The 131176-nt window shown below is 44.5% G+C and overlaps 2 protein-coding genes and 1 long non-coding RNA gene across 10 annotated transcripts; 1 reads left to right on the top strand and 2 right to left on the bottom strand.

The window, feature by feature from the left end:
• Positions 1 to 8734: 8734 nt before the first annotated feature.
• Positions 8735 to 93767, bottom strand: SUSD6 (sushi domain containing 6). 5 transcript variants are annotated; one of them, XM_054068238.1, is made up of 9 exons: positions 93554 to 93767; positions 86969 to 87055; positions 58118 to 58183; positions 55585 to 55766; positions 51057 to 51086; positions 20853 to 21050; positions 17386 to 17524; positions 15737 to 16158; positions 8735 to 13920 (listed from the first exon to the last, which is right to left on the bottom strand). In XM_054068238.1, exons 4-9 carry the CDS (start codon positions 55703 to 55705, stop codon positions 13895 to 13897), a joined length of 936 nt encoding a protein of 311 aa, XP_053924213.1. In that variant the 5' UTR covers positions 55706 to 55766; positions 58118 to 58183; positions 86969 to 87055; positions 93554 to 93767; the 3' UTR covers positions 8735 to 13894. The 5 variants fall into 5 exon arrangements, with proteins under 5 accessions (XP_053924213.1, XP_053924215.1, XP_053924216.1 ...); XM_054068240.1 differs by lacking the exon at positions 58118 to 58183 and adding an exon at positions 83850 to 83878; XM_054068241.1 differs by lacking the exon at positions 93554 to 93767 and adding an exon at positions 90903 to 91029.
• Positions 93768 to 103731: 9964 nt separating this feature from the next.
• LOC128852353 (uncharacterized) lies at positions 103732 to 107936 on the bottom strand. Of its 3 annotated transcripts, none has more exons than XR_008450151.1 (3): positions 107836 to 107936; positions 105905 to 106029; positions 103732 to 105691 (listed from the first exon to the last, which is right to left on the bottom strand). It is a non-coding gene; the product is annotated as an uncharacterized LOC128852353 (long non-coding RNA). The 3 variants fall into 3 exon arrangements; XR_008450150.1 differs by having other exon boundaries at positions 103732 to 104423; positions 104529 to 106029; XR_008450149.1 differs by having other exon boundaries at positions 103732 to 106029.
• Positions 107130 to 111086, top strand: CCDC177 (coiled-coil domain containing 177). Of its 2 annotated transcripts, XR_008450148.1 has the most exons (3): positions 107130 to 107297; positions 107870 to 110367; positions 110537 to 111086. XR_008450148.1 is itself a non-coding variant. In XM_054068592.1 (2 exons), the coding sequence occupies exon 2, from the start codon at positions 107878 to 107880 to the stop codon at positions 109738 to 109740; it is 1863 nt and encodes a 620-aa protein (XP_053924567.1). In that variant the 5' UTR covers positions 107130 to 107297; positions 107870 to 107877; the 3' UTR covers positions 109741 to 111086. The 2 variants fall into 2 exon arrangements, 1 of the variants encoding a protein (XP_053924567.1); XM_054068592.1 differs by having other exon boundaries at positions 107870 to 111086.
• Positions 111087 to 131176: the final 20090 nt, after the last annotated feature.

A 131176-nucleotide genomic window follows, 5' to 3' on the forward strand; every position in this document is an offset into this window, starting at 1 on the left:
CAGCTGCTTCATTTAGAGTTTCATTGATCTTACTCTGTCGGGAGCTTATAATGAATACCAGACCCCATATCCCTAATATTTTCTATGGAGACAGGCAAAAGGAAAACACTTAAAACAAGGCAAGCTTTCTTGGCGAAGCAGGGGAGGAAGGGAGCCCCCCTCAAGCATTAATACCCCCCTGCTCCCACACCAGACTGAAAAGGAAACACATAACATTTTAAATTAACTCTTTTTATTATTATTATCATTATAAAACCCAATAAAAGAATAGTTTTTTCGTTTTGGACATTTAAAAAAAATAAAAATAATATTTTGTATTTTTGAAAACTGCAAAGGAAACTGCAACAACTGCCCAGAAAGGCATTGTGTCTGGAGAATCTGGTTCCTCTCATATAAGAAAATGACTCCACATTGCTCTGTCAAAGAAAGAAGGTAGCCCTGCCAACTGCAGGGAAAGATGATCACCCCGAGCAGCTGCAGGGATTTAGTTTCTGAATAGCCATTAGGTCCCACAAACAAATTTGTCACCCATGCTCTGAAGAAGTCAGAGGCTTCAGGCTTTTGCCCATCAAAGAAACAAAATACATTCTACCATCAAGTATTCTGCCAGGGAGTGTCAGGCCCAAGGCAGGTGAGTACATTTAGGATGGGCTTGTGACCTTCTGCAGATGCAAGTGCCAAGACAGAGTCTGTAGGCAGGCACAGCTTCACAGTGCAAATCCCCTCGCATGTGCTGTTGGAGACCAAAGCTGCCGCTATTTCAGATTTTTGTTGCCTTAAGAATCTATTCTGGCCGAAGTGCCCTGGGAGGTATATTTAGCAGCTCCTTTTCAACTTGGTCACTGTTACTGGCACCAGCAAAGCCATCCTGGAGCGCCAATGGATGGCATTTCTAACAATATAGAAGACCAGTTTAGGAATAACACTTTCAAGGCCCCATTCTTGGGCATGTGTTGCATAAAGTGATCACAACACATATTAAAACCCATTGGCTTACCTGGACCTTGCCACAAGGCTTCCCTAGTATCTAACCAATGGCGGTGATCCTAATTTCTGGTCTAATTTCCACCAGGGCTAGTTTAGACCCTTTTATCCAGCATTTTGTTTGCTAGCAGATTTGTTGTGATTTCTTTTTCTTTTTTTTTTTCCAAAACATTATCTTAATCTTAAATACAAATCATAGAATTGTTTGGGTCAGGACGGACCTTAAAGCCCATCCCATTCCAACCTCCCTGCCAGGGGCAGGGACACCTTCAGTAGATCAGGTTGCTGAAAGCCTCATCCAAACTGGGCTTGAACATTTCCAGGGATGGGAACGCTCAACGACTTCATCCTGTCCCTGCACGCTCTGATCAAGAGCTCCTTCCATTTGTGCTGTAACCCCTTCAGGTACTGGAAGGTCGCTATAAGGTCTCCCTGGAGCCTTCTCTTCTCCAGGCAGAACAAACCCAACTCTCTCTGCCCGTCCTCGAACGGGAGGTGCTGCAGCCGCAGCGGGACACCAGGGGGCGCTGCCGGAGCACAGCGCCGATGGAGACGCAGAGCTCCTGGTCTTCTCTGAGCGAATTCTACCAATCAGCACGGAATACAGGAGTCCGATGAAGAAAGTACTACTCTTCCCTCATTCAGGCAGCTCTTTACACAACTCTCCGGTTTTCCCACCTTCAGACAAACAGGATAGTTTTGTCTATTCCACGCTCTGGTGGCTGTTCTCAGCCATATCTCCAGTTCACTTATTCGCAGGTGGTTTTTTCCAGCCTGGCCTTCTCACACATTCAAGATGCGTTATCATGTGTGTCATAGAGTCATAGAATCACCAGGTTGGAAAAGACCTCTTAGATCACTGAGTTCAACTATTCCTATCTGCCACTAAACCATGTCCCTGAGCACCTCATCTACCCATCTTTTAAACAACCAGGGATGGGGACTCAAACACTTTCCTGGGCAGCCTCTGCCAGTGCCCAATGGCCCTTTCGGTGAAAATTTTTTTTCCTGCGTGTCTTGTTCAGAACATCTGTTGGTTTTAATTGTGTTTATTCTGGTACGCTTGGTACCAGCTTCATCCTTTATCTTAGTCATAGAACAGTTTGGGTTGGAAGGGGCCTTAAAGATCATCTATTTCCAACCCCCCTGCCATGAGCAGGGACACCTCCCACCAGACCAGGCTGCACAAGGCGCCATCCAACCTGGGCTTGGACTCCTCCAGGGATAGGGCGTCCACAGCTTCCCTGGGCAACCTGTGCCAGTGCCTCACCACCCTCATGGTGAAGAAATTCTTCCTTATGTCTGGTATAATCTCCCCCTCTTGAGTTTATACCCATTGCCCCTCGTCCTATCACTACAAGCCTTTGTAAACAGTCCCTCCCCAGCTTTCTTGTAGCCCCTTCAGGTACTCCCTGGAGCCTTCTTCTGAACAAGCCCAACTCTCTCAGCCTGTCCTCATAGCATAGGTGCTCCAGCCCTCTGATCATCTTTGTAGCCCTCCTCTGGGTCTGATCCAACAGTTCCATATCCTTCTTATGTTGAGGATTCCAGAACTGGACACAATACTCCATGTGGGGTCTCACAAGAGCGGAATAGAGGGGTTAGAATCACCTCCCTCAGCCTGCTGGCCATGCTTCTTCTGATGCAGCCCAAGATACAGTTGGCCTTCTGGGCTGCAACCACGCATTGCCAGCTCATGTCAAGCTTCTCATCAATGAGCTCCCCCAAGTCCTTCTCTGCAGGGCTGCTCTCAATCACATCATCCTCCATCCTGTATTGCAACTGCAGATTGCCCCAACCCAGGTGTAGGACCTTGCACTTGGCCTTGTTGAACCTCATGATGTTCACAATGATCCACTTCTCCAGCTTGTCCAGGTCTCTTTGGATGACATCCCGTCCTTCTGGTGCATCATCTGCAAACTTGCTGAGGGCGCACTTGATCTTGCTGTCTGTATCATTGATGACAATATTAAACAGCACTGGTCCCAATATGGATGCCTGATGGACACCACTTGTCATGATCCCAATTAATCTTCCATATCTTTAGCATTGCTTCCACATCTGGAAGCGCTGGTGAGCATGGAGGCCACCCTGGGAAGGCTTTAAACCAGCAGTAGGAGCTCTAACGACAGACACATTAGACGGAAGGCAACCGGATGGCACAGCAGCTGCCGCCAGCCCAAAAGGCAGCATATGGATGCCGGTGTGTCACCCTGGCACTGCTGGAGGGAGTCTGCATGTTCCTTGTCCCATTTAGAATCATAGAATCATTAGTTTGGAAAAGACCTTTGAGATCCCTTCGTGCCACTAGGACTTGGTCGAGCAGCAACAAGATGTTGTTGTGTGGGTTTTCCTCTGGTGCAAAAGGCCAAGATGGAATGAAAATTTGCATCCTCAAAGACAGACAAAAATGCCTCCAAGTACGTTAGGACAAGGATGACTTTATATAAATGAAGAATGGGGAAGAAACAAAGGAAGGAATATTTAATCTCCCTAGACCTCTCGTAATTGTCTCTGCCAATTGCAGGGGAAACCCACAAGATATTAATTCTTGGTCCTCACCTCACAGGGACCAGGACCAGCCCAACAACTGATAAACCAATCAAAGCAGAACACTTTGCTCCTTATTGCACTAGTAAGCAAGAAAACCTAATTCCAGGGACTCAGAAGTACCCCAGCACCACAGACCTCTCTATCCAGACCCCTCCCATGCTCCATTCAACTGCATTTTTACTATCTTGTTCTGAAATTCCCAATTTTGCAGGCAAAATGCAGCAAAGAAGAAACCTCACCTTCCTGTATGGCCCTCTCAGAGTCCCCGTTGACCTGTCTTGCACTGGGAACAGCAGGGCCTCCATTTGATTCCCCAGGGCATGGCCCTGACTGGTTTATCTCAAACTAATCAGCCACAAGGCCGAATAAGAAGAGAGTGATTAAGTAGCAGGTGTTGTCCTTGGTATTATACTTCCAGGACTGAGGAGAATCAATATCTCTGAATTACCATTTCCGTCAATCCCTCCGGGAACAGCGTGTGCTGGAATAAAGGGGCCAATCCTTAGGGCAACGGCTGGATCACCGCATGCAGAAGAAACTGGAGCTCAGGGCTGAAGCGGAAGTCTGAAAGAAGACATTCTGGAGGTGTGAGTAACAGCATTTGTTTGTCTCTCTGCAACCTGTCCACTGGTATGACCTGGAAAAGGTTACTTCAGTTTTCTTTGCCTTGGTTTTTGCCTTCTCTGCCAACAGGGACAGTGTGGGCCTTCATACCCACTACAATGTTGTGAGGACAAATTCACCGTTATTTGTGAGGCTGTTGAAAATGCAGAAGGGAAGCACAACAGCAATAGTCAACAGTTTCAGTAACAAACCAACTATTTTAAGGTTTCCTGGAGAATGTGACTATTTGGAGTCAGGTTACATTTATGAAGGGAGACACAGACTGTAGGATGGTAACCTCACACTGCCCTGCAGCACCCAGGGATGGGAGCAGAGGGAAACCCAGTGCTGCAGCCCCTTGGGTGCAGAGCTTCCTGCTTCTGGCTGCCACTGGACTTGTCCAAGAAGGCTTAACTGACTGCGTTTTCCTCCACAGAAAAGCTCGGCTACTCACAAACCTGGCTCATGTTCTCCTCAACACGTAGAAACTTTTAACTTGAGTTTAAAGATGGACGTTAGAGACGTTCTAAAATATGAGTAGCACATTAGACCTTCTTAAGGGAGGGTCTGCCCAATCAACACAGTCAGTGCAGAAGCAAATTCAGCTGCACACAAGCTGTGGTCAGCAGCTCTGCCTAGCCCAGCCCCAGCCTTGCTATCAGCATCCCCAGCTGCCATCCTTCTGGAAGGAGCAATGTGCACTGCCTCTGCCACCTGTCTGCCCCTGGACCGCAGGGAGGTGACAGATCTATATGTGGGAGGTGGAAGCAAGTCTAATTAGACGCACGCCTTCAGACAGCAGCTGCAAGGGAAGCGACACTACCTGCTGCCAAGGCTTCCTGGATGTTCTTGAGTATCCAGTGCACACTCTGGTGCACTGTGCCTCCCTCCTCTCTCTCTGAGAGCATCAGGCCTCTGTGCAAGTAGTGCCCAGGAGCTACCGGCTGCCCCAGAGCTTCCAGGCACCATCGTTTGGCATATACAGGAACAGGGAGAGCATGTCTTCCCCATGAAGCAGGTCCCCATGGCCTCAAGTGGGATCCACGGGCCTGGAAGACAAACCCCACCTGCCAGTCAGAGCTGCTAAGACAGCGTGGACTTGAGCACTACCACCTAAAGTAGCTACAAGGAGACCTAAGCTGCATGCATGGAAAAGCAGACAATGAGACCAGGATGTTTGTATCCTGAATGCCAGTGTGTTGGCACCAGTATGTGCATTCTTGCCCCAAAATCATTTTTTAATGGGAGTAACATGAAAAGCCTGAGCTGTGTCCCACAGACCCACCCTGAGCTCAGTACAGGCCAGATGGCAGAGAGTTGCCAAAGGACAAACATGTTATGCTGAGGCACCTTTGGGTGTCTTGAGCTCTGCTGTGTCCTGGCCCGGATTTCACTGAAGGTTAAGGTGAAGAGTTCGCTGGTAAACATTATCCTCCTGCAAAAGGGAACAGAATTGGGAAATCCGTGGTGTGCATTTGTCCACCTCTTCCCCTGCACCCAAGGATGCCAGCTTGGTGCTGGAGGAGACCATTGCAGTTTTGCCAAGCACTGCAGCTGATGAGGGGTAGGGGCTGGCAGCGTGTCCCAGCCAGACCCTGGTCTCTTCTTACAGCACTTGTAAGGGTCCCTTCTCCATGGCCTGCTGAGCAAATGCTTTGAGAAGCACGGAGCTCACTGGCGAGTAGCCTGCTGGCATCTTTCTGCTTTCAGGAAGGGGAATCCTAGATTTTGTGACACCCCTAAAATCAGGTCAGAGGCTGGGAGAGCTGTTAATGCAGGGGAAGTTTCCAGCAGGGGCAAAACTAGGGTACATCAAAGGATGATTTGATAAAATAATCCCACCACAAAGCTTTCCAGTGGTGGCATTATGGCATGCAGCATCCAGGGTGGTGAGGAAATGCTCCAAATGCTCGGTCCTGTTAAACAGTTAAAGCTTGCATTTGTAATGGGGCTGGTGTGTCCATGGCTTTGTGTTCCTGGAAAATCCACATGTACAGAACATCCTGTTTGGGAGCTGGGCATTATAGCTCGCCGGCTGGCAGGACGCCTGGGAAGGGCAGGAGCCCATCTATCCCCTATCCCGAACAAGTTTCTCAAAGCGCCTTTGTGGCAGGGTCAACATCTTTGTGGTGAGGCTGTTTTTCTGGAAGAGGTGTTCGTGCATGCCCTGGCCTTTCTGCCCTTCGGCCAAAAGCCCGACTGCTAAAAAGGATTTTTCCAGACCACCCACCTAAGGCTGGCTTCCCTTGGGCTGCACTCCCACAGTCGTTTCTCATTGCAGGCACAAACCAGAGGTGACAAACTATTTCCAATGAGTCTAACAGATAAGAGCTGCAGAACAACAAGAAAGGCACATTCCTGGCTGCCAGAATTGCTGTGGCAGGAGACCACTGCCCAGGGGAAAATAGTAAAAATTTAAAAGCAATTCATGGAGGCAATTCTTGCTGACTTTCTGCTATAGGAGGGCAGGCACAGTCCACAGAGCTCGAGTTTCACAGTGGCAAAACTAGAGCAAGATCAGCTTGCTGTAGGGGAATAATCTGAGGAATAAATGGAAATTGAAGGAAGGCAGGTCTTGCTTCTTCCTTTTGCTTTAATCTGCCCATTCCTACACAAAGGAGGAAAAAAAAAAAGTGAATATACAACAGAACTAACATCTTTCAGGACATTGCTTTAAATGAGTTGGCTAAAATGACCTCCTTCTCTTTGTCTCTCCCTCCCTTTCCTATTACACTACCAACAGTTTTCATTAAAAGAAATGACTTCTCATTAGTACAGTTGCCTCAAAAGATAGCGTTACCTTAGGTTTTCATAGTAAAGCAAACAACAATAGAAAATGACTGTATATAACACTAACAGAACATCAGGACTTGATTCCTCTGCAGCTTCTGCCATCCTCCCACTGCAGCACAAATACACAGAAGGGGGAAGAGTGAAGCCTGCACACGGCCTTGCCTCTGTACTCCCACCTGCACTGTCTACACCCAGGTATTTGAAAGAGCTCTCCAATGTCTCCTAATGCTGCCCTGCTACCTGTTTTGCATTAGTAATTTGCCAATCAGAACTATTTTCACCCAGACATAACATCCTCTTCCTGTATATACCCTCTTCTCTTTCTAGCATTCGCGTTTAATTAGCCATTTGTTATATTCACCCCTTCTTCCTCTCATGCCATACATCAGCTCTTTAAACCCCTCTCCCCCTGTCCTTTCTCATCTTTAAGAACTTGGCCAATGTCCCCTGACTTACTGTTCCCAAGGGCCCCACCAATGACAGAGACACCACAAGCAGTCACTGGTGCCGTAGTCATCAATGCAGGTTCCAAGCCCAGCAAGCAGGGGACTGCAAGAAAACCACAGAGCAGTTGCTTCAGACACTTCCCAAAATGCATCTTCTCTCCTTACATCAAATTTAAACCCAAATTTATTCCCTCCTTGAGGCCTCCTGGTGGCTTTTGCCCAGCCCATACCTCCCTTCCTTTACTGCTAGGGATGGACTCCTGCGCACAGACCCAGCAGGCACACATTTCCTACTGCTGCGGTGGCAGAGGCAACTAACTGCGTGTCCTCCTCCCAGCTCCCTTCCTCTCCACTGCCAACTGATCATTGTTTCTTGCTCCCGGGTAACTCGAACCTCACAGGTTATACCTTTGATTTGGGGGAGCAGATGAAGGGACAGAACAGGGCTCTTTCTCCACCACATTAGGAAGTTGCTATACTTTCTACAGCAGAGTCTGCAAGCAAAGGCAAACAAATGCCTTGTCCGGCCTCACGCAGCAAGTCTGCACATTAGATCAGGGGGCTTCACATGGATGACACTGCACTACTGCAGCATAATCACTAATGATCTGCTAGATTTCCGGCCCATAAGGCCCAAGCAGTTAAAAAATGACACAATAAACTACAGATCCACTTCAAAAGAACTTTTTTTTTAATTTAGAAATGCAGTTATATACATAGAACAATTAAATTAAACTTTGTACAAATATTAAAATACTATCTTCACACCCACTGCAATGTACAGGATACCAGAAAATATATATAAAATAAAGCAAAATAAACCCGATTGAATGACATCCTGCACAGCATCAGTTATGGTTTTAAATCCCACATATATATGGAGTACCATTCTGCAAATAATTCCATAGTGGTGCAATTGAGATAAAAAGAAAACATACAGGAAAGAAAAGATTAATGCACAAAGGCAATCAAGCTCCCCTTGCGTTTGCATCAGCAACCACCAGCAGTGTACCCACCGCATCACAGGACATCTGCTTCACAGACAACTTCGCTTTGTTTTCTTTTGGAAGGAAGCAGAATTGAGAATCGGAACTAAAATGTTTTACAGCACAATTCAGTTGCCTCTTGCACACCCCAGGACAGAAGCAAAAGCATAGCTTACAAAAAGCTTATGCAGAGCATCAGTAGAACCCATTCTGGTGGGTACATCCATCCATCATCTGCAGAAGGTTGAGTTCGGAAGCAGTGCTGAACAGAGGGTCCTGAACAGAAGTGTGGGAAGTGGCATGCTCTGTCCTGGTGTGGAAGGGCAGGAGGGGTGAAGGATTGAAAGGGGGCTTATTTCCTGTATAAAAATATGCCTTAAAATGAAGCCTGCTCTGGGAAACCTCTCTGCACTTTTAAGGTGTGTCATGAACGTTTTCTAATGAAGTTTTGCAAACAAAGGTTTTCACAAAGAGCAAGTTCAACCTGTAGTTCCCTGGTAAGGACTGAAGGGTGAGGCAGGATGTGCAAAATGGATGGGATTTATTGCATTTATATACAGAAACCAGAAAGTGAAATTGATTTAATTAGTTATGTGGACAGAGTAATAAGGCAGATTATTTCTTTTTTTAAAGAACTGCTATCGGAACAGTAAAACCACATTTTGCAAAAATGTTCCAAAAAAGGTCAACAAGGAAATCTCAGTGTGTCCAACCAGTTGAACGTTAATATTTTTTATACAGCAAGCCTGCTGGTGTCTGCTAAATCATCTAACCAAAGCACAAGCCTCCTTACAACCCAGTCATGAATGCATAAGCCCATTAGCTGGCATTACCTGTTTTCAGTCATAACTTTTCCTTACCCCCCCCGGCCTTGTGTTCCCTTTTCTGTGCTGCAAATGACATAGGCATCACATTATTTCCAATGGCAGAGCCTGTTGCTCTTTTAGTTCCATTCCTCAATACTGACCCAAGTTACCCCTCTCTGGGAGCATCTCAGGATGTCTCCCCCAAGGCAAGTGGAACAGATTTCTTCCTAACACATCCAACTTCTCCATGTGCTAAAGGCCAAATACAGGCTCCAATGCATTAAAAGAATCACCACACTGTAGCTGAAAGGCTCAGGAGAAACCTCAGGGGAGATGTCCAACGGGTGAACAACAAGCAGCATGCTGCCGAGTAAGCATTCTTCTAAACAGCAAGTTCCCTGGTGCTTAAGGAAAAGGTTAAAAATGCATTAAGCTCTTCTCTTTCTCAAAGTCATGAGGTTTTAACTCTGCAACAACTCCACAGGCTCACATGCTGCAGCACATCTCTCCTCTCGACTCCATTTTTTAATGATGGAGAGGTACAAGCTATTTAAAACCAGAATGCACAAAACTTCTCTCTCACCAATGCTGCTGACGCCCCTCAAGGTGGCAGGAGGCTCCGACACAATCATTTGAGCTGAGCTTCATGATGCAGATCCTGACAGGAGAGCGCTCTGCTTCCCCAGGGGTTACTGTCAGCCTCATGTCTGGTTCTCTCAGGCTGATCCAAGCTCTGCACTGCCTGGGCTGGAAACACTGCAGCAGCTTGCAGTTCATTTATTTTTTTTTAAACCTACGCAACCAAAAGAGAGCAAGGAGGTTTTTCTATTGCACATAGTACTTTGAATTGCTGAAATGCCCTTTTAATTTTTTAACCTATCAGACTCCAAAAAAATAACAGAAACCTTTAAAATAAGTGCTACTTTTACTTTTCCGATGTAATGAAATCATTTTCATATTCTTGAATATCACAGGATCCAGCACGTATGACATAATGTAAGATGGTTATGTCGGGAGTGTTAAATAAGAAGAAATGTCGCCCTTGAATTCTTTTGCCAGACATAGGTAGGAATAAAAGGCAAGGAGGCTGTGGCCTCATCAGCAAAAGAAAGTAAAACAAAAAACCCAATAATTTACTGAGTTATATCTTGCAAGGCTGAGCCCCTGTGCTCCCCTATCTGCCCCACTGAAGATCTGGGCAGCATCCACTTATGGCAACAGCTAAACAGGACACAGTCTTTGCTTAGATATAATGAATACTCCCAAGACACAGCAGAGCTCACAACGGAGGGATCTTTAAGCCTCAGCCCTTGCTTCCGCAGGTAAAGACAGTACTGAGTGCAATTTAGTTTTTCCTAAATCTCTGCCCAAAAGACTCCCAGACCTTTCAGCCTCCACAGAATTATAACGAACGTGCTTGAGTAACTATGACTTGATTATCAGTAAAGTGAGGCCTTGCTCCCCGCTCCCTCTTGAAAAAATTGTCACACAGATATCTCTCAGGTTCCTCCCCAGCCATTACACCTCATTTTATATAAAAATTAACTATAAAGCTGAGGATGTGGGTGAGAGGAATGTGATGCCCCCGAATTGTTTTTCATGTTCTGGCTTGCACAGGTCCCTGGTGCCCATTCCCACAGGTGTTGCTGCAGGGAACAGGCTCTTCTGCAAGCGCTGGAAGCACCACCTGGGGTTACCAGCCAGCACAGAAGAGACTGGCCTGGGAGCTGCTGGTTTACTTTCTTGGCAAGCCAAGAGAGGCTGCCTGTTTATGCCTGATCACAAGATCTACTCTTGCACATTTCTCTCCACCTCCGCATTTCCACCCCCTTATTAGTAACGCCATTACCCAGAATTTCTAAAAATGAGACAAAGTTAAAGCACTCCTTCTTCTGTGCAGCTTGCTCCCTTCTCTTCCCCACCCAAACTGATTTTTCTCTCTCAAACTGGCAGCTGCTTATGATACAGTAGCAGGGAGAGGAAGCAGCGCCACATGGTACCTGGCTGAGCAGGCGCCCATCCAGGGCAAGGTCAGGCCTCAGGATCTGATTCCAGCCGAGTTACAGAATTATTTCACCTACCCAATGCTAACACTGAGTTAAAGGACTGTCCCTTGCAGGATGACAGCACGTACCCGACTTCTACATCTTGGTTGCTGAGGGTCAGTTTGAGTAGACAGGACCTTAAATGCGTAAAAAGCAACTCCTCCAGCTCTCAGTTGGTTAGGTAGCAGAAAAGAAGTCACATACTCTTCCCTTCACACACCCTCAGTCTTACCACTACACTCTCTTAATGCCTTCCATCTGCCCTGATAGAAGCAGTGAATGAGATAATTTGCTCAAGCTTAGATTATTTCCAAGGTAGGAGTTAACAAAATACAAACTTCCCCACAATTATTTTCTGGAATTCCAGTAGCAGATGAGTAAACAACATTTGCCTCCACAGTGTTTGAAGCTGAGTCACTGCAGCTCACTGTAAAACTACATGGGATTTTCATCATCCAAACTGAACAAAAAAATACCTGAATTGGATTTATCAGATCCTTGTGTTAATGCAAGGTAACATGAGCAATAGGGAAGGAAGTTTACAATACTGTATTTTGTAAAGTAATAACATCCCTCAAGGATGGGGAAAATAGGATTCTTCCATCCACAGGCACGCACTGTCCCAGGTGTCCTGGGACTTAACAGCTAATCAGGAACAGAAGCAGCGCGTACATGGCTGGATAGTATGGCCAATCCCCATTTCCAGGAACTGGAGCTAAGCTACAGTGATTTTATACATAAAGATGTTGTGTCACTTTTACCAAGTGCTGTGACAGTATGTTTCTGAAACAACAAGGGTGAGGATAGAGAAGATCATATATCTAAAGCAAAGCAGCAAAGACAGCATCCTTATTTACCTGCACATTACCATATGATGTGTAAGGCCATGATATTTTGCTCCTTCAACTCAAAACTTTAGCAGCTTCTCACAGGGCAAACATTTCCCTAGTTACTTCAAGACAGTTACGACAAGGTACATACACCTAAGAAGCCAGTTCTTCTTGCTGAAACCAATCCCAGGGAACACATGTCCAGATCTTCCTGGTTAAGAACCTTACAACCACCACAATGCTTTTGTGATTAAATCACCTACCCCAGATGAATGTGGCTTCCAGTTAACAGCAATCAGGATATCCTGATCTGCCTCACGCAACTGTGCGGGCAGAGGTATACGTATTTTTGGATTTTCTTTTCCCTGCTGCCATAACTTGAACAAATCTTCCAAACTTAGGTTCAGGAATAAGCTATCATATCCTCTGGCACTGCTGTCGACCTTCCATCACAGCAACGTGCAACTGTGTTGTAGTGAGCAGAGACTTTATAAATGATGATTACACTCAGCCAAAAAGAAGCCGCCCTTCTCTGGGGGCCCACTGAAGCCCTTTAGGATTAACAGCAGACTCTTGCTGTATGGAACTAGGAAGATACACTAGCCTCTGAGATGGTAACTACCCAGGATTCAAGTACCAAGGTATCTAGTGTGGCTAGAAAGGAAATTTGTACCAATGGCACCAGCCATTCATTACCTACAGGCATTTTTTTCTCTTGATATTTTCAAACACCAGAACCACTTCCAGATTACAACTGGAAAGCGCTACCCCTGCCTAAATATCTGATCAAAAGGAACCCAAGCTTTAGTGCAGAACTACCTTAACTGAATAAGGTTTGAGATACACAGCTTATTCAGAAGAGCAGGGCCACAAGTTTGGTTCCAGTTCTGATGCCTCAGTGAGTGGGGTTAACTCATAGTTTCACAGGGTTCGTTAACTGAAAGCCACATCCTCCAAGCTTTCTGGACCCTGCTAACCACTGGTCGTTCTCCAAGGCTCTCCTACAACCTAACATCAGGAGATGCTCTGGCACCAGACCAAAGTGGTACAGTCCCAGTCCCAGCTTCTAGAACCACAGCATAACCAAGTGGGCTGCACAGGTAGAGAAGGAAGGAGGACACGAGTGACTTTTCAGGAATGGGCTCCTTCAGAGATGGTTTTTGACAAGAGGGCAGAGGGCATTCCTACATGTCAGACTTCTCAGCCTTTAGTGCTCTACCAATTCTCCATGAACTGTTATTGCACAGCCAAGTTGTCACACAGCTCACCTCATCTGAGGCGCTTCTAGGCATCATGAGCTGCCATAACCGGGATCCCTCCCAAGCCCAGCTTCAGTCCCAGTGAGGCGTTTTGTCCTGCCCTATCACAACAAGGATGCTGGAAGAAGAGCTGTATAACATATATACGCATATATAAACTGTGCCTGCGCTCGGTGAGCGAGTAGTTTTAACCCCTGCTATTCTGGGCAGCAGAAGGGCTAGAGGCGCTGATAAGCTGCAACAAGCCGGTGTGAGGAGGAGAAAGGCACAAGAAAAGAGCAGCTCTTCAGAGACTGCTGTCAAACATCTGGCTGGGGAAGAAGGGAGGAGAGCTCAAATCCACTCTGTTCCTTGAGCCCCTGATGCAGATGGAATGGGGAAGCCAGCGCTGCACCAACTCCACTGGTGCATCCAGGAGGCAACATCTGGCAACATCCTTTGGATCTTCAGCTGAGGGCATCTTTACTTGGAGGTAATCCAGGGCACAGCTCGCAAGGACAGGGAAGGCTGCACAGAGTGCTTCTGTCCCGAAGGCAGGGGGAGGAGGAAGAAATCCAAGAGAGAGAAGGCTAGACAAACACAGCAGGCCTCATGCTTCCTTCAATAAGGGAATATCTGAATGGAGAGGAAAAAAAAAGAAAAAGTAGTCAAACTTTAGCATTTCAATGCACAACAGAAAAACTACTGGTGAAAGCAAGACAGGCTCCACTTCCATAGCATGATCTGCAGTGGTCTCCCTGTCATCACAACACAGCAGAAGGGCCCTCTGGATGGCTCTGCTCCAACCTGCCCCTGCAAACAGGACCATCACCAGCTCCAGCCCTGAATATCTCCAAGGACACACACGTCATCACACCTCTGGGTGCCCATCTGGTCCTGCATCACCCTCCTAGTACAAAATACTTTCCTAACGCCCAATCTCAATCTGTCAAGTTTCAGCTTGTGACCACTGCCCCACGTTATATCACCTGGCTGAGAAGAGTTTGGCTCCACAGTTCTTTCAACTCCCTGCAAAGTAATTGTTGACTTAGACTTCAGTTGCTGCTTCACCAGCCCAGCTCCCTCAGTCACTCCCCGCAGGCTCTGAGCTATCTTGTTAGGCCTCCAACAGAGCGTGTCCACCTTCTTCATATCTGTCTTGAACTGGAGGTCCCCACAAGATACAGTTTTCCCAGCAAAGCCTCACCAGTGTTCAGAGGAAGGCAATAACTTCCCTTAAGAGTAACAGTACCCTCCTTTCCCAAGACCTCATCAATCTCCACTTCTTTAAAATGTGCAACATATTTCTAACTACGACAAGCATGGTTGGAGATAATGTGGATCACACCTGTCCTTACTGAACCTGAAGAAATGCAACCTCCCTCAGGAGCTGCAGCTTCCTCATCTTTAAGCCATAAGTATGAGTTATATGGTCTCCTGCTGCCAGGGGCAACCTGCTACTGTACAGCATGCCTTGGAGGCAATACACGTTGGAGGCAATACACGTTTCAGGCAGTGATAAAAATGACAACAGTGCAGAAGCAACATCCTCTACTGTCTACACTGCAGACGATGTTTGTTAAGCTCCACTGCTGGATTTCTCCTGTTTGCACACTTCAGGTTTATTAATGCCCGTCTCAGGACAGGTTGCCAGTTCTGCCCTTTAGCAGAAATCCATTTTAACTGTTTTTACTGCAAGGGTTCTGCTTGGCATTACTAGACCTGTAGGGTTTGACACCGTGGAAAGGAGAAGTTCTGCCCCGAGCTACCTACAAGCCAGTTACACTTCTTGCCTAAGACACAGTAGTCTCTACGGAAGCAATCTTAAGCTGTGGCTTCCCATCAGTTCTGGCATTGTAAAGCCAAGCCTTCAGGACAGAACAGAAGTGAAGAACACAAGAGGCACTGTTTAACAGACTTTCTTCTCTACACTGTACAGTAAGTTCAAATATATCCCTTTTAGGTTTCCTCACATGCCAGGGCTGCAGCACTGTATGCACTGTGGCAGTAAGCTGCTTAGCAAAACAGTGTAGAAAGTGAAAAAGCTCAAACATCACAGAGGGTTTGTATTCCAAGCATATCCTCCTGCTCCAACCAACTCATTTTCCACAAACACAGCTATTTTATTACATTTGCACTGTGATGCTGGAGGCTGGCATTTCTCTGCAAATCCTTTGCTAAGACAGGAGTGAGCAACAGAACCTTACCAGCCTTTCCAGACTGCCCTAGGCTCCCAGTCTAAAAGTATTACATACTTCAAGAGGGTATTAAATACTCTTTGCACATCCAAGTCATAAAACATGTCATGGAGACTGGTACACCTCTTTTCAAAAGCTCCTCAGATGCCTGATGTACGTAGAGGGCATTCCTTGCTGTTTTCATCCTAGGTAGTCAACTGCAGAACCTACTCTTACATGGGTCTCATTCAGCATGTCTTGCCCAAGTCACTTACCGTCTGTGTATTCCTCAGAGGAAGTGAGTGATAAAAGGCTCTGTACGTCACTGCTTTCTGAATCTTGGACCTCTTTGTGAACAGGTCTACTGCTAGCCATGCCAGCTACCCAGGAAGAGGTAGCAGCCTGATGCACAAGAACAGTTTCAGAGCGCTGAGAGCCACTGGCTTCACACAGTCCAGAATGTCCGGGGGCTTCATCTTCTCTTTCAAAGCTATTGCAAGCCCCTTGGTCCTGCTGCTGCGTCTCTCTGGCTCCATTCTGCCCAGCTCCCTCTGAGAGCACGATCTGCACTCGTGAGTCTGTGGGTGGAATGCAGTTCCCTGTGCTGCCATACACCGCTTCTTCATAGGATGGCAAGGCCACTTGGACACCATCCACCATGATAGAGACCTGATCTCCAGACACACCTTGGTCTCGTCTCAAAAGCAACAAAGAGGAAGGAAGGGAAAAAAGAAAAAAAAAAAATCAAATTGCGCATTTATATTTTTATATAAACATTGCTGAGAACTCCAGTAACCTCCCACAGCAGAACCCTAATGCTCACCACTGACTTATTTAGGAGAAAACAGACAGAAGCATGAATGGTGGTTTTACGAGGTCAAGCAACCATGACCTTGAACCCCTACTGTGAATTGCCATAAACATGAGCAGGAGCTGTAATTCACATTGCCGGATGGATTTAGCAGCCAGAGCTGAAAAGGTCACAGTGCCTCCATAGCTAAATCTGACAAATATCACGACGCAGAGCCCTCTGCTGTCATGGCCTGCAGATAAAGAAGAGCTCTAACCACTGCTGATTTCAGCTTGTTACACTGCCGTATTTTGCAACACCCAGTGCTGCCTGTTCTGCTACCTTTGGTGCTGTTGAGATAACCTCTGGTAGGGTGGGGTAGGGTAGACAGGTCTTAAATTGCCTGGTGTGAATCACCTAGGCTCATGAGTCAGAGCCTCGAGATTGAATTTTTATTTTCCAATAGTTTGGACTTCTTCAGAAAAGGGCACACTCCAGGGCCTCACCTCTCCGTCTCCCTACAGCTCGACAGCCATATCTCTGCTCTTCTTTAAGGGGTACTAGTAGCTGGTTCAGAAGAGTGTCCACAGTGACCTTGTTGACCTCAGCTGGCAGCAGTGTTATGGCTGAGTCCCTTCACTCATCCACAAATCCAGGTCAGTAGAGTCCTCCTCCCATAAAAGGGAACAATGGCAGATTGGTGTGTTTATCTAATCAGTACCAATTGAGTTTGTGTCCAAAGGACCTCACAAACAGACTGGCCAAGATACATATATATGTGTATATATATATATATATACACACATCCAGACACACTTGATAGATATCCAAGGCTAGAAGAGGCAGAGACTGAACTGTAGCCAGACTAGTAGGGATCGTAACTTTTCACATTCAAGGCCAAGGAAAAAGAGCAAGGATGGCATGAATGGGGGCCGCAGCTGAACACCACAGACCACCATTTCAGCCTACTGCTGGACCATGGGGCAGAGGTGCCACTGAGGTGATGAAAAGAGGAGCAGAGAAGTGAGGAGATAAGTTGCGCCAAAATGAAGGCCTAAGCCAAGTTCCTTAATGGGTTCCTGCTGCAAAGAAACAGGATGCCTCTGAGGCCCTCCAAACCCCAGCTATGCTTACCTGCTATGATGGAACGACTTCAGCTTTGGCTGCAGCAAAACAAACAGCACAACTAAGAGCAGAATCAGGGCGACGGAGCTTGCAGTGGAGGCTACTATGGACAGCGTGGGAACTCCAATTGTTGGGGGAGAGTCCTTTTCTACAAAACCAAGAGAAACATAAGGCAAAGTGATTCACCCCCTTAAATATTGCCATAGGGAAGGAAAAACATCCACATAGCCTGCCGCAGGAATTATACTTGGGTGCACATGTGAGAAACTCATTTCCCATACAGTCAAAGCACACCAGCTCTGTCTTAGAGAACAGTCCAGAGCTCAATCTGACACCTCTCCATCAGCTGTAAAGGGAATCTAAACCATGACATGCACATAATAAGGGTTCTTCGGAAAAACACACGGCAAACAGAAAAGGAGTGCTAGGAGGCCATGGGAACTGATAGAGGGTGGTAAGGGTCACGTTATATATAGATCTGGTTGAGCAAAAGCTACAAAAATGCCCTGATGTCACCAGCAAGGCCAATAACTGTCTAGCACAATAAGAAGGATATTAGGCTAAACAATAGAAAAAGCTCCAAATAATGTGTTTTCTTGGCTAATGGAACAGTCTCCCAAAGGAAGGGGTGGAAGTCACCTGGCTGGGTATATTTAAGACACAGCAAATACTCAGTTCCTTTCTTACACAAACATGTGCCAGGGAACAGAGGGAAAGCAGATGTTAGTTCAGGATGCTGAGTTTTCAGTGTTAGATATCATAGAAACACCAGGTTGGAAAGGACCCACCGGATCATCGAGTCCAACCATTCCTAACACTCCCTAAATCATGCCCCTAAGCCCTTCATCCACCCGTTCCTTAAACACCTTCAGGGAAGGTGATTCGACCACCTCCCTGGGCAGCCTGTTCCAGTGCCCGATGAGTCCATGAAAAATTTTTTTCTGATACCAGCCTGAACCTCCCCTGGCGGAGCTTGAGGCCATTCCCCCTTGTCCTGTCCCCTGTCACTTGGGAGAAGAGGCCAGCTCCCTCCCCTCCACAACCTCCTTTCAGGTAGTTGTAGAGAGTAATAGGGTCTCCCCTCAGCCTCCTCTTCTCCAGGCTAAACAATCCCAGCTCTCTCAGCCGCTCCTCATAAGACTTGTTCTCCAGCCTCCTCACCAGCTGTGTACCCTGTTCACATTGCTCCTTCCTCCCCTGTGCTGTGTGAGTGCAAGAGAATCAATTTGGCTTTTAAAAGTCCCTTGCAAGATGGGAATAAAGAGTGAAGAGAGAATGGGCTTTAGCTGGTATCGCTGAGCACCGCGTATCACATCTAGAATGCTATACTAGTCCCTTCACCTCCCTAGAGCAAATAACGGCCTGTATATGTGTTACCTCTGTCCCTAATTTAATGTCTTTGGTAGAGAACCTCACTTCCGAACAGAGAAAAAACTATCATGCATTCCACATTCAGGACATTCCCATGTATGCAATTCCTCAATTCCTTTTTGCTATGCTCAATGCATTCTTCAGGAGCACAGGTCTCAAACTGCAGATGGATGTAGGACACACCTACAGGCAAGGATGAGGAGGAAGAAGAGCATGCAAACAGAAGAAAAAAAGGCTGGAGGACCACTGTTTTTAAGCCTACAGCCTGAAATCTATGCCCCAAATAGGCATGTAAGCTGAAAAGCCAGTTTACATTTTCTGGATCTTCTCTTGGGGTCAAACCTATTGGCTGAGTTGATTTGAATTTGTTTTCTTGAAATTTTTGAGAAGTAGCTCAACCTCTCTCCAAGGAAAAACAATGTCTGGTATGTTTTTCCCTATGGCAAACAGGGTTGAATGAGGATTTCTCCAGGGCACTGAGTACGCTAAAAGGAAAGCAGGGTAGGTATATAGAGGTGCTCTGTTTTCAGCATCGGTACACAATGCTGTAAAACTGCTCATCACCCAGGGTACACTCCAGCACACTCACCACCTCATACTGAAATAAAATGCACACTAACTCATAATAAACTGTCAAAAGGCTATGAGGTTGTCAGGCTCAGAGCTACGCAAAACATCTGATGACTGCTAGAGATTTCTTTTACTCTGTATGGAGCAGGTGGGATCTTACCCATTACCAATCATTCAAAGACCTACTGCCTTCTGCTCTACAGTCTCCCATCTCCTCCTTTTAGCCCTGTGAGATATACCTGCTAGTTAAATATCATCTGTCTCTGACCCTGATCAGTTGTTTCAAAGCCTGTGCTGTGAAAACAATGGCTTTTTCACTGGGTCAGAGGCCTTTTCGAGGCCCCAGATTTTTGATAAAAAATGCTAACAGAATCTGAGAGATTGCTGTTCATCACAACACAGTATCTTCAGTCCTGATGTAGACCAAGAGCCATCATGCAGGACTGCCACCAAGGGAACACTGCAGCTTTGTTCTCCAGCCTGGGTGCAGAAAGGGGAAAGAGGACCACTGTGGAAAGGAAGCTTACGCTGAATTAGAAAAGTGTCTTCAGGATCTACCTTCCGGCAAGTACACTCCCAGTTCCCTCCCCTTTATACATCGCAGGAAGGGGCTATTAGAGTGGCTGTGACGAAGACTAAGAAGACAGTGCCTTTGGGACAGGACAGGATGTTCCAGAGATCGCAGATATGCAATGAGAGCCATAAAGAGCTCAAAGAAGGTGCTTTTCTGTTTCCTTCTGATTAAGATAACACATTTTGCTTTATGGGTTGTGAGACTTAATCCGGGAGCGTACATCTTGCTGACACATGATGGCTGAGCAGTAATACTCTATCAACAAACAAAACAAAGAGTGCAAGGAGTTGGAGGGTGCAGGAGGCCTTTATCCAGTATGCAGGCTTTTAAAACCAGAAAAGCCATAGGCAAACTAAGAGCTGCAGGCTGAACATGTTCCTGTGAACCATTTCACTTTCCTGCTTTGATGGAGGAATTCCTATTCAGCTGGGAGAGACCTACAAAACAAAAGCTGTCCACTTGCATTTGGACAGAAGCAGAAATCATTCGTCAGCAATGTCCTTTCCCGCTTGCTGCAACAGGAGGCCAACACTTCGTTAACCTGTTTGCAACGAAGATCAGCTCTACATACACATATATGTGCACATATGAACAGCCAGGTACACCACTAAGGGAGATGCGGTGTCAAATCCACCAGGAGTAAAAACAGACAACATGGAAAATACTTCAGTCAGGGCCTCCCCCTTTCTGGGATGAGAGTTGTCAAAATAGGAGACTCCACACAAGTAAACTGCCTACTTTATATCCCTTTCCATGGGTTGTCTCCTTGCATGAGGGATTGTGAGCATGCAGCCCATGGGCTGTTATGGAAGAGATATTTTTATTAAATTGTGAACCATATTTACGAAATTGCTAGAGAAGCCATATGGACTTCCTCAGCACCACACTGACTCGATGTTTAAAGATAATGTGAAAAGCCAATGCAAGGGCAATTTTCCCACTGGAGTTAGGGAACACTCACCCGGGCTAAGCCTGCAGCTGACTTCCATGGCTGGGTTCCACTCTCCATTCTTGCAGGTCAGGTATTTGTAATCTCCTTTCAGCATGTAACCTTCACTGCACATATACTCTATGACTGTGCCCGCAGTCAGAGGGTTGTTGCAGGGGCTGGGGTGGCATTTATAGCCTCCATTTTCAGGCTGCGGTGGCTGGGGACAATCTGGGAAAAAGAAAAAGCATCATGGAGCACACCTCAGAGGATGACATCTGTTGCACAAAAGGACACATAGGCAGACTTCCACCTACAAACACCCACTAAATTAAGAAACTACCAAAACCGAGAAGAAAGACTTGCACAACAGCAGAGAACATCGCTCAGTTTCACCTCTGGTATGTCTTCAGTGATTGCTAAATACTGCTTGTTATCCCAGTAGTACAAACTAGTTGGCAGGCATCAGACAGGTGATATTTTTGAGCAGCGACATGCAAGTTTGTCATAATAGAGATTCCACATGAGAAAAGCCCAGAAAATCTTTGGTGCTATCTCTTCCCCACAACTGTTTCACTAGAGACTAAGAGGAACCTAACAGCCAGGCTTTTCTATTAGCCTGATATGGAACTAGAATGACACTTCCTACCCAGATGAGTGAAGAAAGCAAATGCCCCACTGTACAGCGGGTACAATGTCAAGGTACAGAGCTGCCCCAGGGGGCATCCTGAAAGCCAGTAAGGGCACACCAAGTCTAGCTGTTTTACACAGATACACCACCAACAGTATGGGGAACAGAGCTTTGCTTTAGTAGGAGCAAGTAGTCAAGCTTGTTTCTAAAAAGAAATTAGTTGTATTATAAAAATACTTCTAAAACCCCTAAATATCTCTAAAACAGATACATCTGTGAAGTCTGGAGTGTGGAATGCACTTCATGTTTCTCCTCGCATCTCCTCTATCCAGACTACTGGGTATAGACACAGCACATGCTATAAATTTTCTCTTAGAATTTAATAGCTGTTCAAATCAAACCAACAAATCACAGATGAGGAAACTGCACTGAAAACAGGATATTTGTATTGCTTACAATTTCCTTTCCTGTCAGGTCACAGTGACCTTACAGAACAGCCCCAATACCCTGTGCTGGTGCCTTGCCTGGCTGGAAGAGGGAGAAATCCACATCGGCTTCCAGCTCACCCTGTTTCACCACAGCTTGGTGATCCAGGTCTGCCCTTAACCCCTGGGGCAGGCGTTCCCCAGTCCTGCATTCCCGGTCCTGCCTCTAAGTGTCCCACTTACTGTGTGACAAACAGTGAGAAACAGCTGGGCAAAGTTCAAGCAAGTGGCTTCTGGGCAGATTTAAGAAGCAAATGAAAACTTCAGAGATTCACTCCACTGTGGAAAAATCTGCTTTGTTGCTGCAGTGCAAGCAACCCCTGAACCTAATCACATGTGGGAATGCATCATAGGTAGTGCCTCGTAAATGCCAGTAAACCCCAAGATGAAGTGCTGAGTAAAGCCAAAACCCCTCTGGTATGAGTTCAGCCAGCTTTATAATTGCAATTCAATTTACTTCTTGAGAAAAAAGGTTAACAGGGGTCTAAGCAGAAGGCTTTGTTCTTGAGGACATTTATTTTTAAATAACCTTCAGAGAAGCCACTGCTCTGTACCTCATGAGTACTAACTGTTGCCTCTTTTGTGTTTTATTTTTCCTTTCTGTAATTTGTAAGCAAGGTTTTAATCCTGTGCCTCATGAGGCTAAAGCTTGCTTTCATTTTAAGTCTATCCAACACTTAGAATCAGCTGAAGTGACAGACTTGTGGCACATTTCACATTAAGGCACACAGACAAAGGCCTTGCTCCATCCACAGTCTGAGAGGGGTGTTTCTTGCTAAACTGTGGGGACCTGTTTGAGTGCTATAAATATTCTCAGCAGTTTAACAGTACCTCTTCAGGCAATGGTAAAGAGTTGACTGCTGAGGGGGAAAACTCCTCTTGCAACAGCAGCCTGAAGCAGACAGGACAACATCCCTACGCCTTTTTATGCCACAGGAGGCATCTAGAACTGTTTGGGAGCCACGTACAGCGTGTCTCTGCTAACTAGCTGCAGGAAATGGAGTATGTTCCCTCTCTTCACCTTCTCCTGAGTAATACCACAAGCCCTTCGGGGCCAGGCAGTAGCTCATTTTTCAATTCCCCTTCTACTGTAAAATGCCACCTACACTGAAAAGGTTTCTGAGTAACATGCCAAAATCAGCTAGCCAACAAGAAACAAGTGTTCATTTAAATTGTGGTAGCACTCTCAAAGGCTTGTGGCACCCCATCAGTTACCTACAGAACCTTGGTCTGACTTAGCCTCCTTGTGCAACAGCTTCAGGAGGATATTTGCATCTATATAACTGCAGATTGGGTTCCTCCTCACCTCCACAGGCCACTTGGCATAAAATAAGAGAAGCAGTTGATAACTGTGTTCAGTCAGTTGTCCCTGACTTGTCCTCTTCACACGTGGAAGACACTGCAGAATTAGTCACCTCCTCCTTTCCTCCCTACCCCACCCCCACTCCCGCCACCCACCTCCTTAGGTAATTTGTCATCACAGCATCCAAGAGCATCAAAAGGATTTTAAAATGTCACATTCACTGTGACAGAAAAACAGTGTTTATGTGCTAGGGAAATAGATTAAAAAGGATCTGGATCAGACAGCCAGAACATCAATGCCTTCTACCCTTAACACAACTGAGCATCTCTGGGCAACTCCAGCTCCCTTCTCAGACCACTTAAACAGTCCCTTGCAAGGTGGCCTCATGGGACCTTAAGAGTGTCAGGGCCTGCAGTGTTGGAGAGAGCTACTACCCAATGGTGCTGATTTTACAGATTGCTGGAGATGGCCCTGACAAGAGTTGGGTGGGCAAGTGATGGGACTAGTGATGCCTGAAGAAACTGAGGAAGCTGAACACCTCTGCTCCCTGCTAGACCAACTCTGTTCTCGTGGCACCTGAGAGCTCAGCACCTCTGCAAACCAGGGCTCAGTCCAGCTTAACAGAGGCACACAGAAAGCTTGGGACAAACAACTCAGTTTTCCACTACAGAGACCCGTTCCTATGTTTCCAGCCTGGGCAGCTTTCACATGCTCCTTGAGCGGTTTCTTGAACTGTCTCTGTATGTGTGCCCTACAGGGGGACTAACAGAACAAAAGGCAGAGTCTCATTCTGCACAGCCCTTCATCTCACCAAACAGCAGCAAAGCTTACACTCCGCGTTTGCAACACTGGTATACACACAGTAATACAGAACCAGGCAGAGCAGCCCATTTACCACTTCTGACAGAATAAACCACTGACACACTGGGGTGAAAAAAGCTGGGTGCCACCTGCTGCCAGAATGCGTGTCCAGAGCAGTCTGCTCCAGGATATGCTTTGTAGTCAGAGGCTGCGGATGGATGGGAATAGCTGCCTATGTGAACTGTCTATTAGCACTTCAGAGTGTGTCTCTGTGCCCCAAGTGTTTGGTACTGGGTTTGGGAGCAGCTTGACCCAGTCCTCCTGCCAGCTCATGCCTCCCAAGTGTGCTGCTTGCTTTTAACCCTCAGTGGTGTTTACATGCTGCTGTGTGGCCCACACCCAGGATGGAGCACTCCTGTTTGGATATTGCTTTGGTGCACTGACGCTTTTTGAGGCACACGAACTAAATTACAGAGGAGCATTTTCAGCATTTCTGCCTGAAATCAAAGCTGGGCAGGTTTCAAGGAACACAGCAAACCATAACCCCAGATTTATTCCTTGCAAATTCCAAAGACGCATGGCACATAGGGTATACACTGAAGCTGCCCAGAAGATTAAAGAAATTCCTTTAAATTTGTGGGGCACTAAGTAGGCATATTGTAACCATTGACCTTCCCAATACCATCAGCTTAGATTCACAATGGCACTGGGTTATATCTGAAATACAGAGAAAGATGCAGGAATTTCATCAACTCCCCCCCAAAACACATGTTCTTGGAATTATCCCAGAACTTATGAGACATCTTAAAATAAATGTTCATGCCAGGCAGGGAAGAGAAAGAGAGCCAAGTTACAGAAGTTACCAACTTACTAGAGGGTTACTGACATCCCAGCCTTAAAGTTATTCCCAGTATCCTGATTCATCAAGCTTTGAGGACACACAAACAACGGTTTTAAACATTGCATCACTGTGTGTGAAGGGTGCAGAGCTCTACTCCCAAAGGCCCCATTTCTAAGAGGTACTAAAGTTTACATCATCTCTCAACAGAGATGGTTCTCTGCCAGCACACACTACGGGAAGATAGGAAGAAAATAACTGATGAGACGTCCAAAAATTTTGAACATCACTGAAACTCTGTTTAGAGGTAAAGAAACTGACATTTCCAGTCTGACAGGCAGAAATAGTTATGCACTGGAGTTTCTGCAAATGCCATTCCAAAACACTAGGTATTTAATATATAGACATTTTTTTAATATACAAATGAAAAATTGTGAAGCAAGTATGCACCTCCACTCAGTTTCCCATCAAATCACCAGATTTTCCTGTGCCTAGGTCACATCAGACCACTTCCAAAACCCAAGCAGGATGAGCTTGTTGTGGCAAGGATCAAGTACAATAGACTCCACCTACCCATACAAGACAAAGTTAAAATATACTTCAATCTGACTGGATACTTGCCACAGAATTATAAAAGCTGCCCAGTACTTTCTTTGCACAGGCACACCACCATACAAAAGGGACGTCTCTACAGTCTTGGTTACTTGGCACTGTGCATTTCTTTCTTCTTCAAGTAAGACTCCTGCATCCTAGCAGGGGTCTTGCACCCTTTTTTTCTGCACCAAGAACCTGAGCTGTATTTCAGTCACTTCTTTCACTGGCAGTCTGACACCACACAGAGATGAAAACCAAATCCTCCTTAACTGAAAATATTCTTATAGGAAAGGAAAAAAACCCACAACCAAAAACCAACAAACAAACAAACAAAAAAAACCCAAAACAGAACAAGACAACTACTAATCACAATCTGTTAGAGTGCATAACTGTAGGTTTGTAACTGAGGAAGAACAAACCATCACATTGCTCACCTTACGTGGGTGGACAGATGAATGTACCTTTGCTTAACAAATGGATATTTTGCACTAAACATCCAGTAACATTTCTTTTACTTCCCCACAGCAAGGCACAAAGGTCACTAAACTAGGATGGGAACAGTCTTGACAAATTAGATTTGCTGTTTATATGAGTCTGGCCCAAACCCCAGCAAGTTCAAGAGGAAGCTGGACAGAGCCTCAGGTAAATTCTTCACTGACTACACAAGTGCTCCAGCATGTTTGACCTTCCTTAGATCAGCATCAGAAGAATCTTACAAGTCAGTGCTGAAGCATTTTGGAATCAATTTGGGTAGACAACAACTGCTGTGCTGGATCTCCTGAACACATGCCCTGTTCAGATACATTGACACCTCCTTGCCTTTTGGACATAATGCAACTTGTCTGAAATGGAAGACTAAGCCAAATACATCTCTTTTGTCATCTACAAGATTTACTCCATTTAACCGATATTATCAAGACTCACTGAGGAAGAACATCCTACAAACAAAACCCACCCTCCTGATCTAACAAGACAAACACTTCCCTGGCTTGTCTGGTTAAACCGGCCATCATTGTCTCATGCCAGTACTTCCTGCTGGTGAGGAAACATCTTTGTGAAGCAAAAGACATAAGCACCCAGTTAAACCGACCAAGTACTGGAAGGCACACTATTTTGTTCATGCTGTTCCCTCCGAAGCCTCATCCTAGCTTTCTTGTGCTATCTTGACTCCCCTACAGTATGATTTTTGTGGAGCGGCTTAAAAAAAAAAAAATATGTTGTCTTGCCTTAAAGTATATCTTTTTGTCTCTTTTCATCTCTCCTCTCACACAGGAAGGTTTCCTCTTGATCACAGTCAGTGCCTTTGCCTATTTTATCTCCTACAAGTTGTGCCACAGCACCTTCCACCATGGTCAGGAGCATTTCTCTGTTCAAGTCCCTGGTTCTCCAAAACATGATCACCTTTATTCTCTCAGCCAGGACTTGCCACTAGCCATAGAAACAGCAGATTTAGAAAAGCATTCAAAATAGACACAAGGTACCCTATCTTCCAGTTACTTGTTCCTGCCATGGAGGCTCTTATTTTCAACTTGGAAAATTTGTGCATGTGCACCACTTCAGTACAACAGAGAGAACTGCAAAAGCTATTTAACTAACTTCTGGCAAGGACCTTCAAAAAGTCCCAAACTCTAAGGCACCCTTGAGAATAATCATCGCTCTCTACTCCCCTCTTCAGCCTGTGTCTTGCCTCAGCTAAATGGGTGGTCTGAAACACCAGCTGCATCTGAAGCTTTCTACAGAGACTGTGCATTTTCAGCATCTTGGACCTGAGGTTTAGGTTTAGCTAACATCACGCTGAAAACAACAGAGCCAGGTTCACCATTTCCCTCCAGTCAGTGCTCTGAACAAGGCTGCGGCAATAAGAGATTTTTTTCCAGTTGCTATTTGTTTGCAAAGTCATACACAGGGTTTCATCTTTTTTACACTATGCTTTTTCACAATAAAAATGTGACAGCCTGAGGGCAAGAAGTACAAGTCAGAGGCAATTCTAGCACGCAGTGCTGCCCAAGGATCCCACTCAGGGGTGACACAGAATATTAGTTTTGCTTAGGAAGGAACTGAGTGAATTTGCTAGCAAGACCTCTGGCTGCATTTGCTAATAGGAGAAGAGACACTGTTTTCTCTCTTTGCAGAATTTCTATTGTTGCCAGCAGGGCACGGCCCAACCGCTCCACTAATCTCCCAGTTGTTTAGTAAGCCAAGAAGGAGACAATTTACCCCTCCTTAAGTTCATGGATCTCTTCTATTTATTGTATATACTCCCAACCTCTTGTCACCGGTACGCAGAGAAGCATGAATGTGACCCAACCAGATAATGGTGTCACTACTGTCCTTAGCCACAGAAACAGAGTAACCAGCCCGAGTTGCCAATCTCACTTAGCAGCTTCTGGAGCAACAAGAAAGGCAACACATCACCCTCCCAGTGCCTGCAGACTACAGTGTCTCAGCTTACACCCAACAGAACATACTGTCAAAGTTTTCATGCAAGTAAATATTTTTGGTTTTAAACTTAGTTTTTCCTCCTAGTGAAGTGGTTGTTTCAAATCCTCCCACATTTGCTGGGGTAGGACAGATCCCTACCTAGTGCACGATGAACTCAAACCCTACCATACACCTACTGAGAAAAAAACTAGAAAAGCAGCATCAAAACTACATGCAACTGGTATAACACACCATTTTCAACAGCAAGCACTTATTTTATAAACCGTTCCCAATCAGCAGTCAGGAAATTCACTGTCCAAGTTAACTGCTTTTCCAACAAAAAGTTCAGTCCCTATGCCCTGAAGAGTCTTGGCTAAAGATGGTTTTCTGCCTTGAGAAGAAAAAAACATAAAAAATGCCTACATCTATTTGATTCGAAGAGCACACAGCTATCTATCATGCCTCTCTAAACCCAAGCCTCCTGCTTTCTAAGCGAGTCGGGGGAAGACCAGCACAGCTACAGTGACACTGAACTGAATAAGAAAAATATTCCACGAGCTCCTCTTTGGGTCAGGATTTTTTCCTCTTAAACCAGGGAATTCAGTTACACACATTTTCTCCTGTCTGAGTCAGGACTGGTGTTCAGCCCCAGGAATCTTCTGCACAGAGGGAGATGATGGTGGGACCATCCAGCCCTGCTTTCAGTGTGAAATCCAGTAATAACAACACCCTTGTTTTCCCTCTCTTCCCTTGTGCACATAAACCAGCCTACAGTGCAGAAGCCACTTTTGGAAGCCCCTCCCTCAGCAGCAGTTCGGTTTTAGTGAGAAGGAAGTCTGTAACACTATATATCCTTTTTAAGACTAGCTGTGTCAACTAAACACCATATTTTAATCAAAGCAAAAACCACTTCCCTGGCAGCTGGTCTGCTGAGAAAAAGCACGTAGTTGGGCTTTGATCAACAGCACTGGCTCTTCCTCACCCACACCTTCCTTCCTGGGGAGAAAGCTACGACAAGGGGATGTGCTTTAGTGGTAGATACAAAAGCAGTCACCCCTGTGCACTTGCTCCAGCTAGTCAGCGTCAGCTTCATTTCTCAGTGCTAAATACCTTCCAATTTCCAACTAGTGATGTTTGCCAGAATGCACTCGAAAGCTTTCAGCATGGCAGCTTCCCACTACGCACTCTCTGCTCCTGCATCATCTTCCCCAGTCCAAGCATTTGGATTAATACCAATATTAGGGTAGGAAACGGCTCATCAAGTATTCTACAGATAAACGTCACTGCTTGTAACAGCAGGTCTGTGCAGAACATGAAGAGCCACATGCTTTAGATCAGTGTTTCTCTTGGCAGGCTGGCTCTGAGGAGCAGAGAAATGACCTGTTCTGGAAATCGTATTTGAGATTCTTCCCTTTCCCAACATCCAGCCTCTTGTGGACATTTCGGGGGGACATTTTTTGGCCCATATAATTAAGTTCCAACACAAATATCTTCTGCAGACATTTGAAAGCCTTCTCCCTAGAGGACAGGTGGGTCCTTCCCAGCTGAGCAGAAGTATGCTCTGCCCCCTTTTCAGGTAGATTGAGTTGTTAGTGGGTTTTATTTTTGCTTATTTCCCCACAAGTGTGCTAACCTGTGTGTTTTAACTATACAAATACAGTAGCTGCAGCTACATCATCTGAAAAGGGACCCAGACAGAAGCTATTCTCTGCCAGCTGGAAACAAGTTGAGAAATCAGTGTGTTTCTAGCCAGAGACAGCATTCATACCATAAAAGGCAGATTAGCAGATGCCCAGGTTTTCCACTAGTCTGTAATTTCTGGGGCGGAGATGGAGACCAAAACTCAGAGAACAGATTTTGAACCTTTTCCTCTTCAGCACTTTGGCTTTATCTAGCATATGAGCAGATGGGTCATTTCCCAGAGGACAAACCCGAGACGGCTGTAGGGGCCCAGTCACAACAGCTGAGGCTAAAGGACCTCTTTATATTTTACTTACAGGAGGCAGACGTCAATAAAAGGCCTCCATTATGAACACACGCACACACTTCTCTCCAACCCTGCCCCTAAAATATTTTAAGCCTTCCTAAAAACACACTGCAAAACATAACCCTCTTTTGGGCTCTGTGTATTAAGCAGAGGCCAAAGTCCACTGAAAAATAAGCTCTCTGTCTTTACTGGCTCCAGATGCTGCTTACTCTGAAGTCAATGACAGAAGAGTGAACTGAGCAGGACTGGAGCCTTTACAGGGAAATTGCACTTTCCCTAGCAAGGACATACTCTGAAGAGGGGGCTTATTTTTCTTTATATCATAATGTGGGTAAATGAGAAGAAACCAAAGCAAAGAGATTTGTATATATAATCATATAGCAGTGCATTTATATAATTACACACAAGCACTTACACTGTGTACAGTAACAGGCAGCCCTCACACAGCCATCCCATCCACACCAAAGCTGCCTTTTTTTTATTCAGGGCAGGGGAAGACAAGGGAAGAAAGAAAAGCCTCTAATTGCAGCCTTCCACCAATGCAGTTGCCATCTGGTAACTCAAGAGACACATGGAGCAGAATTATCTTAATTAACATGTTACAACAGTATTTAAAAAACCTCTACGCTTATTAACACTCAGCTGTGATTAGCCAACCGTGGAGGAAGCCTGCTAGTGCAACATTAATTATGGGTCTTGTCTGTCTTTCTATTAGAAAAATGATTTTTTTTTTCCAGTGGCTTGTCTCTCTCCTAAAAAGAAAACCATTAGCATCAAAGCCTCTTGTAAAATGCAAATTCTATTTACACTCTACAAGAGTCAAAATGTTTAGGCTACATGAAGTTGCCACTGGTGCTTCTAGAGTGCTACAGACTATCTCGATATAAGATGTACTTTTCTCTGTTTGCTCCTTAGAAAGCTTGACCTCAGTTAGACAACCCCTCCTCTCACTGAAATTTTAGCAGAAAAATAAATGTTATACTTTTGAAGTTCCTTTTCCCCCTTCGAAACAGGAGCAGAACTTGCCATAAGCTAGGCTGGGAAAATCAAGACACAAAATCCAGCGCTAACAAGAGAAACACAACTGTGAAAAGAAGCGCACTTTCTGTGATGGAAAGCAGCGACCAAAATGCAACTGCACTCCAGCTGCGGATTTGCCTCCCTAGAAGAGTGCTACTCACTATGACAACTGTATTATTTTCCCCATAATAGGCCCACCTGTAACGCACTCCCCTCAGATACATTCCCAAGTGATTCAGCCCAACACGCCCAGAGACTAACATCGCCAAGTTTTTTGGACTTGGCTCTGCATTATGTTCACAGGGGTCGTTGCAGCAGGGCTCTCATCCGCAACGGGTGTTCTGGACATCAGCATAACACCAAGTCATATGACAAAAACCTGGTGCTTTTAAACAAAGCCAGGATTGACAAATTAATTCTGGAAACATTAACAAGGTGGGGGAAGAAACAAAGTGGGAACAACAACTGCAGAAGTGCTTTTAAGATCTTCTTATAAAGCAATCTTATTACTGCACACATACACAAATATAATAAATAAAAATTGCTGTTGGTGATGTATGTGGAAGCTCATACAGCTTGCTCAGACTCAGTAAGGATGAAGACCAGCTGACTGGTACTTTACAACATCACATACTGCCAGGGCAGTATAAACAATTTGCATCTGGGCTGCAGTTGGAGCCAACGGTTCAGTGGCTCAAGAACCATCAGTTTAATATGAAACCTGCTCTCCCCCTTGGGCACAGCACAGCCTTCCAAGCGGCACATGTTTCATTTGCTTTTGTTTTCCAAGGCTGCTTCTGGCCTCTCTGTGCCTTCTTCCAACCACTCCATAATTACTTCCACGTGTTTGGAGACTGAAATTAAGCAAGTGCTGTAACAGCACTTCATAAGATCGCCAGGGTCCCAGATTCTGCTTCTGAAACCCAAACCCACCCTCATAAGTAGCACTCAGCTAAGTTTGTGGCTTTCGCTCCTTCTTCAAAAGTTTGATTAAGAGGGTCCCCCTGAGTTCCATACAGATTATTGTATCAGAAATTCTGATTATTAAGAAATGTAAAGATTCTGGAAGTGTTCACTGCACTGGGCAGACGCAGCTACCACTCATCAGGGGCCTCTTCTCATTGGCCGTTAATCCAATTCTAAATCTTACTTTATATTGCAACAAGAAGATTATTAAAAAAAGACAACAGAATGGTCAAAATAATTTTATATTCTTTCAAAAAAGGAACAGGCAGCTGCGCAGGATCTTACAGTACCTACTGTGTAGAGGCAGGTTGGTAGGAAAGTTATTACCACGGCATTTAAACTCAATTAACATCCACTGTCCTTGATTACTGGTGCAAATTTTAAACTTCAACTATTCACACAGCTTTGATTTCTCATCTTGTCCCTGCTCGCCTCTTTCCAGAAACCTACAAAACTAAAATTAGTCTGAATTCAGAGATGACCTGCACATTTACCCTGTTTCCTTGGCTGTTCCTAGGTGAGTTTTCTATTTGGATATAGTAGTACTCCAAGGCTGTCTTTTTAGGATAAATGCCTAACACACTATGGGCCCTGGTCTCGGGAAAACCATCTGGCTCTTCAGGAAAAACAATGAGACACAACAGGAAAAAAGCCTAACTATCAGATGTTCATGCTGATTATGGACATCATGTTTTGACAGGACAGAGAAGACTGATTTGTGCTGACTGGTCTGCAAGTCTTAACTGAAATAAATACAGTCCCTCTATGGACACTACGTGAGGACACAGGGGAAACACCTTCAGGATACAGCAGAGAAGAACTCATCTCTATTAGCAAGTGACAAGAGGCCTGCAAGTGCCTCAGGAGGCTCAACTTGTGGGTTTACATACGATTACAAAACACTTCAATTTCCTAAACTTCAGCCTAGTACAGTAATCAGGTTCCTTTCTCCAACAGAAGTTCTTACTATGGCAGTCTCCCAAAATACATCCCTTTTGCAGGCTTCAGCACAGCCACTGAAGCTCTTGATGACATCCCCTGGCTCGTAACACTAGCAACCGTAGAAGTTCATTGCTTTCCTTCCACTAGGAGGCAGAACTTCGGCAGTTGCCACCAACCTACACAACACTCAGCTCCCCACCTACCTAAAAGGCCAGCTCATGTCTGCCTTCTGACCCCAGCTCTGCTATGGTTTAGCTATGGTTTACTCTGAGACTTGACACAGGTCATTGCACAGCCATGAATCTGCTCAAGAGGCAGTCTTAAACTTCAAGGGGACACGGGAATCTCCAAAGTAAGAACTTTAGAGTTTAGAACGGAGCCCTATCTTCTTACATGTGCATGGAATGATCACTCTGCTGGCCAAGTCACTTTAAAGCTCTGCCCTGGTAGGCCTCCTTCATACACTAACGAGCCTTTTGCAGCCCATTCATTTTTCATCCTTCCAGCAGCAGCAGTTGTTTTCTCTAGCTCAGCCTATACAAAAAGTACTAATTTGGAAGTTTGGCCAAAGCTGATCTAGTAATGGCATGCACACAAGAGACTGCTCTGTGCTAAGCATTCTTCCTCTTTTATCAGTGTGGAAACCAAACTGGGTTTGCTGGGCAAAGGTGGGTAAGGACAGCAATCCAGAAACCTCAACCTGATACATCAATCCACACTGGAGAATACTTTCTCATCCTGCCATGCCATTGCTCTTCTGACCTTTGGCTCTGTTCAGGACCATTGAACGTAACAGAATCTAGCATATGCGCAGATTTTTTTATCCTATAACAATGACTCATCTGTGTCATGCGACTTGTCAGGACAAGCACTCAAATAATTTAACACTATCTGGGCAGAATTATTAGTCCTGTCTCACTTGAAAGCCTCTCACTAAGCTCTCTTCGTATTTTTCCTCTAAATGTGGTTAGGTTAGCTGTAAATACTAAGTCATCTTTCCTGTCAGCCTTACAGGACCTCAGCGTTGCAACCAACTTTTCTGCAGTTTGGCAAAAGAACAAAAATAGCCCCACTTGAATAATCCTCAAGTCATCCTGTTCAAAGCGGGAAGCACTCCAGACTACCATGACAGAAGAACTCCACATGGCAAATCTAGCTTTCCCAGCAACTACAGTCTTAGAGCCTCCCAGTTATTCTGCAAGTTCAATCACTCTCAGCTACATTTTGTTTAACTGATTAGCTGATGAAGACTCGGTCCAGACTCTAATAATCCAAAATCCCCAACATACACAGGGTAAAGTTGAAGGACTAAGTTTCAAAGAAAAGCAAGAAGTTTCTTCTACTCAGAACTAGTTGTGATACACCTTTGTAAACAGTCCAACACTTCTAACAGTGTTGGTCAATTCAAGAACTAATGAGGAGATAGTAGGAAAGGTGGTGTCAGACTGTATAATCCGAACTAAAACTTAGCAGATACTCAGTATGTGGTCTTCTCTATTTACTAGCAACGTAAGTGACTGGAGAATGTGTTTTTGGAAAGAAAGGAGGTAACCCAGTGAAGTTATCGGTAAGCATGTTTGTGACTACAGTGTGACTAGCAAGAGCCATCAAGGTCTGGTGGGATGCTGCTGCTGAGACTTTGATTTACCAGTCACAGAAAACACCATCAGTTCTGGCAGAACAGATAAGGTCCCACACATTCCACCCACTCAGATTCTGCTGAGGATTAAACTGCACATGGAAAGTAAACAGCAATTTAGTATAATCCTCAGAAATGCAATGTATGTATAAAAGGATTCACATTTTCAGCCACCTCCTTCGGGAAGACTGTCTCCTTACATACATACAATAGCTTCAAAGTGTTTGTTTTAGGTCTCCATTTTCCCAGTATCTACCAGCAGCTCTAAGCAACTCAATGGATATAAATTAGGAAATTGTCTAACAAGATATATTAGCAAATTGCCAAAAGCATACCTAGCAGCTTGAAACATGAAATCTTCCTTTCCTCTTTCTAGCTCCTCATCCCAAACACCCACAAGGTAAACAAAGCTGAACTGAAATAAACCAGGATTGGGAAGCAGTTCAAAAAACAAGCTCCTTTCAAAGCTGGCAAGAAAAGTGTTCAGAAAAGATGTGCAGAAGGAGTTCTCACCCTTTGAAATACTACTTGCCCTTTGATGCTTTCACTATAGCCATTGGAATCAAAGCACAGGCATGTTAAAATATCCAGCCGAAAAAGCATGTAATAGAAAAAGGTTAGAGGTAGCAACTGCCCAGACAGGATCCATTTGTAGTCCTAGATGTCTGACACAAACATAGGAAAAGATGAAACACCATTCCTTCCATTTGACATAAAAAGAGATGATAAAACATAGAACTCAAAACCCCACGGTATAACTATTTTCAAAACAAGATCTTCATCAGGAAAGGGATCAGATCTCCTTACAGACTACTAAATTTCAGTCCTGCCTCTCTATACTTTGCTGCTTTTGAGCAACAAGACATACAAGGCTGTATATATTCCTTGCTTCTTATTTATATTCCCTGGTATAGGGAATAACCTAAGACAGGTTCTTATAATGCTTAATTATGGGGCTACTTATGCTCCTTTCCTGGTGTTTTTGGAGCACAGCTGCCCTGACCAATGCTCAAGAGCCTTGGAGACACAATTCCAGCTCCTACCTATTGCCACAAAGCCAGCCAAAACAAATCCCATCTCTGACTTAGAGGTTATGGATCCTTACACCAGAGGCTGAAATTTCAAAGCAAGAGACACTGCAGCTTAGTGACTGGAGCTAAAGATGAGGCATAAGGGAAAGACACGCTCCACTGATAGCTAACCTCATGTTCTACTTCCCTGCCTCAGCTTCCCTCTTCAGAGAGCTTTCCTGCTTGCTTTCCTAATAAAGTGGTTTCAGGTGATCTGGAAAGCCCAGTGTGATGATTTAAGGGTTCTTATCACTGATATAATTAATTTCAATGACAAAGATTTACAGAGTAATTTGACAGCATTAATATATGTGTCTTCTTTTTCTGTATGAGGAAAGCCAACCAAGATGCAGGATTTCACAGTTCAGCAGTCCTTCCACACAGGTGTGTCTGACCAGGGATTTACCTCAACTTTTATCACCATAAATAGGACTAACACACAACTAGGGACACATGCTGCATTACCATCTTGCAGCATTACTCTCTGTTTCTAACTCAACAAGGCTCCTTTTGTGCCAGCTGGTTTTGTATATTATTTGTGACATTTCATTAAGTTTCATTTATTGTTTTGAGGCACTTATTTGCTTAGGTCTCTCAAGTGGCTCCCTTCAGCTACATCTTACCTATACAGCATCATCAGTCATGTCAGAGCAGTTCTTGCTAAATCAGGAAGGGTATTTCTCAGGGCAACATAGTTATCAAGATAGCAACAGTGTGAAAACGCTTGATTGCACTTTGGATGCATAAAGTACCCAGAATGACACCTTCAAGACACCATTTTACCTGGATCACTCCTGAATTTTGCAGGCTATGCCAGAATGATATTGTTATCGCTCCTTGCCAGTCAGAGCTGGGAATCTAGGACATTGCCTTGCTGAAGAGACCGTTGCAGGCTAGTTTCTTCCAGACAACTCAGTTGACTTGCAGATGCTGTTACAAAACCCTGTTTCCTTCAATACCACAAGAATCAAAACAACATGAAACCATTTTCATTGCTTGTTGTCCTATGCACTTTGCAGCCAGTATTTACAGCATCAAGTTAGATAAACTTCTTGTAGCTTCTCTCAGTTTTACCCCCTCCTTCCTAAAGTCCTACTGCTCATCCTAACAGCCACCTTCCATCAAACATACATGAGAAAATTCCTGCTCAGCTCTAATGTTCCATAATATCAGACAATAATTTCAACTCCTGTTTTAATTATCTAGCTCCATAAAAGAGTGTGTGGTTACTTGTGGTTTTGGGAGGTGTGCCTTGGCTTTGCTTTGGTTTTGTTGTTGTTTTGGGTTTTTTTTGTTTTGTTGTTTCAGGTTGGGTTTTTCTAAGCATTTACTTGCAAGAACTATTTTTGTAACTTTAAGTGATACCTATGGAAAAACATTAGTGGATAACAGCAGTATCGACTACACTACTACTTGCTCCTTTCTGCCTAAATTGTCAATCCAGCAGGAAACATTTCAAATTTGGTTAATAGGTGCAGAATTATCTTCACCAGGAGACAGAAGTCTTATCAGAATGAAACAATAACTTTATATTATAAAATTACATTATAATAGCTCAATTCTATGATATTCTCAGAAACAGGATGAGGTGAGGAGGCCAGATTATTCCAAAAAACAAATAATTATTTAAAGGAAAAAAAATCCTATTTTAGGTTCATAATTCCCTAGAACACAAAAATCTCTTCCATTACTCTGATCAAGACAGACTACATCTCACATCTATAGACACTGATCCAGCAGAAAGATTTCACAACCACCTTCTGACTCAGGCTTTGGAAGGGAAACATTAAGCAAGAGCAACAAAGACAGTAGGAGAGGTTACAGCCCAACAGCTAAAACCAATATAATCTTTCCCAAAACGAGAAAGAACAAAGCAGTTTCAAGAATTTCTTACACAGAAAAAGAGCATTTCAGATGCTCCCCAGGGAAGAATGCAGTAGAAGAAGCTGTTGCAGCATGCCTGATTGCCACAGGAAGTGCTCTGCTGAGCACAAACGGGGAAAAAAAAATCATAAGCACTCTCAGCTTCTGCAAAGTTGGGGCCAAAGCTGGAAGGAATTTTAAGAACACCCTGGGGAGCCCTCACACAGCTGGACCCAGAGCTGCCTCCCACATCATCACATGAACGCGTATGGTAGGAAGCAAGTATCTGAATCCCAGCTCTTGCTCAGTATCAGTGTTCCCATCTCAAACTCCTTCAACCTAGGAAAAAAAAACACTTCTCTTTCCAATAAGAGTGCTTCTATCAAAAGCTTAAGCTAGGGGAGGGCAAAGGTTATGCTATTCTTTTCCTCTGTGTTCTTTCACCACAGGACTCAGTGTTACTACTACTACCAGGGTAAAGTTTCTGCAGCTAGATTTCCCTCCCTCTACGGACCCAACTTTCTTACACTCACCTTTCCCAGGTCTCACTAAGCCTCTAGTCATCAAGCTTGGCTTCAATCAGACATCTAAGGGCCCTGAGCACTGACTGAGCAAACCCCATTTCTGTGAAGAGGCAAGCTCATAAGCAGATCATCTGATACTTACGAGAACAATACAAGATCCACAAGATCCCTCAACACATGGGGCACTTTGTAACCTAAAAGCTGACCCCATGCACATTCCCAAGTCACTTTTTCAGGGAACTGAACAAAGCATCTGTCACATGGGGCTCCCCAGACAGAGGGTTCAGTTCAGGCTCAGTTAGTTATGAGGCACTAGACATACAGCACAGAGCCTTCAGGAGATCTGTGCACTTCCAGAAAGGCAGCCCAGTCTCAAAGACCGTGTCTACATCTGAGCACTTCCCATGCAAACTAATTAAACATCACTACTGCCATTTCTAGACCACCATCCAACGCTACTTCCATGTTCCCTATAGAATTCAGAGTCTCTCTACGCTTCCCTGAACTGCAAAGTCTCTCCTCATCATTTAAAGGGATGATTCAGAAGTTAATGCCTTTATTTCCCTTCTCCCTGCATCAAGTGTTCAAATTTCTCCCATTGCACCTCTCTGGATTGTAGTTCAGTAGAGAGGCAATAAACTACCAAGTGTTATGGCCAGATGGAGTTTACCAGTTGGCACAAATGAAGACCTAAGACATAGTGAAAACAAATGGTACAGATAGTGCCCCTACATCAACTGTTTCCAAGATGCAGTAGTTCTATCCCAGTCTACCATAATGTCTCTTCAGCTGCACAGAAGAGCTCAGTCTAGCAGAAGGTTCGGCGAAAATGCTTAGAGAGCACTTACAGGTTTCTTGGTAGTGTGGTGAAAGCTTCCCATGCAAATTTGAGATCCCTTTACTGTATAATTCAATCACTTGCCAGTTAAGTTTCTCACACAAAGGAAGTGGAATCCACAAAGAAATCATGCTAAAAATAGCAGAAATGCTGCCCCCCAGAGAGATACAGTTGGGAACTCTCCCAACTGTGTATTGCAGATTCCTTGAGAACCCTTAAATAACAGATACGGATGTCTAATGCCTGAGAACTCGTGGGAAAAAACAGCAGGGAGGGAGGTTACTTTGATGCAGACAAATTAGCATCCACACAGTAAAACTGAGTTCCAGAGAAAAATCAGGAGTCCATTTACTAAACAGATCAGTTACTAATCTGTAATTGATCTCAGAAATTCTCTGTATTGGTGTGAAATAGAACAGCACAAACATTTAATCACAGGAAGAATAAGCATTAAAGGGTTAACAATGTAAACAGAAATCAGCTCCTAACCCAGACTTCTTCACTTGGGTCAATTTTGCTGGGAACATATGGTGTCTTGAACATACACCATCTAGGAAGGCTATGGTTCAACAGCTGGTATTACAGTCATTCTGATACTAAAAGACAGAAACAATATCTTCTTTACACAGAGCTTCCCTGGTTTTGTTCATTTGTTTCCCCGTCTCTTTCATATGCTTAGGGAAAATTGGATTTGAAGTCTTTCAGCCTAAGGAAATAACAGGAAACCCACTGTCTTACTGGTAAGACAACAGGCACTGCAGAGCCATGTTTAGCAGGACTCAAGGAACTACCAGGACAAGAAGCAGTATAACAACTCCATGGCCCCTTCTTTCAAATTCCTGGTAATTTTCATTTCTTCCAGTCTCCTCCACCCCCCAAACAATTTGTTCTGCACACAGGAGTTACTCCCTCTCACCAGATACATCCATCAAGCACAGACACTGTCAGAACTTTCTTCCCATTGCCAACACAATTATAGTCATAGACTATCCCAACAGCTGTTGCATTCAATTTCACAGTACTCATCATGTTATACAGCCTGCAGTGTCATCCTTTATTCTGCCCCTTGTCCATCCCTTCCTTTTCTATTCACTTTTTAGAAAAGGCTACTTTAGCCATACTTAGGATCTGGAATTCTGCTCATAAGAACAGCTATATTCTGCCAGTTGACTTGGAGAGCAGAGAACAATACTCCTAGGAAAGAGCTCACCCTCAGTGGAAAGTAGCTCAGGTTTGGAAAACAAGGGCAAACTGTTAGAAGTATTTACTTCCCAACTGGACTTCCTCACAATACAATATCTTTCATTGGGGTAATAATGAATACTGATCAGTCTGATATAAAGTCAAGAGTTTCCCTGTGTCCTCTCCTCCCAAATCAGCGCTCCTCCTCCCAAGAAGGAGCACAACTGAAGTCTGATCTCACATCCTCCAGCAAACAACACATTCCCTCTGTGTGTACATAAAGAGAGCCTTCTAAAACCTCACAAGAGGATCTTCTATTAGGATCACAGTACAAAAAGCCCTTTCCCAGAACCTCTGGATTACATTTTTTCACCAGCTGTCCGGGGATTTCAAAGTCGTTTTTAAAAACATATGTACAAGACCTAGCACTGCCAACAAATTGATTTTTTTCATTCTCTCAAGGTGTTACTTAACAACAAACCTTGAAATAGTTTCTCAGTTGTTAAATGGATGCTGCAATACTGCAAAAACCCATTTGGTGGCTAGACACACCATTATACTGCACCAACCATCTACCATGAGTAAAGGTGACTTCTCTCAAAGCATAAACAGAATGTAATGTCTAGAAAAGGAGGGTATTCCCCAAAAGACAAATTGCTGCTCTTCTCCACCCTCTTCTTCCTCATATCTTGCCTGAGAACAAAGAGGACAAGGCCTCCTGAGCCCTGGGAAAGGTCACCTTGATTACGACACTAGATTTTTATTTTTCTCTCCATTTTTCTTCTTAGTCAGTATGGCTGAGCAGGAAAGGGAAAATTCCCTTCACTAATGAGGTGGGCAGAGGTGTCTGTCATATTAAATACCACGATATACTTTCATAGTCCTGTCTCTACTGCATCAGAATGTAAAGCCATGAATACAAACCACAGTTATTGCACATCAAAGTTGTCAAAGTCACTCTTAGTCTTAGGGAAGAAGAGACAATCAGCCAGTCGATATTTAGTCTTTAGCTCACAGGGTAAACAGAAACCAAGTCACAGTCTCTCTTCTGCTGCTCTGGAAAGACATTGAACTCGCACTATCCTGCAACAACTACGCTGCCAGCCCTAGTGTCCCTTCTGCAGTAACTCATCTGGGAAGAGCAGGCTATCCAACTGCAACCATGTTTTCTCTTAATAGCTGTGGGTTTTGAAATTACCCCTTCCTGCTCCTCTTAAACTCATCAGCAATGAAAAATATCCCAGTGTGTAAAACATTTAAACAAGACCATTCCTCCATAACAAAGGTGATTTGTGATCATATACTTTCTATTTCAGGGGCACGTACCTCTGTCAATTACAGAAACTGCTTGCACTGGAAAGCAAAAATACATTTAAAGCTCATTTTTAATACAATTAAAGCAGTTTGAAAGTAAGAAGCTGTCATCATGTGGCAGGCAGAACTACATGGACTATTATTATGTGTTCTGAAGATCACTGCTTGGAAACTTCTAATCCCAGTCTAGCACATTTACTGGCAACAGATTTCTAGCCTAAACTCTGCAAAAAGCTCCAGGAAAAGGAGTTTTTCCTGTAATGCTCCATTCTGGAAGGAGGTCATGTGTCACAAGGTACAAAATTAGTACATATTAAGGGACTCATCACTCCTCAGTAAAGATGGTCAAAGCATTCAAAAACAAGTTTCACAGCAATGGGAACATTATGTGTAAACTCTCTTCAGCAATCACAGGCTACTAGACTGAAGACAGCTCCTGTCTAGAAGTGCAAAATACCTGCACAAATGGAACTATGTGATAGTCAAGCAGATCTCCAGGGCTGCAGTAGCCCATAGGGACAGGAAGGATGGTTTTGCAAGAGGTAGCCTTGTTCTAGTGCATCTCTACTGTCTCCAGTGCAGGGAAGCACTTGTTCCATGAGGAGAGTGACCGAGCCACGGCATATTGCTTTTAAATGCTCCCCTTAATGACTTGAATAAAAAAAAAAGAAAAGGATCACTAAGAGAAACCACAAGAAACTGCCTCACCATTGCTCCATAAAACTGCTGAATTCAGCATACTATTTTCTAATAAATGATGGTCTGGGGAGCCCTCACACTGGGGCTGATGCTGAGATATCAGAAAAGCCTGTTGCTAGTGGACAAACTGGGAACACAGAAGCATCTTCCCAGCTAGAATTGAAGCTAAAGAACTAAGCTCCGCTCCATAATTATTCGGGGCCCAGCCACCTCCGGTAATACATCTGTTCTCATCACAGAACTGGATAAGCTGGAAATACAAAGCTCTCTTTTTCTGCTGGCAGACTTTTAGTACAGATAATTAGCATTGTCTGGGGGTACATACCTGCCAAGAGGAAACTAGAAGGAGTACGGCTCTACCATGACTTCTTGAAACAAATCTAAATGGGCTGCCACCACTACAAATTGTTGAAGGGAATGGATTCCTGCCTTCTTCCACATACTGTCTCAATTCATTTACTAGTCAAGTAAACTTTGGAGAAAGTTAGCTTCATTCTCTCTTCATGGATTTCCAAGTGTTCCTCTGTAAGTCAGAGTAATCTCATGTTACTCAGTCCTTATGGAAGGAATTTTGCAGCTCTCTAGTACTCTATTGGCTGCAAATTTAAGCAATAGGATACTAACTCCCTCTTTCAGATTGTTAAATGCACTGTGTAAAATTTTCAGCAGTGCTTGCATGACTTGAGACATCCTCTCCCAACTGATGATCAGTGAGACACAAGCACTTTGGAAAATTTCATTTGATGCTAACTGTATCTGACATCATAGCCATCCCACCAGATATCTTCCCTAATTTCCAGAAGATGCAATGCTGTTTTTCTTTGCTATTTACTTGCTTAGCTGCCATATCACTTTATAAAAAACAGTTTAAGCTGACAAAAGAGCAAACAATTTAGTGGAAATCAAACTATACTGTCAAGAAAGAAGAATTTCTGACAAGCTTTATTATACAAAGCTCTTCATTTCTGGTATTGTGCCCCATCTTCTTTCTCCCACATCATGCACCCTTGCTGCTTGTTACACAGAATCCCATTACTCTGTTCAGACATCTCCTTTCCACATTCGTGTCTATTTTACGCTGACAGGAACAAAAGAAAGAACAACTTTATTATAAGGATCTATTTGAAAGCTGGTATCTCAGTCGCTTCCCTGCATTTAGAATTGTATTTTCTTGTCCTGGTTTCTTCCCTCCTGGTACATCAGAGACATTAATTCAGTTCTCTAAACATCTATAGGCACAAAGCACTTACAACAGGGGATTCAGCAGTTAAGTTCTTACTCATAACCTCAATTATTTTAACTGAATTGCCTCCTCCTCTTTTAAAATTTGCAGTCTTGTTAAAAGTACATTTGAAAATACCCACAAGTTTGCTACTAGCTATTTCCAAGTAACTAAATTCATTAACCCAAACAGGGAGCAAGTGAAATAAATCTCCTTTCTCCTTCATGCTTCCCTCCTCTTACTCTGTAATAATTCCAAATGCTCTTATCCCACTAAATGTTATGACCAGCACTTATTCACTCTATTTTTTGCTGCCCTTATCTGTCTTTTGCAAGCCTTAAAACAGTAATGTCCCTGAAATTGGAAAGAATGACAGAGGGCTCCCCCCCAGTAAACCTAAAATTCAATCAGCCTCTCATAAACCAGGCTGACTGTTATTTCCTGCATTCTTTAGTTCCTAGGTTTTCAGATTTACTGTTTTACTTTTTCACCAGCCTGCTGCCACCCTCACACTGAGTGTTTAATTTCTATCATCACTACCAGAAAAGGTGTTTAGAGGATGCAGAAACTCACACATGTCAAAGCCAGCAGGCATAAAGATGCACGATAGCGAAATTTAACAAATTCAAAAGCCTACTCCAGAACTGGTTGTACAGCGATTTAGTGACTAACTTCCCAAGAGGCAGCTGGCAGATTTGCATAGCTCTATCTGCTGGCACACTTGCAAAAACAGAAAAAAAAAGAGGAGAGGACAGAACAGAGTGACTGTAGCAACTTGCAGCTCTGTCACACTGTGGTTTCCATCGAGCTCTGAGGCATGGGGCAGCCATGAGCTCCAGTTTCAATGCAGTTCAATCAAACATCTGATGCTTAAAAAAATACATCCCTGTTTAAGTTTATAGATAGATGTGTAAATAAGGATCCTATTTTGGACACCGTGGGTCAGCTCCTAATTTTAGGGCCATACATGGTTGAAGAGGTTGCACAAAGTATTCTTGCCTCTCTCTGGTAGGCAAACAAGACAATTCCTTTTGCTTTCTTGTCCCAGGGATGAGCTGTCTCTGCCTGGCCTGACCCATCATTTCTTCAGCTAATGGAATTGTAGAGAAGATCACAACTACACGGATTTTCCTTTAGAGCCCAGTTTGTGTAGGGTCTTTACGCAAGTTTCCAACACAAACAACACTGCAAAGGGAAAGTTAACCTGATTAAAAAAAAAAAAAAAAAAGAGCAGCAGAATTGGATCCAAAGGGAGGATACTGCAACAAATTTGCAAGAATATGTAATTAAGTTTCACTTAAGGAATTTGTTATTAAACAAAGCCTTAGTAAAAAAATACAACCATTTCTTTCTGAGGAACCACCCTGAAATCCTATGTCTGGGCACTGAAAGCATTTTTTTTACCATAAGAGACCTGGAAGGCAGTGAATTAATAGGATGCGTGTGCTGGCCATATTTTTTGGTTGAAATACATAAGGCAAAACTGTAAGTGTGACTTCAGGATGCTTCTCTAGCATACAGCTGTGATCCCAAGACACTCTTTTTAATTTAACTCTTCCATTAGAAAATTCTCAGTCACTTCAAATCAGCAAAAACAGATGCTATCAGCAGCAAGAACTTCACATTTTACCAGCTCTCATTTAGGCCAATAAGCCAATAAGTTTCCTTGCAACAGCACCAATCCACTTTTGACACGGTGTGACCACCTTCTCCAACCCTTTAGGATTCACAAGCAGGCGGGGGGAAAAAAGAAAGCAGAGATAGCCAGAAAGCAGCTTTTCAAGTAACAGCCAAAGTACTCTCCCCTCAGAACCTGCGAGCTATGGTAATCCCCTTTTTGAAATGCTAATGTCATTACAACCATACCACCAGAAGACAAGCAGTGGGGTCTGGGTGACAGAGCCTCTGCTGTGCCCTTACACAGACAATTTAAGCTGGGCCTTTTGTAACTGTCCTCCCCAAAGCTCCCTGCCCAGCATCATGCTTGACAAGAGCTGCAGCTGCCGTCCGACCCTCCCCAGGAACAGGGGTGGAAAGATCAAGCTGATGAATTCACGCATGTGGGGCGGGGGGCCCGCGGCGCAGCAGCTGTACACCACGCCTTGTGTTCCGCAAACAGGCACACACACGCGAGGACAAAGATGGGCCTGAGGAAGACTTGAAAAAATGCAAAGCAAAAGGTCCCCAACTGCTCTCTTGCTATTGCTAAACAATCGCATGACAGTAAAAATGTTACAGCTGGTCAGACTGGGCACAGCAGGTATTGCTACAGGAAATCACGTCTCAAAGAAACTAATCAACATAAATACATCTATCCTCACAATGCCAGGAACCAGCTCAGGCTAAGGGAAGAATCCCTCCCATGAAGAAAGCTACTCCAAAGGGATGAAGAACACAACGTCCCTACAAAAGCAACTGAAATTATTTGCTGTGGAGAGATCAGAGACCAGAGGAGGCAACACAAATTTCATCCTGCCACCACGCGACATGTAACAACTGACAGATGGCTACCAGAGGGCTTCTGAGTTTTGTTTTCAATTTAGTGCTCAGTTTTCATTGCCCCTGATACCAGCCAGGGAATCACCACAGAAAACCAACTTGAAGTAATTATTCCGTTTTAAATATTACAGGATTTGCTGCAAAAAAAAAAAAAATTTAGTTTCCTACAACTTACTATTTCCTACCATCTCTGAGCTGGTTTCCCACTACAGGAGAAAAGGGAGATCACCACTACAATGGCTGAGAAGTAAATCAAGGTAAGCTTTACACCAGGTGAAATACAGCTTAACTAGAAAAGCAAGCTACAGACTGAAATAACATTTGCCATTCACAAGCACTGCTCCATTTACAGCAGTTCCTCCTTCTCTGTGAGATCGGGTGAAGCTACTCTAATGCTATATAAATAGTACATAAGAGCCACCATCTCTCTGCTGGAAAAGAAACAGGAACTACTTCACCTTGAAAGTTCGTTCATTCCATTGCTGCTTAGATGTTTCAACTCCTACCTAGAGAGAAGTATCTGTATCTAACAAGGAGGCCAGCCTCTATTGCCACAGAAAGAAGGAAAGGGAGATGCTGCTCTGGAGAGGTAGATGTGTTTAGTTTTATTACTATAGCGTGCACACTGACAAACAGCTTTGAAATGCTGCCACCAAACCCAGATAATTGTTAAATGAAAACCACCAAAGCTGCAGATCCGCACACACCCTCCCTGGGCGCAACTAACCAATGTCAGGAGAAAAATTCCCTCCATTTAAAGCAACTAATTAAGTTAAGAGTTCGGCAGGATGGAAACAGACTTAGTGGTAGATGATTCCCTGCTGTCAGAGGATGCAGAACAGACATTCATTTTCATCCTCTCAAATCACTGTAGCACCCAGCGTGGCCAAGCATGAAATACTCCTGACCTGCCTCAGACAAGTGGCAAGTGGCCAGAGGTATGCAGTAAAATAGTTAAGTTTCTGCTCACCCTGATTGTGAGAATGAACCTTCTCACAACACCTCTAACAGCAGCTTCCACCAGTCTCTCTTGGGTTTACTGACATGAATCAAGGATGCTAAAAGCAACCCTACCTGTGCACCAGATGACAGGCTGCAGTGTCTCCTTTCCACTATTCAGTAATTCCATTGCCACTCAAAGACTCAACTCTTGCATGGGATCAGCTCATGACTGGAAAAAGCTGGTTAAAATGGGACTGAAGATGACTAAGGCAACACTGACAGGAAAAAATAAATGAAAAACAGCACTCTGAAACAGGACACAAGGAGTCTCCCCAGTGGGAGGCATGTGTCAAGAGGCAGTCAGTTCTTCAGGGTGCTAAGAGGAGGCAGAACTTCTCACAGCACCCACACTGCACTTCAAGTGTGTTCACCCACCACAGCCATCACCTTATGCCAGTAGTCAGTGATCCAGCCACCACGGCATGCTCTTCCCTTCCCACACAGCAGAAGTGGGCTAACAGTGCCTGTCTACCAGCCTTGTCATCTGCCTCAGATGGAACTTGCCAACTACTTGTTTCACTACCGTTTCAGCAACACAAAATTGAACAAGGATCCTGTACCAATACAGCTCAGCTCTCTCAGAACAGTACATCTCCTCCAGCGATTCAAAAAGTGAAGTCTAGCTCAGTAAATGCATCAGCTAAGTCTCTCCTGGAGATAAATCCAGAACAGAGACAGCACCAGAGATCCTAACCCACTCAGATATAACTTCATTCCACACATACAGTGATACACAAACCTCACCTGCAAAGCATCACCATGATCAGGGAGTGACACTCTGGTGTTGACAAGGGTCTAGCAGCTTTAATAGGTTTATCTTGTTTACAGGAAAACAAGTGTAGCAGCCAAACAAATGCAGGAGGCGAGTGAAGAGCAAAGCAGCTTTTAACTATAAACTCAACATAAACTAAGAGAAGCAGAACTTTCTGAGAAAGTCACAGATACTTCCCTAAACGTAGCAGTAGCTTCCATTTGAAAATCCTGCCTATGTTTTGTTTCACATGCAGTTGCTATATGGTCTTTCACAGTTTCTCTCCCCACAAGGTTCCCTGTTAAGAAGTAAAGCACTCATAGGCAGACACACAGACAGTGCTCCAGTAACTGGCATCTTCATCATGCTCTGCTCCTGCCTTGAGAAGATTCCTGCCTTGAAGCTTCAGTCCCTGCAAGGCACACACACTGAAACTTCAAGTTCATAAAATCTCTGTCAGTACTCATTAATCAGTACTGTTGCATACACAAAAGCCTCAAAAGCCTGATGATGTAAAGACATATCCTGCATCCTCCTGCATTAAGACACTCTTACCTAACTATTAAAAAAGTAAACATACACACATACATTTCTACTAGAGTCCTCCCTCCCAAGGCCATCCTATTCGCAACCATTCTGATCTGCTTGCATAACTAAAACACTGCCTTCTTTCAGGACTTACACTACTTAACCACAAAGCCACTAACTGGCTTTTTAAACCACTAGGATCTTTTTCACAACTCTACCTGTGGAAAACTTCACCTTCTTGGTTTGCTGTACTCCTATGTCCCTCTCCTCTCCTTCCTAGAATTTTATTCTCCTCTGATCCTCATCCATCTTCAATCTATTCTACAACCTTCCTACAAACCTCTACTCACTTCTAAACTTTTCCTATGCCTGAAGACTCTCCAGATAGCTCCACTTCTTTCAAGACATTCTAGTTTTACCTAAAACAGAAAACCTTCGCCTGTTCTCTCAGCAGCTGACATTTCTGCTGAAAAAGCAGCAGAAGAAAATGTAAAGTTGCCTGAACAACAAAATCATCAAGATCATAAAATAGTTTTATTTTCTTTCTGATGGATTGTTTTATGGGAACCTAAGGGTACGAATAACATAAAAGTCATTATACACCAAGCTGGTCTTTTTTTAAGGACACAGAAAATGTTCCCTTCAAGGCAGGAAAGCAGCAGCAGCCTCTGGCTTTCTGGTTACAGCTCTCCATGTGCCAGGCCTACCATGTTTCTTCCCAGTTTGTGGGCTGAAAATTCAAGACAATGTTCACCAGAGCTGCTTCTCTCACTCTACAGTAAAGCAACGTTTTTCATATCAGATATGCTTCTCCCTTTACCGACAAAGGCATATCTCAAGCAGTAGCAATGTTTCTTTCTGCTCTCAAACAAGAAAGATTTTTCTCCATTGAATTAAGGTAACTGGCTAGATAAACCTAAAACGCTGAGCCTCTGGGATCTTAAAGATCCTTTGTTAGCCCTCTATCCCAATTCACCTAGCATATCCTACAACTCATCTAAGAGGCCCCATACCCAAGGGGTAACACTTCAAAATCTCTTCAAACACATGGAGTATGGAAGCAAGCAATTCACCGGTCCTCCAACTCCAATACAACACTTCACAGAGGCAAAGCTTCAGGGGAATTATTGCTTGCAAAGGAAGATGAACAATCCCCAGAGATTTCAGTTCATTAAAAGGAAAATGCTTTTTTTAGATGCAGATCAGCACTCACAGATAAGCAGGTACAACTTCTTGAGACTGCCAATCCTGTCACTGAGTTCCAGCTACTCTCATGAAGGTACAAGCATTTCTGAGCTTGCTGTTCCAAGTGCCTTCAGCACCCCGCCTTCTCTCTTTGACTGTCAGCAGCTTGTTACCAGCAGTGTTTCAGCAATCCTCTTTCAGAGACAGACTGCTGGGTTTCAAACAGAGCCTTGACAGATTCAGCCACAAACGTTGAAGACTCAGCAGTCTTCAGCTACCCATCTTGCCCTACCACTTGTTTCCCCCTTATAACCCATGTAATCATGCTGAAGAAACATCAACCTCAGAGCTTCACATACCACAAACCAGTTATTCCAGCAGTATTTGCAGTAGCAGCCTAAGCTGAAGTTTGCTACAGCTCCAGAGCAAATACACCTTTTGTTCTGCTACCCCTACTGCAGAGTCAGGAACAGCCGGCAGCATGAACAGGAGGTGGTAACTGCTTGTGCTACTACAGTTAAACCTAAGGGCTGGAGAAGCAATGGCAGACGTGGGTTGCACAGATGAAAAACACTCAACATACCATAAAAACATAACACCTCAGTTGCAATGGTAACCAGTTCAGGACTCAAAACAGACAGAAGCAGCAAAGAAATTGTCAAATGGCACAAGGTGATACCAAGCAAACCTTCTACTGTCCTGCTTTCAAGACTTTTCCCATGACACTAGGAACAAACCCAAACTCTTCCCAAATGACTGGCTCAAGCAGATAAAGAGGAAATACTTAGTGACAGAAGGAAGCTGTCGAAAAGAGATAAATCTGTATCCATCGACATAGCAGGCAGCAGTTATCAAGGGACACCAGGGTGGTGATGAGTCAGACCCTGGACTGAAGTTCACAAATGCTTTTTCTTGAAGAACAAACCATGCAATTCAACACCCCTCCTGCTTTCCTCTACAGCGAAGCTCCTAGCAGTTTCCATCCTTCTCACCCTATTCCAAGAAACTAAGGTGAGTTGGACCAGACACCTCAAGTTAAAGCAGCTCATTTTCCTTCTAGCAATCATGGCCAAGAACTGAAAGCCCCTTAATAACAGGTGTAGGTGATACCAGTCTTGCCAGCAGAAAAATTCAGGCATTGGATAAAAATGCAAAAGTCAGAGGATTCCATCAGCTCTTCTCCCAGTTCCCACTCTCCGAAGACCAAACATTGTTAAGTGGCAAAATTCCCTTCGAATACCTTTAAATACTTCATTATGAATCCATTCCTCTCAGATTCTGTTCCTGTGTTCTGTTTTTTTGGAGGAGAGGGGAAAGTTCAGACTAAATCTGTGATCAATCACATTTCAGTTTTCTACAAGGTTTTACACAAAATTTTATAATGTTTAGAACAGATACAGAAGCCAAATACGCTTCCCAGTTCCTCCCAAAGTTACGTACATTCATAATATGCACATAGGAAAGATTTTACGCTTTTTCTAAGCACAGGAAATGAAAAGCAGCAGTATCCAACGGAATATATAGTCCTGCTCTGTGATGAGATGTTCACCTTTCTTGATTAAAGGTAAAAGATTTTTGTGTCAGCTTGCCCTCAATGTCCACTTAGGCAGTCTCGTAAAACTCGCAAGCAGCATTTCTCTTTGCATTTTAATTGTGTTTGGTTTTTTTTTTCCTTGAGTTATTTGAGATTTAACACTATAAAAGGTACAGCAATCTCTTCAAGCACAGTGAAACATAGGAAGCTGATCTCCCTCTCAAACTGAGGGCAGTCATCTTTCCCAAGCACAAGGGGCAAAATGAAACGGGGCATAGAGATGGATCTCAACCTAACACAAGAAAAGTATAATGAGAATCCTCTCACAGCCACTTATATTAAACGGTAAAAAAAATCACACATTTCTCATGGTACAGTAGTAAATGTAAGTCTACTTACATGCAGGTCCTCTGGATTTGCCAAGTGAACCTAGGACAGACAAAAGGAAAAATTAGGATTGCTATTATGCTTGCTTTAATTCATCATTTAAATATTAGAACTGGTTAAAATTAAAAACTGTTGCATGGCTTCTTGAGATCCCTGTAACTCCCCTTCAAGCCAGCTGCTTATCACCTGCATCAGTGTAGTAACAGTGTGAATATTATTACTATAATAGTCTAAGTCTGAGCCCATCTGCTTCCTAGCCACCTTTGCAGCCTGGACATTATTCTTCTCATCCTTCTCTTCTATACCATTCTGCTCTAGGCTCTCTAGAGAGACAGGAAACATGAAATGCACTTGAAACTGCTTCCCCGTCTCTCCATGGAGTACTACACACTTCTTTGGTCTGACCTTGTAATTTCTCCAAATCCACACTTACGTGAAGCATGCATGTTAGAATCAAGATCTTCTGTTCATGCACAACACCTCCCCACATTTCTGCTTGGCCATCCCATGTTATAGTGTCCTTGTTTTCATGACCATTGAATTGATCCCTAGCTGTTGCAACGCCTTCCTTTCAGATGCACACTCAGAGACAAAGGAAATCTCTGCTTTGCAAAGATTCCCAACAAACAGGAACGAGTCTGAATCTGCTCAATGACTGGAGTGTGCTCTAACAAGCTGTTCTATGCAACGCAAACAAATACCAGTGGTATCCAAGAGCTTCTTTGCAGAATAACCTTGGCACTGAAAAGACCCTAGAACAGCAAGCAGCAGATAGGCTACATTTGCGTCACAGACAACACACAGGAATGAAGTCATTTTACTTTATTCCAGCTCAATTTATCACTTGAACAGCAATTCTGAAAATTAAACAGCTAGTTTTATAGCATTTCACATGTGACCATTCAACAAAAATCAGGCTGCACCTAAATATAAATGGACTTCAATTTGAATGAATCATTAGTAATTTTTAAAGCTTAATATTAAAACTCTCTCTTTTATAGGTGTTGATATTGACTTAGTTCAGATTGATTAATACTTTTACCAACACCTTTACTTGCTTCTTGCAGGACCAGGTGATGTTATTATCTATAATGAAAGGCACAACCTATGTTTTGACAGGTGTGACAGAGCCGGTTATGAATCCAAGAGAGATTACATCATTTGGAACACAAATGATAGGAAGCTTTCAGAGTATTTTAGAGACTATGTTGTTAAAATTTAATGAACAACTTATTCTGATCCACTGTTATCTTTCCGAAAATAGCCTGGCCAGACAGAAGGACCATTGTGAATGATATAAACGCAAGGCCTTTGAGAGCTTGGGAATAACCTTAAGGCCCAGAGATGGGAGGGCTAAAAAAAAAAAAAAAAAATTTAAAAAAAAAAAAATAACCACAGCAACAAAGAAAGGAAGAAGAAACACTATCTGTAGAAAAGCAGAAAAAAGTGATTGCTATTGCTCCTCTCCAACCCTTCAAAAATTCCCCATCTTTATCTATTAAGCAGCCTGGCTGTCAGCTACATTCCAGATGTACCCTCAAAGAAAACAGAAAAGACAAAGAACTAAGCCTCAGCATTTCACATCCTTGCCTTCCAAGTCCCCTTGCCTGCTCGCTCTTTCATTATTTCCCCCAGCTAATCTTAGAGAATTTGGCAGATGGGGGGAGGGACAAGGAACAACAGTGATAAAGCTTAAAACGAAATATTTCTGAATAGTACTAAAGTTTCCATAAATCCACCTCTTCTGACATAGCTTCATTGCTTGCCCACCACCAAATGCTGCATTTGTTTTGTGTTAAAATACGTGCAGCAGTTATTTTTATATTCATGGTTATCTTCCTGCGAAAAGGGAACAGTTTCCCCAAATTCTGTAGTGGGCTTAGTGACTAAGCAACTTATCATACTCATGGCACTTCAGGATATTTGGATAGATTGTTCAAGATACAGTGCTGAAGATTTTTCTTAAAAATCCATGCATAAATAAAATCCATTTATTACTAAAGGACAGATCCGATGCTTGCTGACTGGAAATTAGTCTGCCCTCTGCATTAACCACGTGGCAAAGAACACACTTCTGCCCAGAATGTGAATATATCTCTATGTCTCCTGGAACCCAAGAAACAGAATTTCTAAACAGCAGAAGTAGTGCAATACAATATATATTATATGGTTTTAAACATATGAATCACAAGCTCTGCTTTCTCACTCAGAGCTGAGCCAGCCATTGTCTCAATCCTTGTCTGTCTTTTCATGAGAACATTATTCAGCCTTTATAGCAATTGTGACTATGTCACATTGGCCCCACATTCGAGATAAGCATTACCACCAGGAGATTTACTACAATCTCTTGCTTCATGTTAACTCCGCTTTGCTTTGCCTGCTCTGAATGATTTTGCTATGTAAAGTAATAAAGTGAGGATGGTGGGGTGGTTGGGGGACAAAGATGAAGGAAAGATGTTTTTTCCAAGCGCCTCACCACTATTCTTTGTCCCTCCATCTGGCTCTCTGCTTCTCAGCTGACTTGCTTATTAATATTACTCATGGCTGGCGTGCTGCTGCGCGTGCTGCTGCAGGTGCAGCTCTCCTGGACCATGACACATCACTGATCATCCCCTTCCCTCCCAGCAACTGGCAGCTGGGTTGCTACCTCCCACTCTCAGAAAACCTGTACATGGAAGTGCTCCTCTGCAAGCCTGTCCCCTCCCCCAGGATTTTATCCCCTGCACATCTTGCCCTCTGCTATGATCTCGTACTCCCCTCCACATGCACTTACTTTCTCACTTCCCCTGCAGGAAATGGTTCATGCCTAGCCACAATAATCCTATTTAGCTGATCATCCGCCTTGATCAGTTTACCACAGCTGGTTTCAGGTCCTGAAGCAAAAGGAACAGGAAAGGGAAACAATGCAGAACCACTCTGGGGTCTTCTGACATGTTTAACTACTGCTTTTGTTAATGTGACTGGATGCTTCAAAAAAAGACACTAAAAAGGCTTGCAAGTATTGCGGCTGCCTTCAGCCCCATGCAGCACAAAGCATTTGCATAACGATTACAGACTCAGTTGAAGGTGCTGCAGTGTGTATTGGACTTTCCAACTGAGATGGGATAGTACACGCCAGCGCCAGCCTGGGAGGCATATCTGATAGGCCTACATCGGAAATGAGGCAGTGACATAATCACCAATAACAGCAAGACTGGTAAAAACAGGGATAGACCAGACCCAAAAAGACCATGTCCCTTTCCCACTCTCACTATCTGGCCTTGCCAATTTGTCACTACTCTGTCCCCGCCACCTTATCACATACAAAGCCAAAATCAGGCCAGAAAGACATACAAGTCTGGGATATCCAATTTCAACAATCTCTCCTTTCTGAGTCAAAGAGTCAGAAATGCTAAAAGGAGATAAACTCTTCCTCCAGCAGTTTCCAGCACCAGCAGATTTTCCCATACAGGATCACCTCACCTTTGAGTGCATCTGGCAACTAACATTTATTCTGCTCTACCACAGAGAGGTCAATTAAAGCTTCAATGGTGCTGAAAAGTGTCAGTCATGGGACATTTTCATTTCAGGTGCCATGATGTGTTAACAGGACTCTTCAGACTTATGTCAAGAGCTGAAGTTTTTTTTCAAAGGCAAGCTGTTGCTTTGCATTGCAACAGCTGCTGAAGTCCAATCTGCATGCCTTTTTGGGACTAACCCCCTTCAAAGTTCTGTGCAAGAACACAGAAAGTTATCCCTTCCATTCCATGCCACTTATGATCAGGCACCCTTCTACAGACAAACTACATCGTGGCAGGTCTGAGAGAAAAGATGTATTTCAGGGTATAGTAGGTAAACAAGCACATACTTAACATCATTTACTATCCTGTGAATATCTGGTGTATTCTATTCGTCCACTCATTTCTAAAAGGCAGCTCCTCTGATCTCTGCTGATATTTTACATATCATCCTATTGCACTGCTATTTACATTATTCACAGCACTTAAACATCAAGAAGTTAGAGAGGAGAGAGGAAAAACTCAAGCTGCAAAGAGGATACAGTAGCGGGGTGCAGTTAGTGGATGCCAAGATGTCAGCAGACAGCACACAAGGAACCACTGAACAGATTAATCAACTGTGCAAAGAACAGAAGACAGTCTGTGCTTCTAAAACTACTTCACATAAGTAGTTGCTACAGGCAACTTAGTTGCCACAGGGCATACAGTAACACTGTCTACATGAGCATGGTCTATACTCTTGTGACAGGAGTGCCCCCAGCTGCAGTGAAGGGGGGGAGAATGGAGGGTAAAAAAAGCTGGGGAAATCAAAATGACTGGGTAAAGAACAAGCACTAATACCAAGACTCACTCAGTTCAGACACAGCCCTCTGCTTAACAAGTAGTGATGGAATTTTTTCTGTGAATACCAAAAGATGTGTACAAACATATCAGCCATCTGATATCTCCAGATTCATCATATAAATACAAGACCACCTCCATATTTATAAATCTTCCCCCATCCCACCCCCGCCCCCTGAAGCACATGCAAGGGTTTCACTTACCTGTGGCCTGTGCTTCCAAGACAAAGGTATCAAAGATAACTACCAGAAGAAATAACCCATGGCTAGTCAATGCAAGGGACGATCCTGTGTTGCTCTTTGGTGCTACCATTCCATGGCACATCTTTTACCCACCAAAGTTTCTTTTTAAAAAGAAAGATCTGGTTGATCAGGAACACCTCAGTCTACAAAAACAACAACAAAGAAGGAAATGGTTAAGTGTTGAGCCAAACACCTACAACATCCGGGGAGGGGAGGAAAAGGGGAAATTCAGAAACAAACAAGTGCAACCTTTTGCATGTTCTAACATTTAGGATTCTCATACCAAGTATTCACAGTTCACAAAGTAACAGGAGCAGAAAAAGCAATCTTCTGCATAGGAAATATTAAAAGGAGTTGCATTACAGAAAGACCAGAACTTTTCACTCACCCTCTAGTATTTCAGGTGTGAAGACTGCCTAGCTTACAATTAATTTTAGCTTTTCCTTTCAAGATAACACCAGAGGATATAGCATCTGAAGAATTTGTGTCAAAATAACTTCAAGGGAACCAGCCTTTCTACATCTCCACCACCTTTCAAGGGGTCTCCAGGACACAACAGACTGTACTACACAGCCAGGATAAATTAGTCAAGTGCTGCTTCAGCCACCTGGAGAGGCACAGCAAATCTGACAGCCAGCCAGCAGGCAGGCAAACACACACTTACGAGGAAGAATGTAAAACAGCTTGCAAACCTCATGTATAATGTTCTGACAGTACAGAACATAGCAATTAAAATTGCAGGATGTGACACTGCTCATACCTGAGGATTGAGGGATTCAGCCATAGCCTATCAGGCACTGTCACAGCAAAACCAGACTCATACACAATACTAAGCGCAGCTAGGAAATCAAGAAAGCGCAAAGCTGAATCCTATTTTTAATGAAGGAAAAATACAGCAGAATACACGTCCCAAAAATCTAGTATGGTTTTAGCCTGCAAGACCTCCAATGGTAACTTTGGACATGGATGAATGACAATGTCATGCATAGTTCACGAAAGTTTGGACTAAGAATCTGCGTGCACTGGTTTTACAAAGGAAGAAGGAGAAGAGTGAGATAAAGACAACGGAGTGAATGATGGACTAAAAAAGAAACAACATGTCCCAAAACCAAAACACAAAAACATCCGAAAAAAAAAAATCCCTACTCCCAAGGCATTTGAACACTTCTGTCATGCTATTCGTTACACAAATATCTAAAGGGAGAGGAGGAATTACAGAAATTAATGTTTCTTTACACTTGACCACAGAAATACTTCTAATTTTGAGGGAAATCCTATTCAACCGCAGCTTCTTCAGTTAAATGGATATTCATACTAAAGTGGGATTTTTTTTTTGGCCAAGAATCCCACAGAAATTCAAAACTGCTGGATAACTCTAAACAAATCTGAGCAGTGCGGAGGCAGGTATTGTACTCTTTCATACACTGTGAGAATAGATGGAAGACCTGCACTAGTGCTCCTACTACTAGGGAAAGCAGTATGACTTTCAGATCCTTAAGTACTTTTAAGATGAAGTCAGCACGCCAGCACTGACCAGAGAAACACGACTCAAACAGCCACAATTCACATTTCTAATTACTAGGGCAAAAAAGAAGCTGCATTATGGGAGGGGATATATAGATTTATCATTGAACCCAGAAGTCATCCTAAAGGTTTACTTAGTTCTATGTCACCACTTTGCACGTATTTACTTCACAAAAGGGCCATCTTTAAAATTTGCATCTTTCAAGTCAATTACTCCCTATCAAAGAGGAATTCTTTGTCTGCAGACATCCCCACCCTGAAATGTCATTTCAAGATCAGATTTAAACCACCACATGGCAAGTCTGGAGCTGATGCTACAATAAACTCCGTGTCTGCCCCTTTTGTTTCTTGCTTCATTTGGAGGCGGAGGGAGAGAAATGAAGCTATCCAACTCTATGCCTGTAGCACTGCCTAAAGATTTCTCATGTCTTCCACAAATGAATGACAGTGCTTTGTTCACCAAACTCCACCCATGCAGAAAGGAATAAGGATGCTGCCACTCACCTGCTAGAATTTCTTCAGCAACAATTAGACCATGGTGTAAAAATTACTCTTCTGTCAAGAAAGCCAAGTCAGCTAGTCTGTATAACTGCCCCCTGCTCTCAAATCAGATTTCCCACATGGATTTTTAAGTTCATATTCAATCAGAATAGGCCAGCATCTGGCTGATACTCCAGGCCAACAGCTGTCTGCTTTCTTTTAAGTCACTGCTCTACATCGAATAACAGCTCTGACAAAACAACGTGTGATCTTCAGCAAATGGCCCTTCTGATTAGATCAAGACAGGTCTGTCCTCCTCCTTGCAATTTAATGAAGCCTCATTAGTATAACAAACTCCACAAGTCTAGCCAAGGTATCTTTTAAAGGTGGCCTTCCCTGCTCTTGGAACAGTGCTTGCTGAGTGACATATCACTGGCCAGAAGGAGAGGGAGGGAAGAGGGCATGCAATCATCACAGAATTGTGTACTACCTTGCCCCAGAGGCATTTTCCTCTCCCAAAGACTGCACCTGGATGCCAGCAGTCCAATTCTTGTCTCTGAAAAACAATCAAATTAGAGACACTTCAAACAAGAATATCTTCTGGGGAAATCAATTACTGCTTATTGTTGACTCACTAACAGATTTCTCTAAAGCACAGTGCTGTTTCTCTCCTTTCTTCTGAAGTTGGCTATGGTTTCTCCATCTCTTTTCTGCTACCAAGTCACCCGAGTCCCAGCTTATTAGGGATCCTGTCTGTCTGTCAGAGGCACAGGGCTGCCCCACAAGGAATGTTGCAAATTTCTGCTGCTAGCCTACAGTAACATCCCACTAAGCTGATTTAGTTCAGTGTGGGATTTGAAGGAGATACAAAGGCAGCAAAACTATTTAGAGGAAGATAGCATCAATAAACCCCTCAGAATTGTTAGCAGACAACAGGGACAGGTACTGCCTGCCAGGATCCTCCCTTGGGCTTCAGCCAAGTTACAAAACTTGTTCCCAGCCTAGACTTTTCCTTAGCAATACTAGAAGATGAAAGAGATTCTGGCTAGATAAGAAGGTATCCTTTCTTCCCAGAGGGGGAGCTGGTGGCTGGGAAGCTATTCAGACAGCCATTCAATTCTCTGAAAGTTGACTACAGTTTTAGCACATTCCTTATACTTACAGTTCAGGGGAAGCAGCTTTCATACTAACTCTTCAGGCCTCCAGCTCCAGACATTAACTGCAGTGCATTGCAGAGCACACGCCTTTCTCAGAGACATACTCTCAGGGAGATAGCTAAACCATTCATGGGTTCACGTGAATCAAAATGATTCCCTGTTTACACATAACATTACAGAATGGGCTGGTTTCTTTAATGGCTCCTAGAAATGATGCTTGGGGAAGAGTGTCTGGAAAGCAACCGGTAGAAAGGGACATGGGGATGTTGGTCAACAGCTAGCTGAACATGAGCCAGCAGTGTGGCCACGTGGCCAAGAAGGTCAACAGCATCCTGGCTTGTATCAGAAAGCAGGAGTAGGGACAGCAGGAGTAGGGACATGACTGTCCTCCTGTACTCTGCGCTGGTGAGGCTACGCCTCAAATCCTGTGTTCAGTTTTAGGCCCCTCACTACAAGACAGGCACTAAGCTGCTGGAGCACATCCAGAGAAGGGCAACGAAGCTGGTGAAGGGTCTGGAGCACAGGTCTTCAGAGAAGCAGCTGAAGGAACTGGGATTGTTTAGTCTGAAGAAGAGGAGGCTGAGGGGAGACCTTATTGGTCTCTACAGCTACCTGAAAGATGGTTGTAGTGAGGTGGGTCTTGGTCTCCTAAGTGACTGCAAAAGGATCAGAGGAATTTGCCTCAAGTAGTACCAATTCAGGTTTAGGGTGGATATTAGGGAAAAATTTCTTTACTGAAAGAGTGGTAAAGCATTAGAACAAGCTGTCCAAGGAAGTAGTAGAGTCCTCATCCCTGGAGGTGTTCAAAAAACGTGTAGACATGGTCCACATAGTTGGTGTTGGGCTGACAGATGGACTTCGCCATCTTAGAGATCTCTTCCAAACTTAATGATTCTAGGATTGAGGCAGAAGGCAACACAGTAGCACTAGTATACTGAGTGACCACACTTCACATGCCACAGCCTAGGCTGAAGGGTTACGGGTGGATTAAGCTTAAGCCTATAGACAGATGTTTTCAAAGATGATATTTAGTATAGGCCAGTAGTTCCCATCAATACAGTAAGGGGCAGAGAGGAGATTCTTCTCTGTTAACAGTATGTCATGTCAATACAGGTAAGGTTTTTCCTTCCTTTTTAACGTGCACATGGAAAAACACCTACTAAATACAGACAAGAAAAGAAACCGTTCTCTATGGCCATAAAGTCAATAGCCTGACACCCTCTCAAGGAAAAATGTACTCACTACTCCCAGGCTACAGCCATCCCCAACTCTTTCTTTTCTTGAAGTCTTATCATCAAGCAGTCTTCCGAGTGATGCTTCAGTATTAGTCCCCCTCACCACGCAACCAGCCCCGCTCACAAAACAAGCTGTAGTTTGCCTCTATGTGAGCTCCCTGAAGCACACATCAGCTCACACTGAAATCGTGCAGGCCAGACTTTCCACTTACTCTTAAACCACAATCATCCCTTTCCAAAGACAACACACTGACATATGGCAGGAGCTCTACTAAACTAAGCTGCTTGGGGATGTCTGCCATTTATCTTCTAGACTTTTAGAAGCTGCCAACTCATATTCCCCAGTCCAAGACACCTTTGTAAGCATGCATCTATTTTCCCAGAATTATGATTAACTTTCTGATTTTCCCCCATTTGGTCACAGCAGGTCCCCATGAAAAAATGTTCTTTGGAAGGTCATACGCTCAGCACGTGAGAGAGAACCAGATTCGGGTAGTTCTGGTGCACCAAGGACATAGGATGTCAGAGGAGTAGACTGGACAATCTGAAGCTCTCCAGCTGCTTAAGATGCCTGGCACAGCTATGCCCTGTGTCACTGCTGCTGGAAAAGAACTCTTCAACCTGGACTCTTCACAGTTTGTTTAGGGAAGTGTTCAGTATGTTTGGAATGCTACTAGCTTGCTTTTAAATATCATACTTGAAACTTGCCAAAAGTAAATTAGTTATCCTCATGCACATCAGAAATCTGTTTTATCCATATAGTTTCCTCCTCACAGAATAATACTCAGAAATTGTTTGCTATCTCTCGAATGCACACAGCAAAGATCTTGGCAGCGGGAAGAGTGATGGGTGTGCACAGCATAACTTTTGAAAGGCTAAGCACAAGCATTGTTCTTGCTTCATCGTCACACTGCAGGTGGAACCTAATGTGAGCAATGTGTTTCAGAGAATTTAACCTTCACCCTTAGTTGCTAGGTTTGTTGCATTCTTTTTCTGCCTCCTTTCAATGAGCAGGCAAGCTTTAAAACAAAAAAGTCATCCTCTTGCCTGCTTAACAAGAAAAATCACAGAAAAATCAAGTCTAAGTGCCAGCAGAGGAAAGAAATCCTTAATTCGACTTGCTTCCTCTAACTAAACCAGTTTAATTGAAAGCATTTAAAAACAGAGTTGTATTTTTAACATTTTGGGATAACTTCACAGTTCAATTAAACTGTTCAGTTTAACTAGACACAGACAGAAAAACAAAGCATTTAAAGTTACCTGCAGGCAGTTTAGAAAAATCTTAATCATCTGACTTTTCAGCACAGCCAACTTTCAATTACCCAGGTTAATTGGAAAAGGTGGAAGAGGAAGAGAGGAAATTAGAAAAACTAAACAACCCATACAGCACTTACCCCTACACCTGCCTCTCCAAGTAACCAGACGATTTAGAACATGTGTGTTTGGTAGCTTCATTTTACACCCTATCTTTGATTTATTAAAAGGCAGATTTCTGCATAGCATAAAGCAGTTGGCTGAACTGCACATGTGCCCTGCTACAGAGAGGAATCACTAGGGCAGACTGAGCTGCTTATTCCAGACACTTGTATCAGCACACATGCTCCAGCAAACCAAGACCTGACTGCAAACTACAGTTGGACCTGAATTGTCAGGTTTCCTTCCACATTCCCCAGTAGAGTCACAGGGTTTGGCCTATGACCTGTAAATTCAGGTCTTTCTTCCACGTAAATATCTTGGGTTAGATTTCACCTTCTCCCATGAAGGTTTCTAAAACAACAGCACAACCGCTGGTAATGCAGAACTCCCATTTTTGAGAGGGAACTTTAGAATTTGCTCAGGAAGAAACTTACTGGACAGGCTAAGCTCTGAAATTCCACTTTAAACTCTGATAAATGGGCATGTGCCTAACCTTCCATAGCCTCACTAAGGCACACTTAAGCTTTAAACCAGGTAACTGGATTTTTCACTTACGAATTTTTCACAGTTCCTTACAACTGTGAAGGTAATACCAACATCCGTACCTCAAATGAACAAACCTGCAAGATTCACCAATTTGCACGGCTTATTCCCCAGCCTCCTCCTTTCTATCCCTCCTATCACTTTAGCCCTGTTTGCATCTAGATCATGCTTTTGCACCCCTCCCTTGTTTGCCTCCTTATCTTACTTGACATTCCTCAAGAAGTCACCCTGAGGTTAACTGAGCATATTCTTCTAGAGGCAAAAGGCAGAGATCACTTCCTTCCTCCATCCATTTCCTTTCCACGCTAGCAGTTGGGTGCAAGCCTTTGTATACGAGCTTCTTCCTTGCTGTAGCCCAAAGAGAAATGCACAGCGTGCCTGAAGATAATCCTGAGTGGACCAAACAGACTGCAACTCCAACAGTCCTCTTAAAGGTAAGAAGCAAGAAAGGAACAGACTTTTAAAGGTGTGCAAAGAGGAGGTGCAAGGTTGCCAAGGTGGCAAAGGGATGGTATTCAGTATCATTCACTGTCCATTGCAAGACGGAGACTCTGAAGTCAGTTGTGGATTAATCCCAAATGGTTTACCATTCCTCAGCCCAGTGTGATGTACAGGGCAGTTTTGAAGCATAACAGGGACCTCGACACATTGCTGCTGCTCAAGACACCCGGCTTGCCAGCTTCCTCTGTTCCTAATTATCCAGCCAATGAAAATGGAGAAGAGACGAGACTTAAGGCCTTTTTAAGAAACACCTGTGCACATTCAACAAGCACCAGAAAGAAGACAACACCTCAGACCCCAACCTCTGACCCCCAACAATTTTCTATGCAGTATCCCCTTGAGAACTACAAGATACACGTAGGCATTTTGAAGATATTTCGTATGGAAGATGAACTCATTGGACATAAGTCAGCCCAGCAAGGAGCTCCTGGATACCTTAAGGAAAACCGGAGCAAGCATATTTTCACTGCACGCTTCAAAAGTCCATTGCTACATCATCATCATCACAGTTCAGAGTTGGATCTCCTATAGTCTAAACAGCCATCCTTTTGCATGGTATCTTAAAGATTTAAAAGCCAACCAACCAGCCACACCGGCCTTCTAAATAAATCTGTGCACTGCAGCAGTAAATTCCATCTTCCCAAGAAGACATCACAGTTAGCCTCCAAAAGACACACCTCACTTCAGGACCGACTGCGTCAGACACACAACTGCAAAGGACAAACTGTTAGCAAAGTACTCTCATATATCAACATGTAGTAGCATTGCTTCACACAAAAGACTTTAAGCCATAAAGTGTTTTCTGTTCAACTGACTAGCTTTCCCATCATGTAACGCAGTAAAGAGGACACCACAGCAGAGCTTGCTCTAGGACCCGGTTTTCATTCTTGCAAATATCACTTTTGTACTTCTAGAAACAGAGTCAGAGACAAATTGTTAGAAACAAAGTCTTAGGAGGATCCTTCCCCATTTCCAAGTACTTTGGTTGTCATGCCAAGTCTGACAGTCACAGAAGATTTGAATTTTATGACTGAAAAAAAAAAAAACATCAAATTTTCCTTGGCTTGGTACGTTTGAGAGAAAGCCCTAGATATCATTAGCTCCCCAAATTTTAAGAAATTTCCTTGAAAGCCACACAATTTCAGGGGAAACTTCCTGTTTCTTTCAGGAAGAGGAAGTAAAGAGATCAAAATCCAATTATCCTTCCAAATAAGGAAGGAGAAGTTAGTTACATGCAGGCTGTGAACTTCCAAGCACCAGTAGGAAGGAAAATGCTTATAGCAATGGAGTCACATCACTAGTGAATGAAGAGAAACCAGTCATTAAAATAAAGTGTCGGATTTGCTTTAAGAGAGCAAATACTGGCATCTATGCAATGGGAGAAAGTAGGGGCTGGGGGATAGTGGAAAACACTACATCTCACATTCAATCTTTCCCAGGTTTTTTGTGTTTTTTTTTTTTCTTTTTAAATGTCTCTTTATTTAGAAAAGCATTCCCTTTGGAAACTATTGTTTCAGCGTTTTTCCCCTGCCACACTGCATCAGAAAGGCTAGGTTTCATACTTTGAGCTTTAATCAGTACAACAGCACATTTACAGAGGACCATATGCACAAAATGTTCCAGCACGCCTTCCAAAAATAATAAGTCCTAAAAAAGAAAACTCACAGTAAACTGAAATGGATTCAGGGATGGAGCACAAAGAAAAGCTGTGCAAAGGCAGAACCTCTTGAAACCATGTACAAGCTTGAAATGTTACTTTCAGCAAGAACAGGGTTCTTGAAGCAGCACTGGGTTCGTATACACTTGTATATCCAGGATGCTTTTCTTAATCTATGCAGCTGTGTTGAGCTGTTTCAGGGAATGCACCACAAGGTTCATGTAGAGTAAAGGTTTATTTTATAATACCTCACTTCTAGAACATGCTATCCCATCCTTACCACTTGTTGGGCTTTCACTTCAACTAATGTGGCTAAAAGCATCAGCCTGATATACATGCAGTTGCAAAACCAGCAGGCAGCACAGCCATTTGAAGAGGACACCCATTTGAGAAATCCTTCTTAAAGCCCTCTTAAATAAAGATCAGTGAACCAGTACAGTTCCTTATTTAACCATTGCACTGGAAGAGTTAAGCACTCCTACATTTATTCCTAAAAGCACAGCTATGAGACACAGCACAAGTTTAGAAGATGCCACCCCAGATATGAAAACATCCACTTACCCTCTTTCAACAGATGACAATTGCTGTGATATAAATAATAAGGACTGCACAGTTTCTTTAGAAAGTTCTTTAGAAAGTTCTCCAGAATAGACATCCTAATAATATCAGAACCTTCCAGGCTAGCAAATCCCTGGTGTTTAGATGTTTGTCAGCACAAAATTATTTTCAAAGATAAACACGCACACGAATACTCTGAGAAATAAGACTGCCCCTTAAGTTCTCACAACACTTCATCTCACAAACTCCATAAGTTAAAAAGCAACTGTTTCAAATTGTGGTTCTGACTTTAAGACTGTATCTGGGATTCTAACAGAGCAGAGAACTGCTTCAACAGATCTCAGTAATTGGCAGGGGGAGCAGGCCTTCTAAGGGTCTCAGCACCACAGCTTAGTTTCCTATCTACTATCTCACTAGTTCCCTTTTCTTTTTTAGCAGCTAAGTTGTTGGATGTTTCCTAGTGCTTTTCCCATTTAGGATGCACTGTGCTAACATCAGGCGCACATATACTGCCACAAATCCTCACTCTGGCAGGGACCAACAACACTGGCATTGGGCATGTTGCGCTCTAGAAAGCCCAGCCACATCACTCTTGGTAGCATACAATTAAGAGACGAAAACTCAAATTTTACATTGCCATTCAAACCCCTTGCAAATAAAATTGTAGGACAAGTAGCATACCACCTGCACAGGGACCCACCTTGTGAGGCCATGGTCGACGGGAACTGCAGAAGGTGGTCTGGGCAGGCTCCCCAGCTGGACATCCTTACCAGCAACAGGCACACCAACATTCACCTCAATATTCTGATGATTTCAGACTCCAGGCAGGGTGCCATAAATTAATCTCAGATTCAATACTCAAGGGCTGAGAGAAGAGGAGGTGGGAAATAGGAGTCCTAACAGCTTCCTTTTCCTTTAAAGCACTGTGGCAATTACTCCTCATAGAGGGCATATATCACTGTGCAGAAGATCCCCACAGCCTTTTCTCTCTAACTGGGTTGCCTCAACTGGCTATGCTTAATTTGATTTTCTAACAAGAGATCAGCTGTAATTCTATTCTGATTTGAGCTGCATAATCTAAGAGTGTCAAGCCAGAGAGGCACTCCAAGAAGGATTGCTGCTCATTATGTCACAGGTGGACATACATATGCACAGTGAGGAGGCCTTGCACTCCAAGAAAAACCCCAGGACAAGTCTACTGCTAACAGCATGGCAAACCAGCCTCCTGAGACCTACAGCCACCATTTAGGGTTTGCACATTGAAGATTTCCATTATTAAACTGAGGTGAGGCAGAAGAAGCATTCTGGAGAAAAGAGTTGAGAAGTAAGAAACTTCAGCATAAAACCTATCACAAATAAATCCTGTAATTTAAATCTCAATGGAAGGTCAATTTGAATCTTCAACTTCTCCCTCACTTGAGTCAGAGTGACACTTTTGACACTTTACAAGGCATAGCTATTAGTGCAAGAAGCATTTAAAAAAAAATCTATATGGACACTGTTTGCTGGAACTAGGACAGCACAGAGGTGGGACACTGATGCTCTGACCTGTAACACCAAGGGAGGAGAAGCACAGCAAGGGCCTGCTGCACCCATCCCACAGCACCCACCCTGCAAGTTTCACAGGGATCACTGTTACTCTGCTCCCTGAGGAGAAGCCTCTGCCCAGTCACTACAGAACAGAAATTTAAAGCAATCTTTAGGCAAATGGTTTTGAGGCAGCCAAGGAGCACTGCCTGCTAGTAACTGTTCATCCTGAAACTCAGTGCTTTGTTTATACCGCAGCAGTGGTCCCTCAGCCTTTATTGACCCCCAGTCTAGTTTGCCCTTTGTACATCAGTGCTAACCCTCTGCAGCACCAGCCAGGGCCTTGTCCCTCTGCCATCCCGCACTAACTGACTTGCGGTGCTACCCTGAATAAAGAGTAACCAGACACCTCCATGCTGCTATTCCCACTTCCACTTTGCAGCTAATTGTCCCCTGCACAACAGTGATGCAACTATTAAGAGGCTGTTGGGGAAAACAGGTCCTTGCACTAACAGCTTTCTGAGGAAACTAGATCCTTGGACCAGCACAGCTCTGGAGCCAGAGGAAGAGCAGCTGGGGAGAGGTAAAGAACTCCCACCTCAGCTCTGCTGCTGCAGTCTGTCATATGTGAAACCACTGACTTAAGGGAGTAGCCTGTACTATGTGCTGGGCCAAGTAATTGCACAGACTTCTTGCTTCTAAACCAGCTCAGTCTTCGATCCACATTAAAATGCAGCAGAAGTAATCTACTATGCATAAAGATGCTCTAGATCTAAACTCTCTTTCTAAATCAGGGCTCTGAGCAGCCTGGTTTCCACACAGACTTAAAGCCAGAATTCAGGGTGAGAGTGCTCTGTGATAGCCAAAGGCAACACAGACTTACCTACAAAGGAAGTCAAATGAAACTGAAGTCAAAAGAGCAGAAAAAGTTGTACAAAGCAGGACAGCAAAAGTCAGCAATGTGATCTGGCAGTAAATCCTAGTTTTGTGCAGCAGTGAGAAAGTCTACAAAGTGTGGCTGCACACAGGCAAGAATCACACATATGCCAGTACCAGGTGAGAAGGAGATACACCCAAAAGTTAGAGGATACAGGCTATTTAACCTTCTGCCTGGGACCTTGGCTTTTTACATATGCCACCCAGAACTGCATAAGCACAGCTAAGCTTTGTCCAGTCTGCCTCAAAATTCCAGGGAAAACCCTGCCAAAGTTGAAATTCCCTCCTGACACTCACACGTGCAAAGACAGACACCGGCAAAGCCGCAGGCAATGACTCTTTACCACTGGGACCAGAAACTAGAGGTGAATCATCCTGCCAGTGACCTGTGCAGCTGCCCTCCTTGAAAGCAATATATACTGACTGCTGTGCTTCTGGGTGCTGCCTCCCTCCTGGCTCTAGTCATAGTCCTCCACCGACAGAATGGGCCAGTTACCAGGCAAGCATCCATGAAACACAAGCAAGAAGAGGAAGAGAGTAGAGGGTTTTCATTGGATTTCTGCATTTTGTTACTTTTCCAGCATTCTTATATTCAAGTGTCAACAGGCTGTGCATAGGAGCATAAAGGATACCACACATGCTGCCTCGAACACCTCTTCTTTAGGCTCATCTAGCTAAACACTTCCCAACACTTCCCACAGTGTTGGGAAGTGGAAGATCCTTCCCCACTCCCCCTAAAAAGAGCATTGTAGAGCAGGCACATCTAACTATTTGCTATCAGCAGGGTAGGAAAACTCTGTCAAGCCACCAGCAGCTAAGTGAACAGTACATCCACTTGGGAAACGGATCACTTTCTGCTTTTCTTGGAGTTTTGATGTGTCTCCAGGCATCCTGCACTACTACATACAAGCCATCAAACTGTTCATCAAGAAAAAACATTCTAGCACAGAATTCCTAGTAACCTCTACTCAGCCTCATGGGAAAAGCAGAGCAACTCCGGATTCAATTGCCCTTAAAGGCAGGCTTTTTTTTTTCCCCCCATATATTTTGCAAATAAATATGAAGGTCCTGCACAGCCAGTAATCCTCAAGCAATTTCCTGTCTCTGGAGACAAGGTTCCTGCAGAGTGAATTGGTTAAAGTTAGTAAAAAGTAAGCTAGTTTAGAAGACATCCACTTCATGTTTTTACCTGGTCCAAGCAGCAGCACAAAGAGATTGGCTACAAGAGCTTAGAGGATACCAAAATTAATAGGCAAAACTTGCCAAACTGAGACACAAAGGTTTAAAATTTCTTTTTAAATTTGTTTTTAAAAACAGCAGAGGATTTTCATGTTCGTTTAATCTATTTTAGAGAGAGTTTCGGAAAGAGAATTCATTAAATCCCTTTACTATTGAACTCTTAAGATCAAATTTGCTTTCCCCTTTTTGCCAATTTGATATGCAATTTAGTCTTTTGAGAGTTAGCATTCATCCTCACCAAAGCTGTTCTCCTTTTGCCTTTGCAGTCTAAGACTTCACTGCAAATCAACAGGCTAAATCCATTTGTTCTATCTTTCAGTGTTACCAACCTCCCTTTTCTCTAAGGCCAAAGATTTCAAATAAAAAACATACAGAGACACGAATGTTAGTTTCTGCAAATGTGATGTGTGCAGAGGGAAGGAAACAGCCTGACATCAGTATCGGAAGCTTGCTTAACAACCCTCTGGCATCTCTTGAACAGACAACAGGAAGCAACAGTAAAGTAACAGCACTGGAGCAACAGTTTGAAAGGAACAGAGCAACCACTTACATTAAGGCGTTCTTTGCAAAGAACAAAAACTGTATCTTGCAGAAAGGTCTAAACATCAACAGACTGGCAACCGTCTCACGCACAGGTTAACTGAGCTTGTCATTCTTATGCACAAAAAAAAAAATATATATATATATATATATATAAAAATACGTTATGCAAAGTTCCCAGAAGGGCTCCTGCATAGGACGAACTGACAAATTTTTTAGGCTAACTTCACTTATCTTCACTAAATAAACAGAGAAACAACTGTTGGGAAACAAACAAAAAAAAACCCAAACATAAGCAAACAACAAACCCAGATATCATCTGTAGCTCTACTATAAAATTCAGGGAAAGACTGTATTGTGAACATTGTGCACAGTGGGTAGTATGCAGACCAGGTAGTGGTTTGTCATTTGCAACTGCCTGGGCTTCCAGCAGCATCTTAAAAGGCCACTTAGAAGTTTCAGTTTGTGGCCTCCACTTGCTTTTATACACATTCTAGCTCACCTGAAACTACTTTTCCTTGTGAATTGAACATGACATACAAACTATATTCTTTGTCTCCTTTTGCACTTCACCATCTACTCTCCTTATGAAGTGGAGCCACTGTTTCACAGGCAGAGGGAAAAGTGGAGGAAGGACAAAAAGACCTGCATTGTGGAAGATAAATAGCTCCATTAAGGCTCCACAGGATGCTATAAGGCACATTTTGAGGAAACCACCCTCTTTACAGCATAATATAGAGCACAATAGCTATCAGAAGCCCTTTCTCCAACAGCCACATCCCCATTCCTGGCCTCTAGCAAAGCCCAGAAGCCTCCACCTTCTTCTCCAGCCCACCCCCCACTTCAAATCACACTCTGGAGGCACCCAAGTATAGCTGCTGGGAATCACTGCAAAGGCTGCTTCATACCACCCCTGCAAATGGAAAGAAATCCCAGTGAAACATTATTACTGGCCCTTTTGAAAGGTAGAACCATCTGCTGGTGAGGACAGCGCCCAACACTTACTCCTGAGCGACCAAGGTTAAGTTTCATCTTCTCCACCAAGGATGGCCATGCTTTATTTACATCAAAGGCATCAACTAGTCTTCATTAGCTCCTTGCAAACAAACTGAATCTGAAGAAACTAACAACATTTAGGCTACGTTTGCGATGAAACAGGTCTAACAGGGCTGGAGTTACAGTTGTTTAAGAAGCATTCCCATCCAGAAATCTTTATTTATGACCAAAGAAAGCCATTGGGTATGTCACTAGACCAAAAGCAAGTTTCAGTCTCAGAACTCTGCAACACATGACATAAAAAGTTATTCTTCATAAGAGGCAAAGGCTCTGAGGACTGAGGCCTCCTTGCAAACACCGCAGGCACTTCAACTTGCAAGGAGAAAAGCAGAGCAGGTGATGGTCTGCAGTGTCAACAGCTGCAAGATGCTCAAGCTGAAATTTTTTGCTTTCTTTGTTTCTTCCTTCCCTGGGGAAATAAGCTTCACCATCAGACTTCCTAACTGCAGGAAGAAGTCCTGGTCTGATAAGAATGAAGAAATGCATAAAGAGGTAAGAACCAGCCTTGTGAGGGCCATGTCATTTCAGAGCATGTTAATGCTTCATGTCTGCTGCACATTCCTGAGAGCAGGCTACAGAGCTCGCCTACAAACCAGTCACTGACAGATGACAATATGCAGAGGGAACCCTGTTCACTTCCATGAGTGTTGACCCAGGCCTACACACAAAATGCAAAAGGTTTGAGACTGGTGAATTAAGGCCTATGCTAGCAACGTGAAAGACAATGCAACACAAGAAAGATGCACAAAGTACAATGAGTCTCCCAGACTTTGCAGAAGCCTAAAAAAAGCTGAAGAGGAGACTGTAACAGGGTACATGTACATTACTGCCCTACCATCATCAATACTGGGAGGGTCCAGTTCATGGAATTAGCTGATGTTAAAGGCTGGAATTATTTTTGATATTAAGAAGACTAACCAAACATCTGCAAACACTTTCATTTCAAGAAGCAAAAAGGAATCTTCTTCTTCTTTAGACAAGAAAAGATTAAATCTCCACTTCCTAGACAAATTTTCTTCCTCCATTATTATAAGCTAGGAAAAAAGCACGAAGGGAAAAAGGGTATCGGGGAAATTAAGCAGTCTTGAAGAATTTCAGAGAAGTGATGAATATTATCAATGCTTCTCTTTAAAACCACACGTGAACTGTGGGCTGCTTTGTATAGGTGACTTGCATAAGAAATTATTTACCAACTGTCAAACCAGAGCTCTAGCAGCCTTCTGGAAGGGTTTTGGCTTACCATCAGCCAGGTAATACAACTACGTTGACTTCAGAAATGCCAGGCCTAGCCCTAGCAATGCTTGGCTTATTCTCCTCACCTACAGGCACCCAGCAAACTAGGCAAGCCTGTCATTTCACTAGAATCAAGTTGGAGAAGTTTTTAAACTTCTGCTAGTTTTTAAATAGCATGAACATGGGTAATAAAGGCTGCAGCTAACACAGGTCTACCTGGTCTGTTTTCTTCTGTTTGAATGCTGAGGCACATTTTCTGAAATAGATGACAGCCACATGCTTCCCTACAGCAGGCTATCCTGTGCCTTACATGGAAAACACTTCTTGTAAGACACAGGAAGAAAAGGTTAGATCAGATTTTAGTTGTGATATCTTTTCATGCTGTGCAATAAAAAAAGCCCACTGATGTCATGCTGCTTCTTCCTCCGTTGCATGTGTCTCCCTCATCCCCTCACCCCCGAAAGCCTCTCGCTGAAATGTCATTTCTTACGCCTTTCTCTTCAGCATCCTTTTCTAACATCCTTTTTTATACATTACAGCTAGTTGTTGTGACTCATTACAGAAGTCACTGCAAGGGAAGAGATGCAGGCAGGAAGCATGGGGCACATGCCAAGGGATAAGCTTTTGCTTTGGAAAGGTACCTGACTAAGTAAAAGCAACCCTTCACAAGCACATCTTGCCTCATTAGCATTTGCAGGGCAAAGGACAGCAGAAACTGGAGTCTAAGAATCAGACCACATTGTGCTAGGTGCTGTATAAACACAGAAAAAGAGAGATCACTGCTACAAAGGTATTGTGAGCCAGCATTACATGGAGAAAAAAAAAAACGTGAATCTGAACCACGACTGGTTCCCTGTGATCCTACTCTCACAGCAGGTTCCTACAATGTAACACCCAAAAAAAATCCAGAGCTATTTGGTCTACTGCAAACATGCAGTATAATATGCACTAGGCTTCTTCTTAATGCTTTCTTTGTTCATTACACTGGATTCAGAAGATTGAAAAGGAAATTAAAAGGTCACTGAGATACATGAGTTATTTCTGTCCCAGAAGATGCCAATAACTTGGCTCAGAAGCAAGAATCAAAGAGCAAGACTGCCTGGAAACAGGCTTCCCTCAAATCCTTATCAGTAAATATTTAACTCCTTTTTTATTTTTGTAGCTACAAACACTGTCACAAGCTTGATATTTATTAATTCATAAAACCAGATTTATGAAAAGAGTAAAGACTAATACTTTCCTTGCTAATGGCTCTCCCTCTCCGGTTCCCAGTTCTTTCCCCTCATCTTCATGTCTTAACACAGCCTCACCACTGCTTTAATTTCTCTTTCCTTCTTTCTTAAGATTACTATCACAACTCCTTACCCTCTCTGTACACACTCCAGTTCATGCTTGGAGCAAGTCTTCCCCCTCCCACAGCTCCTTGTGCTATTTCCTCAGTTGAACTCATTAACAATGTCTCTAGGACTTCCCATGACTGAAAAAAAGTGCCCCTGGGCATACAGGAATGAGTTTGTAAGGTTTTGAGGGCAGTTACTGTGTGCATTTTGCAAAGGCCCTGTGCGACAGCAGCATTAACAACCCAGTGAGGCTTGTGTGACAAGGGCTGAGCTACGCTCTCACATTTTGGAGCTTGGTAGACCAAATGAGCTGCAAACTAGTAACGGAGGCTATGTTCCTTCATGCAAGGGGTTATCATCACCCTACACGTAGTTGCATTAGGTTTCCCTAACCAACCACAACTGGGAACACAGTAATCTCCTGCGCTGGGGAAAAAGGAGCAAACTGGCTCCTCTCACATGCCAGACATACTTCCCAAAAGTGTGTAGGTTTTGTGGCAGGGGTTTGGTTGTTTGGTTTTTTGTTTTGTTTTTTTTTTTTGGGGGGGAGGACCAAGGGGGGACAGGAATGGGGGTGTTTTGGTGATTTTTTTTAAACCGTTCCCCAGTTTAGTCACGCCTCCTTACACACAAGCATAAATCCCCCTCCTTGTCTGAGATCAAGAGCTGCTGCTGAAGGTATCTTCCAAAGCTCGATAATAAGCCAAAGCATGTCTGCAGCACAAATAGGGTACTGCAAAGGAGGTAGGAAGTAAACGATAGAGCAGTGGGTCAGAGAACACAGGTTCGCTACACAACATCTCCATCTTGAACACTGATCTTGGGCATCAGAGTTTAAGCTTTTGTTGTTGTTGTTCAAAGAGTGTATATTCTGGCAGCACCTAGAAGACTGTGCTAACTTTTGTAATACAAACAAGAACATTAAAAAGAGATTTCTTCTGTTCTTGACGTCTTAGCATTTATCTGTCCTTTCCTTGTATTTTACCACCCCCACTGCAGCTGTTCCTCTTTCAATAAAGGACAAAGATGAAATTGCTGCCTCCTGCAACCTTGTAACTGTCCCCAGTGGGATTCTGAGGGAACCTAAGCCTGCTCACAAACACGGCTATCAGCAGGTTTCACTCCTGTGGTTTTGTCTTCTACCAAGAACAACATTAAAATTTGAGAGCAATCTGTCATAACTGAATAACTCTACTATTAATCCAAACGTCCTCAAACGCACCCTTTCTCCTTCAAACAGCCATCCAAATTTGAGTCTCCTACACAAGCAAATGCTTAAAACAGCACAGGCCATTGGCTTGCACTGCCAAGCAGCCACAGTAAGTTTGGAACTACCTGCAAGTTACAGTATTTTGCAGTTAAAGCCGCCTACAAGACCATCTTGTCTCACTGAATGTAGCAACTACAAGCTCTCACACACTAAGCAGCACTGTACAAATGCACCATCACAGGTGACTTGCTGTTTCCAAACAGAAAACAGCAAGCCCAAGAGCACCCAGACACGAGTCTTCCAGAAAGAACTAGTGCTTTCTGAGCACACGTAGGAAGGGCAGTTCTGTACCACAGCTGTCTTCAGTGCATGGTCTGAGACAAACCCCTCTTGCTCTGCAATAATCATCTCCCTATCTCTGCTTCCTTCACCAGAAAGAACTCCTCCTCTAGAAGCTCATGTTTTCCCCGCAGAAGAACTGACCCTTGCCATTGCTGTAAGAATTCCAAAGCATTATCAAGAGATACCACATCAACAGGCTGGTCACAAGACCTGTGCTAGGGCCTTTTCTAGTATTAAAGTATTGCATTAACCAGTGAACATCAACACCCATGCACATACTTTCACAGAACTTTGAACTGTTCCATAGGCATTCATATATGGAAAAAGCTGGTATCTGCATTCTCTCAAAAAAGAATGACAAAGCTTTTATTTGTTTCACTGTAAGCAATGCCATAACCATACACTCCACCGAACTAAGGAAAAGTTTTCCATGTTAAATCATGGCAGTTCCCTTGATATTAACAGCAAATCCTCCTCCTCATTCCAGAAATCTTTAAAAAAAGTATTTCATAGACTGAATCATAGAATGGTTTGAGTTGGAAGGGACCTTAAAGATTACCTGGTTCCAATCCCCCTGCCATAGGTAGGGACGCTCCCCCTAGATCAGGTTGTCCAAGGCCCCATCCAACCTGGCCTTGAACACCTCCAGGGATGGGGCATCCACAGCTTCCCTGGGCAACCTGTGACAGTGCCTCACCACCCTCATTGTGCAGCACTGCCTCCTTATGTCTAGTCTAAATCTCCCCCTCTCCAATTTATAGCCATTCCTCCTCATTCTATCACTACATGCCCTTGCAAACACCCCTCTCCAGCTTTTCCTGTAGCCCCTTCAGGTACTGGCAGGCCATTATAAAGCTGTTCCAACAACTCCATATCCTTCTTACACTGAAGATTCCAGAAATGGACATAATACTCCAGGTGGGGTGTCACAAGAGCGGGACAGAGGGGCAGAATCACCTCCCTTGATCTATTATTTACCATCACATTTTTCTTTGTTTGATACCCTTCCTAGTAAACACATCGATACTGACACACACCCATCTTTACACAGAAGACTGGCAGGCAGGGTCCTTGGACAGGGTAAGGAAAGAAATTTTGACCATGGCTGGATTCCTAGAGGCAAATGCTTGACTCTGCTGGAGCCACTTTGTGTGAGAGTGTTCATCTCTGGGTTTCTTGCCTGAATTCCCTTCCACAGGCAGGGAGCAAATACAAAGTGAGATGTGTAGGTCAGAGAAATAATCTACCTGGTCTCAGACTGGAGTGTTTTAAAGGGACAGAAAGGGAACACTCTTAGTGTTGTGTCAAGTCCTTTAAGCCCCAGACAAACGCAGAATAGGGAACAACCCTTTGTTGGTGTAACCCTTTAAATTCTTGCATCCAGTCTGGGGGATGTCCCGTTCTATCTGGCACTCAGACATTTGTCTGCTGCAGTCCACCATTATATGCCTACTCTCCCTTACTAAATCAGAACAGAAGCTCACAGGTACACCAGATGACAAACAATTATACTGGCAGGCAGAACATAGGGAACAACCACTTACACGCAAAAATATCCCCATTCTCTCACTAAACCAACACTGCTTCGGCATACAAAGTGATGCAGATTTGCAAAGAAATTGCATTCACTAGCAAAACTAAACTACCACAAAGACGGTGGGGTTGAACATTCTGTTTTATGTTGAAGAACAGAGTGCAAAGGCAATAAGTAACAGTAAAACAGAAAGAGAAAGTATTTACAGCTGAGCATACTGATCCAGAACACAAGGTTCAGTTACAACCCATACATCCCACCCCCCCCAATCCACATCACAAACAACATTTTATGCAGCCCCCATCTTATTTGTAAATGCACATTTAGAAATTCAGGGCAATAACCCGATACACTGGAGCTGAACACTAACACAGTCTATTGCAGACAAGGTAGAAAGAAAACAAAAAGAATTTGTATAACAAAGCAAAACACAGCAAGAGGAACATCTGCTGCTTCTACCAGGAATACCATATGGTCAGTATCTGAGGTACAGAGAATGAGCTCATTCCTATTTAAAAAGAAAAGTAATAGGTCACTCCTTCCAAGATACGAGGAAATGTGCCTGTTCCAGCCCCATCATCCCCAGTCCAGTTTTGGCATTCTGAAGAACTGGTGCTGCCAATATTCCAGCCCAGACTGTCAAGCTTGAAGCACTTTTCATGAAAGGATGCCAGGATGTGGAGTATAAAAACACTCCTATGGGAGTTTTGCTTAGCCCTGCCATGAGTCTGGTTTACCCACTGCCCAGTCAGAGCCACAACACTGAAAGACTAGTTTTGTCACTAGCAGATTACAGTAACACTCTGGAGCAGTGACGCATTCGTCAGTAGTAAGCATGGTCAGCACAGTAAGTCTCAACTGCTGTCCTGAAGCCATCTTCAATTCAGAATTGCAACCAACAGTTGGTTCAGATCACAGCACCCAACAACACATCTGGCTTCAACAATATGAAGCCTAACACATGGCAGCAATGCTTCCCAATATCTTGCAGAATACAGGCACACCAGCTGAGAAAGCTTCTACTTCAGCAGTGCTACCCCACACACAGGTCTGACATGCAGCAAAGTTATAATACGGGATACAGAATTCAAGAAGGACAGTATTAAAGCATCCTCATTATCTCTTAAAAACCAGATTAATAAGGTCTTTTTCTGTTTGAGCACCTAATGGTGGGTATCATTTAGCTGTGAAAAGTCTTCAGCAAAAAGATAAGACCCCTACTACTAGAGAAATCTCTCAACAGCTGCCAAGCTATAGCACACAAGTTAACTCACATATTGCAAGTCACCCAGCCCCAACAAGGACTTGCCATATTTGCTTGTTCTTCATTCTTCCTAAACCTGAACCAACACTTGCTCTCTGAAGTTCAAGTATTCACTTTGTCTATTGAGTTTTCGGTGCAAAGACGGATTGCAAAAAGGATTAGAAGGATTTTGTAGCAGTGCTGAGCTGCCTAAGCCACAGAGAGAACACAATGTAAAAGTCCACTCTGACAAGGAAGTGCCAGGAGTAAGTAAAATGGAAAGTGACAGACCAGATTAACCACTGCCAGCATTACTTTCCAGATTCATCCAGGTCACAACAACTCCAGTCTTCCCTTTCTGTCCCTTTAAAACACTCCAGTCTGACACCAGGTAGATTATTTCTCTGACCTACACATCTCACTTTGTATTTGCTCCCTGCCTGTGGAAGGGAATTCAGGCAAGAAACCCAGAGATGAACACTCTCACACAAAGTGGCTCCAGCAGAGTCAAGCATTTGCCTCTAGGAAGACAAAAAAGACAGTTTCTCGGGTACTTGGAGTATAGCTCTCCTGTGGACTTCTGACAGCAAGTCTGCTGCGGAGATAGCAAGACTTTTTCAGCCTCGTCACAAGCAGTAAAGGGGAAAAGCACTGCAGCACAGAAAAGGCACAGGCAGCAACTATCTGGTTAACAACCTCACAGCCAGAAAGTGCCAGAGGGAAAAACATTCAATATCCAAATTTTAGCTATTGCCAGGCTAAGTATTTACTGCAACAAAGGCTTCAGCACTTGGCTTAAGTTCATCTTATTTAAAGATGCTCTGTGCCACCAGAAGTTACTCCCAATCAATTCCTGGCAAGATCTATACTCTGCATTTCTTCCACGTGAAATGGAAGACTATTGCAAACAAGAGGCATGACAGAATGAAAAGCATTTTCAGACACAGAGGGCAATCAATAGTCTTGGAAATCAAAAAGGTTGTAGCACAGCTTTAGGCAAGTCAGAGGTCACTGGGAGAGATTAAATATGGGTTTCCATAACAAACATATCTAGGCTGTCTTTTTGCCTAGTATCACTAACTCTGCTCCTGGCTAACAGTGATCAAACCAGAACAACCTTGTTACTGTTTTCAGAAAACACAGATTTTGTGGAGACAAACAAAATCCATTTTTTTTTTCCTCTGTGGAACTTGGGAGAGCCTGTCCATTTCAGGATCACCTAAATCAAGGGCTGGATGCGGTGTCCCCTTTGCACTCTGGGGTAAGAAGCAGTGCAAGTCTGAGAAGAAAAGGTCAGAGCAGACCAGCAGTTACATGGGCAACGCCAACACAAGCACACAGGACTGCAGGAAGTGGCAGTGGCCAAAATGACCCCGCACATGGCACCAATCCCCTGCAATGGATAAGGAGGATGAGGAGGAAAGGCTGGTATTTCACAGAGCAGATGAAAATTAAGTCTTTTACATTCTCCTTTCCCATGTTTGCCTTCTGAGGTCTGCAGTCCCAACATTAAACTTCATTAGCAAGGAGAGCCATGATTACTTCCAGCTTATAAGCAGCTAAACTTTGTCTCAAAAGTCTCGCTTTGGTCCTCGTATTTGTCATCTATTCAGTAATTAAAAGATTTTTTCCCCTCCAAAAATTAAAAGGAGTTTCAGATACTAGAGATGCCCCCAAGTTGCTCCACTGTGGTCTGAACTTTAGGCTCATGATAGCTCAGTTGCTCATTACCTCATGCTGTGCAGAGAACAGAAGCATAGACAAGCCTTCAGATCTGTGAGGACCAGATTTATTCCATGGGATATCAAAATAACAGTATCTATGTCGATGATCTCACTACGATCTGAAAGGAAAATGTAACATATCACCCTGCAAACTTTCTCATACACTTACATAAACAGATTTAGAGAACTTTTCAGAAAAAGGTAGGATTTCTCAGTTGACCATTTCCCTTTAAGGCGTCACTGCTCATTAGGCATTCAGAAACCGCAGTGCTACTGGAATTTTTTTTTCTGAACACCCAAGTATTTCAGCTTTCCGGCCCAATGAAGCCTGGCAAGGAAGTGCTTCCATTTGATGCAAAAGGAGATAAGATCTAGGACAGTGCTACTGTGTCCTCAAATTCATCTTGCAGGGATACGAGTCCTATGCAGGGACAGGAGCGGACTTGACGATCCTTGCTAGTCCCTTCCAACTCAGGTCATTCTGTGATCTTCCCCTAGAACAACGACAAGTACACCCTCCAACTTAGGCATCAGGACAAAGTGTCTTGGGTTTCTGTTCAACAGAGATTCATAAGAATCTTCCTCTGTGGTATAGCTATCAGTGCACATCTGCACTCTAGATACATTCAGCAGTTTATTCAATGCCCACTACAGCACAAATGTGCGCCTCCGGAGTCTGCAACAATACCAGGAGCAAGGCACACCAGAAACCCTTCTCTGCTTTTTTCTACCTTAACATTTCCCACCCAAGAACAGTACTTCCGCATTAAAACTTTGTTTTTCTTTTCAGGCCAGGTAGCAGCCCTGCATTCCCAAGTTTGGCACTTACCTGAGACCGAAGACTTTATTCAGTGTCTGGCCACAGTAATGCCAATGCCTGCTGTGCCACCTTGTGCAGTACATAAACTGTTGTGCTCCCCGTGGCTGCCTGTGCCCCACACACATATAAGGTCACCACCTCCCCATGTGCCAGGCGTATCTGGCACAACCCTACACCAGCAGCTAAAAGTTTGGCTGGAGCCAAACTTTGGACCTTACAGTCACACATTGGGAAAACCACAACATAATGAAGTTGCACACCACAGTACAAGGCATGCAGCAGCCACGCATTAAGCCCTATTACACTAGAAACTGTCATTAATAGTGGAAGTAAATCCACATTTAATTTTTACTCAGTTTTTGCTTCTCTACTTTAGCTAGCTTAGCTTTTCTTGTTCCAGAAGACATCAGGAAAGCTCATGCTATGTTACAGAGTTACCTATAAAACACAGACAAGTTATCCCAGTGTAAGTCTCACTCTAGCAATGTCTTCTCCATGGAATACCAAAGAGAAATAATGTGGTTTAAGCTTTTAATACCAGTACGAAGTAAACTGAATTTACTTAAAACTTCTTTTGCCAAACACAGCCTAAAGGCAAAAAAACAATGGCCAAATAATAACACCCACCCATACCCCTAGAGCATACCACTGAAAACATGAGGGATTGCAATGATGTTTGAAAACATCATGTTTGTAAGGATCGAAATGCTTTATCTATTCTAAGACATATGTGTCCTGGAATACGTGCTTGCATCGGAGGGAAGGGAAGGAGAGAGGTTGTTATATCTGCAGAGGCAAATATGGTTTTACTTCATACAAGACCTTCCTCTTCTGTTAAGCAAATGCAACAACTTCTCTTGAGAGGACACCTACAAGCTCTTACTACTTCTTCATGGATCTAGATTCTGCAAAGACAAAAATGATAGAGGGCCTCAGAGCCCAGGTCCCTGTAGCCAGATGAGTATCACCTAAATAAGTGAGTTTGAACAGAAATGCCTTTGCAATGTTCCTCTGAGCCTCCTGTTGTTTTCTGGCTAATAGCAGTGATTTACTAGTTGGGAACCAGGCACAGCATTTCTCTCAAGGGAACATCTCATGAGAGACACTCATCTGCTACATATAGCCCAAACCATTACATAAGACATACAGACCTGAATAAGCCAAGTGCCATGCCTGCTCTGAGCTGGAGGTTGTGTCTATAGTAACTCCAGAGATTCAACCTTTATTACTCTGACTTTTCACACCCAAAGTTATTCCTTGTCACCAGAAAGCTAAACAACACCTCCTCATCTGAGAGCTAGTTCCTGGACACCAGGAGACTGGTGGACAATTGAGAGGTTTGTCTTCCCAAACATACTCAGATCATCACCTTCCTAGGAGCAGCTTCACATAAAAGAAACAGACTAGATCAGTTTAATTAGTTACATTTTTCTATACTTTTTTTTACCTGCCTTCCTCCACTGCATGCTACTGGCCTTTAATTGCGATTTGTGCCCCCACATGAGAGCACCACATAGCACACCGCAGATTACAACTCAATTACAGGCAGATACATAGCTAAGGAAACTCATCTGCCCTCAAAAACTGCACCCATATTGGTGTGCAAAAATTTACATGTGATCTAAACAAGCTCATTTAACTTGCTGCTCCACTTCCTGATGATGCTTGAGGCTTTGATAGGCAGGAAGCACATAGTGTAGTAGTCGCCTGGGCTTCAAACGGTTCATGGCACAATACAAAGCTTGCATTAACACTGCCTAAGCTAATCACCTTTCTTAACCTCCTCTGTTTTGTTGTTTGGTTTTGTGGTTTTTTTTTCTGAGAGGATAATATAGCCTCAGCCTCCAGAGCTGTCAGTCTCTGTTCTCACAGGCAGTGAAAGTCGACTACCTTTCTCAGCATCCAATTCCTGGGTAGCAGGCAGTGTCACACTTGTCAAGGGATTCCACATGTTCTGTTCGCAATATTCTTACTTTCCTTCCCGTCTCTAAAAAGGGACAGGATCTCTGCAGTAGTCTTTCAAACACCAGGCAGAGGATGTAACAGCAATCACCTTCACAGTGCAAGCCTGAAATAATTCTGCTGAATTCACAGGTTCATCCCAGTATAACTAATGAGTGAAGTCAGCTTCAAAAAGCCTGCTTACAATATCTTATTGGCTCCTCCTTAACCTCACCTACCTCCAAAAATTTGCTTCAACTTGAAAAACAGGCTGCCTTCTACACATAGAGCAAATTATACCATCATCACATACATTTTTGGCTCCACATCCAAAAAGGAGACAGAGAAGACCTTGAAGACAAGAAAGGCTAAGATAATTCTGAGTCCTAGAGAAAAAAAATCTAGATAGAATTTGATCTTCATGGCTTGTAAGACAAAAGAAAATCCCTCTTTACTGTATCCATGCTATAAAATTCACCACTTGTGGGGATTAAACAATTTGAGCACCCAGCATGAGGTGCTGAAAGGGAAGAAAGTGCTGCCTTGAATTTCTCTGAGCAGTTAGTGCCCAACTGTAACTTCACAGAATTTAGGATATGCATGTGCCCTTGTTAAAACAGTACTGTATTGTCTAAGCTAAATAATATCTGTCAACGGCTCCAAGTACTCCTTTAAATAGGAAGAGGGTGCAAAATTCCCCTATGTACTGCAGCCTGTTAAACAGTTGACATAAAAAAGAAAAATCAATGTACACTCGAGACAGCAGGAATCAGTTACACAGCAATTAAATGCACGATGCAAGAGGACTATAAAATACCAGCTTGCGTTAGCAAATATGGTTGCTTGCCACCAAGTACCTCAGAAAAAAAAGGTTATTACTTATCTCAAATTCAGCAAAGCTTGTCTGGAATGCTTGGAGAGGCTGCAGCATATGCATCATCTGTAAAGAACAGTATTTCTGACTCAAGTCCTCCTCTTTAGTCAGCACCAACCAACACACTAGTACACCACCAGAGATGGTGGAAAAGACCAGGCACAGATACAGAGATTAATCAAGCCAATAGAAATTGATTTACAAGAGGCAATCTAGAGTATTTTCTCAGCCATGTTACCAGAGGTCAGAAGCATATTAGTGCCAACTGTTAACATGTAGCAACTCAAATGCTTTAATTCCTTCCAACTTCAGTGCTCCAGCTCTTTCCAAAGCCTTTCAAGTACAATACACATCTCCTTGTGCTGCTTCACACTTTATGCAGGGCAGTCTTTTTTCAGTTAAAAAGGGAAAAACCAAAACCCGAGTTGCTCTGAAGAATACAGGTGTTTTCTATGAATCATTTAAAACAAAACACAGATGCACCGACAGATTTCAGCTCACTCTGCAACAGGCCTATCTTCAGATGACAGAGCAGGAGATTCTGTAGCAAGTTTTTCAGGTAAGTACTTCACATTGCTGAGTCCATCTCAGGCTCTTGCTGCCATAAAACTGCCACTCTGCCAACACAAAAGTGAGCCTTTGCCTCAAAAGTAAGTTACATCAATAGCTCTGCTGCCCACTAGAAATAGGTGTCTTTTCTTGGGTCTCTTGGAACAGATTTGCTGAATTAGAAAAGATTGCTTTCTGTCACAAACTGCAGAACCCTTCCTATCGGAAAGGCAAAGAAAACAGAGAATTTCAGCAAGTGAAAACAGACACAGTAAGGACATTAACAACATCCTCCCCCCAGGCCATTTTCATCTTGAAAGAACTATCCTTGTAAAGTAATACAACAATCCATACATCCCATGTGAACCCAACTTGCCTCACTGCAACTCCTGTTTAAGAATCACATAGTCAGAGCCTGATCCTCTGCTAGAGGGGAAATAGCCCCTGCAGGTAACACTGATCAGGTTCCAACCTGCCCTGCCAAGGTCAGGTGAGATATCTGATGACCACCTAGTTTGACCCAAGTACTCCTCAAGACACTAAGCTCTACCGATAAACACAACCGGCTCTCAAGGTAAAGGAGCCTGAGGGGAATCAGCCAGGGAGCAATCTGGGTGGAATGTGCTTCGCCTTTTCTCACACAGCAAGTTATTTGTCACATCAAAAGTCAAAGAGCCTTTTTCCGATACACCAGTTGATAACTAGGCTATGCTAAAAGCTTTAGCTTCACAGTAAGAGATAAATACAGATGAAAAATTAAAATCAAGTCTGCTCCACAAAATGTAGGGGGAACATGGGGAAGAGGTGGAAAGAAGCAATCGACATAGTTTAAATGAAATAATATACTGTCTCCAGGATATGGTTGCTGCTGAAAACCCATCTTCCTTCCTGAGATCAAACCAGAGGCACAACGGTTAAGACGGTTTTCAAGTTACCTTAAAACACGCAGCAAAAAAAAAAACCTGCTAAAAATCCAAGCCACTCTCATCTAGAATACAAACCCACAGTTCATACATGAAGAAACAGGCAGAGGAATTCCCCTCTCACCTCCAATCAGCAGAGCAGAAAGAAAATATCTGGGGAGAAAAACAGACAATTTTGAATGTTCTGTACCACTTCCTTAATTTCTAATACCAATAATGCTGTGTGGCCGTGAAGTTTCATGCTACAGCACCACATGAAAAGGAAAAACTAACCTGGCCAAAAAAAAAAAGTTAAAATATACACAAAAGAGAAACACAAATATGTATGAAGGGATACAGGTGAACATTGGCTGTCCCCAGAGTGGACACCACTGTTAGAAGCACTTGGATTTTAGACTTCCCACGCTACAAATGGTTCAAGCAGACAAGGGGGTAACATATAAGAAATTGCATGTTAGAATGCATTCAAGGTTTTATGGGAAGCTTTGCACAAAAGATGTTCAGAAATGCTTCTGCCATCCTCCTGTTCTCACCGCACAGGATAAAAATAATGGGGGAGAGGAATCCTATGTTCTGTACGGCAAATTCTCTGTGGTCTTTCTTTCTCTCTCACACACACACACACACATCCCGTTTCAGGATAATTGTTTCGAATCATAAAAAATGAGCAGGATGTTGAACAGTGATAGAATATAACTCATTCGCAGGAAATGCCCTGCATATGCCAATCAAGAGTAAGGAAAAGATAAAACCAACAACACATACACCTCCCAGTTTTTATTTTCAGGTCATAAAAGCAATCACCACCCTGGAAATGAGCATTTACTGGGATTTAACAACTGCCTAGCTCATAATTTCACCCACATAAAATGTGTCACACTGCATGTGCTAGTGATGTCTCTTTAGGATATTGCCAACAGAATCAATCTTAATAAACAGTCACTGTTTGGAAGTGCTCATAAGCCCCTTTCTGCAGATAATATTTCCACACAAGTTCACATCAAGGATCCATGCTGGACAGCCTTTGTTCTATGCACTCTCCCACCTGTGCACAGTCACTAGCAAAAAAACACTTTAAATCAGTCTCCTCAGGTAGGCACCTTCTGATGCCTATTCCCTCTTCCCCAATACCTTTTTGCACAGGCTTTTTGAGCTCACCTCACCTAGACATATTTGGTCTATATTGGTCTATATAGCCAAAAACTGTACAGCTTGCAAAGAGATCCGATTTTAATATTGTCACTGCAGACCTCTTCCAATTCTGCATTAGGAAAAAACACTCCATCAAAATTAAACACTGACAGCACTGCACGGATAGGCAGATGCTAGCTGTATAGATGCACTCAGTCAACCTCTGTTTTATAGAGAAGTTCTTTAGCTTGTCTAAATCCTTCCTGTCCCTCTATTCTGTACTGATACTAAAGAGGGTCTCAAACCACCCTGCAGAGAGAACAGCCCTTAGTGAAAGATACCAAACTCTCTTACAAATTCACCAGAAGGCCAGCTCAGCCGGACTCGGACCAGATTATCCACAGAGGATTGACCAACTATCCTCAGAAAATCCGCTATCACAAACCAAACAGCTATACCAGGAAACCTGTGTTTAGAAGCACAAGGATGAGCTTCTCAGCTTCATACTGCCAAGGCAAGGCTAAAGAGGCTAACTTGGCACACTTCTCCCCTTCTTCATTTCCAAGACATTTTTTAACAGCTTTGCCTGATACGATCATTTCGCATCAGATCTAACCAGTGTCTTCACCACCAACCCCTGCCCTTTCCCCACAGACACAAACAGGATTTAATGAAGAGACGTGGTTTTAATAGACTAATTTTTGTGTTCTATCACATGCAAAATTATATTTCACCATATACATAGGATTCAAGCTCCTCTCTCCTGCTGTGCAGCTCATCTTTAGACCCTGAAATCACTTGCATAAACCAAAAGAACGTACAGCTTGCATACGCATTCATCCTAGAAAACTTAAGAGAGGTCTCTGGACTAGTGATCAGAAGTTGGCCTCTTTCAGGGTATTTAAAAGCATGTGAGAAACTATTTGCTTGCTCTGGCCAAGGAAGGAATTAAAAAAGAGACAGAAGGAAAAATATTTTGTAAGTTTCAGCTAATATAGGCTTGCATTCTTTCAGTTACTTGTCTCAACACGTAGCAAAAGATGTCACTATATTGTAGTCCAACGTGTCTTGCCTCAACAAAAAGGTATTTCATTATATAATGATAAAAAAATAAACACAGACACATCCATCAATATATCTATTTAACTGAATTGTACAAGTACCACTCAGGAGCAACAAAAAAAAAAAAATCTCAAAAGATTTAAATGAATGCTCCTAATGAGACCCCTCAACGCTCAAGCTTTTGCACTCAAGGTAGCAGTTGAAGGAAACAAGAACAACAGGCCAGCACAGCAAGAGAAGTGGCAGCAAAGGAGCTTAACGCCTCATCCTGCTAGAGGGATCTGAGAGGAAGAGGGTATAGTCCAGGAATTATCTCCATACTAATTAGCATCAGAACAAAGGCTCACATTACTTCGTCAGCACTAGGACTCCCCTAGAGTACTGGATAATAACCCTGTTGAAAGGGACTGGAGGGATTTCCTCCTCCTCTCCCGAAAAATATATCCCTTCTCTAGAGGGGAATAAAAGGGTGAGTTCTGGAAAAGAGCTTTACATTTAGTTCTCTGAAAGACACATCCAGGTAGTTTCTTAGCATTAAAACATAAAACACATAAAGTAAGTACCTTCTGTCATAAATTTTCAAAGATAACATTTGGGTGCAGATACGAAAAAAAAACCCCAAACAAACAAAACCAAAACATTTTCTGTTCAAAAGAAAAGGTCAGAGAGTATAGGTGGCTTATGATGCATGCTTAATTCTGTAAGGTTGGAATTCAACAGTTTCTACAGCAGAAAGCAGGGAGTGGTAAGGAAGTGAAGAATACAAGGAAAAAGACAGCTTGTAGTATCTGAACACCACAAAAAAACGGTTAACAGAGGTGTCAGGAAGACGCTAAGGCCTAGTTACAAAGGAGACATATCCTAAGAGCATTCTGGAACACCAGCTTTCAAAACAGGAAGCAATGCTAAAAGTAAGTAGCTGTCTCCTGCAGGAGAAGGACACGGAAGGCAGCACATTCTGACAGAAAAATCACTGGCATTTGGACAAAATGCAGGTTTAAAAAGCAAAGAAGAAGGAAAAACAAACAACAGCATTAGCTTTCATCTTACCTGATGTTGACACAAGCTGGCATACAATGTTTGTCAAGTTTGTATGATTAAAGCGATGATTCAGTGACAACGGGTTGATTCACACACCTACGAATGCACAGAAAAGTAAGTATAAATTGTGAATACATAGGGGATAAGAAGGGCACTCTGCCATATAACAGAGGCAGAAGGCTGAGGGGTAACACTATTACAGGCAAACATTTATGTTTCAGATACAGGCATTAGCCACAAAATTTAGATCCGAGTTTGAGAAATACTGCACAAGTTACTCAAAACTGTTCTCACACATTCCATTTAAAAATCTCAAGCATAGTAGAGTGTTACCAAAACCATTTTTCAGCAGCACTCAAGCTTCGTTAAGTTTTTATTTCAATAGGACAAAAACTTCTACATCAAGTCCAGCCACCTGATACACACACTTCTACAAACACTCTATACTTCCCAAACAAGCATAAGTGAAAGGAAATTAATTTCTACGGTGCCAAAAAACACTTGTATATTTTATTGTCTGTTATTCCCCTGCCACATCCTTTTTATTCAGCATTCATACTAAAAATTCCAAGATTTAAAAAGAAAATATGATTATTATTATTAAGGTAACCTTCTTCACCTTGGAAAACACAGCAATCAACTGAGAACTGGGCAAACTGGTCATCCAAAAGTGAAAGTAAAAGCTGTGCAACTGAAAGGAATTTTTGTCTAGCCTCCTTAAAGATCTCCTTTGTTGTTAAAGATTTCATTGTCAAATTTAAATGTCAGCTTTATGAGCCTCAGTAGTGGGCAAGCCCTGCAAGGCAGCAAACCAGAAACAGACCTGAGATGGAGATTCTTTCCACAGCTAACGAAATTTAAAGTAAACCTAGCAAACCCTTCTTTGAGTCTCTCATTCACCTTAAATAATCACATGCTTACAAAAAGACACAACCCCTCATCATACAACCCTGCCTCCAATACCCACAAGCAGTTTTTAATGGATCTGTATTTGTAGTCTTGAATGTGTTTATAGTCTCTGCTCACAAAACCTGCGATAAAGTGTTCAGCATATTTTTGTTGCACATCACAGAACTAATTTGCAGCAGTTCAGGATCACATAGCTCTTTGCAATAATGCATTGATTTTACAAAGATGTGCTACAAGATTTTCCCAAGTGGAGAACAGGAGCCTCACTCTCCTGAAGCAAGCAGTGTGACCTTTTTACACTTTCAAAAGGAGCGAGGGGCCCTCATAGAGGAGCTGGGTTTAAAGCTTTCAGGATGATCCCACATATGGCCGCTGCGTCACCAGTGGCATAAGAGGCAGCAGATGGAGAAATGAAGCTTTCATACCCTCTGAGCAATGCTCTGCAATTCTGACACTTCTCTTGAGACGCAGAGATGTCAATCGCCCTTCCAGACTTGTGTTTTGGTGCAGAAGGAATTCTCCTCAGGCTGTGTACCAGCACCAAAGGATAACCCATACAGGCTATTTTGGAGGCAGTTTCTGTCTTAGCTTTCAAGTACAATGCAACCCCACATAGCTGACAAATTACTGTTAAGTGTTCTTCACTGCACATCAGTTTTCTTTTGCTTTTTGGATCATTAGAGAGCAACCCCAGTATGCATCTTTATCTTCTCCCTGCCCCTCATTTAAAGGAGTTCTAATTAACATTAGAGCACCTTACTAGGCGCTCTAATAAAATGTGTTGTGAGAGTGATTGACACAAAAAGGCTCCAATACCCAAAGGAGATTCTGGCACATCCCACAATATAATTCTATTAATGTGGGCTGCTTCAATGTCTATTCCTTAAAGACTTTCCAGAAGTTATTTAACAATACCAACAACAAATAAAAATCTTAAGTAAGTCAGAGACATTTAAGCATTTCACTAATCTATAGAGTTAAAATTACACACAAAATATAGCTCGTTTCAAAGCAAGCTGCCTTTAATGGCTACTGTTGAAAATCAAGTTGCAAGTTTAACTGTTGAAAGATCTAAATTTTATATAGCATAAGATCATCAATCTCAAGCTCACTTACAGAAATTGGAGATTTGGGATTGGTTTGGGAGGGTTCGTTGGGTTTAGAGCTGTTCTGTTTTGGTTGCTTGGTTTTTTTTTTTTAATAAGACTGATATATCAACAGCATTTCCCTCTTAAGACTTGTGGTCCTTTAAGAGCCTTGTAGAAAGAGATCCAACACTCCAACATAACTTCGTGTCTATCTTCATTCCCAACCAAGATGCAAACTTGGTTTTGATCAGAGATTCTTTCTATTCCCACTTATTACAAAACCCCATTAAATGAATGCAGGAAAAAAAAAAAATAAAATAAAACAGGAACAGCAGCAAACCACAACACATTTGATTACAAACGAAGGAGGAAAATGAGTTGAGGGAAAATCTAAACAGTTTTAAAATTTTCTAAATGGTTCTGGAGTTTTACAGTGTAAGGTAAGGAAACTACAGAACTACAGACAGAATTGAAACTGGTTCACTTCTGAGTGTGAGGTTAAAATGGTACACATTTCAGCCTAGCAAGTTCATGCTTCTACAAGGAAGTCATACCCACGCCAAATGAGTTTACACTGTTGGACTGAAAGTCATTCTACTCTATAGCATAAATATGCAGTGTTTAACTCTCCACATAAAAGTGCTTCCAGAAGCCAGCTTCCCTTTACCCTGCTCTACCAGCTCCAAAAGCTGTACCTCACCTTGCCTACAAGGTTACTGCTGCAGAGGCGATGACCAATCCATTCCACATAACACTTACACCAGGAAGCAAATTTACTGCTGGGTGGGCTGGTTGCCAGGATAGCAGTTCCCTTCAGGGAATCACCAAAGCCACATGAGACACACTGATCCTCTGCGCTGTGGAGAAGGTTCTCAGTGCATGCTCTGCGCTTTCAGAGTCTGCCTGCCATTCCACACACAGGCAGAGAAAGCCAGAAGCCAAGGGAAGGGAACAATTGAAGCAGTGGGAAAAGGGTAGTTCTATACCTCTAACTTCTTGTCTTGCAGCTTTTCAACAGTGTGAGCTTCCTTCATAAACTGTCTTGAATTATCACACAAAAATATTATCAGTTGAAAATAAATAAGCAAGCAAACAACAGGCCAGGCTTCCACCGGATGCAAGGCTCAGTCTGAAAATACCCTGTTTGCACTAAGCTGTGCGAGAACACTGAGATTCCCATGAGAGAGCACTAGCTGCCACTGCTCAGTAACAAAACAAACAGCATATGAATGGTGGGTGAAAGCATTTCTTGCTACATACAAAAGCTTACTTCCTGAACCATTTCCACTGGTTCAACTTAAAATCAATTATTGCAGCTGCTCAAAGGAGCCTGCTAGCAGAGTAAAGGAAAATAGTGTATATAACTACAGAACAGATGAATTATACAGGACATGCAAAGACAGAGAGTGCTTCATTGAAGTCACCTACCTGTCCCTAACTACTACTCCTGTGTTGGGAGTTAAATCATTACATCTGAAGTAAATCAATTTCTACCCAGAAAAGCTTCATAAGAGAGATTAAACATTTCTAAAGACACTTGTCACCACAGCTGGATAAACATAATTACAGACTACTGTATTTCTGGCAAGAGAAATCTACTGTAACTGGTACCACATTATGAGCAAAATCTTTGCTATGTATGGGTTAAGTTTTCCCTTTTCCTGTTCTAGGAAACGCCTGCATGTTTCTATTTACATAGTCCTAAAGTAGAACTCAATCCCTGCTGCCTCTCCTCCCCCCTCCAGACTTTCAGGCAATCGGGCCCAGCCCTGCCAGTGAAAGATCACCTCTCCTGCAGCTAAGCTTGATCAGCTGGGATCATCTGGTTATAGCAGCCGACAAGTCGCTCAAAGGGCAGGGTAGCTGCGGGGAGTCCTTGTACCAGGCAGAGTGCATGACAGGATGCAGGCTGGGAAACGCTGGAGCAAGACTTCCAAGCTACTGACCTTTCACGCAGGTTTCAGCAAACAGTGGGCTCCTCCAGGAGGATCTCAGGTTAGCAAGAAGAGATGCAACTTTCAGAAGCGCACAAAAAAAAGACAGCAGTGGCCTGACACAGAGTCTGGGCGCAGCTTCAATCTGGTTTCTCAGGAAAGCAGAACAAGCAAGAGATGTATTTGGGCTGTATAGCAATCAAGTACACTGATAAAAAGGAGAAATGACGCAACAGGAACAGCTGCAGACACAGAAACCCAAGCCTGCAGCTAAGAGGTTGCACAGCTAAGGAGGTGAGGTTAAGACCACTGCAGACTGCTCCGAGAGCTGAAACAGTCCTCTAGTCAGGAATAAAATAGCTGAAAACAAGTATGATCACAGGACAGACCTAATCCCATCAAAATCAATACACTACAGGCAGGATGCACATTTAGTGACTTCACTAACCATCGCTTGGTGGCTCCCCAGGCAGCTTCTGAGCTCAAGCAGCCATTTCAGTCCACCTTCACATGCTGCACTAAATATAAACTCTGCTGATAACTGTCTGGAAACTGCTTCAGCAGAACTAGGGTGCACTGAGCAACTCTAGGAGTTGGGCCCTCCTAAAAGACCACAGATGGCCAATTTGCATGACACAAAGAGAGAAGGTGACAGAATCAAAGTCTCTGCTACAGTCACACAGTGGTTTGGAAATTTCAGCCTCCAGATCAGTACTTTCCCAGACCTGTGACCTTACTGAAGCATCTGCGTATTAAAAATTCCTTTTAAGTAGGAGCATGAAGGCACCATGACTATTCGTCTAAGAGCAGCTTGTGGCTCCCTTGCCGTGCGCTACTCTGCTCTACAATGAGGTGCTATATCATAAAGTTATAACAATCATCTTCAATTTTAAAAGCTCTGTTAGATTAGGTTGCAGGTCTTTCAGGCACGTTTCTTTCATCCTGATAGCCCCTTAAATAAACAAACATTCCTACTTTCAGACAGTGCTCTCTTCTCTACCGGTCCATAAAACACCCCTTTATATATGATAAGCCAGTTGAAGAGGGCAGATGAAACTCCAAACAAGAAAAAAAAAAATGTTATTTTCTATTCCAAATTTTGCTTACAGAATCTTTACCAGAAACAACACACAAGTTATAAAAAGACAGAAGCATGATCTGTAAAAACTGCCACTGGCCACTAGACTGAAATACTGGATAGACTTATTCTCTCTGCATAGAAATATACCTGCAAAAAACCCGTATGGCACAAAAAGAAGAAAAGGAGTCAGACTTGCAAAGAGATTTATGACAGACACCTGAAGAGGAGGCAGGGGATGAAATCAGCGATAAACTGCAGACACAGAAGCACTGATCCTTGGATCACGGGCATTTAATATGCAAATTCTCTCTCTGCTTAGGTGTTTTGCCTCCCTTTGATGTATACAGGCAAGTTCTAACTAGAGATGCAGACTAGGGAGAGTCCCCTTTCCCCATTATCTCAAGTTTTTTTTTCTAAGCAACACTTAAGTGCTCTGAAAATAAGTATATCACTTCTGTTTCCATTCAGAGGGGAAAAGGAAAAAGAAAACAACAAAACCCAGAAGTATAAAAATCGTTATATTAAAGGAGAGGCCATGCCTTTCCAGCATTGATGCAGGATGCAAGCAGCAAACTGGTGCCTGATATCTATAGTGCGGTCTAGGAGAAGAGAAAGACAAGCTGAACAACACAGGACACTAAAGATACTCTGGAATACATCCAGATGTCTTGAGCTTAGTCCTACCACATGAAAAATTAAAGAGGTTAAAACCTCCTCTTAAGAACTTTTCTTCCCATTGTTCTGACTTAGACTCTCCTGCACAAGCTGCATTGCTCCAGAAACCTCAGGAATTACAGCGACAATAGACTCCTGCCAAGAGGAGCACCATTACATAATAGCATTTATGGGAACACGCACAAAAAGCCACTAGGAAGCGCAACCAGACAAGTGCAAAATCCTCTCTGCCCATCAGCTCAGTTTAGCTCTTGACCACTCCAAAGACGAATTCCGGATATTTTCAATTTATGCGTTTGCTTCCTCTCACCTCCTTCCACCCAAAAAAAGCTGTTACTGTAAATACACTAAGTCCATTCCCAAAAATAAGAATAAGCCCACTTGAAACTACTGTATTTGCATTAATCTGTTTAAAAGAACACTGTGAAGATGAAATAACATGCCGTTGTTTGCACTAAAAAATATTAGAACTATGAAATATTGTTAATAGGGTTTTTTTTCCATCTTTTACTCCATTTCAAGGATACTCACAACAGTTATTGCTCTTTGCTTCTGATTTTGCATTCTCTGAAAAGCTAAGTATAAATATTTTTTGGGTTCCAGCTCCTCGGGGGGGTTCGCGGCAGGTTTGTTCCTCGCAGCTCCGGGCTCGGCCCACGTGTAAACGCCGCTGCCCGGGGAGCCCCGACCCGTAAATACAAAAAGCGAAGGCGAAGCCGTGGCGAACGCCGAGTTCCTCGCAGCGAACGCCCCGTTTCTCCCACCGAACGCCCGGTTCCCCGCACCGAGCGCCCCACACCGGGCTCCCCCGCGCCTCCCCCACTACGGCGGGGAGAGACGAGCGCTCCTCGGGGGTTCCAAACCCCGGAGATCCATCCCCCACTGGGAAGCATCCCCGCACACGCACCTGGGAGATCCCCGTGAGCGGGGCCGGCGTTGCGTAACGGGACCGCAGGGAGGACGCCCGGGCGCACCCTCGCTCCAAGAACGAAGCGCTCACCCTTCCTGGTCTCTCCCCGGGCGGCTCGGCTCGGCGGAGGGGGGGGGCGGCGGGGCTGAAGGTCGGCGGCCACTCGCCCCGGCCGCCCCGGCGTCTCGCCCGCCCAGCGCCGCCGCCGCCGCCCGCCCCGCCCCGCGCGCCGGGGCCCGAGCGAGGGGGCGGGGCCAGCCTTAAAGGGGCCGCGCGGGCGCTGGGGGAGGGGGGCGGGGGCGGCCGCGGGGGGGCGCTGCCGGGGGGTGGGTGGGGGAAACACCAAAGGGATGTGGTGAGTGGAGTGGAGGAAGGAAAAAACTCATTAAAAATAATAATAATAAGAAGAATCTAATCTTGGTCAGCTTGCAGTAAGAAAGAATGTGATTGTAACAGAAGTTTAGCTTGTTTACTAGTTGAAACAAGGACAGTCCCCCAGCAGGACCAAAGGACAGACCTGAGCTCACCACGAGAATCATAGAATTACCAGGTTGGAAAAGACCTCTTGGATCAGGGAGTCCAACCATTCCTATGTGCCACTAAACCATGTCCCTGAGCGCCTCATCTACCCGTCTTTTCAATACCTCCAGGGATGGGGACTCCACCCCCTCCCTGGGCAGCCTCTGCCAGTGTTCAATGACCCCTTTTGCACAGAGCTGCTGCAAAGGGAGCCGGAGCCCTCTCCGTCATCTTGCAGCAAGAATGGCTCCACATCGACTGGGGAGAACGCTGCTGCAAAGTCCAGGCGTTTTCCTTGTGCTTTCAGCCCTGTGTTCCCAGGCTTCTTATTGCCTTCTATGACAAAGTGACCCGCTTACTGGATAAGGGAAAGGCTGTGGATGTAGTCTTCTTAGACTTCATTAAAGCCTTCAATGCTGCTTCTCACAGCATTCTGCTTGGGAAACTGTCTGCCTCTGGCCTGGACAGGCACACACTGTCCTGGGTGGAAAACTGGTTGGATGGCCAGCCCCAAAGAGTGGTGGTAAATGGAGTGAAGGAAGGAAAAAAATCATTATGAATAATAAGAGTCAAATCTTAGTCAGCTTGCAGTAAGAAAGAATGTGATTGTAACAGGAGTTTAGGTTGTTTACTAGTTGAAAATGTGCCCTCGCAGCCCAGAAGGCCAACCGTGTCCTGGGCTGCATCAAGAGAAGTGTGGCAAGCAGGTTGAGGGAGGGGGTTCCGTGCCTCTATTCCACTCTTGTGAGAACTCATCTGGAGTATTGTGTCCACTTCTGGAATCCTTAACATAAGAAGAATATGAACCTGTTGGAATAGGTCCAGAGGAGGGCTACAAAGATGATCAGAAGGTTGGAGCGCCTCTGCAACAAGGACAGGCTGAGAGAGTTGGAGTTGCTCAGTCAAGAGAAGGCTCCACAGAGACCTTATAGCGACCTGAAGGGGCTACAAGAAAGTGTATAAACTGGAGAGGGGCAGATTTAGGCTTCATATAAGGAAGAATTTCTTCACCATGAGAGTGGTGAGGCACTGGCACAGGTTGCCCAGGGAAGCTGTGGATGCCCCATCCCTAGAGGTGTTCAAGGCCAGGTTGGACGGGGCCTTGGGCAGCCTGATCTAATGGGAAGTGTCCCTGCCCATTGCCAGGGAGTTGAAACTAGATGATCTTTAAGGTCCCTTCCAACCCAAACTAGTCTATGATTCTATAAGTCTATGATTCTATGATCTGCTATATATGGCCTCTCTCAAGACAACACTTCTGCATCCAACAGAGCACACAGGGAATCAAGAAGGACCTCTCCATTTACTTTCGTTTCCCTTCCTTGAATTAACACTTGCCTTCTACAGATCTGCTGCGTTATTAATATTTTGCTATGGAGGCTGAGCTCTTCTCCCTCTTGTATAGTGGGGGGAGGTATATGTAGCTCTGTTGGAAAGGTAGAGGGAAGTTTACTTTTCCTGTTTTTCTGCAATAGCATGATGATCATCTATAGTAAATAACCCATAATAGGCTATAAATATGGTTTACTGTCACTTGATTGGATGCACAACTTGAATACAGTACATGACAAAATATTTCCTACTCCCCCTGTAAGCACTTCGAAACCAAAAGCAGGAAAAAACTACAGAGTCTTCCGGAAAACTTGCCTAAAGGCAGGAAGGAAGAGTGGGAGCTAGAGCTACACACAAACCTGCCAATTCACACAGCTGGTCTTTTTGTGAAATCTTGGGTACAAGCCATTCTTTTCACCATGTCCCTTCTCCCCCCGGACTTGGAGGGGAAGTTCAGAAACCCACACACCTCTGAAAGAAAAGAGCTGTGAGGAGGCTGCCATGCTACTCCCTCCGCTCAGAGTTAACACACACAGAAAGGTGCATCTCCTGGTACATCTTCACTAAAATGGCCTCTCACTCAAGGCTGGTTCACATTTTTGAGTTCAACCAGTTAATGTTTTTAAGTATTTCAAGCTATTTTTTCGTTTCTATGAAATTTCTGTTTCACCTTAATTCTCATTCATACCTATTTCTCTTTATAACTCTGTCAAGCCATAATAAAAATGACTGTGCTTCTTCCTTTGGGGCCTTTCACATAAGACATACACTAATGTGATGTGCTTGGGTTTTGTTCACTGTGGAATCACAGAAACTAGCTTTGACAGGTTATCTTGTATGTCCAAAGTATTGCACAATAATTAACTGATGACTTTTACATAAGATCTGCCATCCTGCATCAGACCCCTGATCTGTCTAATGCAGTATCCTATTGCCAGTATTAGCCAACAGCTGATGCTTCAGAGGAAGTCAACACCACCAACTGTTTCCAAAACACGTACTTCCCTTTTCACAGCCCCATGCCCATGACCTACTGGTTCTAATTTTTCTTCGCAGGCTCCAGGTTCTGAATATTTTCCCTTTATTACATGTGTCAATAGAAGAAGATCAGGAGCTGCCACCACCAGAGCACCTCTCCCCCAGGTGAAAAACTTACAGTCACAACCCAGGTATTTTCGCACAGTTTTTCTGATGTTCGAAGGCTTTCAGGTTTCTTAAATGGAAATTAAAAGAAATAAATCGTTGCAACATTAATTTTGGATAGCACAAATTTTAAAGCATGGAAGCTGCCAAACTTCACCAGAAGGTTAAAGCACGCTTATTTTGTGCAGCCCCATCCGATCAAACAATTAATTTCTCATGCATTGGTTGTATATGTTGCTGTTATTCTGCAGAAACAGCATGACTATCACACAAGTCTTAGCCCTTCAATGCACTTCTTCCTGGCAGAGACGCCAACAGGCATTTGAGTGGGCTGTGACCCACTGGCAGGGGGCCAGGGGAAGAGGGTGGCCTGTACATAGGGGCAGTGGGGCACCCCACACCATGTTTCACCCTAGACCCCATGGCAAACTCACAGCAGTGGGATGATGTGGGAGGCTGGGTTGCTTATGCCCTGTGGAAAAGACCTGTTTTACAGCAATGCAAAGCATCTCTCCTCATGCAGCGAATGCACACTATTCTGCATGCCTTGGTAGTCCCCACCCCCAGGGACAGTTGCTGCCCTCCAGATTCAGACCTGCCACTGGATTATTCCGATAAAAGAAACATCTTTTTAATCCCAGTCATGAAATTCTTACCCTCCTCTTCAACCTGCTGAAAGCCCTTCACATTCTCATGATAACAAATGGTACCTTTCACCCTCAAGCACACACCTGCCCATCACTTCCATCCCATGATGAACTTCACAGGTTATCAATATCTGTCCAGGCGTCACATATCTAACATGACCCCAATTTCAAGTTAATTTCCTTTCTGAGAGAGAAGCCACAGATAAAATACAATTGCTGATGGTAGTGCTCAGATGGAAAAGGTCTCCTGACAGTCTAAGTACTATCAGAGGAGGAACAATAACTTAAGAAATAACATTACCTCAAGCTGTTATGCAACCCATCTTTGCCCATGAGCCCTGGTAACGTTACCTTTCTGTGTGGCATCTTCCTCTCCAGTTCTACATACTCCTCCAGAGAAGGAGGAAGTGCTGTACCTGCTCCATGCCATTTCCTCTCTCCTCAGCAGAGTGGCCAAGCCAGCAAGACCAAAGCCTGAGGCAGTTTCACTCCAAGAACAAGCGACCACAGGGACCCTTCAGCACCCAGCTCAGTCACCAAAGACTTTTTGGCTTCAAAGGGTTCCCTCACAAAACTTTTCTGCCTAGTGAGACACCTCTGAAACTCTTAGTAGTAAGATAGAGGAGAACTACTCAACTTTGGCTGCTTCCATCCATCCCCCATGTCCAGATTCTAGGGAGAGAGCAGGTAGCTGGCATCACACCAGAGATGCCTTTTGATCCTCAGAGTTGACCAGGTGTGATTCTAGCAAGTGACATCTGCTTGGGTGTACATGACAGCTACGCGTGCTGTTGCTTCTTTGCCTTCTTGGTGATAACACCTATGTGACCTCTTCAGTGGCAACTTGTTTGAAATGAGATTTGTGCAGCAGTAAATCAGTTTTTAAGTGCTTCTGAAATCTCCACAGCCCATTAGCCTCTTGTACAGTGTACCTCTCATGTTTTGCTTTGTTTTCTCCCTTCGGCACACATCTCCTGTTCTGCCAGCCCCCTGTTACACTCCCAGGTTCACTGGAACCCACACACATTTTTAGTGTTTAGCAGGCCATTACTCACTTATTAGTATTCAGAGTAGATGTAAACAGAGAAACTCATTTCCAAAAGACTACTGAAGCAACATTAGAAAAACAACAGTAAAACAGAAATCTGGGCACACAATGCGCCCTCCCACCTTGCTGGAGCACTCCAGAAGCAGAGTGGATGATGCTGAGCCCTTCATTTCTAAATCCCTGTAGCCTTCTATGTGCAGTTCATAGCCTGCCGATGAAGGACAGGTGAGGCTAAACCAGACTACGAGCATCATCCCTGCCATAGCACTTCCCTTCCTGGAGTACCGCCAACATTGACTGTGCTGAGATAATTTCCCTTTCTGTGACTTGAAGTGCAGCGCACAGTTGTGGAGCAGCCACTGGGGCTGTCACGCCATTGTGGGAGACAGAAGACCCAGCTTACAGCCTGGAGCTGATAGAGATTTGGGACTTGAAGTTGTACATCATTTGTTTTGTACATATAGGTCTGTACCAAAGGAGCTCAGGAAAAAAAAAAAAAAAAATCTCCTGGAAACTACCCAGAGCTTTTCTCTCTGAGGAAAACAAACGAGGCTTTAATTAATTTTCTTTCAAATACAGCAAATTGACTTCTGCTCCAGTTGTGCTAGATTCAAGCCACACAGCACAATGGTATTAATTCCACTTCACTTAAGGGCTAAATGTTCAGAGCCAGGAAAAGGGAGTTTCCTGTAGGTCTTGCCCATGTTGAAGTCAACAACTAAACTATGCCATTTTTCACAGGAGCGGCTTCTTCAAAACCTCCATTTCCGAGGTTGACTGTGGCACGCCTCTGGGTTGGCATAGCGAAATGCAGGATACATTGAAGGCACTAGCTGACCAAGTTGACTGGTCCCTTGTGTATTTTTAAAGATCTGCACATCCTACCTCAATTTTCATTTTACAGGCTCAAATATCAAAGCTCTATTAGTGTTCTGTCATGAGGCTAGTTTACTGGTTTGCTGGTCATCCTAACTAGCCCTATTGTCTCAAACTTCATTTAATCTTAACACTGGAGTTCTGCGTGCAGGATTTCCTAACACTGGAATAACACACAGCATTCAAGATAGGGTCTCCTCCATGCCTAGCAAACCAATGGTGTACTTACTCCCTCATCTCTACTAGAAACACTTTGCCCAATAAACCAGAAGATCACGTTGGCCCTCTTGGCATTTGCTTCTTCTAGATAACTCAGAGTGACCCTGCAATTGGCACCTACCCCTTGTCCAGGAGAGGTGCACCCAGATCCCAGCAGAATGAACTGCCTGAGTACAGCAGTACTGTAGAGCAGTCATCCCACACACATATCTCATCGTGGTCTTCTGCAGTGCCATGGACCTGTACCAGCCTGTCCACCATCATCTCATGAGTCCCATCCCTATGCTGTGCTAAAAACCCAGGAAAAAAAAGGTACAAGAAAATCCAAATTACTCAGTCCAGTGAAACTGTTGGTGTAAGCAAAGAAGCTGCAGAATATGACTTATGTACACATATATATGAAACGCCAATTCCACAAAATTGTTCTGGGAAAATATCCATCCTACCCCCTTAGTATCTGCTCAATGATACAGTAGCTCTATCATTGCCTCTGTGCTACCATAAAGAGGTTCAGGGAACCCCATTTTTCTTGTTGGAAGGATTCTGTTTCAAAGAGGCTGAAGGACAAGATCTCCTTCACTGTAAAATCCTGTGATTAATTTAAATTGCCTTCCAACCATCTTGAGATCTTCCTGCTGCCAAATTTAGCTAATGTATTTAATATATAGCTTCATTACTACATTGCCCATACACCACTTAGGGAAGCTGCCATTATTCCTCTTCACAGATGGAAAAAGGAGGCCTAAATCTCCAAATATACCATGTCATAACATTCATTTAGGTAAAAAAGTGACAAAGACAAGAACTGAACCTGTTCCAGTCTAACACTCATTGTCCTCAACCATTCTGTCTTTCCAACGAGGATTTCATGTTCCATGTTCTCCCATAAAAAGCAGTCCGATTTGTTCTTGGGTTCTCCTCTCATTGTCATATTGAGGAAGTTAGGCATCTCTTGACTTCTTCTTCAAAATGAAGGGTAGCTGTAAAAATGTTTTTATTACGCACTAGGTTTTTCTTACGGGACATTTGTTAACTTTTTGGATTCCCATGCACTCTTTCCATGTGATGCTGCATTGTTTGGCTACACACAGTGACTCTGTACACTTCAAGGAAAGCAGTAAGTATTTATTTTCTTTCCTTTCTACAAAATCTCACCCCTTTTCAAGTTGCAAAGCTGCATATTGAAACTGCTGACTTCCATATCTACTGAGGCAACATCTGGCATAAAAACTGATTGCAAATATGATCAGAGTTAGGAAGATTTCCTTGCAGCAGTCTTCCAGCTGGCTTTATTCCCAGATACCAGTCCAACATTAAAGAAAAATCTATTTGGCACTGTCTCTAGCTGCAGTCTCTCATTCTTCAGGTAAAATTGTTCCCCTTCCTGGGGAGGTTTTGATGACATGGGCTTCAGATGACAGGATCTGAACTGCACTGGAACTGGTATGGCCTCCAGGGTTCAGCACGGATGCTCTTTGATGCCTAAGGAACTAGGAATCCCCAGCTTTTTCTGTAGATGAATAATAGAGTTTATCCCCTTCAAAGCCTAAACATACATATATAGATATAATTTTGAGGAATTTAAATGTAATCCTATCATTGTAAGTAGTAGGCTTCAGCTGTCGACATTAGCCTGTAATCAAAGAGAATTATTCATCAGGGGGTTTGGCTGTAGTTAAGGCAGACTCAGTAGCTCAGGTTATAGTTAACAGTGTTAAAACAGCAGAGGTAACTCAGCCCTGGGCGACTGTGTCGCTGACCTCGCGGTTGCATGATGCGATTCTGCCTGTGTGTGAACACTGCCTCCATGAGCGTGATATTTGTCTTTCAGTTCTCCTGAATTTAGGAGGCAGGCATTATGGGCTTAATGTTTCTCTGCCTTTCTCCTCAGGCCGTAATACGCATCAATGCAGGCTGAGTGCAAAGACCCCGTATACCTCTTTCACACTCCATATGCACGCGTGTATGGCAAACAAAGTGAGGAAGGGTCCAGTTTCCAACTCCTGACCCCTCTCTCATGCTCTCTAGTGCACTTAACTCCCAGATGAGAGCAGAAGTAAACAGCAAATCTCTCCCTTCTGCCTGCAAGCTCCTTGTCACAGAACCACTAGGCAAGACCAAGTACAACCTAGGAATGTAAAGTAGCTCAAATTCAGAATGGAGTATTAAATACTATACCATGGAAAACTATGTTTTGGTGCAGCTTCTGATAGATGAAGGAGGAGTGATGTGAGATTTCTGCAGTTCTCCTAAAAATACCTAACTGATAAAATCCATGTCATGGTCAAAGTAGAAATCATACAAGAAGAGAAAGAATCTCTTACTGTTCAGCTAATAAACATCTCAGATTAGTTGAAAATAAAATAATTTAAAATATGCACTCTTAATATAACAGTTTATTCTGTTTGATTACACTTTGCATTTCAGTCCCCCTGAAGAGTATCACCAGCAATGTTGTATTTCCCACTGTTCTCCAATAGCTTCACGTTGTGATTTCTGGGCTGTGCTAGAATAGGACAGATTGGAAAGTGAAGCAGCATGCAAGACTGATCATTTGCTCTAAACCAACAGTTTTCAAGTAAATGAATGAAACATAATTGCTTTTCAGCTTCAGCTTTAAAACACAACCAGAGTTAGCATGTAATCTTCCTATTGAGTTTACACTCAATGGCACTTGCTTATTAGAGATGATCCTGGGTCACTGCACTATTTGTATACGGACAGTAGCTCATGCAGATGTAGTTTGTAGTCCTGCACAGATCACTCCAACGGTGTACTCTGATGTCTCATATAACAAAGACTTCCTCATACTAATTTCCAAGTGATTCGTGTATTTGTTTACCTCATCTTAAGTTTGCTCTGTAACCCTGGGACCATAACTGTCCTCCATGATTCACCACGTGCAAGGGCTCCATAACACACTCACAACCCACGAGCTCTCCATAAGAAGCCACACCTGATCGGGAAAATTGAGCATATGAGGTTCAGCAGCTGCATCTTAGCTTTTATTTTGGCCAAAATAAGCCAGTATTCTAGTTTCTCAAAAATAACCAATGACAACAGAATACGAGTATCCCCAAATCAACTAAAATCTACTCTCACATCTACACTTGTTTCCATGGAACTATTCAGTGACAAGTTTTTTCCTTCATTTTCAAAATTTTCTCTGCCAGCCTACCATATTTTTTCAGACAGCCCTGGTAACTGCATAGTTTTAACCCAAATATAAAGACTACTGCAGATGTGCCAGACTTGCACAAAGCCAAGTGAAGAGCGGTTCAGCAAGACCCTAAGAAAGCATCCGTGCAGCAACACAGCTACCAGCCCTTAATACAGAGAGTGCCAACTGTCTGGAGATCCTTTCAGCTAGGGACTGATGAAACCTCTTCATTACTGAGGACCAAGTGGTTCTGGTGAGACACCAAACAGCACACACCATTAGTGTCAAGAGGCATGATGAACACTAACAACTCACCATCAGCACAGTTCACATGCTGGCCTCCAGCTTTAAATTAGAGTGAAGAATGTAGTATTTGTAGTGCAAGTCTGTCCCCAGTGGCTGCCAAACATTTTGCTTCTGGCAGTAGCCCTCTGCGTTGTCCCTCGCCATATGTCGCCATCTCTAGCTACCTCCTCACTCCTCGTCTCTTCTCTGCTTCCAGACCCCGCACATCTGCCACAGCCAGAATCTCCATTTCCCCAGAGACTCATGAAGTGGCTGAAGCCTAGCCACAAATGACAAGATTAAGCAGAGCCTCCAGGCTGTGAGTAGTGGGGATGGTGCCTTGGCTTTGGGCAGCTACTTTGAAGTCACTCAGAGTGCTGTGCAGTCGCTGGAAAAGCCTGGCAGAACAGCCCCTGCAACCCAGAGGAGGAGGGAAGCTTTGCCTTCATCTCCTGGGCAGACAATTTGTGGCAGCAGAAGGAAGAAAACAAACACCCATACTGCTGCCTGTGGAGGATGGAAAAGGCAGGCCATCCCAGGGCTGCGGGCAAAGCAGTAGCAGGGAATGACAAAAGGCAAAAGGCAAAGCATGGGACTGGATAAAAGGAGCCAAGACTGAAATGTCCCACAGGAGGACTTTAGCTTTTGTCAGGTTGCTACACTGACATTGTGGCATTGATGCTGTGAAAAGCCAAACTCAATAATCAATGCCAATTTGATTATTAGGCAGGTATTCCTTTAATAAACAGTGCCAGGGTATACATGGGGTAATCTACCTAACGTGTCCAACTATTGAGACTGGTGATGTGACTTTTACACTGGTTAAACATATATATTCATATAGATTCTGGGAAATACTGGTTAAGCAGTTACGTGTTACATGTCCATTGTTTTTCCGGGAACTTATTAGCACACCCACTATTGTAGGCACATCACAGTTTCTTTGTGTCTCCATAAGCGCCTGATGGTCTTTATCTTATCTCCTTCCTCATTGTGTCTTCTTGGTGAGATTCCTTCCTTCAGCATGCTGGGTTTCAGTCCTTGGCTACCAGGCAAGCCCAGCATGTAAAGTCTCTTGAGACTTCATGTTCAGCATTAGCTCAGGGTGGGCTGTAAAATCACTTGGGTGGAGGGACTGCAGGACTGTGAAACAAAGGATTATGGCACGTGGCAAAGGGCTGTTCACAGAGAAGTGACCAAGGGTATCATGCGGATAGTAATCAGTAAACCTTAAACTCAGTGCCTCACTAAACTTTTAAACTAGTTCTCAAACTATCCAGCTGACAGCAGAAAGGTGTGCTGCAAAGGTTCTGGTATGTCTGGGAGGGGTGCAGGAGCTGCCTCTCGGCAGGGAAGGAACATGCTCAGGGAGGTGTTGAGTGCCTGTGCTCCAACAGCAGCTAGAAAGCGAAAAACCCTGAGCCTGGGAGATACCAGCAGCCCATAGCCTAAAATCTATGGGGCTGTACTCTCCCCTCCCCAGGGCTGTCTCCTTCCCCCATTCCCAGTGCTCAGGAAAGAACAGGAATATTCTGGTGCAAAACCAGGAAGAGTCTAAACAGGACAGAGTAGGCTGAGAGCTGGAGAAGCTATGCAATAGCTAGGTCAGGGTCCTCCCAACAACAGTGTAAACACAGCCTGAGAAAGAAAGAGTAGAAATTGCAAATTAGACAGAGACAGGATTCAACCTGTAAAACCAAAGTTATTTAGCAAGGAGGAAATAATTCACCAACTAACACTCACCATGGCAGAGGTGGGAACAGTTCTGGAAAGTCAAACTGTGTTGAGCAAACCTTAGAAGAGCTGACAAATTAGAGAAGGGGATTTTAGGAGATGCAAGAGAGGAGGAAGGAGGTAAGTGCTGGGCAGGAGCCCATTGCGCTGTTCAGGTCAGCAGCTACTGGGAGAGCCTGACACACTGGGAGGAGACCAGAAGAAAGGCGATAGCTTGTTGTGCAACTACAGGGAATTAATTTGCAAAGACATTATGTTTTCCTTGGCTCTGAGGGGATATGGAAACAGTTTACAAACATTTATAAAGCATAAAGCCAGGCTGGAGGGACGGCAAATTACTCAATAGAGAAGAAAAGAAAAAGAGGAAAAACTGAAGCTGAAATTAATAACATTTTACCCATGAGTTCTAGTAGGTTGTGAAATGGCTCTCAGCAAAAAACATGGGTAAGGCCAGTTTTGAAATTCTATAGGAATAGAGTAATTAATACATGTGCAATGAAGAGCATACAGAAGAATTAGTTGAAGTGATACAAGTATTTCCACTCTCACAATCTGTGGTCTAAATTTTCCACTGCCCTGCATCTCTTGCTATCATTAACAGTAATGCAAATAAGGAAAATGTTTATTAAAGCGGGAACGTAACCTTATAATACTGCTCTGCCAGAGTGCATATATTTCTAGACATTTCTAACCAACAGAGAATTAGGTTTTATAATTATATGAGGGAAGACGACTCACTAGCAGCGGTTCTCCTCAGGTCCTCCAGAAAACTCCTCCTGCCCATCCCAAATGTCTTTTAATCTTTATGAGGTAGGGGTATGAGTCCAAGTTTGGATAGTGTGAGTTAATGTCCCCTAAAGTCATATCCAGCTGCTTCTAAAATCTGCTGAGAAAACCCCTTCTGATTGCATTTCGGGGAGCACTTATGGGAATCTTAAAGATCCACAGGGAAACCTGAAAGGTCAAGGCCCAAATACAGCCTCTCTGGAGGCTGAAGAAGCAACCTGCCAAAAGCCCCGAGCAGCCCACACCTTACCTGGCATATACACTTACCAGATTAATATTTTCCACGAGGAGGGAGCACAGCTATGGATTGACAGCTCCGGTGCGGCAGCTAGTATTAATGGTTAGCCCCAACAGCCAGTGAGCTGGGCTCTTCAGGGAGCAGAGAGCTGAGGATTTTTTCATATACCTAATTACCATGCTTTATAACCATCCCCTGCAGACTATGACGATGATGAATGAATGAGATCAGATTAGTCAATACGATTTATTGGTGGAGTTTGCCCACTCGCTGTGGATGCATCATTACTGTGTGCATTCATCAGCAGAGGGATGAGCACGATTCAAAATCTTTGCTTGTACAATTTGAAACCACAACCAACCTGCAGCTCTTCAGCTTTCTCCCAAGGATTCTCTAGGCCTTTCTTGGGTCTTTCTGTGCATCCTGGAAGTCCTTTAGCAAGCACATTGTCCTTCTTTATCAAAGCAAAGAAGATTTAAGCTGGGCCTGTAGAAGTTAAATGAGAAACTGCTGAAAAGCACTGAAGCTGTTGCACAGAGGCTAATGGCGTGTTTGCTACTACTGTCCTCTGCCTGTCAAAATCAGAGTTGCTCCACTAAGGGGCACAGACGTTCTGCAGCTCCACAGCCAGCAACAATCCTCCTTTTGCTGAATGGTGTTTGCAGAATAGGGCACTCCTACACCCCGCTGTGCCTATTGAGCCCACGATTCCTGTAGAAACTGGAGATCTATCAAAATAACTGCAACTAGCATGTTCAAAGAGGGTACCTGCAAAAGTGTACTCTATTGCCTAGAACATCACTGCTCTCCCCTTGTCATTCCTGACACATCCCTGGAGCAAGTGGTAGCTTACATTAGCACTAAAGGGAATAGGGTTTCACAGCTGGAAACTGCTTTGAACTGAAATTTGAGAGCTGTGCATGAATTCCCTAGGTGGCCCAAGGCGGGCACCTTCAGCTCCCTGTGTCTCAGTTTGCCATCTGTAAAACTGGGTTAGCACCTCCTCCTCCCTCTTACACCCCTCTTATCTTTGCTTATATTAACTCTAAATATGGATGGGCTTGCTTGCGTTCAGGCGTGGTGTAAAATAGGGGGCATGAAGTGCTGCTCCCATTGGGAAGGTCCACAGGGAAGGACGTGCACACGGAGGGGCAGGTGCACCAGAGGATGCAGGGATGCGCACACAGGGATGGAGGGATGCACACACACAGATGGAGAGATGTGCGCACCGCGATGGAGAGATACACACACAGGGATGGAGGGATGTGCACAGACAGAGGGATGCGTGCACAGAGATGGAGGGATGTGCACACAGGGATGGAGGGATGAGCACACAGAGGTGGAGGGATGAGCACACAAGGACAGATGGTTGAGCACACAGGGACGGAGGGGTGCACACACAGGGATGGAGGGATGCACACACAGGGATGGAGGGATGCACACACAGGGATGCGCGCACAGGAATAGAGGAGCCTGCAGGGCCGGGCGTTTCCCACCCCCTGCCCAGCCCCGCCGCCGCAGCCCGGCCCCTCGCGGGGGGTGCGGGGGGCGGGACGCCCTCCCGGCGCGGCGCTGCCCGGGGCTGCGGGGCGGGTCTCCCCGCGCCCGCCCCCGCGCGGGGCTGCAGCGGGCAGCGCGGGGCGCCGCAGCCTGCGGGCGGCCACCGCCGCCCCGGAGCCGGGGGCGCCGCGCGGGGCCATGGAGGAGCCGCCGCCCGCCTGATCCCCGAGGCACCGAGACAAAGCGCCCGCCCGGTGAGTGCCGCGGGGGGCCTCGGCCCGAGGGGGAGGTCCCGGTCCCAGCTCTGCCCGTGCATCCCCATCCTCATTCGCATCCCAGGCGCTCCCGTTCGCAGCTCGACCCCGCTGCACCGCTAAGCCCGGGCACCGCAGGCAACCTCGTTCGTAGCCCGTAATCCCCCCGCCCCAGGCAGACACCGTGCCTCCCGGCACCCCATCCACTGCCAAACACGCCTGCGCCCGCGGCCCAAACACACTGCAGGGACCGAATGCGCCCGCATCATCCCAGACACCCCCGTCACCCCAAACGCCCCCCACGCACCTTACAGCCCCCTCATCCCTTACAGACACCCCCATCATCCCAAACACCCCCCACGCCCCTTATAGCCCCCTCATCCCTTACAGACACCCCCATCATCCCAAACACCCCCCACGCCCGAGCACCCGCCCTCCCACCGCCCCCACGGCCACCCAAACGCGCGACCCCGCCCCGTCTCCCCCAGCACCGAACACCGTTCCCCCGAGCACCCCCGGCTGCATCCCCGGCACGGACCCCGTGGCCCCGCTCACTGCTGTCTCCCTTGCAGGCTGAGCCATGGTGGAGCCGCCGGCCGAGCCTCCCCCGCCGCCCTGCCCGGCGCCCGGGGGGGGAGCGGCGGCGGCGGAGGGGGAGCCCGCGCGTCCCGGGGAGCAATCGCCGCTGCTGCACCTGGACCTGTACAACTTCGACTGCGCGGCAGCCGAGGGCAGCCGGTACGTGCTGACCAGCCCGCGATCGCTCGAAGCCTGCGCCCGCTGCGCCGTGCGCCCCGTGGAGCTGCTGCCGCGGGCGCTGGCCGAGCTGCTGCGCGAAGCCCCCGGGCGCTCCATGCGGGTGGCGGCCGGGCTCTACGAGGCCTACGAGCGGGAGAGGCGCCGCAAGCTGCAGCAGTGCCGGGAGGAAAGGGAGAGGATCATCCGTGAGGAGAAGAGAAGGATCCTGGCGCCGCTGGGCAGCCGCCCGCCCTCGCCCGCCGCCCGCGGGCAGCGGCCCCAGGGCGCGGGCAGAGCCAAGGGCAAGAGCCACTCGCTGGACTCGCTGCAGAAGCGCCGCGAGGGCAGCTGGGGCAAGACCTCCTCGGAATCGGGGGCTTCGTCCTCTTACAGTGGGGAGAGCCTGCGGGAGCGCGGGGGCAAAGCGGGCGGCCGAGGCCGTGGGGGAGTCCCCGCCGCCGCCAACGCGTCCCTGCTGGGGCGCAGCTTCAGCCTGGGCGACCTCAGCCACTCGCCGCAGACCGCCCAGAGAGTGGAGAGGATCGTCAGGGAGGTGAAGAGGAGGAAAGGGCTCTCGGAGGTGCCCGAGAGGGACAAGAAGATCGCGGCGCTGATGATCGCCAAGCACCAGGAGGCCAACCTGCTGCGGGAGCAGCGGCAGGCGGCCCACCTGCAGTGGGACAGCCAGCGGCGTCTAGCGGAGCAGCGAAAGGAGCGGGAGGAGAAGGAGAAGCAGAGGGCCCTCGTGCAGGGCCAGCGGATGTGGGAGAGCCAGGTGGAGAAGCGTCGCGGGAGGCTGAGCCAGGAGCAGGAGGAGGCCGCCCTGCTGAAGCAGAGGCAACGCCTGGTGTGCGAGGAGAGGTGGCGGGAGCAAGCGGAGAAGCAGGAGCGGCTGCGGAGGGAGAGGCTGGAGAGGGCCATCCAGGAGGACAAGCAGAAGAAGCTCCATCAAGAGCACAGCCTGAAGGTGAAGGAGGAGGGCAAGAGGGAGCTCCGGGAGCGAGAAGAGCAGCTCCTGCAAGAGAAGCTGTCCATGGCTGCACAGAAGAGGCTGAAGAAGGAGGTGCAGCTGCAGAAGGAGAAGAAGCTGCTCAACCAAGCCGAGAAGCTGAAACACGAGGCCTTGGTCAAGGAACTGGCCAAGCAAGAGGCAGAAGAGAAGGAGATGCTGAAGGCCTCCCTGGAGATGAGTTTGACCAAAGCCCAGGAGAACTACGAGCAGCTAATAGAGAAGAGGAACCAGGAGCTGAGAGAGAAGGCCAGGCGGGAGGACATGCAGATCCAGAGAGCCAAACTGGCAGCAGAGAAGAAGGAAAGAGAGCAGAAGGAGCACTTGGAGGCCCTGGCTAGAGAGACAGAGAGAAAGCTCCAGCATGCTGCCCAGGTGGCCGAAGAGGCTGTCCAAGAAAAAGCCCGCAAGGTGGTCTTGAGCCGTCTGGAGAAGGAGAAAGTGCAGAGGATGAACAAGCAAAAGGTAGAGCAGTACGAGGACTTACGGCGCAGGGAGATCCTCCTGTCTATAGAGAAAAAGCTGGAGAGGAGCGAGCAGATCTTCAAGGAGAAGAAGACTGTAATAGAAAATGCCAGGTCCGTCGCTCGGGCGTCCTTCCATGTCCGGGAAAAGGTACGGGAGGAGACAAATGTGCGCACTTTTGACAAGATGGTGTTGGAAGCAGAACTGCATGCCCACCTGAGTAAGAAATGAAAGGTCTTGTCATGGACGAGTGGGGATACATCACCGGTTGTCCATCATAATGCCTCAGAAAGCTCCTCCGCATTAACATTTAATATTTAAAAAAAAAGCAGTCAAAACCCACCCTAATTTCTTATTTTGGGGGAGCAGGTACCGCACAAAAATGTGGCAGCTATTTCACATACTTTTTAAAATATGTTTTTGTTCTGCGTGTGTTTTAAGGACTGACCTCAGTCATCTTTACAGAGGGGAAGTGAGTCTTTCTGTCCTCCACCCCACGAGCACACACATTTTATCCAAGAGGGCTGCAGAAGAAGTCTGCTTGAAGCCTGTGAGTTACTGATTGAGTGTCTACACCAGAGCTGACTACAGCTGCACTCTTTTCCATTGGAAATGCAAACAACAAAAGACTACTGAATACTAGAGCCCACTGAATAAGAACCAAAACCACCCCATTCTGGCTTGAGTGACAGGCAGTTTGGTTTAAGTTGCGGGGCTGCATATTCAAAGCCACTGCACTCCTGTGCCGAAGGTGAGGAGGGCTGGAGTGCAGAATGCCACCCAACCCTGGATGTTCCCTTGCCTGCTGCTCATACCAAGTGAAAGAAAGCACAGATTAAGACTTACGCTTAACACCGTGTAAGTAGACATTATGATCAGAGCTGGGCAGAAGCTGTTAGATGTGTTCACAAACACAATTACACTTTTGCTATTGGCAATTGTTGCTCCTGCCCGGTATTCTCACCTCTCCTTCCCCTTTCCAAGTTTCTCTTTATAAGTATTTGTACAATTTCTTCTTTTCTTTCAGAAGTAGGAGGAAGAGGAGAGAAGTTTTTGGGCAATCCACAAACTGATGGGCACTCCTACAACCCACTTGTTCATTAGGTTATAAAAGTAAATGAACCTGTGGAAGATGGCCTTTGTGGCAGATGTGCAGGTCCATTTGTAAATGGAAATCTGCAAACAGATTGCATAGAGAAATTGCCACCCTTTGGAATTCTCAAAACTTGAGGAAACCCTCAACAACCTTATCCAATTTGGCCTGCCTTGAGCAGGAGGTTGGATGAGGTGTCCTCCAGAGGTCCCCTCCAACCTAGTAATTCTGTGAGTTGCTTACAATGAGACGTTCACCCAGCTTTTATCATCGTCTACTGAGCAGGGCAACGTTTGTCTGTCCACTGGTGCTAACAGCTGTATTATATAGGGTACAAGAAAGAGTAAATGCACAAAATAAGGTAGATTACAGATTCTCGCAGATGAGGATCATGGCTTTTTTATACTATTTAGAGGGAACTGAGTCCTTCTGCCATTAACGCACTGGGGAAAAAGCCTACGAACTCCCCATGCACAGCATTCCAGTAAGACAGTATTCTGCTTCAGGTTTCCATGCTGACTATTTGCAGGGTTGCAGTTACAAGCACACATTCAAACCACGCACTTCCTGATGCTTTTTTCTAACTGCAAGCAGCGCCAACTTTCTGTTCCACCATCCGTGACAAGGTACTGGGTTGCTGTGGTGATGGTATCACACCTGGAACATGAGGAAGAAGCAGCAAGAACAGCCAGGATCATGTTTCCGTGCAGATGTCTCTGACATGCAGCGTAAGGGAAGATAAAACCAGAAGAAAGTTGATATATGGCACAGGCATATATGCATAGTCTTGCATACATAGATTGCTTACCAGAGTTTCCTAGGAGGTGACAGCATATGAAAAAAACTCTTTAAGGAAGGTGTTAAGTGAACAGCAACAACAGTAGACCAAGCACACCCTAGTACCCTGCAAAGCTGGAGACCTTATAGAAAACATGTTGAAAATCATGCAGGTAGAGACTTTGATTTTGTGGGAACTTGCTGTTTAAATCATGGTACAATTGGTGCTGTTGAGGGCAGTCAGCGTGAAAGCAGGAATTAGGACACAAGGGCGATGTTTGCTCTGTCAGTCATTGGCTCGCTGTGTAACGCCAGGCAAATCCTCGGGGGATGAGCTTGCTTCTATTGATATAAACGAAAGCAGAGCTTGTGCTGGGTCTGGCAGGAAATAATATCGCCCTGCTTTGCAAAATGCTTCAAAGAGTTTGGACAAATTATGCTAACAAAGCACAAAGTACTTATTTATCTATCTATTTATTTATGTATTTATTTATTTATTTGAGTTTTTGTTACAGTAGAACATATCTATTGGTGAAAAACAGTTTGCCACCTCACTGTTGTCCTCAAAACAGCAAGGATTTTGAACAGTGAAATCAATACCACCTGACAAGATCCTTAGTGAAGAACAGTCTTCTTCACCTGTTGTTCATACCACAGTGCTCCACCTGTGCCCTTGTAGCTGCAAAGACTTAGAAAAGAGATGCCCAATGGCCCAATCCAGCTAGGACTGAACTTCCCTTGCTCCCTGACAACACTGAAGTTGGGATAAAACCTGCAGTGACTCTAGCAGAGACAACATTTCATCTTGGTTGTAGCCTTGGGGGATGCAGGCAAAGCCTTCCGGCATGGATGTGAGGACTATTGCTCCACACATCATCTCGTTGTGGTTGGAAGTTCATTTAGCAGAGGGCGCATGGGGACAGCTGGGAAACAGCGGAAAAGCAGCAAAATGTTGGTGAATGAGCAGATGCAGTCTCTAACTGGAAGAGCAGTTTTTCTCTAAAGGTCTACTGCGATCTACCTGAAGGCTTTGTCCAAATCTCCCTCTGACGGGGCATTTCCAGTGTACTGAGAACATTTTACAGCCCAGGAGATGTCTTGGCCACTGACTGTAATTACACCTGGGGTCCATCTGCTGCTGCTGACTGAGTTTGACACCTTCGAGCTACAGCTGAACTAATCAAAACACACCTACTTCGTGGTAATTGGATTGGAAAACTACTGGTCCTATACCGTGCAGCATGCAGCTCAGGTTTTGAATGTGCAATCAAAGAAAAAAAAATATTTTTTCTTTCAAAAGGCATTAATCTGTGTATGGATATTTTTTATTTCTGTACTGGTTCCAGTCCAAACTCTGTGAAAGTCAATGGAGTTTGTAACTTGCGACATTTGTAATTGCAACATGGAAAATTAAGTCAGCAAGTTGGGTGGAAGCATGAGGGGTATTTCTTGTGCCTGCGTATTCTTCTCTTTATTTGAGAGGGAATGTTACTGGTGGATTTCTGTGGAGACAGAAATGAAACCCGGGGACACATGTAAAACTTATAAGTCTCCTTTTGGGGGAGACTTATTTTGTGGTTTTGATAGGCCAGGGAGAACTAAAAATCAAAGCGAGCAACATGTTACCTCACAGCTCAGTAGTTGTTAACGGCTTATTTCGAGCAGAGGAGCAGCTGATGACATTTGGTTAGGTCCTGTAAAAAGATGACTTAGGTTGTTCCTCTCCTGAGATTAGAAAATCTATTTTAGGTTATTGCTGTATTATAATCATAAGGTTATAATAAAGATTTTGTTTCTAGGCCATTTGCGTGCATGCCACAGAATGACCTGTAGACCTTGAAATCCCTTCAGTTTAAAAGGAACAGCAACAAAAGGACAATTACCAGGAAACTTCTCTGACTGATAACACTTCAGAGATCCAGCTAACATCGAATTCCCATGTTTTTTTTCCTAAACTTGATTCTAGCTCTAGGTCTCATGTTGGATCCCATACATCTAAAGGAATAACTCAAAATCTGGATCCAATACTACTAAACATTCAAATGTAAAGCCAAACACTGACATGTGGACACACCACTAACCCCACTCGAAAACTAGTGCACTGCTTACTACTGGCTATTGACTGGGACTTATGGGTAGCAGTTGACCTGCTAGAAACCACTCTGTTTTTACAACGTTTTTAAAGCTGAAATCTTGAAACATTAGGGAGAAAGACTCCAATATGGTTTAGTGGTGGACTTGGCAGTCTTAGGTTTATGGTTGGACTTGATGATCTTAAAGTTCTTCTTCCAACCTAAACGATTCAGAGGTTTTATGAATATCATTTAAATGTTCTAATAAGAAGTACAGGATCAAGTCCTGGGATTCATTTTCAGGGAAAACCCCCATCACTGAATAGTAATGTTTTGCATAGTGAGACAACACAGTATCAGAAGAGTCTGCCACACTGGTGGCTGTGACAGAATAAGAAAAGTAATTTCAGAGGCCTCAGACTGGGGGCAGACTGGTTTCCTTGGGTGATGCCCTGTCATTATTTCAGTGAAAGCAGAGCTAGAGGATGAGTTCATCTTGTATTAGACATCAGACAACTCACTTAGGGAGACCTGTAGACTAAAGTGCAGTTTCTTTTGCCTGACCTCTGGGTGAAACTTTAATGCATTTTGAATGTTCACAGACTGTTGTTTATGTGGCTTGTCTGGTTTTTAACTGCATCTGGACTAAAGCTGGAGCCCTTCAGTGTCAACAATCTCTTCTGCATGCTGCTTCTTCACACAAAATCTGTCACTAAAACACAATCTCTCTGTTAAGGTTGAATTTGGCAAACACATTCAAAAGCTATTAGGAGTAGCAGCTGCACTACCACTAGTTAATATTTTACAAGGTATTTTTAAACCCAGTTTATCATAAATACTTTCACCGCATGGATGAGAGAGATGAGGATTAGATTTCTTGCCTTGGTAACCTACTATGTTTCTTATGATGCTTATGGAGCACCAGGCTCATTCTGTGCTAAAATTTCTCCTAATATCAGAGCAATTCTGTTCACTAAGCAAGTGCTGAATATGCAGTGCACATGAGTTTCCGGGGGGGACTTATTTCGGTGTGCATGTCTTTACTTAGCCAAGCCTGGACAGGGAGACATGGGAAACACAGAATTTGCAATACATTGTTCATCAACTACTTGTTTTCCAAAAGTTATGCTAAGAACAGCCCTGGAACCTAGGGCTAGCCCTAGAACCTAGAACAGCTAGAACCACCTCTGCTGACAAAAATATAATAGAATGCCATTCTGAAGGGTTTAGGTTTTTTAAATTTCTTTTCTTCTTAAAGCAGATGCAGGAAGGTATAAGGATGAGACACAAAACTAGTTAGATACAGCACACTACGAGAGTGTGACTGGTCCTCTTCACACAAAATTCCGCTTTGCTGCTGTCTAGTAGAGCAGCCATCACATCCAGGAAAGGAGACGTGATCTAGGAGGGATCTGCCTGCTGTCAGATCACACAGACTCCCTTCAGAGCATGCAAGTTTAAGCTCATTTAATGCTTTGCTGAAACAAGGTCCAAGGGAATTAAATTTGTTAGAATTGGACTTTTCTAATGTAGTTGTAAAAGAAGGCTGTCAAAGGCATAGAACAGGAAGACACGGGCTTAGCTCAGTCCATCTGGAAATGAGCCTCGTGACTTTTGCTTTGCACAGTATAGGCACGTTCTAACATGAGGTGGTGGGGCACCTACTGCAACTCCTTGAGGGAGTGCAGCCCCACAAGACCTTGGGAAGCAAGTAACACCCACTGCAAAGAACCAGTACTGAGACATGGTGAGAAAATCAAAGTGCTTCTGCTTCCAGTCTGGAGGCAGCTCTGCCCTGTTTTTGGTAAGATGTTACTAGATGGTAGTTTAAAGGGAAAGCACTGGAAAGAGGAAAAAAATGGAAAATGTTTCTGTACAAGATACTTGGAAATGCATACTGCAGTTATGCAGAGCAAGCAGCCATCTGGGAAAATCCAGCATTCGGAGCCTTCATAGTGGGATATACCCTGCATTCCATATGGCTCTTAATGCGAGGGCATAAAAAATTGAGTTCTAGACCTGACTTCTTTGTCCTTGGCCCATTCTTTGAGCATGGCTCTTTGCTGTGAACCCTGAGCTTCTTGTTTTAACATCCTAGTCTGAAAGGATGCAAATTATTCTTTGGCAAGTTTACTCCCTTTTCTGACATTCTTGCCATTCAAGAAGAAATCCCCCACATTACAGAACCACTCTGGCAGTAAGATATATCCTGTGTTACGAAACCAAACTGCCAGTGCTATTTTGTTCTTTTGTGCTTTACACAGCTCCCTGCATCCAATCTCAGAACACAGCTATGAGGTAAACTAGTTATCGTCCCCAGCCTAAGTACAGGCAAACTGAAGCAGAAAGAACTGATGTGATTTGCCTTAGGCCATCCTGGCACTCGGTGATCTAGTTGGAGCTCTCACTCGCATCTTTTAATGTTCCTTAAGCAACCCTCTAATTAACCATTCCTGGTTGCAAGGGAAGGCTATCCCTGTGAAAGGGGCTGTGGCGGCTTCTCTGGCTCCTGCTCTGCAGCTGGTGCTTCATGGATGATGAAGATTTTAAGGTGCCAGCCCCTACTTCTGTGCATTGCCAGTACCAACTATGCATCAAAGTTCATACTTTCAAAAGGAGTATCTGAAGGTGAGTGGCACAGGTAAGTCTGTACTGAGAGCCCTAGACAGAGGCAGGGCAGGAGGAAGGTATATTAGCAGAAACGTGCAGGAGCTATAGATAGAAACGTTAAATGAAAGACCAGGCATGGGCTGAAAATTGCTTATACCTGTATGTATGACAGTGTACAATAACAACTTCTTTCATCACATTAAAGTTACAGGGCCCAGTTCATCCCATTAGTTGCCTCTCTAGAGCTGGCAGTTACTCCAAGAATGAATACAGCCTAGATTTATTAACCTTTTTATTATTTATGTAAATCACAATGCCTTGGGTTAGGTTATGCTTCCAAGAGCCTTGTGGAAATTTCCCTATGCCTGCACTGTAGCTATGTAATAGAGTGGGAGGGTCACATATCAGTTAGTATTTTTAGGCACAGGGACAAGTTTGTCAATACTCCCCTTCTGCACACTGTGCTCCTGGGTGTTTGCAAAGCAATGTCTGCTTCAGCAGCTTAGTGCAGCTGAGAGAAAGCAGCTGGCACAGATGCACCTTGTTAGACAACAAGCTAAACAGTGGGGAGGGAGTAAAAGATGTGCCTCTGTGTCTGTCGGATGCTACTGGGAATGTTTTGGTTTGCAAGAGGGTGATGGGATAATTTCTTCTCTTTTTTTAATCATTCCAAAGTAAGCTGTGCTAATTTGGCAATTATTTAATGATTTATAAGACACGGAAAAATAAATGAGGAAGTCACAGATGTGTAGGTAAAGCAGAGAGACATTTTCCTCTCCTTCCTGAAAAAAGCCCTGAGCATTATGCCAGCGGATGAGAATCTTGTTAAGTGCCAAGTTGCGTGCATTTTGTTAGACCCAAGAAGAGGACCCACTCCTTTACAAGGTTTGCTACCTGTGCACCTGTCTCCTGTCCACACTGAGAGAGACAGGCTTCACATTTACCTCTGAGCAACAGCTATTTCCTCAGACTGGAGGAAAAAGTAAGATCAAAGAAACACAAGGTGAGATCCATGAACAGAAAGGCAATGTTTTCACTGTAGAGCGAGCACTACATAGCCTTCCTGGGTTGACTCGGGCCACATCTGACATGAAGTCCAACTACACATTGTAGCATGAAGCTACACTTTGCTGTTATAAGGGGATTTCTGCAGCCCTCACCCAGCTGCTGTCTAGGAACCTCTGCACCATTTTCTGCTCCCACCAGATTCAAGTTGTCCTCCTTTCCTAGACAGTTTGGCCCTGAGGCTCCTGCTCTCGTTTCCTACACCTGCCGCCTGGTACCTGGGAAGCCAGCCACAGCATGCAACCAAGTCTCCACTTGTCCGTAGAAGCTTCAAGCCAAGTAATTTTCCCTGTTCTTCCTTCAGCTGAGGCAAGTCTGTGCATGAGCAACTACAGGATCTGTCTGAATCCGAGCTTTGGACCTTTAGGTGGTGCATTCCACAATTTGCTTCCCTTGCATTGCTTTCCCAGACAGTGAATGGAGTGAGCATTCACTCCAGGAATGAAGTGAGCACTACAAGCAGCAGCAGAAGTGATTATGTGTTTTCCCTCTATGGTTAGACCACTGACTTAAGAGACACATGGCTGGAAAGCTGCCTGGTGAAGGACCTGGGTGTATTGTTCAATAGCTGGCTGAATATGAGCCAGCAGTGTGCCCAGGTGACCAAGAAGGTCAATAGCATCCTGGCTTATATCAGAAATGGTGTGACCAGCAGGACCAGTGAAGTGATCACCCTCCCTATACCTGGTGCTGGTGAGGCTGCACCTCAAATATTATGTTCAGTTTTGGACCCTACAAGAAAGATATCAAGGTGCTGGACCATGTTCAATGAAGGGCAACAAGGCTGTTGAAGGGTCTGAGCACAAGTCTTAGGAGGAACAGTGGTAGTTCAGTCTGGATAAAAGGAGGCTGAGGGGAGACCTTATTCCTCTCTACAACTACCTGAAAGGAGGTTGTACCGAGGTGGGTGTTGGTCTCTTCTCCTAGTCAACAAGTGATAGGACAAGAGGGAATCGCCTCAAGTTGAGCCAAGGGAGGTTTGTACTATGTATTAGGAGATAATATTTCACAGAAGGGGGCTGTCAAGCGTCGGAACAAGCTGCCCAGGGACGTGGTTGAGTCACTGTCCCTTGAGGTGTTTAAAAGATGAGTGGATGTGGTGCTTAGGACGTGGTTTAGTGATCAGCTTAGCAGTGTTAGGTTTAGGACTCAATGATCTTTAAAAGTCTTTTCCAACATAAATGATTCTGTGACCAGTGCTTGGCATAGGAAGTGGTGCCCCTTCTTGCATGAGATGGATGCTTTCCTTTCTGCAGCCATCATCACCTGTACTTTGGGGTATGGTTGGCAGCCTGTCTAAGATACGTCCACCCTATCACCACAGTGATGGCTGCCAGTGAGGTGTGAATATAACCAAGTCCGTGGTAAACAGGCTAGCTCAGTCACCCCACTAGCAGTTTAACAGTGCAGAGCCTGGGATGGACTGACTGGTTTGATATTCTCCAGCTTCTCCTTACAGGCTTTCCAGCCCATCTTGTGCTCTACCAGTAAAGTGATAATTAGCTTATACAGGCCTGCATGACCTGTCATGACAAGAATTTTAGGTATATCTTAACAGCTCTGAGTCATGACATTGCTCCTTGTGCTAGCAGTTTCACCTGCTGCTGTGTAGGACGAAGAAAGCCAGGGAAGATTGTTTCAGAAGACCAGGGCTAACCTGCAGCTCTCAGAAAATACGAGGCAGGTGGGCAGGCTCAGGGATCCTTCAGGGCTTTATGCAACACTAGTTAGAGCACCTGACATCTTAGGTTTGCTGTGAATACAATCCATGTCACTTCGCAAGGTAGCTGTCACTCCAACTCACATCTCTTAGGTGCTGCAGGTCCTAGTATTTTCCAGGCAAAAGGCATTCTGTCTTGTACTTTTCTGTGATTCTTACAGCATTTCAAAGAAGCTGCACATACCTCTTTGCACTGTCAGGTATTTCAATACATTTTATTTTCAATTCCATAAAAAAATATGTGGAAGTAAAGATTCCTGAAGGCAGTGGTACTCACACCCAGACCTACTGTCCTCTGTAAGTGTCTGTGATCAAATGGCACTGTGCTACTCTATAGATTTCTTGCATATCCTGCAGTCCCTGTGAGCCCGCAGATCCATCCCTGCAAAGACATTGTACTATAATGCAAATGCCACATGATTCAGTCACAGCCTGCAAGTTCCCAAAGGCAGAGAAAATTTACTGTAATGCAGCTACCAGGGGAATTCCTGCAGAGCCTCCTGGAATCTGCAGGAGCCCTTTTTGTCCATCCTGATGCTGGTGCTGTATAAACTCACATGCTGTTTGGTACAGGCTGACCTAGGAATCCTCTCCATGACAACACACTGCAGTGTCTTCAGGTACAGGGAGGCATCCTGCAAAGCAAGGCTGGCTAGGAAGTCAGTGTATCAGATGTATAGAGCATAACATGAGCATAAGTCTTTTCTGCGGGGAAAGATGTAGGCACAAATGCAAAGGGACAAAATGTCTCCCAGAGGAAAGAACTGTTGCATTTGATAGAGAAGGAAAACCGGGAGATTTAAATAACCTTCAGATCATAGTAGAAACAGTTTATAGATCTCAAGCAACAGAGATATACTTGGCAAACAGCTCCTTTCACACAACATTTTGGATGCTCTTAGGAAATGAAGAGTGGTGAAAGGTACTTAGGACAGCTAAGAAAGGAGAGGTGTTCTCTAACAAGGGCTGGAAGTGGCTGGAAAGCTGAGTGAGTGGAGAAATGTAGAAAAGCTGTTCTAGACATCTGGAGCTATGATGGCTCTCATACAAGCAAAGAAACAAGTCCTGAATGCATGATGGAGCAAGGAGGGAAAACAGAAACAAGCTCCATGGAGCTTGCTGGGATAAATGCACAGTGGACTTAAACAAGTGAATAACGTAATGAAAATAGAGCTGGGACCCTACATCAGAGTCATGATGAATTTTCTTTTTTTTAAGGTCTTCTCCCTGATGAAGGTTCCTCCCTTACAGTAGCAGAAAAATATCCTCTTGGAGCACCCCAGCCCGATGGCTTCCTCCAACCCAGGCTTGTGTGGGTGCTGGCAGGCAGGACCCCAGTGGCATTAGAGCAGGAGGGAGCCTGAGCTAACCCAATACCCTTTGGGCTCTGGGGTATCAGCCAAGGGTGCCTGGGGGCTCCTGTGAAGTAAAGGGTGATGAGGAGCATTTCCCTTAGTGTTTCAATGTGATTTTACTGTGTGTCAGTGCTAGGATGAAGAGGATGAGCTTCCCACCAGGGAAGGTACCTGGCTGAAGAGCACAGGATGAGGAAGCACATTTCTGTTGAAGCTAGTTTTAATTCTACTTTTTTTTTTCTTAAAGACAAAATCTAATGTCAAACTGCCAGTGGCTGGTGAGGCCCACGGCATGCTCATAGACCAGTTCTCATTAGGAAAGTGGAGAGCTGGTTGGCAGTTTTGCACAAAAGCCAGATCCATGAACTGCTTTAATTGTGAGCAAACATTTTGATTCAGTCACCAAACCACAGGGCTGAGTTCATGCCCAGTCAGGTCAATCACCCAAAGGCATGCACAGGGTAACAAACAGCACATTGCTATGTCCAAACAAAGGTGACACTACAGCGAAAGAAACCTGAGGCTGGATCTGTTTCCAAGGAGGGCAGGGATCTTCTGAAAGGGAAAAGCCAGATTAAAGAGGATTCATAATCCTCAACGATGCAATGACAGCACGGGATGAGGGGCTTGCTCAAAAATTTGGGTCTCCCTCAAGAACGATAGTGCCTCACTGCTGGCAGGCTGGATGTGGGCTCATCTTCTCCCTCTCTGGCAGGGCCAAGAAACAGACTCTCAGCAGAAAGAGGCACCTAGCTGTGAGAATGAAACATCCTAAGTCAAACCTTGTCTGTCAAACCTCTCACTCTGATTTAACTTTCAGGCAGAGCCTTGAATATCACCAGGGGCCCAGGCTTCTTCACTGACCTGTACAACCCTGAAACCTGGTCATACATTCACACTCTGATGCATTTGCTGCACTTGCTTGGACATTAAGGCAGGCTTGTGGGGCTTTCCAGCATGCCAGCTGGAGCTTCCCAGCCACATCCCAGCCACAACTTTGAAGCACCAGAAAAGGCTGTATCTCATCCTTCCTCAGCACGAGTCAGCAGGATTAACTGGTTATTCAAGAGTCCCTTCCCCCATTGACAGAGTGGAGGAAAAATAATTATAAACCTTCTTTTTCCAGCAGACGGGATCAATACACACAGAGACTCCCTGATTTCTGACATGCCTTAGACCTCAGATGACTGTGGCTTTTTGCACCATATGGCTCTATCACTTGATAAAATAGTGCCCTAGATATACTGGTTGTTTTCCAGTCTGCCACCAAATTGACTTAGGAGGATGGGCATATTCAGCCACAGTTTCTGTGCTGCTGCCACTGCTCCTGAGTTCTCTAGACCTATCGCAAGCCGCTGTATTTTTGCAGCCCCTCCTGCCGCCCCCCTCTGGGACCAGCTACCAAAGGGATTAAACATGGTGTGTTATCCACTGCAGTGGCTTAATCACTAAGCAAAGTGCTCATCCCCTGACCGCAAGGTCAAGGAATTATCTTCCTGACAGATAACACAGCCAGGGCTTGGAACAAAACGAGGAACTGAACTGTGATTGCAAGCCTACAGGACACAGCTTTGTTGCTGTTTCTGGGAGAGTCACGCCCCTAAGATGCTGTGAAAGTGTAGTGTGACTTTTCCCACCTACCCTGAGATGTCTCGTAGCGGCAGGGGATGATAAACACAGGAAAAATGGTATTGAGCTTTGTGCACATGTGTCCTGCTCCCATAAACACCATCTATGCCAAGCCTGTTCCTCTGAGTGCAAAAGGTTTTGCTGGCTAGATATATTTGGCACAGTGTACTAAAGAGAGAACATTACACGGGAAGAGCTTTTAATAGACTGTGAAGAACTAACCAAGCACTAAGTCTAGGCCAGAAAAGAAGTGATCTCAGGGGAAACGCATGTATCTAGAAACATGATTTCAGAGGGCACAAGTCCTGTGCATTAGTTTCAGCAGAAGGTGGGAAGTCCTGTTTCTACATAAGTTAGCACATTGGGATGGGGTTGCAGGGCCTGCCAGCCTCAAAGCTCACTGCATACAGGCACAGCCCCACTGGGCTGCAAGAGGGCAATTGAAAGTATCGGAGAAAAAACTCTTCATTTGAGATTTACGTATAAAAAGTCCAGGTCTGGTGCTACTGTAAAAGAATGAGGAGAGCTCCTGACACAGAAACTGGGTTCTTACTAACATGGGGCATCAGCTCCCATAGCTTTGCTTGTGAGTGCCTTGGGACCTCTGCACACATCCGAGCAGGATAAGCCACCTGCCTGGTGGCTGCCTGAGGTTGTCCCCTTTTCATAGATGGGGAAATGCATAAATAGCAGTTGCAGAAAGAGGCTGAGAAGATGAGGCTATCTAACGAAAACTGGATGATACAAATAGTTCCCAGCTTCCTGGGTGACTCCTTTGAAGTCACATATATGACAATAACTACAGAGGAGAAACAGTAATTTCTCCACTTTAGCCAAGCAACCAGGCTCCCAAGACTCTAGTTGAAATTATTCACACACTAAATCTTCCTTGTTGCAGCTTTCAAAGCAGCTAAACAGTCAAAGGAAATTTTCCCACCTTCCTCAGTACATCTTGCCTTGGCAGCTCAGCTGCTCCTTAAAGACCATGGTCATTACCATTTGTCTGCTAAATATCCATACCCTGCCAAGTCCGTGGGCCTTACCTGTGAGCAGCAAGGGCCACTCTGCAGCCAGAGGTTCTGCTTTGTTCCATCTTCCCACCAAGAGATGCTTCCTGCAGTGCTGGTGTGGGATGCAAGAGAAGCAGCTCCTGCCTCAAGGTACAAGATAAACTCAGAAACTGCTTGGCAAATTTCCATATTCTTCAGCTATAAATTAGAATAAAAATAGTTTTGTAACTTTCAGCTCTGAAACATGAAGGATCAGATCATCTTTGAGACCTCTGCGTCTCTGTTAAGTTTGGTGGACAAAGGACACAACTGTGAGGAGGTAGAAGAGACAGAGAAACTACTGACACTTCATTTTCTTAGGAAAGCAAGCCAGATGGGCAGGTTGGTATATGAAGCTTTTTGAGCTGAATGTGTTGCATTCCAGAATGCACGTTCCCCAAACAGGGGTCACTGAGTTTACCTGTATGCTGTTCATCCTGCTTGGGCAGGGCACGGACGTCAGTGCCCTTTCCACCCACCTCCAATGGCTCCAGTCCAAAGGTTAAAGCACAGCAGAGACAGTGAGATATATGAGAAAACTACAGGCAGGACTGGCTGGCAAAATAACTAACCTGCCAGCCCCGAAAGGGGTCTGGACGAGCCAGGTGCAGATAAAGGTCCCTTTCCCAATCTCTTATCTCAGGTGAAGATGACAAAATCCCACAGTGCTCCATGTGGAAAATGAAGAGCTAATAACACTTCAGATTACCCACCTGCATTTTCTCTGAACCTCTGGAGAAATCTGACATTATGTATATGTCTTAATTAGGAAAAAAGGTATCTCTCTCCATTAAGTGTCTCACAAGAGCAGAGATGGGGGAATGTGCATTTGAAAGCTGCCTGTCTTGCAACCTGCCAGGAGCCCTGGCCTTGCCTCCCCCGTGCCCCTTCCACAGCCTCTGTTCCTGCAGCCCCAGGATCTGCAGCCACCGCAACTCAAGCCTCAATGTTGCTTTGGCCATAGCAGAAAGCTGGACAACCCCTTCACAAAAAACACATCTCTAGATGTTCTCTAGAGCACAAATGTGCAAGGAACCTTTTTAAATATATGGAGATCAAGCACTTCTCTACCTCTCCTTTGTGTGCTTCTCTCCACAGGAATGCTGCTGCAGGCTGTGGGTGGTTAACCCCAGAGCTTGTTGGGGACAATTACAAGCTTCTCCCCAGGAAGGGCAATGGCTACATAAATTCACCAAGTCAGCTGTGGGATGGTGTGAGCTGCCTTCTCCTCCCACAAAGCTCCACCTTGGCTCCTCTGCTTGGACTAATTTTCCCACTTCATTGAGTGTCACCTCTTCCCTTCTTTACTCATGACTTCTCTACGTCTCCACCAAGCTCTAGCTGAGAGTATGGCCACCAAGAACAGGATCATCTCTTCCAGTGGATTTACCACCCTCCAAAGGCTACAGCAACTAGCCTGGAAGACAATACATCTCCCCCCACTGCCCCCCTCCCCCCCCAAAAAAAATGGTCTCTATGTGTTTAGATACAAACAGTGTTTGGCAAATGTGTGTAATGAAATACAACCACTCCAACAGTGAGCGTGTGGAGCCTGGGCTAGTGACTGCTTTCCTTCTTTTCCCTTTTAATGGTGCCATCTCCCATGAAAAAAGATGTGGCCTGAAGATCCTTCCTTTTACTGCCATGTGAGATGGGTTCCTTCACTAAGCACCTCCTTCCCTTTGCTCCAGCACCAACAGCTGGATTTGCCAAGTTTCCTTTGGGGACCCCTCTGCCTTCCAGCCCTCTGTGCACAGCCAAGCTGCTGAGACCTACCAGCTCACACGCTCCCCAGCAGGCTGCTGCTCCTGAACACCTCCCAAAGAGTCCCTGCTGGGCTGTATTTAGGTGTACGTTAGCCCAGGCAGCATTAATGTAGGTGGGAAAACCCCCAGTAAGCTCCAGAGACAACGTGCTGCAGAGCTTGTCCCCAAGCCTTTCTTGTCACAGATTAGAATAACACTAAAATTCACCCAGTGATAAGTAGACAAAATGTGCTCATCCGTGGCAGACAGGAGAAGAGATTAGAGACAGTGGTGGTTTTTTCCTGACTTTAAGCTTTTCAATAAATCTCTGAAGATTAAGGGGAGAGGAGATTCCATAAAATAAAATCTGATTTGTCTTTGGTGCAGCTGTCCACCCAAAGATGAGTACCCACTTCTGTATATTTCACATTTCTTCACACAGACTCCAGAAAGTGAGCTGCAGTCATGACCTTACTACTGTAATTAGCATCCATTGGTATTAGGGTTGCAGGGATGGTGAATACTCACCCATTTCTCCTTAGAAAAGAGACGAGATTAATTTCTTGTTGCCTTGGGAACTCACACTCTACCACAGCAATATCACCTGACCAGGCAAAGAAAAAGCAGTATATAGTCCTGCCTGTCCTGCTGTCTCCTGACCTTATACAGCACGCCCTCCTTCCTCCATAATTGATATCTCCTGCTGCAGAAGCCGACGTGGCTTCTGCTTTTCTGGCTGTCCCATTAGAGCAGTAGTAAGTGCAAGCCAATTAATCTGCAAAACAATTCAAATACATTCAGCACGTTAAATCAGGAAGCACCACCTCATTGTAACACCACCTCTTCCTTGCTGCACTGCATCTACAGAAACTCAGCAACTCCCTCCTTTCATCTTCTGCATGAGCCTCCTTTTTGGGGGGGACACACAACCTCCTCCAAGGGGTAGCAGTTATTTGTCTTCTTTTCTGTGACATTCAGAGATACCTAGAACATCCCTGATTCATGGAAGAGTGATGTATTTCCAGGGCTCTCGGGATATAGTTGTATTTTGTTAAATCATGTGGACAGGAAAATGTTCAGGAAATTTCTGTCATGCCAGCTGTCTGACCTGGCTTATTCACAGGATGCTAGTACTAGGAAATGCACTAATTTCACAACCTTCATGATCCGAGACAATTCATTCAGAGAAAGGCAGTAGCAAAGAAAAGGTCACGTCAGGCTTCCTATACATTAGCGTCAAAACCTGCATTAGCCCCAAGCCTAATGCTCCAGGCCCCTGCCCTGGGACAGGCTGCTCATCCCCTTCACTAGCACAGCTCCACAAACAGGAGCTGCGCACACAGCCATACTGGCAGGGAACTCCCGCTACTGACCTCCATCCAGGGGAGCTGCGAAGATGCTCAGCTGCATGTCTTCAGCAGATCACTGAAAGACTCGAAGAAGCCAAGACCACAGCTGACCTGAACGTTGCATGATGGAGGAGCAGAAATATCCCTATACCTGGGACCAAGCACCTCCCTGCCCACCTGCAGGGCTTGGCCAAAGCCATGTGTGAGGAAGGCTGGGAAGGAAGGTGCCTGAATAATACCCCAGGGTGTTCGCTGCCCATCTCTATGCATTTTCTGCATGAAATGCTCAAGTCCAAAAGACTTTGTGAGTTGGCTGAATAATATTTTCTAGACAGAAAGCCAGCATTATGAAATAGGCATGAGTAGCTACAATTATTTGTGGGCCACATCTCACCTCCTTTGCTCTCTCCAAGGAGAGTGGCTCCCCGGCCACACCTTCCTCTCTGCCTGGGCAGCACTGTCCTCCCGTGACTCCCAGGAAACATGGAGCCTGCCAGGATAATGCTAAATTGTACCTTGGGGAGATAGCCACAATTAGCCAAAGAAGAACAAATGGAAAGCTGCAGGAGCAGACTCCAGGGGAAGGCAGAGAGAAGCCAACTTGCTCTTGACAATCCTGCTCAAAGCTGAGGAGACCTGTATGGGAATGGAGGGAGAGGACATTCCTCATGTAAAGCAATATCTGTTTTCTAACCAACTCCCTTAAAGTACAGGCAGGACTAAAACTCCTGCTACAGGGAATACACCCGGATCAAGGGCCCAAACCATCTTTCAGGTCTGCTCTTTCCCATCTAGACAAGGAATATAAAATTATCAGGACACTTGATTCCTTTGCATGTTGCTATACACAACAGCTACTCTTTGCTTCCCTGCCAAGTCTGCTCTTTCCAAATCGTGTGGAAAATTACTGTTCTCCCTTCCCCTTTTTGCCTCTCTTGGCCTCTGAGTGAAGCAAATCCCATGTACAGCACCTCTGAGACCCATCTTCTAGATTCTCCCTGCATGTCTTTTAAGACCAAACAGCGTGTTTACAGCAGAACATTACACATCCAGGGAAAGGGAGATGCTCCTCTCTGTTCAGGAAGTGAACGGGGTGGTTCCCACGCCCACTTCCAATGGCATTTCCAAAGGCTGCTTCATTACAACCCCTCTTCCCACGCTGCTGCTGTTAGATGAAAGCCTGGTGGCAGAGGTCTGCCCCAGCACGCTTAGATCCAGTAGGCCAGAGGCAGTGCGAAGGCTGAGATGCAGGAGCAGCTCAAGCAGGGGGCACAGAGCTCTCTGTTTCTGGGTGACAGCGCAGAGCTGCAAGCTGGGCTCATGCCTGCTTGCAAGGGGAAGCCAAGAACTCCCATGACACGGAGCCTCCGTGAGTTTAGCTGTGAGGGGTGTCATGCACACGCTTTGCTGCATACAGGTCTGAGGGTGCTTCCTGGAACCACAACCACCAGCGCTGCTTTTGAACGTGGTGGTTACTTGGCAGCAGTAGCTCACAGCCAAAGGAATTCTCTGTGTAGTGAGCAACCACCAAACCTAATCCCATACCAGCACCAGGAGGCAGCCACAAATGAAAAAGAGAACATGGATTTAGTGAACATATTCTCTTCTAGCTCCTTCAGCATCAGCCAAGCAAGGGACTAAAACATCTTCTCCAAATCAATTCTCCTTTACTGCAGGCTGGCTTCAAACTTTGAATACAGTATGTCCTGCTACTCCTCATCATCCAAGCTTGGCACATATGATAAATACACTTATTGTACCCATCTCTGGTATCTTTGACTGGCTGGGAATTCTGTCCTCCTTTTGGAGCCCACATGCCCCCTACATAGAGAGATAAACCAGCTCTGCCTGCACAGAGAGCCTACGTTGTTTCTCTCAACCTAAAATAAGTTCCATTTTAAACTGTACCTACTCTGTATTTGCCTGCAGGGAAAAACCACAAGAGAAATTTTGGAGTAGAAGCAGAAAGAAAATGAGAGTGCCTGGCTTCACTGCATCCCTTCATGGGCTGGAGCGTCTGTCTGAATCACTACACAATTATCAGAGATGTATCTAGAAGGCTGCTGCTCCAGGCTAGAGGAGTTTCCGAACGTTCACTGAGAGTTGCAGGATTTTCCAGTCTCTTCTAGTCAATATTTAGACACCCAAAACCTTCCCAAGTACCAAAAGACTGACTTCTGCCCCCTGAGCAGTACTCGTACACATAACCACCCACAAAGGAGAACAACCATGAGCCACATCCCCACATCACTCAGTCAGACTACGTCAGCAAAATCTTGGCTGCGTCTTCTCTCCATGTCCTGCTAGCACCAAGAAGCTGGGGAGAGGAAGAAGGGCTTATCTTCAGATTTCTTTTCTCTGAGCACCTTCTCCTCAGCCAAAGCAAACGTGAGTGTTGTGTCTCTGGTGGAATCGGGACATGAAAGGAGAAACGAAAGCAGTAGCTCACCCAAATGAGTTATAATCCATTCTCTCTGGCAATCTTTGCTCCTCTGCCTCACTACAAAAGCCGTACAACATCCTTGCCACGGGGTTATAAACCTTCTCAACCTCACATGTTGCTGAGATGAGGGCACAGTTTACCTCTGTCACACAGGGACTTTGAGGGCTTTGAACCCTCACAAAGACACAGCTCTGCCATATGTGCTATTGCCCTGTTTGCGGCTGTGCTTTCAGCAGTAATTCTAACAGAAGCCACCAGCCGTACTTCCATCAAGGCTGAGAGAGCCAGCACCTTTTCCGAACAGGGCCTAATCCTGTTGAAGCAAATCAGTTTTCTCACATCCACCATAAAAGACTCATTTTCAAGACCCCTTATTAAAATAGCAGTGCTAAAAATATTTACTCTTATTTCACAGAGCTTAGAACACAAAAAAAGCCCCAAACCCAAAAAAAAGAACGTGTTTTCCTCAGGCCAGAGGAAGAGATGCTGGCATCTCCTGCAAGCGGCGGCTGATGTATGGAAGAAAATAGCTCTCTCCTACCCTCAGAATTAATGATCAAGAAACCAGTGGGTGCAGCAGCCCTAGGAGAGAACTCTACTCCTCTGCTCTTGGTTAGTTTCCACAGAGACAGTTGCAGCAAAGGTGCAGTCAAGAAGAACTCAAGGATAAGCAGAGTTCACTTATTATTTTAAGCAATGCAATGCTTGCACTTTTCATGATACCTCAAAATAAGAATACATGACCCTGCTGAGTTAGTTATTCCAGCAGCTCCAAGTTAGTAAAAAAGCACATTTGTTACCCTCACAAAACGGCCTTTATAACTTTTCTTCCTCTGAAGTGCCAGCATTGAGGGGCAGAACCAACATGCAGAAGATGTTGGTTCCAGCACTACAGCATATCCTGTACTTAGCTACTAGTGTTAAAAATGAGCAGAAAGGACTCAAAGACCTGATCAAGTACTTAGTTGGATCTTTCTCTATTTTGGCTTTGAAATTAATCCTGCAGTAATAAGCAAATGTTATTTAATATAGAAGAAAAGATGTTATCTCAGTGGCCAGAGAGGCCAATTGTTCAAACCACATGTGTTTGCCAAGTTCATGGTTCCAACTGGCCCCAATCATGGTGACTGTCACCCTGACAGGCTGTCTCATATCCAGCTCTCAGGTGACTGACTGCAGCCGATTCCTCTGGCTTGGTCATTTCTCCCATTCATAGCTATGTCCAAAGTAGATGGACAACAGATTATTCATGGACTAGGTGAAAAAAATGCAGAATTGTCCTTGTGCCAAGTGCATCAGATGCAAGATGCTAAAAGTAACAGCATCCTTCATAGTCACACCAGCACAAAGGAGCACTGAGTGTCCAGGCAAGCCCTAGGATCTGCCCAAAGCTAAACCTTGGACAAAACTTTCAGAGCACAGCCACCTTCCTGGGAGGAAACTTCTCCTTACTAGACATAACCTGAGACATCTTCTGTCCCTCTAGCAACCACAAAAAAAGTGATTACATTGAATAGCATACAAAACAGACAATTTCTGTGAAAAAAATATCATCTTATTTCTAAAGAGATACAGTAATGTACTGCTACTGTCCTAAGCATTGAAAACCTGCCTACCATCTTGAATTAAAAAAAAAAAAAGCCATATTCTGTAACTGAAAATTGCTACCAGCCTATGCCCCTTGCATGCCATGCACAACAATGTGCAACACGCACCAGCAACCACTTATCCTTTATTATTGACTTCTGACCCTGAGGGCAGTTTCCATTTCTTGTCCACTTTCTCTGCTTTAGAAGCAGCACATTTTGGAGGCAGTGGGGCTGGCACTGCCTTCCTTTCTCTGCCATTGACTTCTGTGCAAGAGCAAAGCCTTAGGGCAGCAAGCACCAAGGGGAGCTGCTGAAGCCCTGTCCTTCAGCAGGAACCACTTTTCTACACCAGGGAGTGAAAGAGCCTAGAGGCTTCGTGCGTCCATTTTATGATTAGACTCAATCATCTTAAAGGTCTTTTCTAACATAAAAGATTCTGTGACATATAGAGTACAAAATTAACTCATAAAGTGACCTCAGTGGGAGCCACCATTCACATTGTGAAAAGTATGCAAGATGATGCAGAAGAGAATCAGCAGGCTTTACATTTGGCAGTGTCTGCAAAAGAAAGCATATTTTAAAGTGTCTCTGAAGGGGACAACAGGGGAAATCTTCAAAGGGAAGAGAAGTTTCCAGATGATTGCCAGAAGATGGAGGTGGTGGAAGAACGGCCATAGGTTTTCAGAGCCAGTTTAGATATTCTGCAACTTTTGAAGAGAAATCTTAGAGGTACAAATCATCCTATATCTTCTCCTGCCCTCAGTCATGACAGAACAATTTAGGGAACTCTCCCTAGTGGAGGCAGTTCTCACCTCATCCCACGATCTGACCCAAGATTAGTAGCAGAGGTTATTCGAACAGTGATGGGTTGCTCCATAAGACATCTTCTGTTACTGCATTGCATTAAAAAACACAGATAACATTGAAATCAGTAATTCTGTGTCCTTTCAAACAGGATAAGGAGACAGTCAATTAAAATGCTATGGTGCATGGACCCAGCTCCATGCTGACTCTGCCAGGGAGCTTATAGGGTAGTATCTTCCTCTGCAGGAGTAATATCTGCAGCAAGGGATGCCTGATAGCAAGCATTTCACTGCAGGTGGCTTAGTGCATGCTTTGCTGGTTTCACAGAGAGCTGCTAACTGGCTTCAGGTGAGAAAGCAAGGGATTT

Source organism: Cuculus canorus, chromosome 5 (assembly GCF_017976375.1).
Source record: "Cuculus canorus isolate bCucCan1 chromosome 5, bCucCan1.pri, whole genome shotgun sequence".
Lineage (NCBI taxonomy): Eukaryota > Metazoa > Chordata > Aves > Cuculiformes > Cuculidae > Cuculus > Cuculus canorus.

Coding starts and splice junctions, on each gene's coding strand:
- SUSD6 (XM_054068238.1), bottom strand. CDS start 55,705: ATGTGCCATGGAATGGTAGCACCAAAGAGCAACACAGGATCGTCCCTT. Junction 16,159..17,385: donor AAGTCGTTCCATCATAGCAG/GTAAGCATAGCT, acceptor GTTGCTTTTGAG/ACGAGACCAAGGTGTGTCTG. Junction 13,921..15,736: donor CTCTGAGGAATACACAGACG/GTAAGTGACTTG, acceptor CTCTCCATTCAG/ATATTCCCTTATTGAAGGAA.
- CCDC177 (XM_054068592.1), top strand. CDS start 107,878: ATGGTGGAGCCGCCGGCCGAGCCTCCCCCGCCGCCCTGCCCGGCGCCC.